The sequence below is a fragment of the Zingiber officinale genome, chromosome 10B, assembly GCF_018446385.1.
Source record: "Zingiber officinale cultivar Zhangliang chromosome 10B, Zo_v1.1, whole genome shotgun sequence".
Taxonomy (NCBI): Eukaryota; Viridiplantae; Streptophyta; class Magnoliopsida; order Zingiberales; family Zingiberaceae; genus Zingiber; species Zingiber officinale.
The window spans coordinates 38403527-38522167 of record NC_056005.1 but is presented as its reverse complement, the minus strand read 5'-3'; the positions used below and the strand labels follow the sequence as shown (position 1 = coordinate 38522167).

General features: G+C 39.3%; 2 protein-coding genes and 2 pseudogenes across 4 annotated transcripts; 2 read left to right on the top strand and 2 right to left on the bottom strand.

Annotated features, from left to right (window-relative positions):
- Positions 1-51862: 51862 nt before the first annotated feature.
- LOC122029451 (WRKY transcription factor SUSIBA2-like) lies at positions 51863-74233 on the top strand. Its single transcript, XM_042588437.1, has 6 exons — positions 51863-52294; positions 53811-54005; positions 56659-57133; positions 57211-57376; positions 57445-57603; positions 73493-74233. The coding sequence occupies exons 1-6, from the start codon at positions 51977-51979 to the stop codon at positions 74061-74063; spliced, it is 1884 nt and encodes a 627-aa protein (XP_042444371.1). The 5' UTR covers positions 51863-51976; the 3' UTR covers positions 74064-74233.
- An 831-nt stretch (positions 74234-75064) lies between these two features.
- On the top strand, positions 75065-75234 carry LOC122030748 (annotated as a pseudogene).
- An 872-nt stretch (positions 75235-76106) lies between these two features.
- On the bottom strand, positions 76107-79367 carry LOC122029469 (chitin-inducible gibberellin-responsive protein 2-like). Of its 3 annotated transcripts, none has more exons than XM_042588456.1 (3): positions 79238-79367; positions 77996-78063; positions 76107-77929 (listed from the first exon to the last, which is right to left on the bottom strand). In XM_042588456.1, the coding sequence occupies exon 3, from the start codon at positions 77882-77884 to the stop codon at positions 76349-76351; it is 1536 nt and encodes a 511-aa protein (XP_042444390.1). In that variant the 5' UTR covers positions 77885-77929; positions 77996-78063; positions 79238-79367; the 3' UTR covers positions 76107-76348. The 3 variants fall into 3 exon arrangements, with proteins under 3 accessions (XP_042444390.1, XP_042444391.1, XP_042444389.1); XM_042588457.1 differs by having other exon boundaries at positions 76107-77890; XM_042588455.1 differs by having other exon boundaries at positions 76107-78063.
- Positions 79368-87558: 8191 nt separating this feature from the next.
- LOC122029093 lies at positions 87559-110737 on the bottom strand (annotated as a pseudogene).
- Between the last annotated feature and the right edge of the window lie 7904 nt (positions 110738-118641).

The window sequence follows — 118641 nt, the reverse complement described above, 5'->3', positions numbered from 1 at the left end:
TTTTTATAAACCTTTTCTTATAATCATAACCCCAATAAACAACTTTATATTGAATCAACCACATCTTTATCTATATTTTCTATTTATTATCTTATTTACTATTTATTTATATATTATCATAAATATATATTTATAATATACATGTTAATTAATTTATTAATAATATATATTAGTTTTATTTAATATTTTTAAATAAATTATTAATTTAATAATTAATATATAATAATTAACTACATTTTTTGTTCACTAAATTTATTTACGAACAAAATAATTTCATAAAAATATTATTGAAAATTTAATAATTTACAACATTAACAAATAAATCATTACAATGAAATCATAAAATAAAACATAGTACATAATTAAAATAGAATTAAAATACAAACGAACTATAAAGTACAACATAAATAAAAAAATTTACAAATCAACGAACTATAAAGTACAACATAAATTTAAAAAAATATAAACGTCCACAAACTACAAAGACTAACATAAATTAAAAAACATAAATGTCTACAAATGACAAATCTATTGTAGGTCACGTCTCTTTGTAATTTCTTCAACTATTTTCATATGTCAATGAAGTTGTGCCTCTGTCATTCCACTCGTATCTTTCATAATTATATCATAATCCTTTTGCTTTAGCTCGAGTTCCTTAAGTGCCAATTTTTCCTTTTGATATTGTTGCATTTGTTCCCATTTCACGCTGAAGTCTTCGTCTTCTGTAATTTTAGTTTTATTCTTTCTTTTCGCCTTCTGTTGCCCTATTGGACGTGAGTGAATTTCAGAGTCACCATCAGTATCCGGATTGGTTGAAGAAGTATGTGCTCTTGATTCGGAAGTCCTCACCTTCTTGTCAGCATGACGACCAAGAGATTAGGGAGCCCATTTCTCGCACTCTGTTATAATCTTCCATATGTGTTCATACTTGAAAGTCTTATTCTTGTGTACCTTTTTCCACATATCATGTGTAGCGGCTAAAACATCAGTGTCACTTTCACCACTAGACCGATTGTTGAAGAAATTATTGTACCATCCTGAGAACTTACCAATATCAGGCATAACTCGATAGTAATGTGACTTTATCGATGCTCATTCTCTTGCTGTCGTACCCGTAGGCCGATTATCATTATAGTACGTGGAGGTACGTTGCCAAAAATGCTTATTCTTTTGTGCATTACCAACTTTTGGGTCATTGGTAATAGTTCCCCAAGCTCTTGCAAGACACTTCTCCTCGGCGGTTGACCACATCACCTTAGCTTTATTACGAGAGACATTCATTTATTTGTCATCCTCCTCGTCATCCTCGATGTTAATATTTTCTATCCCAGGTGCCGTCGAATGTGGTGGAAATTGAGAACGTAACATTGAAATTGGTGTTGGGAGCTCTCTATCGGATCCAGATCCTTCCCAGACTCGCCTATCGAGATTCATTCAATGGCATGCTTGATGGAGATGGAGTAGTAAACACTTGAGAAGGAGGTTGCATCATAAACTGGCCACCTATTGAAGCATAATCAGATGGAAACATGAAAAACGGAGCATGAGGAACAAAATTCTAACCAGTGGGAGTATTTTTTGAAAATTGAGTTGCATAAGCAAATTGTGACAAATGAAGATTGGGAAGAGAATGCGATTGAGAATTTTGAGAGCTTGAATTTCCCTCTATATTTGGAGAACCAAATAAATCGTTGAATGAACCACTGAATCTTTCACCCATTTGGAATAAGAAGATAGAAATATCGTGGTAGAGAAATTATGGAGAAAGTTTTAGATAGTGAGTAGAGAAATGAAAAATACTTCTCTCTATTTATAAGTAAAAAAAAGTTATTATTAAAATAAAAAAATATTAAATAGCCGTTTTTTTTACCGTTGTCAAAAAATAGACGTTGACAAACAACGTTCATTTTTGCCAAAATGAACATTGTTGTTCAATTTTGCAAAATGAACGTTGTTCATTTTTGTCAAATGGACGTTGTCTGGTAACGTTCATTTGATTAAGTTTTTTTTAAAAAAAAAAAAATTAAACATTTACTTGACAACTAGCATGAGACCCATGTGTATTAAATATTTTATTCTTAAAAGCACCATGAAACCAGCATCCAATTTTGGATGTTGGCTTCTTTAGTTCTCATCTTTTTAAAGTGGTGCAATGCAATTGGGTTTACAAAACTCAACTTCTTGGGTTTTGTAAATCCACCATTGCAGACACCCTAAGTAATCCAAACTCCTTAACTATAATATATTTTAAATAAAATTCAAATCCTCATTAACTATAGAGCCTATCTCGTCACTTAGCATCGTATCAAAGTCCTGAAATCTTTAGTCTAGAGGCATAGTGGCATTGAGATAGACAGATATTATCTGCGCTGGAGGTTGAGAGGCATGGAGCTATATGGGGTCAGTGTGAGAGCTTTGGAGTCACATGGTGCCTTGGAGGATATATGCATCCTGGTTTGAAAAGGGAGAGATGAGACTATGTACACTTGGAATACACCTTGAGTGGATGGGGTGGGAGGAGTGATTTTATATGAGTGAGGGATGAGAGGATTACATGAGAGCACCTCTTGAGTATGAGAGCATGTATATCTTGTTAAAAGGGTGAGGATATAGGTGAATAGATTCACTTTTAATAATTTATCTAATCCATAGCAAATGACTCACGATAAAGATGTCCCAAATCTGTTTATAACTGATTAAGGCTTTGCTAAAAATCCTATGAGGATGAATAGATCCATTAGAATGATCTATTTAATTCGCAGTAAACGACATGTGGTAAACAGTGGCGAAACCAGCCCGGGTGATCTACTCGAGCTGTGGGCTATCCTGACACGGACGCCCGAGATGCCTTCCACTATTGTTATCTCTTTTTCCCTTTTTCCACAAAAAAACCAGATACTAGGATAATTATCCGACGAAATAGACTCATCTTGATAGAGATAAAAGAACTTCTTTTGATTGCCGTTGGTCCCCGGGCTACAGCCGGGGTACCACATCACTTGGCTCCGCCATTGGTGGTAAAGACTTTATAAATCCTTTGATAGTTGATCACTTGCTAAAAGTGTGCGGAGGATGGTGATGGTGATGGTGATGATGATGATGGACTAGGTTGAGAATATGAGCATTCACATCAGATGAGCTATTCCACGAGAGGATGATGGGTAATGACGCTAGATGAGACATATGCCACACACAGATTGATGTTAGGAGGCATACGACATGATGGTACGACATACGATATATAGTTATGGTATGTGACATATCTTCAACTGTAGATGGAGGATACGACCATGAAACCATTAAATTATAGTTTTTTGATGAGAGAAGAGTGGTAAAAATCAAGTGTTTTTTTTAAAAAATCATCAAGGATATTCCATTTTACTCTCTTGTTTTTTTTTTAAATAAAAAAGGTCATTCTAAAGGGCATTCTATCCCAACTCCCCGGGTATATAGTAAGTTATTTCCAATATTCTACCGTTTAAATTCTCACATGTTGTATTTATTTTTTTTTTTATTAAAATGATATTTCAATTATATTATGATATATATATTCCATATCAAAAATATCCTCTCCATTAAAGAAGCATCTCCCGCTTCGATCGGTCACTTCGACACGGGAACGGCGGCGTCCGCCGTCACTGCTTCATGGCACAGCCTATGACCTCCTGCCTCCTGCCTCCTGCAACCACGATACCGGTGGCAATCTGTTCATGAAGTTAATTAAGTATGTTTCTTGGATTCTTTTTGCTTGTGTTCGCCGAAAGCAGAGTGGGTGGGGGCACGACCCCTTCTCTTTGCGTAAGCGTGAAAGAGAGAACGAAGGCAACGTGACATGCTTCTCTTTTACTAGAACCTTTATTTACGCCTGATCGCTGGCTCCAGTATAGCGTATTGAACATACAATCCAATCCACCAATACTTTAAAAAGTTCAATGAAGGTTTAGTCAAGTTGATAAGAACACCACCTATATATATGAACATATGCTGTAATTACGAAGTAATAGTTTTCCTAGAGAATATGATCATGAAGATGGAAAATAAACGTGGTGTACGTTGATATGGGGAAACATTGGATGCTTTCACAGTAAGCGTGTGAAAAAAGACAGATGCTTCGGCTCCGAATTAATTAGGGATTTAACTCACGGGAGAGAGACGCCGCAAGGAGATGTCGGGTGGGGCCATTTAGGCTCCATGCCCACGATGTTAGGTTCTGGGTAAATTGCAGAGAAGGTAAGGGAATACGTATAGACGATCTGGATGATCTAATTTAGTATTATGATAAATCTTATCTCTTTCTTCCTTCTTCTTTCTTCTTTCTTCTTTCTTCTGTCTTCTAATAATTTTTTTTTCTTTTCTTTTAAATTAAAATTGATCATATCTGAAAGTGAGAGAAATAACACGTTAACTATAAAAGACGTCGAAATAACTTGTATGTTGACTAGGAGCAGATTCTGAGCTGAAAGAAGATGATACTAAGTGATCCTGGAGCTAAGAGTTGCGGACCTGTACACACCGCAAGCAGAGCTAACGAGAACGTTAGAGTGAGAATCAGTGAGAGCTCCTTGGTGCAAGACACTTTAACACTCAAGTCAGAACAGCAGCCGAGTGAAATGGAGAAGAAGATGAACAATATATAGTAACAACTGATGAACTGTGGTAGTGAGACCTCGCATACCTAGCCAATAGAGATGACCCCCTTTTTATATGGTCTCTCATAACCTCCGCATTAATGAGAAGGTAGAAAATGTCTGGTGTTAGAGTATGTCAGGTGGTGGAGTATGTACGACAATCTTGCTATAGACAGAGGAAGGCTCCATTGCATGTATATGTTAAAGTAATGACATATTTCCTGATGGATTGTTATGATTCTCTAATAATATTATCTCCTAGAGAAAGTCCGACTGGCTCTGGGTCGACCGACTATAGACTAAGAGTCATGCTGATGTGGGGAACTGACCCCGGATGTCTAACCGGTGTCGAGGTCTACCAGGTTAATGATGAGAACCTTACATTGAAGTAGGAAGCATGACCTCGTAAGTTCGTCCGACGCTTGGGTCGACCTACTGTAGACTGGGAGTCCTGCCTTTGTGAAGTGAGGAGTTGAGCCTCGTGGGTTCAACTTGAGATAAGTTTGACCGAGTTTATGTTAGGGATTTGGCATCCGTCCAGATAAGATGTCAGGTTAGACTTTATGTTGAGGGTTCATTTTGCACTCGATCGCTATATTTGAATATAGTGTTTAGTCCAACCAAGTAATGTGCCTAGCATGTCCAATCTACCCTTTGGGTTCGATCGGCCAGCGTACTCCTCGGTGACACTTGTCACACCTCAAGGATATAATTGTTCATCAAATTGGACAGTACCCCCAGTGACAATATAAAAAATAATTGATATAAAGCCATTTCAAGCAAATACAACACCAATGTGATATAAAATCGACTAGATTCAATGTCAATCCATATATGCATGCATGTACATGAAATCATACTACAGAATAAAAAGTCATATTTTTCTAACAAAGCTCAAAACTGATACAGAAAGAAAACTGTAAATGCCAAATAGTGGAAAATAACCCAAACAACTCAAAAGATAATCTAAACTCGAGTGGGACCGACAGCCAGGATTTCTGAGGGACACAACACATTCTCTATATGCTAACTTGAAAGTCAAAGGAACAGTAAGGGGTAGTGAGTACAACAACTCAGTGGGTATAAGAAAATAATGCATTATACTATATATATATAAGGAGATCAAACGATGCAATCTCATGCAATAACAATAGTATAATCGTCTACTAACAAAACATAATAATAATCTAACATATACTAACTTGCTCAGCCGTTTATAATACAATGAGTAATGATAGGTAATGATCAACATGGATACTGCACATCATAGGCATGTACAAATGCAAATAACATAAATAAGTCATCACACGCGGGAGAAAACTCCCTACCACAAGAAGTACAAATGACCAAGATATCTAGCTATCTCGTTAGGGACTGTGGGAGAAACTCTCTATCACGAATGGTCTCCTGGGTAGTCCAAAATGTCAGGGTCCCTGTCTGTGGGAGAAACGTTCTACCATAAATAGTCTCGTGGGGAAACAGGTAGTAGATATCTTGTTACGGACTGTACGCAAACTCTCTACCATGAATATCTCGTGGACAGTCATATGTATTATGATCGATGACGACTCTCTTAACCAAATGGGAGACAATGGTCGACAAGATATACCAATGGTCACTGTGACTCTCTCAACCATGAATGAGAGATAATGGTTGATAGGATATACCAACAGTCGCTAATGACTCTCTCAATTATGAATGAGAGACAATGGTCATTAGAATATAACAGCGGTTGCTAACGACTCTCTCAACTACGAATGGGAGATAATGGTTGACAGAGTCTAACAATGTAATGATACGTACAGGAGGGTCTAACCTCACTAGCGTTTAGGCATAAGCCTAAATAACATATAAAGCTCTAGTAGGACACTCGATATCCTACACTATGATATGATCTTACTAAAGTAGGCCTAAGCCTAAATAATAACCACATGTCTAATAGGATACTCTATATCTTACACTATAGTATGTTAGCATTAATACACAGGCAAAAATAAATATCAAACTAGTAACAATATTTTACAACTATGCTACAGTATAATATCGCTAGCATAAAAGTACAAGTATAAATGACCATAAATAGCATGGATAACAATGAGACTACATGGATATCAAAATAAACTAAAACAAGTGCAAGAAAGAACTACGGAGGTCAACTCAAGAATATATAGAGTGGAGTCAAGGTAACGTAAATAACTATTACGTATGAAATATAGATAATTGAATCATGGAGTAAGATCAAAAGAACTACAGAAGTCAAAGCAGGAACTACTCACCTTATTGTAGATCGTCCTAACTGTCTTCAAGTTAAAGGTCTCTCTCGAGCTCAAATCCTACAAATATAGGATACAAATCTAATCTAAGTACTAAAGTAATTCTATTAACAATTTAGTTAACTATCAAGTTAATTAAATTAACTTAGTTAACTCTTAATTGAATCTAATCAATTATCCACATAAGTGAGTTAATAAACTCTATCAATTAATTAACTAAATTGATTGATCTGTTAACAAGTTAACCAATATAATTAATTATCTTATATTTTAATTAATTAATTAAATCAATCAACTATTTAAGTTATCAATTAAATAGTTAATTATTAATTTCTAAATCAACTAATTAATATCCAAATTAATTACCTAAGTTATTACTTAGTTAGATTAATCCTCAATTAATTATTAACCATACACTTATTAATACTTTAATTAGACCATTTAATCACCTAGTAAATTTATTCATCTTAATTAATCAAACTTATCAATCAATCTATCAATTAATCTATCAAACCATGGGTTTATTAACCAAATATTTATATAATCAACGATTGATTAATCAACTTACTAATTAACTAATGAATCACTCACTTAATCAAGTCAGTTTAATCAACTAGTTAATGGTAAGTTATCAGTTTAATCAACCAATTAACTAATACGTCAATTAACCTATTAATTATTAAAACTCTAATAACAAAATTATTAGTAATTAGCCCTAAGAGTCAATCATGAGACGATTAGACCTTTTGGGTTATTCATTGAGTTAGACTCAAATGAATCTACTTATTGGATTGAGTCCAATCCAAATTAAACACATTGGATTAATGGGTTAGACTTATTGGGTTATTGGATTAATGGTTAATCCAATATAATAATCCAACCCATTAAGAGGAATATAAAGAGACAAAAACCCTTGGTATTCATGGAATAAATATAAATAGGGTTTTTGGAATGAATTTTTCATTAGTTGAGACTGTGATGTGAAAATGGTGACTCTTTATCTTCCCTCTTCTTCCTCCTTAGGCGATTTTGCTCTTGGCCGAACCTCCATGATTAGCTAGCACCATGAAGGTGGTTCTTCTCCGAAGGCTTCATTCGTGTGACGAACGAAGGATGTGTTCATGTGGATACCATAGAGGCACGAACGCTTGATCACAGTGAGATCTGCATCTAAAGAAAAAGGTTGTTGTCGGGATAGTGAAGGGTATGCAACAAAGGTATACCTCTCATATAAAACTTAGTATATGATTATTTTTCTCCTTTGCATGGATCTTTTGGAGAGGATCTAGTTAATTTTTCGTTGCGCTTAAGCGTGTTTAGTGCTCTAGATCCCTACAAGAACTAATCATAGTAATTTGATCAATTATTTACCGACAAATAGCTAATCAACAAAACTTACTGATACCTAAAATGGTGACCTCTTCCTTTCCAGCGGCGACTAGTAGTGGCCGGTGGTGGCATGAGGTCGAGACCAAGCTGGTGATTGGCGGTGACTCTAGCAACGACGGTATGGCAATAGTGATTGCAGTGGTTCGCTACTGGCCTTTGTGAGAAGAATACTGGTGGCTCTCCTAGCGGCCGGCAGTTTTGCAATGATAGCATCACACAATCGGGAGAAGAAAGGATGGTGTCCGTCGGCCCTCAATAATGGCAAAGATGATCAACAGTGACCGAGAGGTCATGGTAGCATCCATGTGCACGGCGGTGAGGATAAGGAACGATCTCGCGTCGTCTTCTTCAGCAATATGTCACGGTGACGGTCGAACAAGCGACGTCATGTATGGGGCAGTGAAGAGAAACAGTTGGTCATGATCTAGTCACAGTGCCTGTGACCGATTACGGTGACTGCATCTGGTCACTCACGTCGGGAGTGGATCGAGAGATGAGTGAGGGTGTCAGTGTCTCACTATCATGCTCGGAGGGTAAGGTTATCCGACAAAAATCGGACAGCACATCCCCTATAACAATGATAACTGAAACCTAGATATATGGTCACAAGGCAATACAAGAATAATATATACAGTCTACACGACTGAATTAACAACATAGCAAAAAAGAAATTGTCCAACCTGGACAATAGAGGGATCTATTTGATCCACTCTAGATGTGAAAACAACACAAACTGTGAGCTGACCCGGCTTGACCCAATAACCAACACGATGAACAAAAGAAGCCACAAGGCTAAAGTCAAAGTCTAAGTCAAACTATTATAACACAAAATTCATAAACCAAAATGCAAGTAACGCAGAAGAAAGAAAGAAAGACATAAAATTGTTCTTAGATACGACGTGAGACTAACAAACAGAACCTCTGAGCGATACAACACATCCTCTACCTACTACCCTAGAAATAGAGGGAAAGCAAGGGATAGTAAGTATAAAATACTCAACGGATATAAGAAGATAGTGCATGATATTATATATAAGGAAATCAAAAGAATGCAGTCTCATATAAAATATTTACTAATCAATGTAAGTGTACTAATATAGTCATCTGCTAATAAAAGCATAACTATATAATCCTCCACTAACCTGCTCAATCAGGTATAACCGATCAATCGGAAGTACATATAGTACATCAAAACCCTGCACAAACAAATGTATAACTAGCATATAACTATAGGTCCCATGTGGCGACAAAAGGGGGGGTGAATTACCCTAAGAAAAAAAATAAGTATACCCTTCTCAAAACTTAGGACTTTGATTAATACAAATATTTTAATAAAATAAACTAAAATGCATAAAATAAGTATGAGACACAAATGATTTACTTGGTTTGCAACCGGGGAGATTGCTAATCCAAGGTAAATGAAGCTCAACTAATCGACTCTTTTTTCGACACAAATCAAAGGCGGAGAAATCTCATATTGGATGTTGACAGCTCAGACTTTAAAGAACAAAGTGAAATAACTTGAATAGAGAAAGTGTTGTGTTAATGAAGAGTACCAGGGCTCCTTTTATAGGCTCACCGGTCAAAGTGACCATTTGCTGATGTGGCACAGTTTGGGCGCCTAGACCCTCTCTAGCTCCCCCAGCGAGGCAAATTCTATCTCCAAGCAATGGCTACACAATGGTGAAGTGATAAGAATTTATCCACTTTCGAGCACTCGGACTTCTATTGACATGGCTTCAGCGATGATCCAGAGCAATGGGCCTCTTCGGCACCAAACTGGTCCAAGCTCCTGGACCAAGTCTAGGCGCTCAGACAAGGGTTAACTTTAGAGTTGACTTTTTGTCTACCCTTTCGCTCCGGTCTCTTGTGTGATGCTCCAGCCTTCCAGAGTTAAGGTCACCCGAGCTCAACTTTGACCTTCTCCTCGAGCAGGCTTCTGCACCGACTTCTTGTCCCTTGGAAGTGTCGCGCGCATCCTTCTTGCTCCATCTACGTACTCTTCCACAGCTTCTTATCTCTCGGATGCACTGAGTCTGTCGACTCAATTCCCATGTCATCCTTCCCATCCACCGTGCCTTCTGCTCAACTTCTTGCGTTCCTATGTCCCTGCACACTCAGATGCAAGACATCAAATAATACAGAATCTAACTTGACTTGGTTGATCACATCAAAACTAACACGAGGTACTTACAATCTTCTCCTTTTTATATGATCAACTCAAGTTAAGCAATGGTTAAAAAAAATAGTAAAATAATTGTAATTAATAAATATGAAATATCAAAACAATTAATATGCAAAAAAAAAAAAAAAAGTATCTTCCCTATACTTAATCTATTATTGGAGCCCTTTGATCACATTAAAAATGAGAGTAAAAATTTTAAGGGTTACACAAATAGTGACTAACATGTAAAAAAAATCTGAGAATTATTTTTCAAAAATCTGAATTTTATGAATTAAAAACAAGTTTTTTGAAAAAAAAAAAATAAGATAAGAAATTTATATATAAAAAATAAACTTTTAAAAATTGAATGTTTTATAATTTTTAATAATAAAAATAAGATTTTGACAAAAATAACTTTGTAAAATAATTTTAATTTTAAAGATATTATTTTTGTTAAAAATTAATAAAAAAATAATATAGAGGCCAAAATTTTTTAAAATCTTTTCCTACATATAAGTAATAAAATCTTTTTTCACAAAAAAAATAAAATTTAATTAATTTTGAAAAGAAAGGAATAAAAAATTTTATTTAAAAAAGTTAGACAATTTTAAGCATCCAACAGAAATAAATTAAAATATGTATGAAAATTTAACTTAAACATGATTTAGGTACTCAATATAGATTCTTACCTAGTAGATTAATCAGAAATTTTCTTGGTATTTATTGTTTTATTACTTTTTTGATTTGACTCTTATGGAATCTATAATACCAATTTAGCCCTTGATAGTTTCTAGAATTTTGAAATTGATTCTTTTCAAGTTTTTCGATTTGATCCCTTAATTTTTTATTTTCATTTTTTAACTTGTCGAAATCTTCTAATTGACAAGATTTTGCTAAGGTTATTTTTAATTCTACATTTTCTTTTTAAAATTTTTTCATTTTTGATTTCTAATTGATAGGAATTTTTTGAAAGTATTTTTATAAACTTATATAATTTATTAGGAGGTAGAGATCGTACTTGACTTACCTTGCTAATCTTATTATCTGATGCTCTCCTATATTGTGGCTTCCTTCTGAAGTGGTTCCCCTTCGTCAATGCTCTCGATACTCATTTTGGATGAGCTCACTTCATTGTCTTCTTGGTGACTTGTCATCAATGTAAGTCCGTGTAGGCTTCAATTTCCAATTCTGATGATGACGTTTCATCCCACGTCGTCTTTAGATTTTTTGTGCTTCGTCCGGGTCGATCTTTTGTTCTTTTCCTTTTCCTTCAGTTTTGGGCAGTGATCCTTTGGAGATATAGAATGAGTCGACTATGGATATTAACTGGAGTATTCTCAGAAATGAATTTAAAGCGTACCTTAACGAATCTCAATTTGTTACCATTTCTCTGAGATTCATAAGTCTGGTGATCACCCATTGATATTCTTCTTTGTCAGCTTCTTGTTAATCCTTAGGTGCTACAAAATCATATTTCATTATTAAAAGTAATCAAAATCTGTTTTGAATAATACCTCAATTTTCTTTTTCTAAGTCGTGAACTCCCTCTCGAACTTAAGCGGGTATATGTTTGGTCTTACCATTTCTTGTGTGCTTCGGTCGTTGGTTATTCCTTCTGAAGCGTCCTTGCTCTGATACCACTTGTAGGTTCTGTGCGGCCAGTAAGACAAGGGTGAATTTCCTTAAGAAAAAAAGTATACCCTTCTCGAAACTTATAACTTTGATTAAGACAAACACTTTAATAAAAGAAACTAAAATGCATAAAATAAGTACGAGACACAAACAATTTACTTGGTTTACAATCAGGGAGATTGCTAATCTAAGACAAATGAAGCTCAACTTCGACACAAGTCGGAGGCACAGAAACCTCATACAAGACGTTGACAGCTCAAACTTTGAAGAACAGAGTGAAATAACTTGAATATAGAAAATGTTGTACTAATAAAGAGCACCAGGGATCCTTTTATAGGCTCACTGGTCGAATTAACCGTTTGATGATGTGACACAGTCTGGGAACCTCCAACGAGGCAAATTCTATCTCCACACAATAGCTACGCAACGGTGAAGTGATAAGAATTTATCCACTCCCGAGTGCCCATACCTGCTCCTGGTGCCCAGAATTGCTCCGAGCACCCAGACCTCTATTGACATAGCCTTGGCGATGATCCATAGCAACGAGCACCTCTTCGACACCAAACTGGTCCGAGCGCCTAGACCAACTCCAAACGCTCGGACTCCGAGCGCCTAGACTTAGTCTAGGCACTTGGACAAGGGTCAACTTTAGAGTTGACTTTTGTCAGACCTTCCTCTTCAGTCGCTTGGGTGATGCTCCGACCTTCTAGAGTTGAGATCACCAACTAAGCTTTCGCTCCGACTTCTCATCCCTCGAAAGCACCGTGCATGTCCTTCTCGCTTAATTGACTCGATTCCCGTGTCATCCTTCTCATCTGCCACGTCTTCCACTCGACTTCTTTCATTCCTAAGTCCATGCACATTCGAACGCAAGGCATCAAATAATGCAAAACCTAACTTGACTTGGTTGATCACATCAAAACCAACATGGAGTACTTACAATAACAATTCTTGACTAGCACAATAACATGCTATCATGAATAAATATCGTGGGCAGTTAGGATATATAACTAGTTACTGTTCGCGGGAGAATGCTTTATTACGGATGGTCCCATAGGTGAACAGGATATGTAACTAGTCACTGTTCATGGGAGAATGCTCTACCACTGATGGTCCCATGGACGAACAGGATAAGGTGGCCATCTAGCTCCTCTTCCTCTGACTACGAGGGAATGATCTACCACGGATGATCCCATGGGCAATCAGGGTATGTAAGTAGTCACTGTCTATAGGAGAATGCTCTATCACAGATGGTCTTGTGGGTAGACATGATGTATACATGTACAAATCAAAGATAATAAGTAGCTAGTGGCAATCGCTTCTAAGAGTACACTCTGTTGGTTACACTATGGTATGACCTCCCTAGTATATAGTCAGAAGCCCAAACAACCGCTATGGTCTACATATGATAGCTCAACATCACTATCTGATGTAATGGCCAGTCCAAAGGTATAGACACACAATAAGTAATTAGTCTAATAACATATATTTAAGTACCACAGCATTAAGTACAATAGTACCAATCGTAATCAAGGGAATCCTAATCGCTTAGACATAATATCTCATCTAACTCCCTGGTATCATCATGATTACCATAAACCAATAGGCTCAGAGTCAAGTAATCCTAGATGTTGATATAAAAAATAACCTTGTGGAATACTCTATCCCTCTATTAAGAAATGATATCTATCAAGTGTAGGTAAGTATAGTCTCATTGACACACACACACACACACACACACACACACACACACACACACACACACACACACACACACACACACACACACACATATATACATATACACTCACATAAGTATACATGAGTGTACTTATAGCTATGAGCCTAAGTGTATAACTAGAATATGATGTAAATGCACGAATATCAATCGATAACTATACTATGGTCTTATAATGTCATACAGACTCAAACAATACACGCATGAAAATAAAGGAGACTACATAGATATCCAAATAGATCAAAATATAAGATCAAATAATAAAAGGTCAAGCTCAAGCAATAATATGAATAAAGTCAAGGTAATAAAACTACCAATCAAGTCATAACTCAATACACTAAGATTAAAGATCTAAAGAAACAAGTCAAGGAATACCCGCCTTTTATATGTAAATCATTTCAAACAATTTCCACATCAAAATGCTCGTCTCAAATCCAAACTCCTGCAATAACATGTATGGTTTAGTTAATCCTATCACGCAACACTAGCTAAACCAAATCTCAAAACCAATTAGGGAAAAATCTTGATCAAAACGATTAACCTCAATTCATCCAAATCCATAGAATTAGATTTAATCCAACATCATCAACCCCTTAAGTTATCTATATAAAAATCTATTTAATCAATTGGATCACAAATCCATCATAGAAAGTAATCAATCCATAATTAACCTAACACAGAGCATATCTTACCCAATTAGATTTGTAGCCATTCGGTAAAGAACTCGGATCAATCTATGAGGAAAGAGAGATCTCCTCTTTGAATCTAAAGAGGAGGTGGCATCATTGAGAATTGTTCAGGCTAATAATGGCGGTTACCAAGTTACCTGTAGTTAAAGCTTCCTCACATTTATATCTACACACAATTCAATCCAATGATCATTCAATTATCAATCCACAATTTCTAATCACCATTTAATCAAGATTTACCCATGTTTTCCTTCTTCGTTTTCCCTTTTTTTTTCCTCTATGCTCCGACGATTGCTCCTAGCGGACTAATAGATGGCGGCTATGGAACACACCAGATCCAACATACACGAAGGTGGCTAAGGTGTTGGATACTCCGACCGTGAGCTGGTCGTGGTCAGAGTAGAGATGAGGCAGCGCGCGCGAGGAAGGACAGCGGCGACATCGCACAAGGCATGAGGGCATGGGAGAGGGAGAGTTGGGGCTGGGTTGTTGAAGCTCGATTGGAGATGGTCATGGAGGCAGTGCACTCCCAGCGATGGGGATTCGACCAATAGTGAGGAGAAGCAACAGTAGATGAGTAGGGCACGGAAGAATGGAGGACTCGGATGCTCAGCTTCTGACGAGCACCTGGTGTTTGCGACGAGGAGAGGGGGATCGGGTGGTGCTCGAGCATCGACGACGATGGGTCGGGGACGACAACATCGGGGAGATGGGAGAGGGCAACGTCGGGGAGATGAAACACGAGAGTGGGGATTAAGGAAATTAACTTAGGTTTCTTTTTATACCTAGGTTTAATTACTTATACTTAATGAAATCAATCAACTTCCACTTAATAGGCATTTTAAACAGGTTTTTTCTAAGCCTAATAGCTCTATCTCCTTAAACATATCATACAGACTCTGTTTAAATCCTGAAAATTTTCTATAAATTTCCAAAAATCTCATAAGACTATTTCTCCAATAACACTTATTATTTAATTGTCATATCTTATATTCTCCCCCACTAATAAACATTTGGTCCCTAAATTTACTACTCAAACCAAGGGATCATCATCTAAGGGTAAGAACTAAACAACACCCCCATATATTAGTCCATCCTAGTATCATGAACAAATCCCTAACCGTGAGGGATTAAAAGTTCCCTTATAGAATTATAAGATGATCCACTTTCAAGTAGATAGTGATGACTTTGTGGGTTATAAGTTCATCATGCTTTCACTACTTCTACATTATTGCCTAGCCAACTATGGATAAATCAACTATCTCTGAAATTAATAACACACACTATCAGTAGATCCTCTAACATCTGTATAGTACACTAAACTATTCATTCTCCTTGTGCTCATAGCCCGTGTCTTTTTCTCCTCCTTTTGCTCACTTTTCTTTCCCATTATGCGCTTTATATCTTCTTTCTTCTTCAATGGGACAGATACAATGATTTCAGCATGATTGATCGAAATGAAATCATGAACCTTCAAATCTTTCTTTCCTTTTTCCTCTTCCCCAAGATTACAACCAATCATACTATCTGTTAGGATAATTTCCATGAACACATGGGACAAAAAACTGAGTTTTCTATATATATATATACTGCAACTTATGATTCCCTTATTTTGTGATTTATCTGGGCTGATAACTCAAGGCAGTAAAAACTTCACCTGCATCGAATTCTAACAAAACGACAAGCTGCAAGGTGCTTCTTGACCATTATATTGGGGAGTACCATAGTCGACTCTGCGTTATGTTTCTTTCACACATCAACATCAGCTTAAGCAATTGTCACGACATAGTTGCCGCAAAAATCTCCCATCAATTCGTATAAAAATTGCTTAAGGGCTCCATCTAGCTTCAGACGACAAGACCTCAACTAAAAGTTTCTATTATGGATCCTCATGGACCACTCTTCTTATCACAAAGGAACAGACATAAAATCTAGTAATTGCATATAAAAGTGTGTCCTATCCATTTCTTGAAAACAATAAACCTTTTTCTGCTAGCTATCCTTTCCCATCTTTTACAATTTGTTTCAGTTAACTGATTTGTCCTTGCACATACAAATGATAGGAACTTGATGAATGAGAGTGCCATGCCTGTGACCACAGAGCTCCAAATAATTCAGCAGCCAGTAGATGGTCATTTTTCAGGCTTCTAAAACTGAATTTTGCAACGGGTAGGAACTGCAGTGTATAAACACTTGACTGTCACCTCAAAAAGTATTACAAATTCGGCATAGCCTTCTCATGTATTTCTGAAAGGTTCCTTGTTGGACTCCCACGTGTCCAAGTGATATGAAAAGTGGACTTAGTGTTGGAATTATACCATCATACTAATATACTTAATAACCTCAGTCATCTATTTGCTTATGCATACAAGAAGTAAAATCTATCCAAACATAACAAGCATGGACTATGAAAAATTTAGTATGATATGTGATAAATTCCAATTATGCACACATTATGAGTGGATTCTTCCTTCTGACTGGAACTATGTGATTTTTTTTTTTTTTTGGATTTAGCTCCTTTGCTAGTCTTGGCTTGTTGGTGGTTGAGAACATACAGAAAATCAGGTAAACATCAAATCAATAGTTAACATGACTGATGACTCCACTTCCAGAAGAGCATTTAGTGGCAATAGATTCAATTAGTCATCTGCTTCGGTTGTAATCGTCAACTCTATAAGCTTTTGACGTACAAATTGCCCTTCCACTCTTGGTCTCTACAAGCTGTTTCTCAAAGCATCTGTCTTTCGTTTTTAAGCATAACTTTATTAATGTAGCTTCTCATTGAGAACGATCACCATCCAAAACCTTGTTCAATATAGTTACGAACCCCACTTTCGTTCCCACACTCTCGAGCAGTAGTTGCATGTATAGCAACTTCTGTTGTTTTGCTACAACCAGAGACTCCACAATTTTTATAAATATCCTAGTTAGAAAAGACACTTTGACCAACTTGTTCTAAGAACACGGAGGATCTCGTGAATCCCTTAGTTCTACTGCAACTCGTTTTCCATAATTGTCTTTGGATTAGTTCTTTGGAAATGTTTCTCACAATATTCACCAATTTTAAATTATCCTCAACATCAATCAAACTTAATAACTTTCTGAGGAATGATAGCATAAAAGAAAGTCATCCACCTTTCAACACCCACTGCTAACAAATTTAAAGATATCCACCATGGTTTAACATTACGTGTCTATGTTATACCAACTAAAGGGATTATCCCTTATGGGTAAGTTTATCGCAGCTTTGTCATGTGCTCACAAAACTAGCTTTCTAGTGACCCACTATCATCATTGGGTACTATCAAGGTGTATACATATATCACTATCCTACCAAAAATGTATGACTACTGAAGTCTAAGGAACATCCCTTGACTTCCTGATTGATGATCAACACTTCTCCAAATGGTAGAGATACGACTAATTCATGTAATATGTGTTTAGAAACTCTACTAATCTTACCTAAAAATATTCTCCCACAAGTGTCGAGGTCGACTATTTTGATCTAAATAAAGACTTTAAGACTTTAGATAAATGATCATATAGTCAAGGTATTGAACTATTTAATGGAGATATTGTTAGTTGAGTTGACTAGTCATTGCCCTATAACTCATCATAATATAATTGCTCTATTTAAGGTTCAGGAACCTCTGACGGTGAGCTATGCACACCATGGTAGATTAGCACTATCACTAAATAGCTTATTGAAATAACTTTCAATTGACACTCGACCCCTCGAAGATCATTTTCATCCATTTTTTTTACTCGGTAATGGTTGGGTCTCATAGGTGTTAAGTAGTTAACACCATATTTTCACATCATTACGAGCCATATATCTAAATGTACCATCGAAGTTATTTAACCAGGTACAAGAGGTCTATAGTCAAAATCCTGATGGAACCGGATACATTGATCCTCTATAGATTGGAATGGTATGAGTATATGCTCCTTGTCTATTACCTAAAATGGTAGTGGTAAAACTAGTATGGTTGTTGGTATTTCCTAAGACTATGCTTCTTGATCTCCAATAGGTTATTGACGGACCGACCCATCAACTTGTCGCTTTCGTGATTGTCCTTGACCATGATTATAAGGGTGTTAACTCACCAAGTGTAATTATGCTAAACTAAATCAATGAGAACTCAATAGACATTCAACTGATCTAACAATAAATTAACCATAATAGTGAATCCAAAAGGTATAACAACCCTAAAAATATACCTTACTTCCTATAGCTCAGAGATGTCATATCGCTGCGGCGCCTCATCTCAAAATACAAAAAGTCACATAGAGAAAACAAACCATGGGTGATCTCCAATAGGTTTTTTTTGTTTTTCGAATTTGTGATTTGATTGTTCTGTTTGGTTAAACTTAGGGTTATATAAGGAAATTAAATATTAGATTTCTTTAAAAGACTTTGTCTAAGCGGTGGTGGATGATCTCATACCCAAGAAGGCCTAGTACCTCGCCATGCAGTCCTGAAAGTCAATTTTAGAAATTAATATTTAATTAAATTTATGACATGGGTGGATTTGGATCAATAATGTTAAGCATCGTTTGCGATCCAAGTCTAAACCATTAAGAACAGATAAGTTAAATTTGGAATCAATAATGTTAAGTACCGTTTGTGATTCCTAATTTAATTTCTAAAGAACACAATAGGTTGTTAGTAAAGGTTCAGGACTTGTACAAAATTTTTGTACAGGGGAACCGGTATGATATTCTGCATAGCAACCAACAGTAGGAGCGTCTTTGGAACAACGATCAAGAAGGCAATTGCAGAAGAAAGTTATTGTCCTATGCTCTTGGTGAAGGCTGCTTATATAGGCAGTTCCGGGTGTCTAGATCCCTTCCGGGCGCCTGGACCGTGATGTCGGCCTATCCAATCAGCACACTCCAAGCTGGCGATGAGATAATTTTTAGCATTCCGGGTGCCAGGACCAGTTCCGGGCGTCCAAACTAGCTCTGGGCACCCAGATCCCCTCTAGGCGCTCAGACCCAATTTTCCACCAGACTTGTTTTCCTGCAAGTTAGTCCGAGGCAATAAAAAAAATTATACTACCATGCAAAATAAAGTTAGCACAATATAACAAGTATAGTAGTAATTAGATTCTGTCTCCTCGAGACCAGAATCTAGTCAAGATCTCAATTTAGATTTTTCAAATGGATCTAAGTTAGATTAACGCCTACCCTTCCCTCAAACGGGGAACGCATTCTCACAAAGTCACTCTCCTCCAGTGACTTACCTTAACTTATCATCTTGCCAAACATCCGATCAGCCCGTCGACCTATCCAGACTTCATGCCAACTATCCGATTGGTCTGTTAATCTAGCTAGACTTCCCTACAACACTGAGTTAGCACAATAGATAAAATATTAAAGTAAGACAGTATTAACAAATTTCAAAATTCGTTGGTCCAGTCGACCACCAGTCAGTCGCATATAACCTAGGGTTACCTCCCATAGGGCTGCCCAACTTCACTCACTAGGACTTCCATTGCCTGGCTTCACTCACCAGGACTTCCACCCCCTAGCTTCACTCACTAGGGCCTGACTTCACTCACCAGGACTTCCACTACCTAGCTTCACTCACTAGGACCTGGCTTCACTCATCAGGACTTCCACCACCTAGATTCACTCACTAGAGCCCAACATCACTCACCAAGACTTCCACTACCTAGCTTCACTCACTAGGACCTGGCTTCACTCACCAAGACTTCCATAACCTAGCTTCACTCACTAGGGCCCGACTTCACTCATCAGGACTTCCACTACCTAGCTTCACTCACTAGGGCCCGACTTCACTCACCAGCACTTCAACCACCTAGCTTCACTCCCTAGGGTCTGGCTTCACTCACCAGGATTTCCACTTTTCTTAACCTCCAATTAGGACTAGTCACTCAGTAGATTTCTCACCTGTCTATCCTTTAGTTTGGACTTACCTTTGCTAGTCATCTAGTCCTGACTAGAGTTCTCTCTTCCAAACATCAAGTCCTGTTTGGATCAACTCTTGGTCAAATTGATCAAACTTAGGTATATTGTCAAACATCGAAACTCTAGAGGTCGATTGCACCAACATGTACGACATCAATTCTCAGCCCGTCTCTATGCAAAGCTGCTATTCGTGCTACTATTATGCTTCTCATCTTCAAGCAAGCTGCTGCTCCATCCAAGAAGTACCGACCGACCTCCATCTTCTATCTAGCGTCGATATATTTTTATTTAGCTTGCTTTGTATTTAATTCTAGTAAGATAGTAGGTTGTTACTATATTACTCATTTCATTGTATGAATTGTTTCTTTTCAGAGGTTTCAGAAAGAAGGGTTTTAGTGAATTGCCCAATGGTATGATCAAGGATCGTGGATCTTGGAGTAGGAGTTGACCTAGGCTCCGAACAAAGTAACCGAAACTTGTCTTTATTTTCCGCTACTTATTCTAATTTGTCTTTACGATAAAGAAAAGTTTTTAACGTGCAATATTTACCCCCTCTATCGCATCTTTCTATCCTTCAATTGGTATCAGAGCTTGGTAGCTCTGAAATTACTTAACCATTTTTCGAGTAATTTTAAAAACTTTTTCTTTTTCTTTTTCTTTAAAAGTGTTTTCTTTAATTCTTAAGTAATACTTTTTTCTTTATCCCACACTACTAATCCCAAGACGAAAGTCTTAGAAATTTTCTTTCTTTTTATTTTTTGTCACAAGGATGTCGAACTCCTACCAAGAAGGGTATAGTACTGTCCGCCCTCTATTATTCAAAGGGGAGAACTTCAAATACTAGAAGAACAAAATGGAATTCTACCTCAAATCTGACATCAAACTTTGGTTCACCATACGTAAAAGATATACTCCCCCAATGGTAGATGGAAAGGAGATAGAACCAGAAGAATGGACTCCCCCGATGATCAAAAAGGCACAACTAAACTACAAAGCAATCAACACAATACATAGCGGCCTGACCATAGAAGAACTGAATCGAGTCAGGCCCTATGAAAATGTAAAAGAACTCTGGGACCATCTTATAAAGTTGTACGAAGGAACCAATGAATCCAAGGTAAATAAAAGAGATTTATTATTAAATAATTTATTTAATATTAAAATTCTTCCCGGAGAGATGACCATGCAACTACATGCTTGACTGAAAAATATTCTCAACGACCTACATCTAATTGGGCACAATCTAGAGAATCATGACACAATACGGTATGCACTAAATGCCTTCTCGAGAAATGCTTTATGGGCATCAATATTAGATGCATACAAAGTTTTGAGGGATCTTTCCATTCTTAATCTAGATGAGCTTTTTTGTAAATTAGAATTACATGAACAGTTTAACTTAAGTCAAGTCAAGAAAGGAATTGCATTGTATACAGGATCAAGCAAAGAATGAAGACCAAAACCAAGGATGAACCAGAAAGTGAGTCTGACTCAGACTCATGAAGAAGAGTTGGTCAACATGGCCCGAAAGCTACTAACAAGGAAGAAGTTCAAAAAGAGCACCAAGATGACACCAATCAACTAGACACAAAACAAATTAGAAATGATTTGTTACAGATGCAACAAGAAGGGACATTTCAAACACGAATATCCAAATCAGAAGGAGGATAGGCCAAAAATAGCAAGAAGGAAGAAGGCCTTTCAAGCGACATGAGATGAGTCATCTTCCGAGGAGTTCGATGTGGAAGAACCGAAGCACTCGAGCCATCTTGTCCTTATGGCAAGAAATGAAGACTATGAGTCCGAGGAAGAATATGAGTCCGAGATCGACACTGAGTCTGAGAGAAGCCATGAATCTGTATCTATTTCCGAATGTCCCAATATGGTAACCTTTTATTCAAAGTCAAATTTACTTAAGAAGTTAAATGTTTGTTTAAAAAATTTAAAAAATCCAAAAAATAAAATAACTTGCTAGTTAAGGAAATTGACCACCTTAAGGAGCAAGTTAACTTGAGTAACTCAACTAACAAACTTCAAGTTAGAACTTCAATTCAAATTGTGAAACTTGTGGAAAAAAATTCTAACTTGAAAAGTCAAGTTGAGCGACTCAAGAAAATGCTAGAAAAAATTAAACTAGGATCCAAGTATCTAAATATGGTACTTGGGTCGCAACGAGCTATGTACAACAAATCGAGACTTGGTTATACCCAAACAAGACTAACAAACCATATCTATCTTTAATTAGTTAAAATGTTAAAAATCAAGTCCAAGCATGGGTCTCTAAAAAATGTTTAACTAAACCAAATCATTATTTGATCTCTAAGAGTCAAATTCACTACTTAGATAGACTATATCTAAGTTATGACTCGGGAGGAGCAAATAGAAAAATGGTTCAACTGGCTTAATTAACCAACTTTGCATGATTAGGATTAGCTTTACTTTTCTACTTAGTTTAGAATGGTTAATTAAAAAGGTTTACCAAACCCTAATAACATAGCATCAGAATGGATTGAGATGATCGTATACTAAGGAAGCTTTGTCGAAGACATGTCTAGGCTGAATCTTGTGTATTCTACCTGGTGCACTAGACTTAGTGGATTTGGTCGAAGCTGCCCGAGTCAAACATTGGCTAGTTAGACCAAAACTTAGTATTAAGTTTTTTGGGCATAACTAATTTGGAAAGTATTTACAAAGTGGTCCACCGTTGATACACAAGAAGGTCATATACCTTGCCACTGACTGAAAACTTATTCTTAGGAAGCTTGCTTAATTAATTCAAAGCTAGGTTTGAATCTAACATGGGTTAAATAACCTTTTTTGATAAGTTTTTAAATTAAACCAAATCAAAACATTAATTCTATTATAATTAACACTTTAACTTAACAATATAAAATTAAAATTATTTTAAAACTTAATTAAAATTAAAATTATTTTAAAACTTAATTAAAATATTTTAAAACTTAATTAAAATTATTTGAAAACTTATTTAAAATTATTTTAAAACATAATTAAAATTATTTTAAAACTTAATTAAAATTATTTTAAAACTTACTTATTTTTCAACCTTAAAACTTAATTAAAGCTTAATTATTTAATTAAAAATTAATTTAAAAGCTAAAACTTAATTTTAAAATTTTCATTAATCTAATTTAAAACTTAACTTAAATCTAAGTTAATTTTAACTTAAATTACTTAATCAAAACTTAAAAAAATGGTTTAGTTGACTGAACGGCCGGTTCGGTCAACCAAACCTGTCCTTTACTCGGACTTGCATCCTGAACTAGCTAAATCAAGCATTTATTTATTCGGTCGACCGAAACAATTTTCGGTCGACTAAAAATGTAAGTTCATCTCCTAAACGAGAACCTATTATCAATTGTTCGGTCGACCGAACTCAGTCGATCGAAAATCCCAGCAAGGACCCTAGATTCTCAACTGAAGATCTACGTCAATCTTTCCCTAATAAAAAATTTAACATTATAGGGACTCGTTGTCTGGAACTTCCTTTCTATCATACTTATTGTCTTGAGGTCATCAACATTACTCAACATTTTCAACTTGATAGCATTGTCTTCTATCAACATGCATATGACCTATTATGTAACAACCCGCCTTCTGATACTAAGCTGTAAGGCCGATCGATACAGTTGTGCTGTGCTAAGCTAACTATGATGCGGAATGCTGGATCATTTAAAATTTTACCAAACTATTGTAATTGCCTCTGTTAACACTGTGAAAGTGAGATTTCATATTCAAACTATCTTCTAGATATTCATAGCTATGCTGGGGAGGTGAAACTGGAGCTTTAGATCGGTCCGTGGAACAATCCACTGGCCCACACGGGAACGCTGGCTGGATCGGTCTGCCGACCGATCCAGCTATTCACTGATCGGTCGGTGAGACCGATCAGTGGCTCACTGATCGGTCGGCTGACCGATCAGTGACTGCTGATTTCGTCCCGAACTTTTTGTTCGCGGCTGGATCGGTCGGCTGACCGATCCAGCTGTGAACAGAGAGCTTCTTGTTGGTCCCTTTGGAGGCCGGCAAGAGGAGAGGGGTGAATTGCCCTACAAGATAAAACAAAAAAAACCTTTCTCGGATATTCAACTAACTTAAAAGAACTTGTAATTAAAAGGGCAGAGACTAATTAAAACAGAAAATAGACACAGAGGAATTACTTGGTTTACAATCAGAGGATTGCTAATCCAAGACAAAGAAGACGCGCTAATTGATTCTCCTCTGGGCGGAGTAGCCTCTTACAGCGTTGAAAGCACAGAAAGAAATAACAAATGAAAGCACTGGATTACAAGTAGTTATTCTTAATTAATTGCTTTGCTTCTGGACCAAGGCTATATTTATAGCCTTGGTCGGGGTGCCTGGAAGGGGGCGCCTAGGGGATAAAACTTTATCCCCAACGTTGAATCGAGTTTGACTCGATCGGTCCACATCTCGGCGCCGAGGGTTCAAGGCCCGGACTAAAAGTCAACTCGTGACTTTTTCCGTCCGATCGCTCCGCCTGGTTCAGCCTCCCGGTCCGGGTCTTCTGTCGGCCCACTAGCTTGGTGATCTCGGCCATCCGAATAGGGCTCACCCAACCCATGTTCCGGCCTTCTCCTCGAGCAGCCTTCCTTCCGGTTTCTCGCCGCGCACGTTCTTCTCGTCCACCGGTGTACTCTTCCGCGGACACCTCGTCCCTCGGACGCACCGAGCCCGTCGGCTCTCTCCCGTGCCGTCCTTCTCGCTAGCCGCGTCTTCCGCTCGACTTCCTATGTTCCTAAGTTCCTGCACACTTAGACACATGGGTTAAACTACGCAGGACCTAGCTTAACTTGTTTGATCACATCAAAACACCTCGGGGTTCCAACAATCTCCCCCTTTTTGATGTGAGCAACCCAAGTTAAGCTAGGGTAATACAGATGCAGTAAAAACAATTTATTTGCAATTAAGTCCAAAGATATTTCAATTTAATAAGTGTATACTTCCCCCTAGACTTAACATACTCATACTTCTCCCCCTTTGATCACATAAAAAATAGGGGTTCTCTAAACAAGTCTAAGGTTAAAAAAAAAAATTTAAGTGAAAAAAAAAAAATTCTAAGTCAATATTCAGAAAATTTTTAAGTGAATTTTTATAAAAGATTTCTAAGGCAATTTTCAAAGGAAAATGTCTAAGACAATATTCATAGAAAAATTCCTAAGTTAAAAAAAATATCTAAGTTAAAAAGATTTAAGTCAATTTCCAAAAAGAATTTCTAAGTCAATTTTCAGAAAATTTCTAAGTCAATAATTTTCAGAAATTTTCTAAGTCAATTAAAAAAAAATGTAATTTCTAAAAAAAATTATTATAAATTAATTTTAAATATATAAATTGAATAACTCTTTTAAAGCATTAGGTAAATTAAATTAATGCTTTTTCAGTTAGTCAATTAAACTTTTCATTTCGATACTTGGCTTCCAGGTCGTGGCGAGGCACTAGGCCTTCTTGGTTATTGGAGCAACAACCACTTCCTTAGACAAAGCCTCATAATGAAATTAGTCATTTAATTTCCCTGCTGAAAATGCTAAGTTAAATTAAACAGGTTTTTGGAACCCAGTAGAGGTTCCTATCTACAGGGTTAACCAAGTATTTCCTAGGTACATAGATTTTTGATATATTTCTAATTTGACTTTGATGAAATCTATAATACCAATTTAAACCTCTATAATTTCTAAAAGTAGAAATATTTGAACTTTTATATTTTTTCAATCTTTCTATTTCTTCTTTTAGTTTTTCATTTTCAATTTTCAATTTTCAATTTATCAAAATCTTCTATAAGACATGATTTTGCTAAAATTCTTTTTGTTTCAAAAATTTCATCTTTTAATTTGATATTTTCATTTTCTAATTTATACATGGATTTAGTCATTGCCTTAATCCCAGAGTAAAGTTGATCATGGGGTAAGAGGCATACCTCACTTACCATATCGGACTTGAAGTCTGAATCTCCCCCTACTTTGCTGCCTTCATCTGAGGTCGCTCCCCCTTCATCGATGCTAGGTTCTGACGAGCTTTGCCCTTCATAACTTGCCATCAGCGCTATCCCAGCATATTCTTGAGCTTCTGATTCGGATGAAGAAGTGTCGTCCCAAGTTGCTTTTAGGTTGTGTTTCTTGGGTGTCTTCATTTTGACCTTCTTGAGTTCTGGGCAGTCTTCCCTTAGGTGTCCCTCCTTCTGACACTGGTAGCACCGCACCTTTCTTCTACCTTTTTGATTCTTTTGATTCTACATTTTAAATTTATTAGATCTAAAAAACTTTTTAAAGTTTCTTACCATGTATGCTTTTTTGTCGTCTTCGGAGTCTGACTCGGGTTCATCCTTGTTGGTTGTGTTTAGCGCCATAGTCTGGGTTGTGTCCTTTGATGTCTCTGCACATCTAGTTTCGTGTAATTCAAGGGTAGAAAAACATTCCTCTAATGTACTTACCTCCAAATCTTTTGAGATGTAGTAGGCGTCGATGATTGAAGTCCACTCCGGAGTTCGAGGAAATGCGTTGAGCGCGTAGCGTATTGTATCCCGATTTGATACCTTTTCTCCGAGGTTCTCGAGACTAGTAATTAGTTCTTTTGTAGACTGGCTACTTTCTCACCTTTTTCCAGACGGATGTTCATCAGTTTGTTACGGAGGATGTCCCTTCTAGCGAGCTTTGCTTCGGACGTGCCTTCGTGGAGTTCCAAGAACTTCTCCCAAAGTTCTTTAGCAGACACATAGTTTCCGATGCGATTGACCTCTTGAGGTGGTAACACACTCAGCAGGTGATGTTCCGCACGGCTGTTTGCTACCGACTCATTCTGCTCCTTCTTTGTCCAATCGCTCTCTTCTTTTTCTTTTCCATCTTTATCTACTGGAGCTATAAAACCATATTTCATAATAAACCGAATTTCAAAATCTGTTTTTAGGAATACCTCCATACGACGCTTCCAGTCTGCGAAGTTCCCCTCGAATTTTGGTGGGACGATACTTGGTCCGGCCATCTTGTTGCTTCGATCGGCGGTTAGTCCTCCTGAAGCGTCCTTGCTCTGATACCACTTGTTGGTCCCTTTGGAGGCCGGCAAGAGGAGAGGGGTGAATTGCCCTACAAGATAAAACAAAAAAAACCTTTCTCGGATATTCAACTAACTTAAAAGAACTTGTAATTAAAAGGGCAGAGACTAATTAAAACAGAAAATAGACACAGAGGAATTACTTGGTTTGCAATCAGAGGATTGCTAATCCAAGACAAAGAAGACGCACTAATTGATTCTCCTCTGGGCGGAGTAGCCTCTTACAGCGTTGAAAGCACAGAAAGAAATAACAAATGAAAGCACTGGATTACAAGTAGTTATTCTTAATTAATTGCTTTGCTTCTGGACCAAGGCTATATTTATAGCCTTGGTCAGGGCGCCTGGAAGGGTTCCGGGCGCCCTGGGGGGATAAAACTTTATCCCCCGACGTTCAGATCGAGTTTGACTCGATCTGGTCAAAAACCACATTCCGGGCGCCCCGGACCCCAAAAGTCAACTCTGGTTGACTTTTTCCGTCCGGTCGCTCCGCTTCGGTTCAGCTCGTCTCGGTCCGGGTCTTCTGTTCCGGCTCCACTAGCTTGGGTGATCTCGGCCATCCGGAATAGGGCTCACCCGAACTCATGTTCCGGCCTTCTCCTCAAGCAGCCTTCCTTCCCGGTTTCTCGTCCCTCGAACGCCGCGCACGTTCTTCTCGTCCACCGGTGTACTCTTCCGCGGACACCTCGTCCCTCGGACGCACCGAGCCCGTCGGCTCTCTCCCGTGCCGTCCTTCTCGCTAGCCGCGTCTTCCGCTCGACTTCCTGTGTTCCTAAGTTCCTGCACACTTAGACACAAGGGTTAAACTACGCAAGACCTAGCTTAACTTGTTTGATCACATCAAAACACCTCGGGGTTCCAACACTTCTGTTTGCAGAGATCAGTTGGTTGATCGATCTGCTGATCGACCAGAGACCCCTGATCGATCCGTGGATCGATCAGAGATTCCTGACTCCGTATCAGGCCCTCTGATTTCAGTCCAGGTTCTTGCCAAATTCACTACACTAACTCTGTAAACACTAACATAACATACTAGCATGTAATTACTGGTATTCTAAACATGGTATGGTGCATAGTTCATTGTCTGATGGCATGTAAATATATGGAAACCAAAACTAACAAGGTTCTAAACTGATAACTTGCCAACTAACAGAAACATGAGATAGAGCTAGATCCCTAGGATCTTTATTCCAGTTCCTTCCACACACATCCTCATCGCATTGCCCTCCAGCCTCCGCTACTGGTCCACTTTTCCTTTACCTTTATCTGCAGTATAAGAAAAGTAGTATCTGTAAGCTAAAAAGCTTAGTAAGAAACCATCTACCTCACAAAAACGTGCATACGATGCAATTATGATTTGAAATCATGCTACTTGAAAACATACTGAACATGCTAGCATGGCATGGCATACAATCATATAAACATGGCATACTGAACTAATCATGGCATAGCATACAAACTAATTATGTAGCTATCATATGTATCAACAGAAGGAGATAACTGATACAAACTGATCTAGACTAATACTAAGCTGAAACTGAAATTGTTCTGAATTCGCTTATCTATCTGATAAAGATTTGAAAACTAATACATAATAAGTGAAAATAATAAACATGCTGCTGTAGGGCCCTGGCAACTGTAGTGCGCGCATCCCTAACTGGATCCGAGATTACAAGTTCCGAATCTAGTAGGGTTTACTAGGTTATCTAAACCTAGGGACGACTGTGGGAGTCCAGCCCAATGGATATCTAATCCAGTACAGTGCCGCTGAAAGTAAAATACTGAAATAGCTAATATTGTTTTGCTGAAACTAGGTTATCTGAACCTAGAGGCGACTATGGGAGCCCACCCATTGGATATCTAATCCATATAAACTGAAATAAAAACTGAGTATGCTAATTATCGTGTGCTATGGCATTTAACTGAGCTAAATGAATGCCTACTGTATCATAAGGCTGTGCTAGGCATTTTGTCAAGCATTTGATGTATTCTAACTCTCCTCTCTATTAGGGAGACCATCTCTAGGCACCCGACAACGTCTAGAACCTCTATCTGAAGAGGGAAAACGTGTCCGGCCCATCTAGAGATGCTCACCAATCCCTAAGTCTGTGAGAAGAATTAGATACACCCTATATATTGACAAAATCCACTAAAACTAATCTAATACATAAAAAAAATAACACACGAAAGCTATTATACTGCAGGTGAGGGGTTTCTTACCTTGTGTGCTAGATTTCTTACAAATCTAATCTCTAGAAATCCCGGTGGAGACGACTTCTCGACGATTCGCTCGCGTCCACGCGTTCTTCTCGCGGAGGGGAACGTCCTCGTATCGAAGATGTCACCGGAAGGCCCTCCTTTGGCCCTAAGGATGAAACCCTAGGCGTGCTTGGGTGTTGGCGCCGAGAGAAGGAAGGAGAAGAGAGGTGTTCGACGTGAGGGTTTGGAGGAGAGGAATTGTACCGAACCAAATTCTAAAATAACCCAAACCCAACCTAACTCCTCTATTTATATTAAGTGGATTATCGAACTCAACTCTAATATAAATATAATTGGTTCCTCTTTCTTTCAGCACGGCCCTGTTGGGTTCACCGGTTACTAAGACTAACTAAAGGTTTAGCGGACCCGAGAGGTCCCGGGTTCGATTCCCGCGTAAACCATTTTGCTTATCTAATTATTTTTGCTACTTCCGCTACTTGGAAAATTCCGTAAAAATATTCTAAAATTCCAGAAAAATAATAGAATATTTCTAAAAATAATTTGAGAATTTTCGGGCGTTACAACTCCCCATACCTTATAAAAAGTTCGTCCTCGAACTTAGAATAATTCTGGTTACTTCTGTCTCATGCTGGCTTCTGTCTCCCAAGTTGCCTCTTCTGTTGTGTGACTGTGCCAAATAACTTTGACTAATGGTACTTCCTTGTTCCGTAATTTCTTAACTGCTCGGTCTATTATCTGAATAGGCCGACTATCATCTTGAGGTCCTCGCGGATCTATCCGGTGGGGCTCAATCACAGGTGGCATCGGGATATGCTTCTTGATAGAGACATGAAATCGTTGTGGACGGTGACATTTCTGGGGTAGCTCTAGCTCATATGCTACCTTGCCCACTCTTCTGCGGATCGGTATGGTCCCCATATCTGGGACTTAGCTGCCCTTCTTCCCAAAACGCATTACTCCTTCATGAGAGCTACTCAGAAACACTGAATCCCCATTGAAAACTCTAAGGGTCTACGCCGTGTATCAGCATAGCTCTTCTATGAGCATCTCTATCCTCTGGCGGATCTGTTATAGCTGTGGTATCTGCTACTAGATCTATCTGAAGCTCTAGTTCTTTCTGTTTACCACTCTCATACCAGCAGATTGGAGATCTACACCTCCGCCCATAGAGAGCCTCATAAGGTGCCATCTGGATAGTGGCTGATAGCTGTTGTTGTATGCAAATTCTGCTAAGCTCGGATATTTGCAACAACTTCCTTGAAGTCTAGGGCACGCTCGGAGCATATCTTGATACAGGTTTACTCGCTCAGCCGACCATCATGCGGATGGAATCTTGTGCTAAACTTTAACCGTGCCAAATCTTGTTGTACACACTCCCGAAGTGTGATGTAACCCTGCTATCTCTGTCTGAAATAATGGTACGTGGGACTCCATGAAGTCTGACGATCTCCTGTAGATACAACTGAGCCAGCTTCTCCATGGAGTAGGATATCTTGATAGCTAAGAAGTGGGCTGATTTAGTCAACCTGTCGACTATTACCCAGATGGTGTCAAAACCATTCGTGGTTCTGGGTAGTCCCACTATGAAGTCCATAGAGATATCCTCCCACTTCCATTCTGGAATCTGTATAGGCTGTAGAACTCCTCCTGGTCGCTGATGTTCTGCCTTGACCCTCTGACAGGTGAGGCAGATGCTAACATATCTGGCGATGTCTCGCTTCATCCCGGGCCACCAAAAGCGTTTCTTCAGGTCTTGATACATTTTGGTGGAACCTGGATGCATCGCATAGGGAGTCTTGTGAGCCTCATCTAGAATCTGTCTCCGTAGCTCCTCCTGATCTGGAACACAGAGTCTGTCACCAAAATACAACACCCCGCTATCGGACACTCTGAATTCTCTACTTTCTGATTCTGCTAGCCCTTGCTTGATTTTCTGAATTTCAGGGTCCTGCTCCTGAGCTGACTGAATATCACCAAGCAAGGTAGACTCTAAGGTCATAGTAGAGAGCTGTCCAACGATGAGTTCGAGACCGAAATCTACGATCTCCTTCTGTAGGGGCGGTGACATGGCTGTAAGAGATAATAAGGTAGCACTGGATTTTCTGCTAAGTGCGTCGGCTACCTTATTGGCTTTCCCTGGATGGTAGAGGATGTCTATATCATAGTCTTTGACCAGCTCGAGCCATCTGCGCTGTCGCATGTTCAGATCCTTCTGAGTGAAGAAGTACTTTAGACTCTGATGATCTGTATACACCCTGCACTGAGCTCCATATAAGTAATGTCTCCAGATTTTGAGGGCGAACACTACTGCTACAAGCTCGAGGTCATGAGTAGGGTAATTCTTCTCATAATCCTTGAGTTGTCTGGAGGCATAGGCGATCACCTTGCCGTTTTGCATCAGTACTGCTCCTAGTCCCAACTTAGAGGCATCACTATAGATGTCAAAGCTGCTGGTGTTGTCTGGTAGAGCCAAAATGGGAGCACGGGTCAATCTCCTTTTGAGCTCATTGTTTCTCACGTCCTCTATCCACCGAAATTTTACATTCTTTACGGTGAGGAGCTGGGTGGGAGGCTATCTGGAGAAGTCCTCTACAAACTTCTGTAATAACCTGCTAACCCGAGAAAGCTTTTTCGTTGGCGTTCTTAGGTCTCTTCCAGTTACTTACTACTTCTATCTTCTTTGGGATCTACCATAATACCATCCTTTGAGATGATGTGACCCAGGAAGGACACTGATCTAGCCAAAATTCACATTTCGTGAACTTGGCATATAATTGTCTGCTGAAGGGTCTGCAATACTAGTTTCAGGTGCTCTGAGTGTTCTTCCTGAGTTCCTGAGTAGATAAGAATGTCATCGATAAACACAATAACAAACTTATCTAAATACTCCCTGAATACTCTGTTCATGAGATCCATGAATGTAGCTGGAGCATTGGTCACGCCAAAGGGCATGACTACGAACTCGTAGTGTCCGTATCTGGTTCTGAATGCTGTCTTGGGTATATCCCCTTCTTTAACCTTCACCTGATGATAACCTGATCTGAGATCTATCTTAGAGAACACTGCTGCTCCCTTCAGCTGGTCGAACAGGTCATCGATTCTGGGAAGGGGATACCTGTTCTTGATCGTGACTTGGTTCAGTGATCTATAGTCTATGCACAGTCGCATGCTTCCATCCTTCTTCTTCACGAACAATACAGGCGCTCCCCATGGTGAGTGACTCGGGCGTATGAAACCCTTGTCAAGTAGCTCCTGTAATTGCTCCTGAAGTTCCTTCAGTTCTGCTGGAGCCATGCGATAAGGTGCTTTGGAGATAGGATTTGTACCGGGAATGAGCTCTATCTCAAAGTCAATCTCCCTGTCTGGTGCTAAGCCTGGTAACTCTTCAGGGAAGACTGCTGGGTAGTCACATACGACTCGAACCTCTGCTAGCTGTTGGTTCTTGTCCTGGCTGGCGTTGACTACATGTGCTAGGAATTCTGTACATCCTGAATCCAGTAGCTTCTGTGCTTTCATAGCTGAGAGAAACTTCTTGGCCTTCCTCTTGGGTTCCCCGCTGTATTCAAATTTCACTGCCGCTTCAGGTTGGAAGATGACTTTCTGTTTACGGCACTCTATGGTAGCACCATACTTGATCAGAAAGTCCATTCCAAAGATAACGTCATAGTCGGCCATCTCTAGCACTATCAGATCACAAAAGAGCTCTCTGTCTGCTATAATGATCGGCACTGTTCTGAGCCAGTGCGTGGATGCCATGATCTCTCCTGAAGGTAGTGCCGTCAAGAACTGACCACTGAGTACTTCTGAGGGTATTTCTAACTTTTCGGAGAACATCCTGGCTATATATGAATGGGTTGCCCCAGTATCAAATAGAACAGTAGCACTATACTGAAAAATGCTAATCTGACCTGTGACAACTGTCGAGGCATTGGCTACGTCCTCTCTGGTGAGTGAGTAGATCCTCGCATTCGCCATAGCTGGAGGGGCTTCTAATCTGCCCTGGCTGATAAGTGGACCTTCTAGAGCGGCCTGCATCTGATATAACTGAGCTGGCTGGCCTGCATACTGAATCTGCTGTGGCTGAGGAAGACCGGTCTTGTTCGGGCACTGCTTAGCCATGTGCCCTTCTTGTCCACATTCAAAACATCCTCGTGTGCCCTTGCGACAAACCCCTGGGTGGAATTTCCCACAAGTAGCACACTTTGGATAACTGGGTCGCTTGCTAGATGGTCCTCCTTTTGGGTCACTTCCTGATCTGCGCTTGCTATTGGAGTGCCCTTTCCAGTTAGAGCTGTGGCCTTGCTGTTTCTGAGTGTGAGAGTTTCCTTGGCCTTTGGACTCTGAGGCGACCTGCTTCTGCTGCTTTATGCTATTCTGGTAGTGCTCCGTGGTCAAGGCACTGCTCACCAACTCCTCTGTGGTTTGTGGCCTATGTATGCCACCAGCCACGTTCACTGCTATCTCTGGCCTCAGCATCTTGAGCATCAACCGGATTCGTTCCTTCTCTGTGCTGACTAGCTCTGGGCATAGACGAGCCAACCTGTTGAATTTCTTCACGGCTTCCTCAACTGAAAGGTTGCCCTGACAAAACTCGGTGAACTCGTCGTAGTGGCGGTTTGTAACCCGTATGTGAAAGAACTCCTCGAAGAATTCTTTCTCGAAGTCAGCCCATGACATTGTTGGTGCAACCTTAGGTCAAGGTTGACCTGGTTGACCTGACTCGAGTTGACCTGACTCAAGTTGTATTTTGATGTTTGACTTAGGAAGATTGTTGGTGCAACCTTAGGTCAAGGTTGACCTAGTTGAGTTGTATTTTGATGTTTGACACTCGTGGAAGAGTTGTATTCTTGATATGGGACAAGAATAGATGTTTGGGAGATTATTGGTGCAACCGTAGGTCTAGGTTGACCTGGTTGACCTAATTCGGGAAAGAGTCCAAGTATGGAGACTTGGCAACGGAAAAAGTCCAAGCAGGGAACTTGGCACTGGAAAAGTCCAAGCAGGGAGCTTGGCACGCGAAAAGTCCAAGTGTGGAGACTTGGCACGGAGAAGTCCAAGCAGGGAGCTTGACACGAGGGAAAGTCCTAACTGGGATGTTAGGCAGGTGGAAAGTCCTGGTGAGTGAAGCCAGGCAGTGGGAAAGTCCTAACTGGGATGTTAGGCAGTGTGGAAAGTCCTGGTGAGTGAAGCCAGGCAGTGGGAAAGTCCTAACTGGGATGTTAGGCAGTTGGAAAGTCCTGGTGAGTGAAGCCAGGTAGTGAGAAAGTCCTAACTGGGATGTTAGGCAGTGTGGAAATCCTGGTGAGTGAAGCCAGGTGAAAGTCCGGGTGAGTGAAGCCAGGCAAGGGAAAATCCAGATAGATCAGGGATGATCGGACATCTGGTGTTGAGGAAAGTCCAAGTAGGTCAAAGGGATTGACCGGACACTTGGCGGGGAATTCTAGCAGGTCGAGGTTGACCGAATGTTGGTTTGGAAGGCTTGGGACTTGGTTTGGGCAAAAACCAAGTCACTAGTTATCTGATCGGTCTGGTGACCGATCAGTAACCGTCGATGTGCTCGATCGGTATCGTCGATCTGCGGACCGATCGGCATCGATGGCGCGAGAAGGCGCTGATCGATGCGTGGACCGATCGGGCTTCCACGATCGGTCGTGGCGGCCGATCGAGAGATGATATCGCGGAAGGAAGAGCTTCAAGCCAAGAGTTGGGATCGGTGCGTGGACCGATCCGGTTGTCTTTGATCGGTCCACAGACCGATCGAATCGTCTGATTTACGTGCACGCGGTGATCGATGCGGGGATCGATCGGTAGCGGTTTGATCGATCCGCGAGGCCGATCGAGGTTCTAGCGTTACAACGCAGCGGCTAGTTTCTTCATTGTTTCTTCTTTGCGGTATAAAGGAGACGAGGCATCTTACGTACTCTTGCTTCTTTCTCTTCTCTTACGCTTTCTGGGCTGCTTTGTTACGGTGCTTGAGCTTTGTTGAGCTCTTCTTCAAGTTTCGCGTGAGCTTCTTCCTTCGGCTGGGACTCCGACTGAGCTGCTGCTGTGGTTGGCGTCTGAGAAGCTGTTGCTTCTTCAACAGTCGACAAGAAGGCAAGGGTTGTTTACATTTGCTGTGTATTTACTTCTTGCTTCTCTTGTATTTGTACTCCTTATCTTGCTGTTGCAAGAAGTAGTTGTGGCGAGGTTTCTCCACCCATAAGGAGCTCATATTTAGCCGGTTCTCCGGGGACTCATCCACCGACGGATTGGTAGGCTTCGTCCACCTTACAGACACGCCGAGGAGTAGGAGATTATCTCCGAACCTCGTTACATCGGTTTGTTTGAGGTTTGTCTTCTTTTCCTTCGTTTCTACGTGTTATTTTCCGCTGCGCTAACCCTACTTTGTAGAAACACGACGATTTGGGGTCGGCTATTCACACCCCCCTCTCTAGCCTCAGTACGAAAGATCCTAACAAGTGGTATCAGAGCGAGGCCGCTCTTCGATGGATCAACACCCGGGGGAGCACGGGCTAGAGATGGATCTCTATGGAGAAGATGTCACGATTCAACCCTTCTACGAGTCTCACGACAACTTCACATATTAGAAGGTAAGGATGATGTATTTTCTTAGGACTAATATGTTAAATTGGTTTTGTGTACAAGAAGGGTTTTCCCCTCCGATGGATGAGGAAGGAAAACCTATCAAGAAGAAGGAGTGGACGAAAGAGCAAATCCGACAATCCGAAATCAATGACGAGGTAACAAAAATTATTGAATTTGCTTTACCTAATAATGTTTTGTGCAAGATAGATAGGTACAACAACGCCAAGGAATTGTGGAACAATTTGGCAAAATTCCATGAAGAGGAGCCTAGTGAGCCAAGTAGCTCACATCATGGAGGAAGCGAATTGGGAGTTGAGGGCTACTCAACATCCAAGGAAGAAGAGGAGGAGAGCTCTTGTTCAAGATCGGAGCAAGAAGAGGCATCTACCTCCGGAAGGGATGAAGAAGAAAGCTCATCTACATCCACAACCCTAGGTAACTCAAACACTGTGATTTCAAGCAAATTACACATAATGTGTTTTGAGTGTAGGAAGTTTGGGCACTACAAGAGTAAGTGTCCAAAGAGGGTTAGAAAGACTCCACCGGCACCAAAGGTCAAGGAAGCCGGAGTCCCGACATGCAAGAGCAAGAAGCACGTGGTGTGCTTCCAATGCAAGCAACGGGGACACTATAGGAGTCAATGTCCAAGGGGGAGGCAACCTCACAAGGACAAGAGGCCAAACACATGTAAAGGGGGAGCTAAGGCAAACCCAAAGGTAACATTTAAAGCTCATTCTTGCAATTCTAGTAGGATGCATGCTAGTAGTCTTATTGCCATTGTCAATAATGATAAGCATGTTAACACTAGAAATCGATACATGTGCTTAGGAGCCAAGCATGTTAGCCTAGATAAGAACAATTCTAGGAAAGCCAACCCTAGAATTAACTCATCTAAGGCTAAGGAAAACCTAGGTAGGAATCCCAAATCAACTAGACACATGCCTAGGAATGCCTCAAAGAACAATGACAAATTAAAACTTGAGGTATTAGAGAAGGAGAATCAAGTCTTGAGGTCAAGACTTGATACTTTGGAAAAGGCTCTTAAGAACTTGGAGAAGTCATCTCTAGGGTTTAAGGGTCAAAAACCAATGTCCAAGGACAAGAAAGGTTTGGGTCACAAACCTAAGTCCCAAGTGGTCAAGCCCACTTATCATAATGTTCCATTCGATTATGGAACAAAATCTAGGGCTAGGAAGACTATTACCAAGGTCACAAGGGGAGTCACCCCTATAGTTGACCTTGATGAGACCCAAATGACCAAGGCTTTAAAGCCTAAGAGGGTCATTAGGAGGATTGCTAGGGAAGTTATCCCTAGTGAATATTTAGTGAACCCAATGAGCTCTAATAGGTATTGGGTTCCTAGGAGCATCTTCTCTACCCCATAAATGGGTTAGAGAGTGTCAACTCCGATTAGAAGGGTAGTTAACCCAACTTTGAGGAAATTGACACTCAAGGAGCATTTTCAAGGTTTTGAGAACTTTTGAAAATGAAATGGAATTATCATTTACTCCTTTGAAGAGTTAAATGTGCCTAAAGATTGGAAATTTCATTTTTAATCTCAATTGGCACAATTTGGGAAAATCTAGAGAACTCTAGAGGAAAAATGAAACATGCCAAGTTTTGAGGATAAATTTGATCTTTAAGTGGCATGAATTAATCTAGAGTTCAAGAAGTGTCAAAATTAGGATTTTGGCATTTTGGGGCAATCTAGGATTAAATTTGAAGTTAGCCAAGTGGTTAAGGATACTTAGATAGGTAATCTAGGTATATTTATTTATGCTAAATCTTGCCATGATTGTTTGCCCTCACATGTCATGACATCATGTTTAGTTTTATTATCATTTGAAATGTCATGATAATGCTTAGGCTAGTTTTTATGTCATGTTTATTTAAGTTTCAAACTTTATGCCATGACATCATGACATTGGCACATGTTTTCATTTATGATACCATTTTATGTCATGTCATCATCTCTTGCATTAATAATCAATTGAATTGATTTAAGGATGAAAAACATATTTTGATATTGAGATCAAATTTGTGTTTAGAAAATGCATGAGACCTTAGTCTAAGATACCTAAACCCATATCTCACATCAAAATTGCCATGGATGTGTTTGATACACTTTAGATGTGTGTGAGATATTAGGATCATGAATTAGGATCAAGGTGCATAGTTCTTGTACCTAGATGAGCCTAATTCAAGAAATGGAGGATCATAGGGAAAGCTTGTGTACAAGTCATGTACATTTAGCCCTAAGATTATGGTCCTAAATTAAAAGGTTTAAAACCATTTTGAAATTGATTTGGAAAACCTTGATGAAGCCATCTTAGTGATTGCATTCATCATTGAATATTGTGATACAAAGTTGAGTTAAACTTGAACTATTTCAAAGTTTTTGAACTTTGTATCAAGATTGAAAAATGGAAGTTATTTTCATAGAAAACTATTTTTTCATGATAGTATATGTTATGAGGAATGTATCCTCAAAATTTCATAATTTTTCGAATTTTCTAGAATTTTCTAGGAGTTTCTGAATTTCGGGAAGGAAATTTCAGAAATCTCCTGTCAGAGTCTGGATCGGTCTAGGGACCGATCCAGGGAAGTCCTGATCGGTCTGTAGACCGATCCAGAGAGCTTGGTGCGATCTGGTGAAGGCCTGATCGGTCTGGTGACCGATCAGTGACGATCCAGTGCGATCAATGAAGCATGGATCGGTCTGGGGACCGATCCAGGGGGTTTTTGATCGGTCTTAGGACCGATCAGTGCGTGCCGGTTTCTGATTTTCAGCAGGTGTCTGAAATTTCAATTTTTGGGAGTTGAGTTTCGGGTTTCTAAAGGTTTGAAACTCTCCAAGACATTGTTGGTGCAATGGTCAAGGGGGAGTTGATCTTTAGGGGGAGTTTTTACTCCTTAAGACTTTTGAGGATTAGTGACATAGGATTGTCACTAAGTTGATTGTTGAGTTTAGTATCAAGGGGGAAATTAAGAGTTTCAATGAAAGGTATGGAACTTTCATTAGGAGGAAACTCTTGACCTTGATTCTCTCTTTTTGATGTGTGTCAAAAAGGGGGAGAGTGTTGGAGAATGGGAGAATGTTCTAGATAATGTTCAAGGAAGAACATTAACTTGATTATGGTTTTGTCAAACATCAAAAAGGGGGAGATTGTTGGTGCAACCTTAGGTCAAGGTTGACCTGGTTGACCTGACTCGAGTTGACCTGACTCAAGTTGTATTTTGATGTTTGACTTAGGAAGATTGTTGGTGCAACCTTAGGTCAAGGTTGACCTAGTTGAGTTGTATTTTGATGTTTGACACTCGTGGAAGAGTTGTATTCTTGATATGGGACAAGAATAGATGTTTGGGAGATTATTGGTGCAACCGTAGGTCTAGGTTGACCTGGTTGACCTGATTCGGGAAAGAGTCCAAGTATGGAGACTTGGCAACGGAAAAAGTCCAAGCAGGGAACTTGGCACTGGAAAAGTCCAAGCAGGGAGCTTGGCACGCGAAAAGTCCAAGTGTGGAGACTTGGCACGGGAAAAGTCCAAGTATGGAGACTTGGCACGGAGAAGTCCAAGCAGGGAGCTTGACACGAGGGAAAGTCCTAACTGGGATGTTAGGCAGGTGGAAAGTCCTGGTGAGTGAAGCCAGGCAGTGGGAAAGTCCTAACTGTGATGTTAGGCAGTGTGGAAAGTCCTGGTGAGTGAAGCCAGGCAGTGGGAAAGTCCTAATTGGGATGTTAGGCAGTTGGAAAGTCCTGGTGAGTGAAGCCAGGCAGTTAGAAAGTCCTAACTGGGATGTTAGGCAGTGTGGAAATCCTGGTGAGTGAAGCCAGGTGAAAGTCCGGGTGAGTGAAGCCAGGCAAGGAAAAATCCAGATGGATCAGGGATGATCGGACATCTGGTGTTGAGGAAAGTCCAAGTAGGTCAAAGGGATTAACCGGATACTTGGCGGGGAATTCTAGCAGGTCGAGGTTGACCGAATGTTGGTTTGGAAGGCTTGGGACTTGGTTTGGGCAAAAACCAAGTCACTAGTTATCTGATCGGTCTGGTGACCGATCAGTGTGCTACTGATCGGTATCTGATCGGTCTGCAGACCGCCGATCGAGAAGGTGATCGATGCCGCGAAAAACGCTGATCGGTCGTGGACGATCAGAACTCCACGATCGGTCGTGACGACCGATCGAGACGATGTCGCGGAAGGAAGAGCTTCAAAGCCAAGAGTTGGGATCGGTCGTGGACCGATCGGTATCTTTGATCGGTCCTGCAGACCGAGTCGAAGACGCATGAAGTTTACGTATGCGGTCGATCGATCGCAGGGACCGATCGGTGAGCTGATCGGTCCGCAGGCCGTCGAGGGGTTCTAACCGTTACAGCAAGCGGCTAGTTTCTTCATTGTTCTTCTTCACGGTATAAAGGCGAGGGCATCTTACGTGATCGCTTCTTTCTCTTCTCTTCTACTACAGAGCTGCTGTTCCGGCGCTTAAGCTTTGTTGAGCTCTTCTTCGCAAGCCTTAGCGTGAGCTTCTTCCTTCTTGGGACTGAGCTGCTGCTGTGGTTGGCGTCTGAGAAGCTGTTGCTTCTTCAACGATCGACAAGAAGGCAAGGTTGTTTACATTTCTGTGTATTTACTTCTTGCTTCTCTTGTATTTGTACTCCTTATCTTGCTGTTGCAAGAAGTAGTTGTGTGAGGTTTCTCCACCCATAAGGAGCTCATATTTAGCCGGTTCTCCGGGGACTCATCCACCGACGGATTGGTAGACCTTACGGACACGCCGAGGAGTAGGAGTTTATCTCGAACCTCATTACATCGGTTTGTTTGAGGTTTGTCTTCTTTTCCTTCGTTTCTACGTGTTATTTTCCTCTGCGCTAACCTACTTTGTAGAAGCGGACGATTTGGGGTCATATTCACCCCTCTCTAGCCTCGATCGAAAGATCCTAATGAGACATGTGGTTCCTTTGGGCGCCGTTCGATTCTTTCCCACCACATCGTCGTCTCTGTCGAGGCAAAGAGCACACTTCACCTTCTCGTGTTATGGCGGTCCGAAGCTCCATCGTCCCAGTGTTTTGAACCAGGCTTGTGCATCCCATGGTTCACTAGTGCTGAGAAGTTCTCCGGCTTGACTCGCTGTGGATCGGATAGGCTTCCTTCCTTGGCTCAGCTGCTGGGGCACTGGTGCTGTAGTCTGGCTGGGCTGGTGGAACCTCTAAGACTACCGGAGTCGTCAAATTCGGTTCCGGGGTGATGTGGGGTACTCTGCTGATTAGCCTTTAAGGTGGCTATTTCCTGTCGCTGTTCAGCTAGCTGCTGCTGTAACTGAGCCACTAATGTTGTAAGGTCTGGGGGAGGCACTGAACTGCCTGCCTCTTGCTAGGGCTCAGTAGCTAGTGCCCTTCTAGCTGGGCGTCCTCGTGCCATTTCTAAAGACATAGAGAACATAATATAAATAATGTAATTACAGTTATATAACTACTGATATCAGGTTTAAAAACTATCACATACCAACAAGTAGTTATATAAACATGAACTGTAATAACAAAACAAGAAGCATAAATAAAGTAGAGGTATTCTTACTTGGAAGCTGCAGGTTCAATGCTGATGTGTGTGTAGGAAGTATGGAACACTGCTCTGATACCACTCTGTAACGACCCGCCTTCTGATACTAAGCTGTAAGGCCGATCGATACAGTTGAGTTGTGCTAAGCTAACTATGATGCGGAATGCTGGATCATTTAAAATTTTACAAAACTATTGTAATTGCCTCTGTTAACACTGTGAAAGTGAGATTTCATATTCAAACTATCTTCTAGATATTCATAGCTATGCTGGGGAGGTGAAACTGGAGCTTTGGATCGGTCCGTGGAACAATCCACTGGCCCACATGGGAACGCTGGCTGGATCGGTCTGCCGACCGATCCAGCTGTTCACTGATCGGTCGGCTGACCGATCAGTGACTGCTGATTTCGTCCCGAACTTTCTGTTCGCGGCTGGATCGGTCGGCTGACCGATCCAGCTGCGAACAGAGAGCTTCTGTTTGCAGAGATCAGTTGGTTGATCGATCTGCTGATCGACCAGAGACCCCTGATCAATCCGTGGATCGATCAGAGATTCCTGACTCCGTATCAGGCCCTCTGATTTCAGTCCAGGTTCTTGCCAAATTCACTACACTAACTCTGTAAACACTAACATAACATACTAGCATGTAATTACTGGTATTCTAAACATGGTATGGTGCATAGTTCATTGTCTAATGGCATGTAAATATATGGAAACCAAAACTAACAAGGTTCTAAACTGATAACTTGCCAACTAACAGAAATATAAGATAGAGCTAGATCCCTAGGATCTTTATTCCAATTCCTTCCACACACATCCTCATCGCATTGCCCTCCAGCCTCCGCTACTGGTCCACTTTTCCTTTACCTTTATCTGCAGTATAAGAAAAGTAGTATCTGTAAGCTAAAAAGCTTAGTAAGAAACCATCTACCTCACAAAAACGTGCATACGATGCAATTATGATTTGAAATCATGCTACTTGAAAACATACTGAACATGCTAGCATGGCATGACATACAATCATATAAACATGGCATACTGAACTAATCATGGCATAGCATACAAACTAATTATGTAGCTATCATATGTATCAACAGAAGGAGCTAACTGATACAAACTGATCTAGACTAATACTAAGCTGAAACTGAAATTGTTCTGAATTCGCTTATCTATCTGATAAAGATTTGAAAACTAATACATAATAAGTGAAAATAATAAACATGCTGCTGTAGGGCCCTGACAACTGTAGTGCGCGCATCCCTAACTGGACCCGAGATTGCAAGTTCCGAATCTAGTAGGGTTTACTAGGTTATCTAAACCTAGGGACGACTGTGGGAGTCCAGCCCAATGGATATCTAATCCAGTACAGTGCCGCTGAAAGTAAAATACTAAAATAGCTAATATTGTTTTGCTGAAACTAGGTTATCTGAACCTAGAGGCGACTATGGGAGCCCACCCATTGGATATCTAATCCATATAAACTAAAATAAAAACTGAGTATGCTAATTATCGTGTGCTATGGCATTTAACTGAGCTAAATGAATGCCTACTGTATCATAAGGCTGTGCTAGGCATTTTGTCAAGCATTTGATGTATTCTGACTCTCCTCAATATTAGGGAGACCATCTCTAGGCACCCGACAACGTCTAGAACCTCTATCTGAAGAGGGAAAACGCGTCCGGCCCATCTAGAGATGCTCACCAATCCCTAAGTCTGTGAGAAGAATTAGATACACCCTATATATTGACAAAATCCACTAAAACTAATCTAATACATAAAAAAAATAACACACGAAAGCTATTATACTGCAGGTGAGGGGTTTCTTACCTTGTGTGCTAGATTTCTTACAAATCTAATCGCTAGAAATCACGGTGGAGACGACTTCTCGACGATTCGCTCGCATCCACGCGTTCTTCTCGCGGAGGGGAACGCCCTCGTATCGAAGATGTCACCGGAAGGCCCTCCTTTGGCCCTAAGGATGAAACCCTAGGCGTGCTTGGGTGTTGGCGCCGAGAGAAGGAAGGAGAAGAGAGGTGTTCGACGTGAGGGTTTGGAGGAGAGGAATTGTACCGAACCAAATTCTAAAATAACCCAAACCCAACCTAACTCCTTTATTTATATTAAGTGGATTATCGAACCCAACTCTAATATAAATATAATTGGTTCCTCTTTCTTTCAGCACGGCCCTGCTGGGTTCACCGGTTACTAAGGCTAACTAAAGGTTTAGCGGACCCGAGAGGTCCCGGGTTCGATTCCCGCGTAAACCATTTTGCTTATCTAATTATTTTTGCTACTTCCGCTACTTGGAAAATTCCGTAAAAATATTCTAAAATTCCAGAAAAATAATAGAATATTTCTAAAAATAATTTGAGAATTTTCGGGCGTTACATATTATGTGCTCTGAATTTTATCATCATTTGTGTGAAATTGACTCCCAACATTATAAAACTAGAGTTGCAACTAGGGATATGCTTTTTGACCTTGATATATTTCTCAAATTTTTGAGAATTTGACCTTCTGTTAACCACATCTTTTTCAGTTTCTCTTTTCTTGACATACTGCCCACTCCTTTAGCTCATCTTACTCTTGATATGATGTATGCCGAATTTTTTGAGGGGGCGCATCCCAAAAAGATGTCCATTGTACAACTTAGTCTGAATGGTAATGCTCTTTATAAGATGGTTGTCTCTTGCATTCATCCTTTATCATCTAGAGATCAGGGAGTTCTACATCCAGTACATCTTTTTCTGATGTACGCACTAAGACACCAACTAGACTTTGACTTGGGTTACTGGGTGTTTAGATATATTATCTACTGTTTAGGCTACAACACCTCGAATAAAGTTTACATGATTCAGTTCCACGTTCTCACTTGTAAAATACCGAAAATGGGCGAATCACTATAAGGGAATTTTCCAGAATTTTTAGAAAATTTTCAAAAATTTTTCGGAACTCGTATGACGAGTTTACGAGGATAAATATTGGGTTCCGGAAAAACCTATTTAGGTTGCCCCATTTAAGAGAGAAAATGTTTATTTTTTAAAATTCTTTTTTCTTTTTTATTTTCTTTCTCCCCCGCATGCTCGTGCCCTAACCTCCTCACGTCGTTCCTTTTCCTTCTCCTCTCACGCCCGATCTACCCTAACTGCTCCTTCTTCAACCCGATGCCACCCCTTTCTCGATTTCCAATTATCATCCTCACGCGTCCCCTCTCACCACCGACCACTGCCGTTGTCGATCCGATAGATCCTCGTGCCCTAGTGTCACTGTAGGCCACTGCGGACCCACAACCGATCGTCGCCAGCCTGGAAACCGACACCCTGGCTCCTCCTCTCGGCCGATCGCCAGTCGCCACCACCTGCCGCCTACTAACGGTGACCTTCCCCTTCTCTGGAGGCCAGATCGGTGGCACCGCCAAGCCACCGCCGCCCGATTCGGCCGATTTTCCCATGCCCTAGGTTGGGTTCACAGCTAGCTGACTTCCTCCTCCTTAGGCATGCGACACCGCCATCCTTCGCTGAGCCCTAGCTTACGATCACAACACCAGCCGTGCCCTCTTTGCACCACTGCCTCACTCCTTTAGCTGTGAACGTCCTGCCACCGGGCACAGCAATCACTAGAAAGGGGGAAAGCATCAGGGAAGGGCTGAAGGCAAAGCATTACTGCCACTTGAAGAGTTCTCTAGTGGATTTCACCAGTGGAGAAGAAGAGGTAAGAGGAATAGATTTGGTTGGAATTAGGTTGTTTTGTTGATCAGTGATCTTCCTTCTTGATTCGTTTAGTGCAAGTGGATTACCAGCAACAATCAACGGCTGTGAATACGGCTGCGAATTGAGGTAAGGAGTAGGGTAGTGAAATGAATATTTTTTATGTGTTGAATTAGGTATGAGGTAAACTTCATGATTAGTATAATTGATTTAGGTTTGGATTATTAATCTAATGGGTTGATTGGGGATTAGGTAACTAACCCTAATTAATCGTTGGATTTAATTTAGGTAGGTTGAGGTTTATGGTTTATGGTTTTCCCCTAAATTGTTCTTAAGGATTTTTATTTAGCTATTCATTTGAGTTGTAGCTAAATAAAAATGTATATATATTGGTGATGTAGGACTTTGACGCGAGACGAGTATCTCGATTACCAGATTGGACCTTTCTATTGGAGGCGGGTACCTTGACTTATCTTTTGATATGGTCATTTGATATGCATAGTAGATTTTAACAAAGAGTAATATTTATGTTTATATCTACATCGGTATGTCATTATCTATTTCCTGAGCATGCTTTGATTGTTACCTGTTTAATGTTCATGTTTATACCCTTCAGATTACTTATGATCATAGAGGTAATGACATACCATGCCTTTTGATATATCAAACTAGGTTTTTATCATACCTTACCTGTGTACCTTAGATCTTCGGATTTGATCCATTGATGCTAGGGTACACATTTTATATATATGGATAGGTTCAGGATATTGTCATGCTTAGTGTCATGCATCATCTCGCATGATTGCATGTTGCGCGATAGTCGGCTCCATTATTATTGAGAATATCGCCAGTTGCATGGATCTGCACACACAACCACTCATGGGTTAGTGGTTCTTATCAGTCAGGGTGTGTTGCAGCAGGTGCTCTGTCAAGGGCTCCGTTGGTCCACTCATGGGTAGTGTGACGTAGCGTTGTAGCAGGACAGGGATCCCTCCTCTGGACTTGCTCAGGGAGATGAGAGCATTGAGCTCCCTCACTTATGATTTGGGGTAGGAGGATAGGTGTACTCCGACAGCATCCCGTCCACTCGGTCACTCATCAGGAGCAGTGATGGCAGAGTGCACGGTTGTCACAACCCTACCCACTCGGTGTCACCATCATGTGTGAGACGGCTGACTGAAGAGTAGGGGTGACCAGGACATGTCATTGGCATCATACGCATTAATGCATTTATTGCTTGTGTTTGCTCCACTTGTATGCTGCGTATTGGATGGATACATTTGTTTCACATGCATACAGGATTCCTATTCCTCTCGGTTGATTATCCATACACTAGGTCTTGGTTAATACAGTTTTCTCCTGTTTATTTCAGTTGCATTTATCATTCTTATATCAGGAGATTGTACGCATGATTAGTGCTAGTTGTTATTTTCTTACTATGCATATCAATATTATCCGCTGAGGAGTTGACTCACCCCGTGGATATTTACTATTTTTAGGTTGAGGCTGTCCGGAGGAGTTCCAGTCGTTAGTCCCCTACATATCGCAAGGATATTTTTATTGGGTCTTTTGGTTTTATTTCTTATTGCAATATCTGAACTTGTACTAGTTTTGCTTTATGGATATTGTATGGTTTATTTTATTGTCGATGAATTTTTATTGGATATGTTTTGCTACATGCATGCTTGGATGGCAGAAGAGGTGAGTCCGTTGTAATTTGTGTTTTATGGGTGTAGTGGAGTAGGATATCTGTTGTGAGCTTTATGGGTGTAGTTGAGTAGGATTTTTGACTTGGTTTTCCTTATCGTCACATTAGTTGAGTTTTGTTATTAAACTGCGTTGGTGTTTGCATTATTATTTATTGTTGTTGTTCCGGCAGTGTTGGCCGATGTATATGTGGCCCTGAGGGCATTGTAGGAAGTTTCATATTTTTACCCGTACAGGGGAGATGCTGTCGAAATTTCTTCTGGCAGGGACTCCTCCGGGGCGTGACATCACTGCTTATATTGCTTCTCTAGGAGTAGGAGTTCATCACGGTGAATTGATCGAGTTGTCTGATTTTGATCTTGTTGGGATTAGGCAGTTGTCCTTGGTTGGAATTAGGACTATTGCAGAGGGACTGTGTATAAGAGCACCCATCCATGATACATTCCACCTGTAGCCGAAGAACACATAGCCGAGGATGTGCCGATTGCAGTCAAGGAGCCCCATCAGCTTCCCTTTGATCCAAGATTTGCATTGGTACCTTTTTTCGATGTTGCTATTACGCACCTACTCCACCGACCAGTGGTTTTTTAGTCATCTTCGAGATGACATTTTTGGATGGTTTGACTCTCTAGAAACCAACATGACCTATCAGTATAACTCTCTCCAAGGACAAATTATAGATTTTTGTCAAGAGATGATTGATCAGCTGATGCTTTTGAGAGGGAGCAGTGTAGAATGTTTCACTATCTTCGTGCTGTAGATGATAACGAGGATGAGTGATTGTTGAGACTAGATACCTATTTTGATACACTTATGACTATGCATATATTTGGTACTTGTTTGTTATGAGTACTTTTTATTTTTGTGACTTTTAATCTGCTCTTAAATTGATATATGCATGTGTTTTATAGAATAGATTTCTTTATCTCTCACCATATTTTTAAAAAATATTACTTAGTAGTTTTTAAAAATTATTTTTAAATTCTCCTTTCAAAATATATTTTTAAAATAGATTTTAAAATTTTTATCTTTTTGGATTAGCCTAAGTCTTACCGTAGAAAAACATACTCCTATAGTTTTAGCAACCAACATCTCATAAGCATAGTAGGTTACCTTGCTTATGTATTTTGAAACATAGAATGGTGTGAGATACTTAGGACTTAGCCTAAGATTTCAGATGTTTAAGTCAGTGCATCACTATAAATTTGGGTTTTAAACAAAATATATTGATCAATTTGAATAATCTGGCTAGTAACAAACTAGTTAGAATCAAATGCTCAAATTGACCAACCTGAATCTGCAGCTGCTATCTTATGATAGTCATCTAAGTATGAAGGTTGGACATTTCATCATACATTTTTCTAAGTTTTTAAAATCATGTTTCGACTTTTAGGTACCTATCAATTTTAGGGGAAACTTCAATATCATTTTCTCAATTTTTTTCTCCATCTTTTCAAAATTATTTTCAAATCTTTCTAAACCCCACATTAAATTTTTATCTTCAAAGTCATTTTCAAATTTTACTTTCAAATTTCTCTCTCTTTATCAAATTTTCAAAATTATTTTTAACTCTACAAATTTTCTACATTTTTAACTTAACAAATTCTTCAAAATTATTTAAAAAAAAAAATTTAAAACCTTTACCTTGAAAATTATTTTACCTTAACAATTTTTTAAATTTAACTTATCAAATTTTTAAAATTATTTTTTAAACTTCTACAAATTTACAACTTAATAAATTTTCAAAAAATTAACTTTAACAAATGATCAATCTTACTTTCAATTTTTTTTTTATTTTACTTTACATATTTTCAAACTTTATTTTTTAAAAATACTTTCAAATTTATCATCAAAATGTATCTTTATAAGATCTACTTTTTAAATGTCTTGGAAACTCGCTTAATTTTTTTAATCTAAACCTTATTTTCAAAACCATGTTTCTAACATTTTTAATGGTTCAAATTTTTAAGTTGTATTTCTTCTATTTTTGATGTGTGTCAAAGGGGGAGAGATAGTAAATTCAGGGGGAGTTATTAAACTCAGGGGGAGAATGCTTATTTACTTAATTTTGCATATATTAACTATGAACCTTGATTGCCAAACATCAAAAAGGAGGAGATTGCTGGTGCAGGTTGCATGAAAAATGAACCTGAGTTTTGATGTTATCAAAGGTTCAGGTTAAGTCATATTGAGATTTAACAAGTTGACTGAGTGTACAGGATGTTTACTCAACCTGGAGAAAGTCTTAGTAGATCTTGGAAGTCAGGCAGAAAGCCTAAGTGGGTCGAGAGGACATGACACATGGCAGGGAAGCTCGATAGGTTTGGAGGACTGAAGATCGAGGGAAAGTCCTAATGGACCGATCCAATGCTAAGCGGTAAAATCCAAACAAGTCTGGAGGACTAATGTTTGGCAGGTAGGTTGAGGTAAGCAACTGGAGAAGAGTGATAGTGAGGACGTGTTCTAGGAAGGAATAAACTCTAGGTCGTTGATCCAACTAAAAAAACTAAGAAGGTTTCCAAATTGAGATCAAGACAATCTTACTGTCTATTACTACTCATGCATCTTACTATTATTCATATATTACTGTGCTAATTCTGTTTTGCATGAGCTTTCGTTCTAACTCTGTTTTGCAGGAACTGAAGTTTATCGGTCGACCAAACCAAATTAATTCAGACTAGAGATTAGTTGAAGCAGAGTTTGGTATAGTAACTAATTGGTCGACTGGAACCATGGATCGATCAATTGAACCATGCAGACATGGCATAGATCAGATCGATCAAAAGTAGAGATGGAAGCTAGCCTGATCGGTCGACCAAACCCGAGGATCGGTCGACCAGATGATCACTTCATTAATGGAGTATTAAGTGTGCATCTCGGCGAACAGTGAAGGTTCACTGTTCGATCAATCGAACATAGTAATCGGTTGACTGAACCATTAAAGCTCATTAAATGCATGAAGATCGGATCTTAACGAAGAAGGAAGGGAGCGTGTTTAGTTGATCGATGGGAAGTTCGGTCAACCAAATGATGCTTATAAAAGGGGAGCACCAGATCTGAGGCAAAGCATCAGTTCTTAGTTTATCTCTATCCAAAGCTGTTGTTCGTGCTACTGTTTTTCTTCTCATCTTCAAGCAAGTTGTTGCTCCATCCAAGAAGTATTGACCGAGCTCCATCTTCTATCTAGTGTCGATGTATTTTTATTTAGCTTGCTTTGTACTTAAATTCTAGTAAGATAGTAGGTTGTTACTATCTTACTCATTTCATTGTACGAATTATAGTAAGATAGTTGTTGTTTAAATATGCCAACTATCGTTGTGGTGTTATTTTTTAAAAACCATCACGCCACATCTTAAATACACCCGTTATCGCTGTGGTGTGCTCTCTATGCATCATTGCTGATATTTAAAAATCAGCACCAAGATACTAAGGTATTTTTTAAAAAAACAACACAATAATTATGGCTGGTGTATTTAAGTTGTGGTACTGCTATTTAAAAATTAGCACCAAGTTAGTGCTATTTTTTTAAAACAGAACTAAGGTGGTGTTGTTTTTTAAAAACAACATCACAATAGTGGTTGATGTATTAAAAACCAGCACCACCTTGGTGCTAGAGAGGAAAGAGATGAGATTTACCACAATGCTCTGTTAAATCACCCATATATAAACACACATGGTGTTTTAAGCCTGGGCAGGAGTGGCAGTGGTGAGCGCCTCTCACAGCTGCCGAAATTTTAATTTTTTTTATTTTAAGCTTGATTATATTAATAAAATTTTGTCTTTAAGATTTAAGAATTAACTTATAGTATTAAGTAAAATAAAATTTAAATTAATTTTTTTTAAGATGGGTACCGGATAGCTAAGCTCATCGTGATTCAAGACATTTAGATCGAATTATTTGGAGTTTAGAAGTGCGCTAATAGTTGATAAATTAAACAACGCTCAGTACTAATGGTTAATGAAATCACCATTTAAGTAGAAACAAATCATAACATTGCTTCACAAGAAGAAGCTTAACAAACTTTTGAAATAGCTATAGTCAAATTGAGTGGCTTAGAGGGTAATGCTCAATTTACTCCTAATGACCAGATTTAATTATATAAAAAATATTAGATAAAAATGGAAAATAAAAATGGACATGTAGCCGACAATCTTTCAACCACTGGCAAACTCATGGCCAAGCAACCGACAAAAGCTCATGAACAATCCACGAGATCACAGTCGGACAACAAATTGGCTCTCTCGTTGGGCTTTCAAAAAGATGCTGGGCCGTAATAGATCCAGCTGACGACCCAAACTGCAAACTCTGTTTTTAGTATATTATTAAAACTTCGAAGGGTAAATTTACCCTACATGTCACGTGTGTCTCGTGATCATCTCTGCGTACCAGAGCCGGGGCATTAACGTTATTTTGTGGATTGAGGACTGATTGTTGCGAAGCGTGGCATGTCGAGATGGTGACATTATGGTCCACACAAAATTGACAATTATTAAGCTCTTACGAGTCAACTGCGTCATCGTACTACAAACGATCTCCAACAAGCTACCTAATACCCAAGTTGCCCATGCGACTCCACAAAATTCACGACACGCCCCCTTTCTTTCGGGTTCACTCGCTTGCTCGGAGTGATCTCTACTTCCACATTCGTCCCTGTCGCGCGAATCGGATCTGGAAATGGAGGGTAATCCTGAGCTCGTCGGGGTAGATCTCTGCTGCGGAGAGGCCAAGGGCGGTTCTCCGGCTGCCGAACTTCTTTCCGAGGGTTCTGGCGCCGGAAACCATGACGACGATGACAGGACGCGGGAGGGGAGGGCTGGGAATATGGGGAAGCCGGATCCTGGAGTGTCTCAGTTTGCAGGAGCAATAGGAGCGAGGTACAAGTCGATGCCTCCGGCTCGGCTCCCGATCGCTCGTTCTCCGTGCCTTACGATCCCCCCCGGATTTAGTCCCTCCGCCCTGCTCGAATCCCCTGTTTTCCTCACCGACATGAAGGTGCGATATTCTTAACGGTCTTTCCATCTATTTTCCGCTTTATTGTCTGAATTTCGTGTCATTTCGTTAGTTTCGATGATTGGAGGTTCCAATATCAGTATTTTGAGACTTTTGTTTGGCAAGAAGACACATTTGCCTGTTAATGAGCTTGAAATAGTCTAAAACGAGGGCCTGAAAGACAAATTTACATTAATCATCGAAAAATTCTCCACTCATGAAACGACATAAGTGAAATGAGAATATTTTACCTTTTAAATTGGCTCCATCCAGTGACTCACTGTCAGCATTAACTGAGATATATGCGTTATTATCTTTTGTGACTTGCGAGACTGCTGTTTTTTTTTTTCCTTTATGAAAGAATTTACGTAGAAAGCAACATGTGGTGGAATCGCCATCATCCAGTATTCTAAATTGATTCTTATTCTCACTTCATTCCATTCTGTCTCTTCACCTCTATGCTTGTGTATGACACATATAATCATGTCATAGTACTTGGTCTGCGGTTTAGCTTGATTGGTATCTCTTACTGCTAATTACCTCCACATTGTGCCTTCCTGATAAAGTGGCAATGTTTGGTGGAGTCACATTATCCATATTTCTAAATTGATTCTTATTCTCACTCCATTACATGCTGTTTCTTCACCTTTATGATGGTGTATGGTGTATGACACGTAATCATATCAAAGTACTTGGTTCACAGTTGAGCTTCATTGGGAATATCTCACTGTCGAATACCTCCACATTGAACCTTCCTGATAGACTAGTGGCTTTAGAACCAATCTTTTGTGGCTTCTCGTTTCTACTTCCTAATATGATTCAATTGGAAAGCATTAATGGGCATTGTGTGTGCTTGTTAGAAGGAAGAATATTTTTAAAAAGAATAATTTGGCTGGAGAAGCCAGTAATACAGGTAAGCTCACTGAGAAGTTTCGAAATGGAATAAGATGAGTCTGTAGTGTTATTGTTTTGGTGCATTTTATTAGCTGGTTCTTTATGGATACAAATTTTTTGCTTGCTTTATATTGGATAGAATAAAGTTTGTCCAGACTAAAACAGATGTACGGGTGATTGTCACTTTCTTAATCTCAAAACTTCTTTTGGCTGGCTATAATTTTTAGGTGACCTTTCATTTTTTAAAATATTATTGAGATCTATTATATATGAGCTTTTAGATTGAGTTTGAAGAACTAGTTTCATTGGAATATAATGAATTGAATTGAATATAATTGCATTGAATTGAATTGAATTATACATGGCAACTTTTGTCTTCATGAATTGAATATAATTGCTTGAATTTTAGTAGTTTCATTGGAAATCTTGAAATCCTATAGATTTAAAGAGTTTATGACTGCAATTACACAGGTTCTATTAAAAGAAAACACAGTTAGAAGTTGGAACAAACTACTTGTGGATTCATAAAGCTTCTTTCTTTTGCATTTCTCTATTAAATCATTTTTTGGTTTAATAATATAAAATAGGTTAATTGGTTGTCTGCTTTTGGCATTCCTTTTTTCAGGCTGAACCTTCTCCAACTACTGGAACGCTCAATATGCCCTCTATTGTTGGTAAAACTGTTACTTCAGGCATGTCAACCTCTACTGTAGGTATTTTGAATCTCAGTTCCGGTGATGAAGGGAATGCTGGAGATTCTGAGTTTAGATCCCATGCCAAAGTATCTTATAGTCCTGGCTTATCCTCTTTGCGGCCTTTGGTAATTTCCATTTTCTTTTGTGTGAGATAGATCTCTTAGATCTACATATGTACATTGAGATAGATGACTTTTGGTGAATTTGTACACATCTATATTAATGTGTGATCTTAATGAAAGATTCTGACTATCAATGATATAATTCTCAATTTTTATTTCATAATTATCAAAGGTACTATGTTTGGGGATTAATATGTGCATGGTGTTGGTGTATGTATAAACACATACATTTATGTGTGTGAATACACATGCTAGGTACTATGTTTGGGGATGGGATTAATATATGCATGATGTATGTATAAGAATATACATTTATGTGTGTGAATACACATGTTATTTAAAATTGTAATAGTTGAAAAAGTAAGTCTGTGAAAATTTCAGGCACTAGTAGAAAGAAAATACTAATGAGCCCTCCTTTTCTTTAGTCAAATAATCATTTGCTAAAATTTTATTATAAATAATTAGTTCTTATTTAGAGATGTATGAACCACAACAATTGATCTTAATTGTCAAGGACACTGTAAATGCTTCACCTTCTCATATTTATTAATTTCATGCTGATTGCTGGAATTTTGCTCTTTATTTAGGGAAGAAATCTTATTTCATGCATCAACTAGTTTATTTTTATACATTTTTTTGTACTATGTGCAATTATTAGTCTTGCCACAGGATGATCAGAAACCTTACAAATTAGTTTGAAACGGTTTAATGTTCTTAAAATTAAGCTCCCATATCTGAATGGAAAATTTGTAGTTGAACTGGAGAAACAAGCTTCAAAACCATAAACTAAGTAGAATGAAATTTGTATAAATAAAAAAAAAAATCACCAAGATTTGTTTTGAGGACATAAAATCTATAAGAGTCTTAGATGTACAGGATCTATTATTCAGCAATAAAGAGAGATTTCAAAGTTTTCAATCACTTTTGTATTTTGTAGCAAAAAGTAATTACGCTCTCCCCACGCACCTCTCACAATCCGTCCCAGGTTATGTGAAGGGAAGTAAATCACGGGATCAGCTTATGACAGTGGCTAAGGGGCGGGAGGAGTTCTTTCTCCAAAGACATGCGCCTGCCAGAATTGACCCCTTATCCCATTGTAGCAAAACTGTCATCTTTTAGTCAACTGGGCACCCCATGGGGACTATAAAGTTTTTATTCACTTTTGTAGCAAAAGGTAATCACACTCACCCCAGACAAGCCCCTCACAGCCTGCCCTCAGTCATGTGAAGGGAGGTAAATTACGAGGTCAATTTATAGTCGACCATCTTTTCCCAAGGGCATGCACCTACCTGGAATTTACAAAGTTTTCATTCACGAGATTACTTTGAGTGGTTAAATTAAGAGGGAAATAAAGCCAATTGAAATGTGCTCCTTTACATAAATGAAAACTTATAATACTAAGAATGATTAGCCATGTTTTAGGTTACTCTATGCAATGGTAAAAAAAAATGCATACAAAATGTTAATATTCTAATTGTGAGAATCTTGAGAACAATGCATGAGGTTACTAGAAGAAATAAACAAAATGTTACTTTTAATGAGTAAGTAGAATCCATGAAGGCTCTTATTGGTTGACAACATGGAAATCATTATCGTGTTGTCTTTTGTTTCCAGAGTCATCCCCAATCTACCGACTCGGCATTTTCAATTCCCAATTATTTCAAAATTGAAGCTCTAGACCATAGTTGTGAATCTAAGTTTTGATATTAATTTGTCACAGGAAGCTCTAGTTGAAAGAACCAAACTTCAAATGTTTTTGTATAGGCAAAATCAACAAGGCTGAAAATTGAAAATGAAACATGGAAAAGGGATGAAAATCCCTTTGTATAAACAAATATGGAATTGCTAGGATGGATACATGGCTGCAAGAATCTGCATGACACAAGAAGATGAACAACTCACAGTCCTATGCCTCCTAAAAGAGTGTACTGGTAATTCTATCTAACGATACAATGAGATAAAAAAAGTTAGATGGTTTACCAATGTTCATAGACTCCCCTGTTAAGTGGTAAGAGTTGAAGTTATGAGTGAAAAATGACGCAAAAACAAACCGAATGAGGTATTGTGAGTATTTCATACATGTAGCTCAATGATGAGCTATATCCATTTGACTCTGAATACTAGGGCAACATGCTTGTTGTAGTTGTAAATTTGAAATTTCAATATAAACTATGTGGTGGTTAAGGAAGCAATTAAAATTTTGGATTACTAATGCAGACATAATGTGGAAGAGAAATTATTTTAATTATTAAGAATTTCAGTGACATGCTATTCATCATCATTACAGCTAATTTTAGTTTACCACTAGTTTTGTTAAAAAGATAAAAGAAAAAAAAAATTAAAGCAGTTCAAAGAGGATGGGATTACCGAGCTTTACTGCCCTGCCCTCCCAATCCCAACTTTAGTGAATTTATTAGTGAGAAAATGAATATTACATCTACATTACTTAGCAGCCTTCCATCTAAATTATATAACTTATCTCTCATCCAACTGGATCATAATATGGTAAACTTTTCCTATACTTTCTGTTTCTTTGTTTAATTACTGTGAACTTAGACTTATTATGATAATTAATTAGTTTTATGAGTTACTTGCAATGCCATTTATTCTGAAGGCCGTTAGCTTAATCCAATGAGTGCATGTGCCACATATGCAGATTTCTAGTCAACCTCTAGGTCAGGCCAGTGTCCTCTCCAAAAAAGAATTGGTTTCAGCTCCAACTTCATCTGTTGAAGGATCCAAATTATCATCTTTCCCTATAGCTAAAACTGATTTCAGTGAGGTAAAACTGACAAAATGTTCAGAGCAAAGTGCAGAGATGTTACAGTCAGATAGCAATGAACCTATACTTGAAAAATCTGCAGAAGATGGTTATAACTGGAGGAAGTATGGGCAGAAACATGTTAAAGGTAGTGAGTATCCTCGGAGCTATTACAAATGCACCCATCCTAATTGCCAGATGAAGAAACAGATAGAACGTTCCCATGATGGACAAATTACTGAAGTAATTTATAAAGGTCAACATGATCATCCTAGACCTCAGACTAATCGCCGTACATCAACTACTACTATTATGTCCAACCAAGATGAAGAAAACTCCACTAACTTTTCTTCTTTGATGAGAGCCGAAGGTATTTTGTGAGTGAATCATATCTTATTTTGTCAAAACTCTAGTTTATTCCTTCACCATGGAGCCTACAATTTGCAGACAAGTCAGAAAATGTGCCTTGCCACTTTCTGCAACCAATTGATCCGAACAATGATACTGAGATGTCTCCAGTCTTGATCAGTGAAGTTGATGCTGCAAATGGCAGTGGGCAATCTAATAATTGCGATGAGATAGTTGGAGATGATGATCCCGAGTACAAGCGCAGGTTACCTCTTTAGTTGTTGATAGCAACTGTATGAAATATTCATTTGACATTGCTATGACCATAAGCAGGAAAATGGAAATTGCTAATGCTGATGCTGCTTTAATTGGCAAAGTGAACCATGAGCCACGTGTTGTAGTACAAACTATAAGTGAAGTTGATATCCTGGATGATGGATATCGATGGCGGAAGTATGGGCAGAAAGTAGTTAAGGGGAATCCTAATCCAAGGTAAATTTTGATTTTAGTAAACATTGCTCCTTTCAAGCTCAAACTATTGATTACTTCTATTTTGCCTGTGCCAGGATTTTTCTTCTTGTTCATAATGAGATTTATTTATGATTTCCATGACTGTTTTAATTTGCAAATTTTTTTAAGAGAAAAGTTGCTTACCTAAGTATTATTATTCCTCATAATATTTTGTTATGTTATATATTCTTTTAGCTTTTTTTCTTGGCTACTAATGATAAAGAAAGATATTTGAGGAAGACCATGGTTGTAATCAATGTTTAGATGGCTCCACAGTTATATATGGACTTATTATTAGTGTGGTTGTCTTCATACATGCATAGGAGACACTACATATATGTTTTATATGTTACCACTGGATGGTCACTAAACTGATGCACCGGTATATAATATACCAGTATGATTGTATGATAAGGTCGGTCCATGTCCTTAACTTTTCCCTGTAAGTTCTTATTTCTAATTCAGTTAATAGATATTTACTTGCTGCCTTGCAAGGAAAATTCATGAAGGCTTTTGTTTTATTTATTCCTTTTGACTAAGTTACTCGTGTTGCATTCAATACCCATTGTTCTCCTCCTTGTCAAGGCGATATTTTTTTGTTTAAAAAAATTGTGTAAATACTTTGTCTTGGCCACTGGAAGTTTGGGACTGTCTACCTTCTGCTTCCATGTGAAAAAAAGTGCTCATATATGTCTGAACATTATCTATGCTAAGCTTCTGCATAAAGGAGATGGACTGTATACACTAAATGCTAACAGAGAGAAATAATGATTTGTTAGACAATCTAAAAATTATACACAACATTAATAGGAATATACCAGTCATGAATGACTAAATGTATATTTTACATATAAAAAAATAAAAACTAAATAAGAGTTTCAATAATACAACAATTGTACTTAAAATCAAATTACATTATAGAACCAACTCTTATTTGAACCACATGATCCTTGAAAACTTTTGCATTCATGCCTTTATTTAAGAGATTAACTATCATCAATTGTTGTTCAATGACCATTTTTTTCCTTAACACGTTCTCTTATGGTTAAATATGTCGACATGTTTATTTTGACTACCACTCTTATTGTTTTTAGCCATAAATGCAATAACTTAATTATCACAAAACATTCTTAACGGCGTAGAAATAGAATCTACAATTCTAAACTTAAACATTAAACTCTTTAACTGCACACCATGAGAAGTAGCTTCAAAATAAGAGACAAACTCGGCCTCCATAATGGAAGTATCAACTATTGTATGCTTTCCACACTTTCTAGATATGGAACATAAATACGTAACTAGATGTTGATTTATGTGAATCAACACATCTGGCAAAGTCTAAATTTGAATATCCAACATTTTCAATTTAGTAGTTCATTTAAACATAAGCATGTAAGTTTTTGTTCCTTGGAGGAATCTCATTATTTTCTTTACCTCCCTCTAATAGTCAATAATTACTTTGATATCTTCTCAACAATTCCATAGCAAATGCAATTTTAGCTCTTGTTCAGATTTAAGCATACATAAAGTTTCCAATGGATGAAGGATATTGAATGTTTTTCAATTGTTCTCTTTTGAGTTCATTCTTTGTGTATTGATCTAAATTGAATTTGTCACCCTTTACAATAGGTGTTATGCTTGGTAAAATAATTATTCATTCAAAATCTCTTTAAAATTTTATTGATATAGGTCTTTTGTGACAAACCCAAAATATATTTAGATTTATGCCTCACTCATATCCGTTACATCAAAATTCTTAGAGAGATTATTTCACCTCATATAACAATCTTTTGTCATCAGTTGCAATTAAAATATCATCTACAATAACACAAAGAAATATATGCTCCAACTAACCTTCTAGTATATTCATTAATCCATAATATTCTCTAAAAAACTAAATGAAGAGATGACATCATGAAATTTTAGATACCACTGTCAAGAAGCTTGTTTCAGTCCGCATATAGATTTATTTATTTTGCAAACTAAATGCTCACCATTACTAGAGGAGAATCCTTTTGGTTGTTGTTTCATATAAACCATCTCCTCTAAATCACCATTTAGAAATTCTATTTTCACATCATTTTGATGTAATTTCAAATTAAAATGGACAACTAATGTCATAATCACACGAATGAATATTTTTCAATATAAGAAAAAAGATCTCTCTATAATCAATTCGCTCCTTTTAACTCAATCCTTTAGCAACAAACTTAGTTTTATATCTCTCAATGCTGCTTGATGAGTCCTTTGTCTTAAAGACCCACCTACATCCAATGACTTTTACACCATTGAGCAACTCAACAAGATCCTAGACTCCATTATATTTTATAGAATTCATATTCTCTTTCATGGCATAATACTATAAGACACTCCTTATAACTCATGGCTTGTAAAGATGTTTCAGCATCGTTTTGAGCTTCAATATTATAATCAAACAATTATAGAGACATATTATAGTCATTAAGAATCATTGATCTATTCATTCTAGTAGATTTTTCAATATTGAATCAATATTTTCTTGTAAAATAGGATCATGTTGTTCAACTAGAATTTGTTAACCTCAAGATCTATTGCATTATGATTAACTACTTGTGAACTTTCAATAGTTGGTTGTTCGACATGTTTTTGAACTCTAGGCATCTTATGTATCACAATATTCATCACTTGATATAAGAGATGAAACATTTGAATTATATCTCTGGATCACTTCCACTAATCAAAGCTATTTCAAGAAACTTTGCATTTTTTGAGTCCACAAACTTCATGATATGAGATGGATAATAATATCTATTTCCCTTATCCCTACTTTTCGGCATATCCAACGAAATACCCACTAATAGTCCTTGGGTCTAAGTTCCTTTCTTGTGGATTATAAGCTTACTTCAAACAAATATCTCCAAACACATATATGCCACAAGCTTAATTTTCAACCTTTCTATAACTCAAATGGTGTTTTTGACACAACTTTGATTGGAACTCAATTCAATATATATATTGTTGTTTTAAGTGCTTTAGTCCACAATGACTTAAAAAGTTTGGAGCTACTAAGCATGCATTGCATCATGTCTAGTAATATTCGATTTCTTCTTTATACTACACCATTCTGGTAAGGAGAATCATCAGAAGAAGTGTTGCACAACAATTCATTACCCTTCAAGAAACCTAGCAAAAGGACTGTCCAACTTTAGTGCATTTATCATAACACTTAACACCTCTACATAACTTGACAATCTTAATTTGATTAGTACATTGTTTCTCTACTTCAACCTTAAATACTTTGATTACTCTTATTACGAAGCAAGTATGGATACATATATTGTTAATGATCATTATTTTTTTACTATATAAATATATTTTTTTGACTACAAATATCTGTATGTATATATCTATGATTTCTAATATTTTGAGCTGCATTTGACAGTTGACACCTTTCTTTAATATGTTGGACTACTTTACTTTTATGTAGTCCACTACATGGTTTAAAGTGTCGTGCCGAGACAAACGAAACGGACGAAACATCTTGTTCCACTCGACGACCGGCCCCGGCACGACCTCGGCACTAGACCCACGACAGCTGCAACGTGTTGCGTCACCCCGTGGCCGCAGTGGAGGGGTCGCTCGATCCCGCAACAGTAGCAGGGGGTCGCATAACCTTTTCGCTGCCGCCACGGAGGCGTTGTGCGACCCTATGGCCGCTACAGAGATGTCACATGACCACCGTGGTCGTGCTAGAGGAGTCATGTGATCCCCGCGACCATGGCTGAGGGATCTCGCACAACCTCGCTACAGCGCTAAAGTAGCGTGAGCTCACAAGTGGTATCGGATTTCATATTTTTTTTAATTAAACTTAGGTTAATTATTTTAATCATCTCCTAATTATGATGGAGATAATCTAAATAGGTTTTATTAAACCCTCATAAAATATTTATTTATTTATTATCTATTTTCACATCTTATCCTTTTTTTAAAGATTATTTTTTATATTGTTTATTTTGTTTATTTTTTAAATATTTATGTTAAATATTTTATTTTTTAATTGATATATTTTATATTTAAAAAAAATTGAAACTATATCGGTACGATACGATACAGTACCGAAACTGTATCATTCCGGTCCAGGATCGAAACCTCAATATGGGTCGAAATTTTAAACCTTTGTCCACGAACATCAAAATTAATAAAATCCAAAGTATCAAGTACTCTTTCAATTACTATTCTTTTAATTTTCTGCATGGAGATATGCCCCAATCGCTAATGCCATGCCATAACATAGAAGAAGCTTCATTCATAATATTTCATTTAAGACCCATCTTATTATGAATATACATTGCAGTATGTGTGTCATCATTTTGTAATTGAATTCTAAACACACTGTTTGACAATACATCATTACCAAGTTCAAATTTATAGGACAAACTAAAACTACTATCTACAAATTTTAATAGAGTATCTACCAATAATAGTTTAGATACAAAAATCAAATTTCTTGAGAAATTTAGAACATAAAAGGTCTTTTCCAAATGCAATACAAAGGCACTAAAAGTTAATGTGTATGTTCTATTGCTTCCTCATGTGGACACCTTTCTAATTAGATATAATGCTCACTTCCCATTGCCTTCTCTAGGTTTACAAAATTTTGTCGAGAATTTATAACATGGATTGTAGAACCAAAATCAATATAGAATGTATTATGACTAGTGTCAACCATATTAGATTCATAACAAAGAAACTAAGTGAGATTATCTTTCTCAAGCCAATTTTGAAATTTTTGACAATGCTTTTTCATCTGTCTTTTTTTTATAAAAAACAAATGATTCTTTCATAATAGAAGATTTTATAGGCGTAGGCATGGTGTCTTTTCCTTTATATTGAACTTAAATTTTATTCTTTCCTAGAGTTGTCTGATGTAATTATTTCTTGCTTCCATGGTCAATTTGCCCTCCTAAACACACAGTGTCACAAGTCTATTAATTGACCAATAATCTCTGTGTCATAGGAGATTTTAAAATGTAATGCACAACGAAAAAGTTGCACATCTCAACCTTGTTTTTTTTTTTTTTAAATTGAGTTGCAATATCCCTCATTTGCATAATGTGCTAACTCACACCTTATACCGTAATATGCTCATGCACACCTTGGCACTAACAAGTTTCATGGATGAGAATTTCATGATTAGCATATTGGTCAATACTTTGTCTGAAGACTCAAATTGTTCATCAATAGTTTTCAACAAAACTCTAACACTGTCATGCTAATTAACTGAACCACAAATAACAGCATAGATCTTAGTCTTTATAATCTTTATGAATGTCGCATTGAAGTAAATTCATTGCGCCCCTTTTTCATAAAGATTAATCTTATAAAAAATGTTGATATCAGTAATAGTAGGTGGTTTATTTTCCTTATAGCATAATCAATATCCAATCACCCTAAATGAAGGGGAATCCTCTCCCTCCAAACTCGACAATAATCACCATCCAACTCAGAAATTTAACATTTGAAATAAAAGTAAATAAGAGGTTATATTACTCTATTAAGTAAATATACTTGCTTACTATCCAAATTTGAGGCTATTATCCAAAAGGCCAATGTAAAACATACAATATGAATCAAATGAAATAAAAATTATTTGTGGGTTAAATTTTTAATTAAGGTAGATCCATTAAATTTAATGATAAAACTGTCAAAGTATATTAAATTTCTTAAGTTTCTTTTGGTAAATTAAAAAAAATAATTTGATAATTCATTCTAATTAATCATATAAATGCAATAAAAATTCTTATGGGATAACATTTATGGTATTACATATGATCAATTATAAATTAATATGTTTATTCTATATGTGATCCCAATAGATTATATATAATTTTACATGGTCAAAGATGTTGTGGCTACTCTTTAAACATGAAAATAATATACATCACAAGACATTAAATTAGTTCATGAAAATTATGGAAATTATAAATTAACACAAAATCAATTACAACTTATTCCATCACCTTGTATACATAATTTTACTGGACTAAATAATCAATTTCTTATTATTTAAGCCATCAAAAAATTACAACATTTTTTTTTTAAAGAAATTGAAGTCTGCAAATCACAATTTTCGTTAACAGATATTTACTACAAATGATTGATATCTCCATTTTTAGATTTCAAATTATATATATTCTTCAAAACTAAATGAGTTTCTTAAGTATCTTCAATTCAAGACTGATTTTGAAGAAACCTTTATTCTAACTTCTGTATGATTTCTTACAAAAATTTATAAATAAAAATCCAACCAAAACATATCAAGGCAGAGGCTAAGAATAACTCTAATAACAAATGTTAGATAATCTATAAATTATACACAATATTAATTGAAATATACCTCCAACCATTGATTTCTTTGCTTTTTTTAAGAAAATCAAAGATATGTTTAGGATTTAATAAACTCTGATAGTGATAGTGTATTATTAGAATAGGATTCTTAAAATACCATGCCTCTTTATATACACCTTCCCATTCCCATTAAAGTTGTAATTGATATGGGAGGATACAAGTGGTTTATTAGGGGATTAATTGACTTGATGTAGTTAATTGGTCATAGATGATTTCAGAATTAATTTTCATAGCCGTGGATTAATTGGCCATATTCTAAAACTGTTTTAGGATTAATTTGCAAAATCCTTTATGATTCGCAAAAAGAGTTTAGAGGTATAACATTATCATTAATCAATGTGTTTAACATGATGTGGCTTCTGTAGTAAATCCATTATTATAAATTAGCAGGTACTATTTTTTATTCAAAAATGTGTCTGGAGGTTCAAGTTTCAATCATTAGTATGCTGTTTTTATGCATCATATTGTGACATCAAAAAATTGGTATATGAGTAAATTCTAACAAATATTATAAAAATAGCACGATCAGACATTTATTGTGGTGGTGCTAACAGATTTTCATGGAATTCATTAACTTGTTCAATTTTGTGTTTAGAAAAGAAGAATAAGATAGGGAGGCATATATTTCTTGTATATTAGGGCTGTAGTGCAACCAATTATACAGAATTTACAATGATTCTAATGTAGGTATGAATCCTCTGGTCCTTGGAAGGTAAGAAACAAAAACAAACTGTAATCAAATCCTCGATCAAGGGATTATATAGCTGCCCATAGTTGTATGCAATCTCACCTTCCCCTCAAATTGAGGGTGCATCATCCTCAGTTTCCACATGAAAAAATCATGTTGTGGTTTAGTGTGCCACCCGGTGAAAAATTTTCCAAGCTACCTCAGAATGGCACATGGTGAAGAGAATTTATTCTTTCAAATAGCTCTGAAAAAAATTTATAGTTTACTTCTATATACTTTGTTTTTCTTGGAAAACTAGATTTACTGAGATTTTGTTATTGCACTTTCACTAACACAATATAAATGTCGTATTTGAGAATGAAAATCCAAATTCTGCCAATAATCATAGCAGTTAAACAATTTCAATGCATGTGGATAACATGGCACAATGCTCTACTTAAGTTGAAGATTTGGAGATAATATATATGTTTATTTGATTTGTAAAATACGAATTAATCTCTCAAGAAAATGCAATAATCCTTTCTAGAACAATAAATATCTTTGCATCCTGTGGAATCAACATCACTGAGACCTCTCAAGTCATGCATAGTCAAATTGATCTCCCAAGAAGATACAATAATCCTTAGTAGAATGATGAATGTCTTTGCTCCAACACAATCAACGTCACCCAAACCTCTCAACTCTAGCATAGTCTTTAAGTGTCCCATGGTTAAAGTGAAGACTGAAGATACCTAATAATGTGATACATGGGTCCTGTAATGCAAAAATGTTTAGAGACAAGTTGACAACTTGATATCCATAAGCCATATCTAGATGATGACCATGAGATAGACTAAACTTCTCACTATATGACAATGTAGATTGTGATCATAAATATGGTAAGGTTGTTAGAAACGTTAATGGAAAAGAGGTGGAAAGGAAGGAGATTTTATTATGAATGAGACTTTAGTCCCACATTAGAAATCTTTCAGCAAGTTTATTGGTTTAAATTGTTCACATGCATTCATGATATGAACAAATGCATGGGAAGAGGCTTTCACTCACGCGTGGGTGTGCAAGGAGATGCAAATTAAGGACCCGGATTATACTGAACCAAGTTGACTCGTGTGCGAACACGACCCGCGTACATTGAATATTGGATTGGTTGGGGCAAAATTTGCTCAAGAGAATGAACCAATGTTTTGCCACCTTTTTTTTTTTTTTGCTATTGCTCAAATGTAAAATGGATGAATTAATTGAGATTAATTTCATCGGAATGAAGCCGATGAGTAGTAATAGCTAGCGAGTAATGATATTGAATGACCTTTATTCAGCCATTCACCGCCACCAAAAGCTAATCTCCTTTATAAGGAGGTCATTAGCAGAGTAAATAAGAGAGAGACCTCAGAGTAGACGCTCAAGTAATTCCTTCCACCTTCGTTCCTAGGTTTTTCTCTCTGCCATGTACCCACTCGGCATATTCATCCGTGATAGCAGTCAGGTGCTCCCTCAGTTTGCTGTGATCCACTAGTGCTTGGTGGCAATCACAGTCTGCCGTTATATCTTGAGAAATAGGCAACCCGAAAGAACCTCGAAGCATCGGAGGTGGGGCAAATCTGTTTTTTAAAAGCAAGTCTCGACATCTTAATTTTTCGACTCGGCGTCCACTCAGGAACACTCAGATTCTGCTCGGTGTCCACTCGAAACCATTTGGCTACCACTCGGCAACTCTGCTTCTTGACTCGGCACTTAGAGCATTCGACTAACTCGATTTTCCACTCGAACTTGAACTAGGACTCGGCGAGAAGCAGCCATCTTCAGATAACCTAGCAGCTTGGCCTATCTTTAAAAATCGACAGTCTGAGATTATCTGTTAAGATCATCTCGATAATTAAGTTGAAATTGACCGTGTAGTTTCAATTCAACTAAAATTTCCCAATATCTCGAGCGTATTATCCAACAATCTTAAAATAGATTTTGTTATGTTGAAATGACCACGGAAATGGTTGAGATGCAACGAGCTCAACGCGTGAAGGCCCCCTTTGTCCGATTGGAAATGTTCCAATCAACCACAGGGAAAGGCCAGAGAAGTTCACTTGATTGAACTTCAAGAGGTGGCAACAGAGGATGTTCATCTACTTGACCACTCTCAATTTAACTCGGTTCTTGACCAAAGACCCTCCCAAGCATACCGAGGATGCTGATGTTCAAACCATTAGTGTAGTAGAGGCATGAAGTCATTCTGAGTACCTATGACAAAACTACATCCTCACGGCTAAGGAGCTGTGGGAGTCTCTGGACAAGAAGAACAAGACAGAGGATGCGAGGCTAAGAAATTCATTGTGGGGGCAATTCCTGGACTACAAGATGGTTGCTTCCAAGACGGTGATCAACCAAGTCTAGAAGCTTCAGGTGATCTTGCACGAGATTCACTAGGAAGGTATGGTCTGAGTGAAACCTTCTAGGTGGCAGCAATTATTGAGAAGTTGCCTCAAACTAGATGAATGTGGAGGAACTTGTTGTTAGACTTCGCATCGAAGAAGACAACAAGAGTTCAGAGAGAAAGATGTTTCTCAGGCTACTGTAAAAGCCAACGTGGTCGAGCACAGTCAAAACTCTAAGCGGAAAAATCCCAAGTCTTTAAAGATGGGATCTAGAGGAGGCATCAATAAAAATTTCTATAGGAAGTGCTTTAACTATGATCGAGTTGGTCATAAATCTTCAGAGTGTAAATAGCCAAAGAAGAAGCACGAGCCCAACCTAAATGAGGGACTAGAAATGGATGACCTTGTGTTGTGGTCTCCAAACCGAACCTAGTGGGTTCAAACCTGCGATAATGATAGATCGACATATTTGTTGCAACAAGGAGCTACTTCACAATTTTGAAGAAATCAAAGATGGAGAGAAATTGTTCATGGGGAACTAAACAACCTCGGACATCATAGGCTAAGGAAAAGTGGTGCTGAAGCTGACCTCGAGCAAGGAGTTGACTCTCAACAATATGTTGTATGTTCTAGAGAATCGAAAGAATCTGTAGTGTCTAAATCACTGTTAAGCAAGCATGACTTCTGCATTGTTTTGAGTCGGACAAAATTGTTCGGTCTTAAAAAGGAATTTTTTTAGAAAAGGGTTATATAACTGATGGGTTATTTAATCTCAATGTAATGACGATTATGTCTAAGGTTAATAAAATTGTAAACTTTTCCATTTATGTGCTTGAGTCTTTGTATTTATGGCATGGTAGACTGGGACATGTTAATTATGATATGTTACGTAGATTAATTAATATGTAAAGCATACCAACATTCCATATTGACCCAAAATACAAGTGTGAAATTTGTGTTGAAGCGAAAATGATAAGGTCATCCTTTCAACATACTGAAAGAAGTAACGAATCACTCGACTTAATTCACATCGACATGTGCAGCTTAAAAGGTACACCAACACGTGGTGGGAATAAACACTTCATCACTTTTATAGATAAAAAAAAAGGTAGCTCGGTGCATGAAGTTCCCGCTATGCGGGGTCAGGAAAGGATCCGTTATACGCAGCCTTACCCTGCTTTTTGCAAGAGGTTGTTCCAGTTCATCACTTTTATAGATGATAATACAAAATACTATTGTGTATATCTTTTCAAAAGTAAAGATAAAGTTATAGAGAAATTTGTTCTCTATAAGAATGAGGTTAAAAACCAACTTCATAAAAAGATTAAGTCGGTTTGAAGCGACTGAGGCGGTGAATATGTATCACCGTTAGTTGAGTTGTGTGTTGAACATGAGATTAAACATGAAACAACAACTCCTTATATTCTCAGCAAAATGGATTTGTTGAGCGAAAGAATCACAATCTAAAGGAGATGATGAATGCTCTTCTTTTAAGCTGTAGACTAGCAAAGTTTATGTAGGGAAAAGCTGTGTTAATAGCTAATTACCTTTTAAATAAGGTACCCCGAAAAAAAATAGATAAGAGCTTTTATGAGTTGTGGAATGGATGACATTCGTCGGACAAAAATTTGTGAATGTAGGAATGGCTTGTCAAAGTTTTGGTGTCTTATCAAAAAGATTTAAGATATGACCAAAAATTATTGATTGCATATTTATTGGATATGTGCATAATAACACTACGTATTGATTTTTTATGTTTGTGTCACAAATATCGAATATACATAAAAATTCGATAATAGAATATAGAAATGCATTGTTCTTCGAGCATGTGTTTTCGTGTAAGGTTTGAGAGGAAGCAAGTTTCTCAAAACGGGCATATAAAACACAAGAGAAAGGAGAAGATGATAAACCAGTTGAGGTTGAGCTCAGACAAAGTAAAAGAGCTCGGGTGGAAAAATCCTACGGAACGGATTTTATCACTTTCATATTAGAAAGTGAGCCCCAAAGTTTTTTAGAAGTAGTAAGCTCTTCTGATGAACCTCACGGGAAAGGGACAATTGCATATGAGAAATACTCTATCTTGCAAATCATACTTGGGAACTTATGGATCGCCCATAAGGAAGTAAACCACTAGGTTGCAAGTGGATCTTCAAGAAGAAAATGAAATTAGATGACACGATTGATAAATACAAAGCCATATTGGTAATTAAAGGATACCGACAACAAGAATATCTTGATTACTTTGATACGTATTCTTTGGTATCGAGAATAACTTTCATTAGAGTATTGTTGGCTATCGCCACTCTATGAAATATGGAAATACATCAGATGGATGTAAAGACAGCATTGCTAAACGGGGATTTAGAAGAGGAAATTTATATAAAGCAACCTGAGGGGTTTTCTATGTTAGGGCAGAAAAATAAGGTCTATAGATTGGTGAAGTCGCTATACGACTTAAAATAAGCACCAAAGCAGTGACATGAAAAATTTGATAATGTCATGAAGGAATGTGAATTTAAAATCAATAAATGTGATAAATATATCTACATAAAAATCACATAGAATGACTATGTGATCTTGTGCCTATATGTAGATGACATACTTATCATTGGGAGTAATGATAAGATAATCAAATTCACTCAAGATTTGATATGAAAAACATGAGTCTAACTGATATGATTGTAGGAATCAAAATTCTTAGTCAATCATATTATATGGATAAGATTCTTGAGAAATTCAGAAAGGGTGATACTGTATTAGCACGAACACTGATAGATATGAGTCAACATATCAAGGAGAAAGTATCTCTTAGATAAAGTACTCTTGAGTGATTAGAAGTCTGATGTACCTGGTGAATTGTACACGACTAGACTTACCTTATGGAGTAAGTAAACTGAGTAGATACACAAGTAATCTCGGAGTTGAACACTGGAAAGGAATAATAAGAGTACTGAGGTACTTGAGAAATACTCGTAAATATGAACTTCATTATACAAGATATCCTGTTGTGATCAAAAGATACAACGATACGAGTTGGATATCAGACGTAAAAGACTAGCTATAAGTGGATATGTATTCATTCTGGAAGCTACAACCATTTCGTGGAAATCTTTTAAGTAAACCGTAATAACCAGATCCATGAATCTAAGTTTGTAGCTCTTGACAAATATAGTGAAGAGGCTAAATGACTACGACAATTCTTAGATGTTCCTACCGAAACTTGTACCGATAATTTGCATATATTGCGATAGTTAATGAGCAATTGGCCGGGCATAGAGTCATTTGTATAATGGTAAGTCTAGACATATACGTCATAGGCACAATACCATTAGTCAACTACTCTCAATAGGAGTTATCACCGTTGACTATGTGAAATCAAAGGATAACCTAGCAGATTTGCTAACTAAAGGGTTAAATCGAGAGTTAGTTGCAAGTTTATCGTGAGAGATGAGCTTGATGTTGATGAGAAATATTGGTGCAAAGGAAACTCAACTTATGCAGACCGGAGATCCCAAGAATTAGGTTCAAAGGGATAACCTAACTGCATCGATAGTTGTTCACTATGGGGAACGACTCAATAGATCAGTGATGGATCGAGGTTAAGCGCACAACTTTTAATGATCTAGTAGAGTAATGTATAATGCTCTTAAAAGATAACTTATGTAAGAAAGATGTGGGGCCGTTTCAAAGAGAATTGAATGCACAATTCTTATAACTTTTTAGAGAACCAAGCATGTTTATGGCCAGAAACAAATATACTCATGAGAACTGAGTTGTATCAAGGAGAGTTCTGGGAGAGATATGTCAATGTTTAAACAGATGACAAAATAGTTCAAGGACATTGCATCTACAAGCAATGATCTTCACAAGGGAGGTTCAAAAGGTAAAATCTACCTGTCCTGTGTTTGACTTAACTGCTGAATGCTATCACATACCCTGTTTCCATTCATGTGGGAATTGTTAAAATTGTGAATGGAAAATAGGTGAAAAAGAAGGAGATTTTATTATGAATGTGACTTTAGTCCCATGTTGGAAATCTCTTGGCAAGTTTATTGGTTTAAATTCTTGCATATGCATTGATGATGTGAACAAATGCATGGGGAGAGACTCTCTCTCATACATGGGTGCGCAGGAGGGTGCAAATCTAGGGCCTGGATTACACTGAACCAAGTTGACTTGTATGCAAGCACAACCTGCGCATAAGAATGTCGGACCGAGGAATTTGCTCAAGTGAATGAATCAATGTTTTGCCACATTTTTTTTACTGCTCAAATGTAAGACAGATGAATTAATTGAGATTAATTTCATCATATTAAAACCGATGAGTAGTAATGGTTGGTGAGTAATGGCATTGCATGACCTTTATTTGACCATTTACTGCCACCAAAGGCTAGGCTCCTTTATAAGGAGGTCATTAGCAAAGCAAATAAAGAAAGAGAACTCAAAGTAGATGCTCAAGTAAATCCTTCCACCTTCGTTCCCCAGTTTTTCTCTTTGCCGTGAACCTGCTTGGTAGATTCATCCGTGATAGCCGTTAGGTACACTCTTAGTTTGTCGTGATCCAACAATGCTTGGTGGCGATCACGGTTTGCCATTGTATCCTAGGAACAAACGACTTGAGAAAATTTCAAAGCACAGCCGGAGGTGGGGCAAATATGTTTTAAGGAAACTGCTTGAAAGCAGACCTCGACATCTTCATTTCTTGACTCGGCGATCCGAACACTTCTTCCCGACTCGTCGTCCACTCAGGAATACTCGACATCCACTCGGGAACATTTAGATTTTGCTTGGCGTCTGCTTGGGACCATTCGACTTCCACTCGACATCCCCTCAGGGGCACTCGAATCCCGAATTGGTGACTCTGCTTCCTAACTTGGCACTCAGAGTATTCAGCCGACTTGACTTTCCACTCAGATTCGGCTAGGACTCGGACTCAACGAGAAGAATCAACCATCTTCTAGATAACCTAGCAGCTCGACCTAACTTTAAAGGTTGACAGTCTGAGATTATCTGCTCAGGTCATCTCGACAGTTAAGTTAAAATTGACCGTGTAGTTTCAATTCAGCTAAAATTCTCCAATATCTCTGCCAAATTGTCCAACAAAGTTTCCTATCAGTGTGATGTATTGATTAGCGTAAGAGTGTCGACAAACTTATCATTTTGGAGATCTACTAGAGAAATGAGCTATTGTGTATACTACATTTATGAGAGCAAGTATACGTTATAATTTTTGGATTAGCGCCAAGAAAGTATCAACCTAAGATTTTCATTTGGCAGGACTCTTGGTGAGTTTGTTTAGATGAATTTCCATCTAAATTGCTTTTGAATCATTGCATCGAAGTATATGAAAACTTGGATTTTCAAATTTGTGTGTAAGACATAAATCCAAAAATATATTAACCAATCATCAATAAATAGCACATAGTATAATTTACTAGCCGAAGAGCCAAGAGAGAGTTGGCCCCATACATCAATAAAGATAAAGTTCAAATGCAGATATAGTAACTTTCTCACTTCTAATGAAAGGCAAGGTATGAAATTTTGTAAATGCATAATTTTTCATAGGTACTATCAATATGAGTTTTTGAATCAAATTGCATAGCAATCAAAGAAAATAACGAGTTCAAATTTCTAGCAGTTAGATGGCCAAGGTGATGATCCCAAAACCTGCATAGTCTATTTTAAGAATTTATTTCAGCAGTTGTAGCAAGAAAATAAATGGGAGAGCAACATTTCTCCCAAGTCCAAGTTGTCCAACAAGGAGTTCTGCTATCTTATAGTATCTCCAGTCACCTTTTGTTCCATAGTTCTTGTATAAGATAATCAAAAGAGAAAAACAAGATGATATAATTTGTTTTGAAAGTTGATTGTTAGAAATGAAGTGAGCTGAAAATTCTGGAACACAGATCATTATTAAGAGGATTTACTGGTGAGTTTGGAAGTGTTATTGTGTAATGAATTAACTTGAGTTATAGGAAGACTTTGTCCATTAACGATGTAAATATTCATCTTTGTTATAGGGAATAAAAGGCTCCAAGATTCTTAAGTTACTTGTTATGTGATGAGTAGACCCTGTATCTATAATTCAAAAATTTGTGGGATTTGTCTTATTAAGAAATGAAGTAGGAAGAGCTTGGATGACTTGTTGGATTAGTTTTTGTGAGATAATAGTAGGTAAAGTAGAATTTGAATCATTAGGTGCGTATTGAGAAGCTAGAGAAGTGCTTGACATATGTTGTTGGAACTTCTATAGGCAGGTATCTTCTCTTAAATCAAATGTTGTTTTCTTCTTAATACTCGCAAAATTTTGGAATTTTCTTGGATTACATGAAATTTGTCTTTGAAAATTTTCTTAATCCATTCTGTTCTTTATTGTTTATCTCGGCCATGCTGGCGGATGATCTACTATTTAAAACCCAATTTCCTTTTGCAGGAGCTACTACAAGTGTACAAATGCTGGTTGCCTTGTCAGGAAACATGTTGAGAGGGCATCACATGATCCAAAGGCAGTAATCACGACCTACGAAGGAAAGCACAATCATGATGTACCTGCTGCAAGGACAACTGGCCATGAGTCTTCCGTATCAACTGTCACAAATGATGAAAGTTCTGCAGGTGCCCACAGCAGGACAGCAGCTCTGCCCATGCCTGGCATGATAAGGAACTGCAGTACAAGAACATTCTCCCACCCATTCAACCAAATTGAGAGTTCTAGGATCAGTCTTGATCTTGGTGTGGGCATCATTCCATATGCAAACAACATCGCAAATGAAAAGCATCAGTCTTTAGAAATAGAACAGGTAAATTATCACGCACAATCTATCGATTGTAATAGGTGGGCGGTGCAAGCTACCCCGTCATCTGCATCCACTTTAAATGGAAATTCACAACCAAGAATCTATGAGTCTGGAGACGGGGGTGATGGATTTACAATTAAGACAACTTCTATAAATCCTTCAAGTATGTATTATGCAACTGCTGGGAACTTGGTCATGGGCCCATGATGACTACATCAAACCATGTCAGCAAGGGTCCAAGAAAAAAAATGAAAATTAAATGCTTTGGTGAACCAGTTCCACTGTAATTTATTTTTCTTCTTGTCAACCAAAAACTTATCATATATATGTAACTCGCTTTCATGCATTAGTAGAATTTCGACTGTTTCCGCTTTCCAGGTCCTGTAAGCCATGTTCTGATGTATAATTCATTTTCTCCAAGACTACTTGAGCGGAGTAACTGGTGCTTCATAACTAGTAAGATGTGGTGAAGAGTTTCCTTTCTCCTTCGAGAACATACTAGTGCCACTCAGCAAAGTAAATCTAAGTAGATGCTTTCAGCTCCCACTGCTCCTATGTATGGAATTGTGCTTCGTTGTATGTTTCGCTAATCTAAAAGATCAGTTTCTCTACTTTATAAAACTTAACATCGGCTAATTAACATTCTGTGTCTCCAGTGTTCCTTGATACACCAGCTTTGTCTGTTTGTTTCTGAAATATGATGGCTGAAGGTTATTCTTCAAGCTGCAGCTGTTAGGAGACTTTACCTTCAGGTCTTATTGTTAGAAGAAAGTTTTAATTTTTTTTATTAAAAATAATAAATATAAAAATTTAAAATATATTTAAAGTTTTTTTAAAAAAGAAAATCAGATTTAAGTTATATTCTATTTGAAAAAGTTTTTTTTAAAAAAAATAGAAACAATATAGGAAAAAATTAAAGACTTTTTTCCTTTTATTTTTTAATTAAATAAAATATGTAATAAAAAAAATCTTTCCATCACTTGTTCATCTTCCTATTTAATAAAAAAAATATAAATCTTTTAATAATTAATTTGGGTGAAGTCTAACATTAAATTATCTGATACTTTTTTCTTTTTATATTAAAAATAATTTTAAAATTTATTAGTAATTTTTTATGTTTATTTTTTATATAAAGAAATATACTTAGAGTTTTTTTTAGTTCCACGTCTTAGGATTGACAATATCTTAGATGATAACGTTAAAAAGTAAATGTTTTTCGGTCTTTTGGTTAAGATTAAGTGTAGTATTTATTTTTATTAATTTAATATCTTATATAAAAACTTAAATTAATTTTTTATGAAAGAGAATCTGTTATAGTAGCTTGTTGTTGAAATTCTCAAGTGTCACTCTTGTGTTACACGGGCCTAGCGTACTTTTATTAAGTTCATGTATGTGAGCTAGTTAATTTTTATTATATATTTCTTCCTTAACACTATATATATTATATTTCTAAAAATATTATTTTCTTTTTCTCTTATCCATCAATTCAACCTTTATGGTGGTATAAAGGTGAATACGCTCATCTCCAGTGTCCCCGTCAATCCGTCTCAAGATCAATACGGAGAAAATAAATTATTGATGACTAATAACTTTTGGAGTATAGCCTTTATGATGCTACTAGCATTTATGCACAATGCTCTCATGTCCATATATGAATTTAGATGTTTCCAATGTAAAACGTATAATTAAATCAAATCCAAATCAGAAATCAGTTGCAAAACAAATTAGAAGCTTGCAATTCAAATTCTTCTAAATGGAAGTAGATCAACACTTACTGGTAAATTACAAGGCAAGTGCATCAGGTTGCGAGTGCCTCATGTCCTGCTCCTCCCAGAAAAAGAAGTGTTCCTTGCACTGGTCAACGCTATGTCTCCTCCAAACGGACTTTGCATGCATTTTGTACATCAAGGTCTAAACTAATTCGAGACTTGGACTTCTCTATCTTGCTGCCGTCCAATAGACCTTTCATCGTCAATGCATTTCACATGACATAGATTAGTTTTTTTTTTGCACCAAAGAAACATCAAATCCTGACTTTTTTGCACCATATCCGAGTGTGGCAGTTATTTTACACGGGAAGACCAACACACTGAAGAAACGGAATTGATATTTTTCAGAGACTGTTTTATATTTTTGACCTCATGTTCAATAGGCTCCCACATATTTATGCAGTGGGCGAATGATTTGGTTCTCTTTTTTGCCTTTTCAATGACAAAAGAGCCCAAACTGCTTTAGGCAATACACAATATCTCATAGAAGTCTATAATTCTTTTCAACCATTAAAACTAGTCCTAATTCTATTAAATACAGTATGCAAACATCAAAAGCAGGAAAAAAAAATCTACAATCATATGACCAGACTACCGATAGTATGACCAGCTTACAAGCAGTTTCACAACTGAAGTAGAGGAAAATTCTACAATCTAGTAACAGCAAAGATGTTTACAGTCTATTGTGTCACAGGCAAAAACTAGCTTGTCAGATCTTTGATTTCATCTCCAGGCACATGAAACAACCAGAGTCCTATTCTTCCATCCAAGATAAAGTACACCATCTCGCTCTTCAAGCCAATAGTGTTCCGAGTAGTTTTCTAACAGTGTCTTGATGGTTGCATTAACCGTAGGACTAAGGGGGCATGGTCTGAATCCTGCCATCATAAACCGAGATCTCCATTTCCCATAAAGCTCATGTCTCTCCACTCGTTCCTCCCCTTCACAAGCAATTATGTTAACTATGTCCCTTGCAATGCAATGCTGCTCTACATTGATTCTCTCCTTGCTGTCTCTTGCAATGGTAATGTCTACTGATTCAAACATGGCAGTATAATAGTCCAGGGTCTCGAGAAATCTAGGAAAGAATGGAGCTGTGTTTGTGTTGGATTCTTGTTCGACGAGTGTGACAATCTTTGGAGAGAAGCTCTTGACCATCCTGATAAGCCTGTCTCGGTGATTACTTGTGCTCACACTCTCATCTGGCATGTGATGCAGCTGAAAAGGAAAGTTCACTGCCACTGCCTCCCCAGGTTGTATGATGATAACCTCAGCTTCCACATCACAGCCTGAAATAGCAGCGCCATGGAATTCAAAGGGCACTTTACAAGACTCAGCAAGGCGAGACAACCTCTGACCCACTAAATTTAAACCACCACCTCGTGCATAAGCAGAGTTGGAATCATCAACTCCAGTGATTCTAACATGTGGTGGACCACCAGGTCGTGCTGCAAGGGCTTGAATGAGTGTTACCCACTGGCTTCCCTGGGCAATCTGGAAATCAATAATATGAATCATGTGTTCATCCTTTACAGCCTCAGCAATCGCCCCATTTGCAGACAGGTAACCAAATTTGAAGTATGGACAAACCTCATAAAGAAGGTGCATGTAAGAGAGGAGATCTGAACTAGTGGGTTCTTTACACTTCAAAGATTTATAAATTGAACTCCCTGAGGAAGCCAATCTAGCAATAAGGCCTTCAAGTAAGTATGCTCCCAATCGTTGGTGTGGTTCCCCTGAAACTGAAACCATCTGTTTTAACTCTGAAATTAGCCATTCAATAGCAATTGGATCATTCTCTGCAACAGCTCTAGCACAGGCTATCAGAAGTTGTTTCAGATCTCCTTTAGGAATTCCCATCGCTTGTTTCCATTTCAGTGGTTCCAGGGACAGATGGCCTGGGTATGTGTTCTCAAAAGTCTCGACCATATCTGAATTAGGCCCCAGCATAGCATCCTCTATCTCTTTCAACCTGATTCTGAGATCATTTGGGTCTTCGGTAATACATGAAGCACTAATTGGAGATCCATAGATATTATCAAATTGGTAATCTTGCAAGGATAAAGGGCTCCCACTGCTTGGTGTGCAATTGAAGGAAGATGGAGAGTGGTGAATAATGTAATTAGTGTTTGCTAAGGAGGATTCCAGAGTACAGAACTGAACACGATTGATCTGAGATTGAATGTTTTTTGACTGGAGCTTATCTTCAGAAGAGAAAGAATGCACAGATTGGTGATCTTCATCAGATCTGGAATGCATGGTGTTCTGATACAGAGATTTCTGGTGTTTGTCAAAGTCTGCATACTTCATAGATGCTTGCATCTTGTAAACCACTAAATAGGTTGATCTAACAAATCAAAATAAGACTACCTGAAAGATCAACCAAGCGAAGACCCCTTTGCATTTGCTTTACTACTTAGGTTACGAGGATAATTTATCTGAAAAAAGATATAGTAATAGGGATGAGCACCAACATATTCTTCTTTGTTCTTTAGCAACTGAAGCAGCCATAAAACAAAAAGATATTTAATTGCGATTATTTCTATGAGTACATGAAATGTAGCATCAAAGACACAAATAGCCAGCAGAAATTAAGAGTTCAAGCAAACATCATTTAATTAAAAAGAATTAGCACCACTTACACAGGAAGAAAAGGGGGTGGGGACTAAAAGAAGAATGTGAGAATAATCAATAAGGAGGGATCAATAAAATGATAGACTAGCATCACAAAAACACCCAACAACTTTTATAGGCATAGTTTTGCTTAATTTTTTTCTAGTTTGATAAATTAGTTCTATTTTTTTTTTCTCTCTTTTGCTGTCCCAACATTTTTTTTACAAATGAAAAACAATTATAACATGAAAATCATGGTAGCATCTAAATTTTTTACAATCAGAACTAGTCTAACTCTTTCACAATCAGAACTAGTAAGAAGAAGTGAATCTTTACAATGATAATAAAATTCGTTTACCAATAAGTAAATTTTCCCTTTGTTCCAAAAACAAAGGATTGAACTTGGTATAGAAAATGTCTACAGCAAACTACAGTTCTCTTAGTCCAGGAACTATAGTAAGTTTTAACTAACTAATACAGAAATTAGTTACCATTTCTCTCAGATGAGTAATTCTACCTGAGGATAAGATACAAAGAAGCTAGAAGAAAGATCTGTATATTCAAGATCAAAACCAGCAACTCGCTAGTATTGTTAACCAAAACAGACATAACTAGAAAATGTAACAAAATAAAGTAGTAGCAAAGGAACTTCTGAACAGACATCTGACTATGATAAGAAAGAAAGAAAGAAACTCAAAACCTCAATAATTTTATTTTTAAATGAAAATTTTCCCATCATCAAAAGAGACCGCGACGCAAAGGGTAGAAACAAAAACCGTGAGTTATTTAGAGATACCAGAACCAAAAAAATCGTCTTTTTACGAAAGAGAAAAAGAAGAAAAAAACGATAAATCACATAAATTTAAAAAAACAAAGAGAAAAGGCCAACAACAACATCCCAGATCCCGCAGAGACGGATGACTCAAATACTCAACGAATCATGAATGTAAACTTAAAATCAACCTCCAAGAGGAAGTGGTAGATTAGGCGTCAGCATACCTTAGCAGGATTTGAGATTCCACTTGAATATATCCAAGAAAGGATTCAAAGAAGCAACGGAAGGGAGGGAGAGGAGAAGATTGCTCCAATCTCCAAATCGCGGTGGTCTCAGAGAACAAGTAGGCGAAGTGCTGGGAATTAATTATAAATAAATAAACAAATAAATAATAAGAGAATGCAGTTGCCACCGTGGAAGCATACAATTACATTTTTGCCACCGCAATGCCTTTCTGTTTTAAAAAAATGTTTTTATTTTATGAATATTGTTAATTACGTTATAGCATCTTCCGTACCTAAAACGATGGGCGCCATGTCCAATTCGGTCCGAACAAATTTCTGAATATAATTATTGTAAAATTTTAATAAAAAGGGGGCGAATATAAAAAACATGACCCACCACCCGATTCCGCGTCGTCCTCTTTTGTGAAAAGGAAGTTTCCAGCTCTTTCTTTCCCTCTTCAACTCCATTTATGATTTCTACTTTTTATTCTTCTTTAAATATGGAATTTTAATTTGTTCGTCATGCACACGCGGCTCTAGTTATATAACTTGATAAGGTTAGGATTGTGCTAATTATTAGCTTGTAGAAAAAAATTGTTGAATCAAATTTGACGGGTTGAAAATGAATATATAATGACATATATTTGTCCAAATTGTTTATGATGTGACCAGAGAGAAATATAATTAGGGAATATATTCACATACTCATCGACACGTTACAAGTTTAAATTGAATTATTGTTATAGAATATCTAAATTGAATCCAAGTAGCAATCTAACTAATTTATATAATCCGGAGGCGTCTTCTAGAATATAGACCCCTTGTTTGTTAAAAATTGAAAAAAATAAATATGAATAACATCGTTTCTTTAGAAGTTTTTTTTATCGATCGTCAAAATAAATTAGGAAGTATTTATGACAGATGACACAGAATCTCAACATTGTATGATTATGCACCCCATTAATTAAAAAAAATCACTATGAATATATTATAACTAGGATCAAATTAAGAATAAATATGTATAAGCAAAAACATGTGAGCCACGCACATTTGCCGCCGTCACAATCACAATGTGACTTTTTAAATTAGCAAATAACATCAAAGTCTATTTTGTACCATTTTTACAGAATAATTTATAGGCGAAGAAGCTAATTAACAAGGCAATTAGATTTACTAATGTTGGCCAACTTTTATGTTCTTACACATTATAATAATAAAGGCTTTTCTTTCTGTGTTTGCATGTGTGTTTTTGACCATTAAAACCGTGACAATGAGTCAACAACAGAGCAACTGCATGCGAAAGGGATTGAGAGTGAGAGTCGACGCTAAGAGGGCAATGAAGTCGTTGCAAACGAGAGGTTTAGTTAGTTTCAGTTGAAAGCATTTGTGTCTTTGACCTATGGAAGTGTAGGAGTTCCTATCTAGAAATTGTTCCATCAGTGCATGTTGAATTATTAGAGGCCGCCAATTTGAGTAATATACTTTATTATGCTTGATCCGGTCCGAGACGAAGAAATGGGTGAAACTTATCTCCAACTGGGTCGGCTTATACGGGGTCGAACTCGAGCGAATTGTATGTTATCGGGTCGGTTTTTGCTGGATCGAACTTCATGTGTGGTCGCACAGATAATTCGTGAATCGAACTCCATGAGTGGCGTAGACATACAGTTTTGATTGAGTTTCTTTTATTTTTACATCAACTCGGTTTATTTTCTGTTCAATTATTCGTGAGCACAATTCGTTCTATCTTCATGAGTGGTTGCACAGATGATTCGCTTCAATCGATTAGTGTCCGACTGGATGGAAAAAATTAATCTTATTGGGGATATTTTATTAAAAATTTCTTATGAGGAAACTCTATATGGGGATATGTTTTAGGTGTACGAATTCAACCTACAGACAACAATATTGATGATTATGAAAAGTCGTTGGATGTTTAGAAGGCCGATAATGCGAAGATTATTACGTGGATCAATATTTTTAGTTCACACTCTATTGGTGCTTAGTTGGCCAAGTACAAGACAATTAAAGAGGTTTAAGATCATTTGACAAGATTATACACACAGTCTATCTTTGCCAAACAATATCAATTGGAAGTAGATATCCGCGTTCTTTGGCAATAAGATATGGGTGTCCAAAATTTTTATTCTACTATGCCAAAACTTTGGGACCAGTTGACACTCACAGAATCCTCAGAATTACGAGCATTCCCAGCTTATGCCACTCTTAGATAAGAACAACATCTGGTCCAATTCTTGATAGCCCTTTGAGATAACTTTGAAGGATTACACGAAATAATTTTATATCATAGTCCTCTCCCTTCCGTTGATTCAGTAGTACATGAATTGATAACTGAGGAGATTCACCTTAAGTCTCAGGTTGATAAGAAAATTATTGTACCATCTACGCCATTTGTTTTTGTAGCATTATAGTGGCCTTCACCTCATAATCAAAATAGGTCGACTTCAAAGGTTTCTAGTGATGAGTGTGCTTATTACAAATAAAAGGGACACTGGAAGTCTTAGTGTCCATTATTGTTGAATAAAGATAAACTACAGCAGAAGAAGAAATGACTGTTAGAGTGTATACTAAAAGCCTAGCTTTTGTAAACATTTATTTGTTGAAATAAAAGAATCACATTGGTCAATATCTGTATTTATTTATTAAATGTAATTGTTCAATTAATTTATATAGTAGATAACATGGAGTGTGGTGTCACACTCAGAAGATCATATTGTCGGTTCTCTATAAATTATAAACAGTTGCTCGCGACTAAGATGGAAAGGAACAAACCATCAGAATAGTCATAGTGTAATTAAGTATTAGTTTATCTTGACTAATAAATTACACTGATACACTTTAAGTGTATTGAGTATGATCATTTAGGTAAGTTCTTTTTGTACTGACTTAGTAAAAGAACTAAACCTTAGTTATTATGGAAGTGTGCGCTCTTAATCCTAATATAATAACAAGCACATATATTTAATATTTATTTCTTTGATTTATCAAAGGGTGAGGTTTAGCTCGATAAATCAATATGCCCGATAAGTTGGGAAATGATATTACCTATAGTGTGTGTTGTTGATTATAGAAGGAATCTGTGTCCTAGTTATCTAGGTTGAGAATGCCCCCAAGAAGAGTTCATAAGAATTGTCATGTTAAGCCCTGCAGGTGGACCTAGTCCGACATGACAATAAAGTTCAGTGGTACTACTCTTGGAGCTAGATATTAATTAAGTGAGTTGTCAGTAACTTACTTAATTAGTGGACATTCATAATCTTAAATACAGGGAGACTAACACACTCATGATAAGAATGAGCCCATAATGTAATTTGGGATTGGTGCGGTAGTGCGGTAATAACTCTCTAGTGGAATGAGTTGTTATCGATGAACTTGAGTTATGTGTTCGGGGCGAGCACGGGATACTCAAGCTCATCAGAAGGTCAAAACCAATTTCTCCTCTAGGTCCCTGTCGTAGCCTCATTATAGTCTTAAGTCCATCCAAATGTAAGGCTCTTCTTGGTGTCCAAGAAAGGGGTCGGACCATTGCTTGGTGACCAAGCAATGGCCGACCACATCCTCTTATAGGACCAGCCCCATAGCTTGGTGACCAAGCTTGTAGGGGCCGGTCAAGATTAATTCAAATAGGAGAGGTGTTTTGAATTTTTAAAATCTTCTCTTTGTAGAAAACTATAAGTTTTAAAAGAGAGATTTTAATTTTTAAAACTTTCCTTATTTGAATTATGCAACATGTTTTAATAGAGAGTTTTAAAAGTTTTAAAACTTTCCTTTTTTAACCATCCTCATGGTTTAAGAAAAAAGGGAGATAAGTTTTAAAATTAAAATTTTCTATCATCATGTTAAAAAAGAAAATTTTATAAGAGAGTTTTTAAATTTAAAATATGGTTTTAATTTTTAGAAACTTTCCTTTTTTTAACTCCTACTTTAGGAAAGAGAGCTTGTAAAATTTTATAAGAGTTTTTTCTCTTGTAAAATTTTATAAAAGAAAAATTATTATTCCTTTCCTAAATATGGTGGCCGACCACCTTGCTTGGTGCCCAAGCAAGGGGCCGACTAAACTTAATCCTAAACCATATAGGATTGATCACAACCATTGATTGGTGATTGATTCAATCAAAAGGAAAGAAAAGGAAAAGGAAAAGGAAAAAGGAAAAACTCTTGGATGATTTTATTTTTTGTAAAAGGTTTTTCCTTATTTGCCTTGGGCAAGTAATATAAAAGAAGGGGTGAGGGGGCTTTATGAGACACAACTCTTATTCTCTTGCTTGGAGATCTCTTGGTGGCCAACCCTCTCCCTTCTCCCTTTCCCTTTGCTCTCTTCTCCTTGGTGGTGGTGGTGGCCGAATTCTAGAGGAAGAGGAAGGAGTCTTTTGGGTGGTGTTCATCTTGGAGGATCGTCGCTCACACGACGTCCAAGGCGAGGCGAGGAATACGACAGCAGATCTCGAGGTTATTAGCTTACAAAGAGAAGGTATAACTAGTAGTTTTCTTCCGCATCATACTAATTATTTTCTTTGTAAGAATTCTAAATACAAGAGGCAATTAGATCTATTTTTTTAAAATAGTTTTTTCGAGTTTGTGTTTTCTTCTTTTTCGAATTTGTAATTCGATTGTTCTTTTTGGTTAACCTAGAGTTATTTAAGGAAATAAATATTAGCTTTCCTTAAAAGGTTTTGCCTAGGCGGTGGTGGTTACTCCCATATCCAAGAAGGTCATGTGCCTCGCTATGCAGTCCTGGAAGCCAATTTTAGAAATTAATATTTATGGAATTAATAACTTAGGTAGATTTGAATCAATAGTGTTAAGTTCCGCTTGCGATTCAAATCTAAACCATTAAGAACAAATAAGTTAAATTTGGAATCAATGATGTTAAGTTCCGTCTGTGATTCCTAATTTAACTTCTAAAGAACACAATAGGTTATTTAAGGAAAGGTTCGACACTTGTACAAAAAATTTTGTATAGTGGAACCTGTACGTTTTCCTAGGACTAACCAACAATGACCACCATAGCAGCAGTATTAGTAGTAATGACCTCAACATGCACCATTGCTACATCGTAATATTTTTTTGAAAATCTGGTAATCAACCACAACAGTTATCATGTGGATTACCTTAGTCTAGTAATGGAATGACCGCCCCCTCTTTAGATCCATATATGCTTGAGCAGTTTTAACAATTCCTTGTTTCACAGCCCTTTATCATTCTATTTCTTCTCATATAGGTTTGTCATCCTCTGTTACATCAAGTATATCTTTCTCTTTGTGGATCTTAGATTCTGGAGCCTCACATCATATATCACTTAACTTGTCATCTTTTATCACCTTGTCTTCTAATTCATCTTTTTTAGTTGTGACTATTAATGGTACTCTGATGTCATTAATAGGTATTGGTTCTATTGTTACAACTTGCTTGTCTCTTCTTGATATTTATTATATTCCTAGTCTTACACTTAATCTTATTTCTGTTAGTCAATTGTTTGAGTCTGGATATTCAATCTTTTTTTTCATCCAATTGTTATGTGCATGACCCGTAATCTTAGAAGGAGATTGGAATTAATCGTAGGCAAGAGGGACTCTATGTCTTAGATAAGCTCCAAGTACTAGATGTTGCAGCTTTTAGTGTCAATCTATCATCTTTTTGATTGAGTCATTCTTCTTCTAATTTTATTTGTAGCATACTCATCTAGGTCATGTTTCAGCGTCCTATTTAAAAAGTTATAATATTTCTGATTGTAGTGGTTGTAAACTGGTAAAATTTTCTACGTTATCTTTCAATAAAAGTCTATCTTTTTCTCCTAATCCTTTTGATCTTGTTCATTTTAATGTGTGGAGGTCTTCTCCTGTTACTACAAAAGGGGATCAAGATATTATATTTCTTTTATTGATGATTGCGCTCGTTATGCTTGAGTTTATTTTACAAAATACAGATCTGATTATGTTACAATCTTCAATGACTTTAAAACTCTTGTCAAAACTAAACATTCGATTATTATCAAGTATTTTTGTTGTGATTTGAGGGGTGAGTATACTTCTAATATTTTTTCTTATTTACTTGTATCAGAAGGTATTATACATCAAACCTTGTGTCGAGAAATATCTAAACATAATTGGGTTGCAGAGAGAAAACATAGACATCTTGTTGAGACAACCCACTCATTCTTATTGTCTACGAATTTTCCTATTATTTTTTGGGGAAAAGCAACTCTTACTGCTACTCATGTAATTAATAGGATTACAACTTCTCACAATTCATGTTTGTCTTTTTTTTAAAAACTATATGGTTATGGTCTGATTATTTCTCTTTATGTGTTTTTAGTTGTATTTGTTTTGTTCTCCAACAACACGTCGAGCATGATAAGTTGTCCTCTAGGTATGCTTTGTGTGTCTTCCTTGGTTATGGTGTTGGTTAAAAGGGATATTGTTGTTTTAATCCAATCAGTAAAAAATTATATACCTCTCATCATATTGTGTTTCTTGAGCATATTCCTTTCTTCTTCGTACCTCTTCTAGCACATGACATGACTCATGCAAATCTTATTTGCATTCATCCTTTCAGTACCGACGTCGACAAAGCCTCCCCCATGACTACTCTTCCTCATGACAACTTCACTAAATCTGATGGTTCTCGTTAAATCTGAAAGACTTGGATTTACTACACTATTTATGGAGATCAAGATTGCCTCTTCACCAAAAGGTTATCTCTTGTCTAAGTCAAAGTGCATAGCCGATCTATTTGAGAATGCACATCTCACTAACAATAGGGTAGTCGATACTCCCCTTGAGACTAATGTTCAGTACTCTCTATCAGATGGTTCTCCTTTGCTAAATCCTAGCCTTTATCGTACAGTTGTGGGAAGTTTGGTTTATCTCACTATGACTTGTCTTGGTATTGCGCATGTTGTGCATGTGGTTAGTTAGTTTATCACTGCACCGACCATAGTTCATTGGGTTGCTGTTCTTTGCATTCTCTCGTATCTTCGGGGAACTCAATTTCAGAGTCTTTTATTCTCTTCTACTTTCTCATTAGAGTTGTGTGCATACTCTGATGCTGATTGGGCAGGCGCCCCTACGGATCGTAAGTCGACCACCAACTTTTGTATTTTTCTTCAAAATTCTCTTATCTCTTGGAAGAGTAAGAAACAAGATGTTATCTCTATATCTTCCACAGAAGCTAAGTATCATGCCATGACTATCATCACTTGTGAGATTGTTTGGTTACGTTGGTTGCTTGCAAATATGAGAATTTTTCTTCGGTAACCTACTGCTCTTTATTATGAAAATCAGAGTGTCATTCAAATTTAGTATTGTTAGGGTCGAAATGTAGCTAGAGGGGGGGGGTGAATAGCTCGTCGCGCTTGTTGTAGCTTGCTTCTTGATGATGATATGCAGCGGAATGTACAAGAAACAAAAACACAATGCTAACACAAGGATCACTACAAGAAAAAAGCCTTACAACAACGGTTTTTTACCGTTGTCGTAGCCCCTTTCGGACTGTTGTTAAAGGCTGTGTTGTTAAAGGGGGTACTCAAAGATAACAGTTTTTAACCGTTATCTTTGAAGACAAAGACAACAGTTTTTACAACGGTGAAAAACTGTTGTCTTTTCCTTCAAAGACAACAGTTTTTCACCGTTGTCTTTGAGCGTCTACCTTTAATAACAGGGTCTTCAACAACAGTTTTAAACTATTTACGACAACAGTGAAAAACCGTTGTCTTTTTTTGATAAAAAATAAAAAAAAATATTAAAATTTATTATACAATTTTCTAGTATTATAAATCATTCAAAATACTAAATTTGTAAATAAAATTTAACATATAATTTTCTAACATTCGAAAATAATATTTACAACATTCCGAAGAAATTTCAAAAGCAACCAACAAAATGACAACGACACTATTAAAACAAAGGTAGAACAACACAACATCCTAATCCTAGAAGAGTAACACAACATCCTAATCTTGATATCTAGTTTTGAAGAGTTGGAGCATTTGAACTACTTTTACCATGTACAACACTAGAAGAGTAACAAAACACTGCTTCTTAATTCTCCTAATCCTTCATCTTCTTTATCCTTGCCATGTTTGCATCGTACTTGGATCGAAGTGGACCAAGTAGATAAAGAAAGAAGATAAACTAAATGCCTTCATCTTCTTCATCCTTGCTTCTTAATTCTCCTAATCCTTCATCTTCTTCATCCTTGCTTCTTAATTCTCCTAATCCTTCAAACTCTACCTGTAAGAAGAAGATAAAGAAATGTCACTTGATCTAAACTAAATGCCTATGAATGATAAAAAAAATCTGAAATCTCATAAAGTAGACTTAATTCATTAATAATGCATCATATTGAATGCCTCTCCATGACTAGCTTAATAGCCTGTGCTATAGACATGTCTTCATTTGTTTCATACCTGAGTTTGTTAGCCTGTAAACGTTGAACAGTCATTTCACAAGAGAAATATTTCCAAGTTATCAGCACTGCAGATATAAGGTTAATAAAGAACTTGCCTCTTCCAGAATGGTTTCAAACACCTGACCAACTTTTTCCACTAGATCTTGAGGCACTTGATGTCCATCACCATCAAAGAGTGCGTAGCTGAAAAATAGAAATAAATTTGTCTCCATAAGATTATAGTCTCCATGATCAGTGATATATGTTAGTTATTCAATTAACCATTACCTCTCCAAGTCATGATCATACAAGACAGAATTGTCACCAGAAGTTCGATAAATTGGTAGACCAAGTCTTCCAATCCAAGATGCCAATGGATTCTCGTTGCAGACACCATGCAACCTGAAGTGTCCAAATTAAAACTTCTAGTCACTGAAATTTTGAAGGCTGGCCACAATCCTCTTCAGAAGGAATGAAAACAAAAACACAAAAAAAAGAAGCATACCAGGCTGCTCCCATGTCAACAGGAAAACCAAATGAGTAGTTAGTGTGAACTCGACCACCAATTCTATCCCGAGATTCTAAAAGCACAACCTAAGGAATAAAAAATAAACTTCCATGTGATACAAATTTACCCAGCCACTTCACACACTGCATTCATATCAGAACTTAGAATCTAATATGTAAAGGCAACTGAAAAAACTGTTAATTTATATCGACATAACACCTGAAAAGCTGCATTTTTCAGTGCATGAGCAGCTGCAATCCCTGCAAATCCCTGCAAATCCCTTAATATAAGTGAATATATACCACAAAACATAGGAGTTAAGAATTAAGACTAAGCATAAAGTTCAACATAATTATTAAACAAGTTCCACATGTAAATATAAAAGTCACAAAATTGATAATAATAGTTACAGAATATTCGAATGTCAAAATGACAAATTAATATGTCATAATACTTATTTAGCAAGTTCACATAGATATAGTGAAAATTAAAGAAATGCACACTTATGATACAATAAGTAAATTTTGTTCCCATAGTAAGCTATTCTAAAGACATCATATATCACCACAAGAACATATCACTTGAATATTATTATCAGCAAACACCAATAGATATTTTTACCACTTTTTTATGCATAGCATGTCCTTGAAGAACCAGACCCTTCTTGTGAATTGTGATAATTAATTGAATCGTCCAGATTGTCATTCAACAACAACAAGTCTAGCTTTAGAGTTTGCAAAGTATATAACAAAAACTGGCTAACAAGGTTTGTTATTTTATTCATTGTGATATACTCTAAATTAAACTTCTCATACAGTTAAATAGATGGATGAATTCTTAAAATATATTTCAAAGTAAGTGAACTATTGTTGTGATGAAGTGTATGTAGGCTTGAAAAATTCGGATGGAATAACCTGTTTGATGAGCACTACAGAAGAAAGCCATGTCTTGTGGAATGATAAATGAACAAGTGAAGTTGAGAACATAAAGAATAAGGCAAAAAAGAATTTAAAAAAAAAAGCAAAAAAAGGCAGCAGATTCTTGGATACAATGTCGGGAGCAATGGAAATCTCTTTCTATTAGACATCAATTTCTTTAAGGCATTCCATCTCTTATCAGCTCACACAAACCAGCAGTAGAAGCATAAGAATGAAGAGAAGCATTATAAAAGGTAAGAAATCAACCGATTTGGTCGAACACCTAAAAGTGCAGGAAAACAATCCTTCCAAGACTAGACCTTGAACTTCACACTGACCCTTAAACAATCAGTAACGAAAATAAGGATAGAATACCCAATCTTGTGATCGTTATAGCAGGAAGACGAACCTGGTGGAATGATAAAGGAGCAAGTAGAATTGAAAAAATGTAAAGAAAGGGGCGAAAGATGCATCAAAAAGAAGAAAAAAATGAGCAAATTCTTGGATGCAACCGAAATGCTTTGCATCCGACATCATACCAAACGACCAATTTCCATGAAACGCATTCAGTCACTCTCCATCATTGCTTGCACAATCCAGATGGGGAGAAGCATTAAAAAGAATATGAAGAATTGTAAACTTTTGTCGGTTAAAAGGAAATGTATACTTCTTGCTGCAAGTTAATAGAACTCTGAGCGTAACAGGAGTGGGGGAAAAAAATGTAAGAAATGGAAAGATTTGAACAAAGACCTGGAAGTATCTGACACTCGAATGCTTGAACGATCCGAGTTGGCTCATGAGGATTTGGATGTTTGCGTCGGCCTCGAGAACGGTCAAGTGGCGTGGGAGTGGGATGACGAAGAAGTCGACCGAGGGGTGATCATGGAGGGCGATGCCCAAAAATTTGTGACCTAGGTTTCTGGACGAGGCGCTGGCATCGGAGACATATGCGCCTTTACCGTCGATGGCACGGTAGATAGCGATCCGGTGCAGCCAGTTCCCAACTTTTGTGATGCCGCCGAAGCCCTCCATACCAACTTTTGTGATCATCGTCCACTGTCGCCTCGTTCTCGCCGGTCATTTCCTCCAACGACCTTCCCTTCGACTCCGGCACCAGGAAGGTGCACGCTAGCCCTAGAAGATTGCACACGGCAAGCAAGAAGAGGGCATTCCTCACCCCGATCCCGGCAGGGTAGCCTCGGTCCGCCTTCGCTGGGTCCGGGTTCTGCGCCAGGTACAGGAACCCGAAGGCCCCCACGATCGCCCCCATCTTCCCTGTCGCTGCCGATATCCCGTGGCATGTCGACCTCAGCCGCGCCGGGAAGACCTCCGCCGGCACGATGAACGTCGTGCTGTTCGACCCGAAGTTGGCGAAGAAGAAGGTGAAGGCGTACATCACCACGAAGCCGATGTGGTTCCCAGGCGTTGTCCAGTAGTGCTACGGCACTGCCAGCCCCAACATGAACGCCGTCATCATTCCGAACCCTAGGACTTGGATCGTGAACCGGCCGATGATGTCGATCAGTGACACCGTGAACCAGTACCCGGGCACCGTGCCGCAGAGCGCGATTAGGGTTTGCGCTCGCGCAATGCGTATAACCTCCGCTTTAGAATAGTTGTTGCAAAATATAGTTAGTACAAAATTGTAATTTTATTTTTACTATTTGAATAAATCCATCCATCTTAAAATAAACCATAAATTTTATCTTAGAGATAAACATTAAGGGATATAAATTTCACTTCATCAATGAAAATAGGCAAATAACTATGTTTGACTATTTTTTTTATAAAATAATTTTTAAAGACAACATAGTTTTAGACATCAAATTAAAATATGCACATTAAAATGTAAGCAACGCTAATAGACAATGGTTGATTAAAACTGTTGTCGTATGCCAAATAAAGATATCTCATAGACAACAATTTTAAAAAACCGTTGTCTTATGTATGTCAAAAACAACGATTTTTTAAACATTGTTGTCTTTTTTTAAAAAACACGACCAACAACAACAGTTTTAAATGACAAAAAGACAACAGTTTCTCAAAAAACTGTTGTCTATTTGGTGTGGTTAAATCTATAATTTCTTGTAGTGGATTTACTTGGTATCCACCTCAAGAAGAGATGCCTAATCCAAGGATCCACACGTGACACACTCTCCACTAATGAAAACACTCCTTTATGGTAACTACCGAAGGCGGAGAAGTCCTACAACACTCTCAGTACAAGAAGAAAGAAAGGGAAGAAAATACAATTGAAATCTCACAAGATTTACACTGGCAACCCTAACCCTAGCTTCTTCTTCTTGTTGTAGATCGCCTCTTGACTTGGATGTGCACAAGCACTTGCCTCCAAGAACATTCAAAAATTGGCAGTGAGAGCTCGGAGAAGTTGCTGTGTAGATCAGAGAAGTATCGGGTGAAGTAGTGCTGAAAAAGACGCTCTCAATGACTTTATCCAGCGTCAACGATCGGATCTCAATCGATTGAATTGCTCTCAATCGATTGGGGAGGCTTTGGATCGATCGATTGATCGATCCAGAGCGCCTCTGTGCTCTCGAAAATCATTTGAATCGATTGCCCAATTGATTCAACATGTCTCGCGCAATTACCAGGGCTATCGCGCGATTTCCCAGCCTCCCAATCGATCGCCCGATCGATTGGAGGCTCCCAATCGATCGGGTGATCGATTGTGAGGGTCTCTGTGCTCGCAGCGATAGCTCCCAATCAATCACTTGATCGATTGGGCTAAGGTTTCTTTGCGGCACCTCGCCCAATTGATCAACTGATCGATTGAGCATGATTCAATCGATCGATTGATACAACTTGATTTGCCCTAATCAAGTCCCACAGACCTAAAAACCCAACATCCGGTCAACCATTACCTGTTGGGACATCATGCCTAGCATCCGGTCACCCTCGACCTGCTAGGACTTCCTCACCAAGTGTTCGGTCAATCCCTTTGAACCACTTGGACTTTTTTCCTCGTGCCAAGTATCTGATCAACCCTTTGGCCTACTTGGAGTTCTCCATACCAGGTGTCCGGTCAACCTTGACCCACCTGAATTTCCATGTGCCTGGCTTCACTCACCAAGACCTTCACCTAGCTTCACTCACTAGGATTTTCATATTGCCTAGCATCACTCACTAGGTCTTTCACCTGGTTTCACTCACTAGGATTTTCCTTCTGCCTAGCTTCACTCACTAGGTCTTTCACCTGGCTTCACTCACCAGGATTTTTCAACTACCTAGCTTCACTCCCCAGGACTTCCCAGTCAAGTATCTGTTAGAGTATATACTAAAATCTAGTCTTTTGTAAACATTTTATTGTGAAATAGAGAATCACATTGATCAAATGTCTACATTTATATGCTAAGTGTAGTTGTTCAATTAATTTATATTGTAGATAACATGATGTGTGGTGTCACACACAGAAGATCATGTTATCAATTCCTTATAAATTATAAACAGTAGGTCACGACTAAAATGGAAAGGAACAAACCATTGGAATAGTCGTAGTGTAATTTGGTATTAGTTTATCTTAACTATAAAATTACACTAGTACACTCTGAGTGTATTGAGCATGATCATTTAAGGTAAGTTTTTTTTATACTGACTGAATAAAAGAACAAGACCTTTGTTATTATGGAAGTGTATGCTCTTAATCATGATATAATAACAAACACATATATCTAGTATTTATTTCTTTGACTTATCAATGGGTGATTTATAGTTCGATAAATCAAGAGGCCCGATAAGTTGGGAAATGATATTATTTATAGTGTGTGTTGTTGATTATAGAAGGAAACTATGTCCTAATAATCTAGGTTGATGATGTTCCCAAGAGGAGCTCATAAGGATTGTCATGTAAACCCTGCAGGTGGACTTAGTCCACATGATAATGAAGTGTACTACTCTTGGAGCTAGATATTAATTAAGTGAGTTGTCAGTAACTCATTTAATTAGTGGGCATGTTATATCTTAAACACAGGGAGACTAATACACTCATAATAAGAAGGAGCCCAAAATGTAATTTGGAATTGGTGCAATAGTTCAATAATAATTTTTTAGTGGTATGAATCATTATTGATGAAATTAAGTTGGGTGTTCGAGGCGAACACAGGAAGCTTATTTTCATCGAGAGACCAAAACCAATTCCTCCTCCCGGTCCCTATCGTAGCCTCTTATTTATAAAGTGTTATATCCACCTATACCCACCTTCTTATCCAACCTTAGGTGGCCGGCCAAGCAAGCTTGGAGTCCAAGCTTGGGCCGGCCAAGAAAAAGGTTGAGCCAAGTAGAGGTGGTCGGCACTAGCTTGGAGTCCAAGCTTGGTGTGGCCGGCCATATAAAAATTAAAAAGATTTTATTTTTTTAAAATCTTTCCTTATGTGGAAGCCATAATTTAAAATAGAGTTTAAAATTAAATATTTCCTTTTATAGTTTTTACAAGATTAAGAAAAGATTTGATATCTTTCCTTATTTGTATATTGAGAGGAAGATTTTAATTTTAAAGATAACTTTCCTTTTTGGAAATCATCCACATGTTTTAATAGAGAGATTTTAATTTATAAAAGTTTCCTTTTATAACCAACCATGAAGAGAATTTTTAAAGAGAAATTTTATTTTAAAATTTCCGGAAATAAATTAGGAAGTTTAATTTTGTGTTTAAAACTTTCCTTGTTTGGAGCTCTTGATGTGGCCGTCCATTGAAATTTAAAAAGGAAATTGTTTAAATTTCTTTTTGTTGGCAAGGAGAATAAGGAAGTTTTTATTAAAATTTCTTTATATGTCAAGACCAAGGAATATAAAAGAGAGGGTAGAGGTGCCTCACCTAATAACACAACTCTTCTATTCCTCTCTCTTTTCTTCCTTGGTGGTGGTCGTTCCTATCATCTCTTCCTCTCTTCTTCTAGTGGCCGGACCTATCATCCTCTTGGAGCTTGTTTTGGTGGTCGGATTTGCTTAGTGAAGAAGGAGAGAAAGAAGGCTTTGTTTCCTAGTTTCGTTGGAGCTTGGTTAGTAGCCGAGATTTGCTATCTCTTGGTGAAGGTTGCTTAGCCGAAACTTGGAAGAAGGAAGAAGGAGGCTTGGTGGATTCTCATCTCAGTAGATTGTTGCCCACACAACGTCCGAGATAAGAAGAGAAATACGGTAGAAGATCAAGAGGTTGTTGTTTACAAAGAAAGGTATAACTAGTAATTCTATTCCGCATCATACTAGTTTTCTTTGTATGGATTTTGAAATACCAAACATGAGAGGCATATGATTCTAGGTTTCGAATTTGTGATTCAAGTTTGTATTTTTTTTTTTTGAATTTGTGATTCGATTGTTATATAAGGAAATTAAATATTAAATTTCTTTAAAAGGCTTTGTCTAGGCGGTGGTGGATGATCCTATACCCAAGAAGGCCTAGTACCTCGCCATGCAGTCCTGGAAGCCAATTTTAGAAATTAATATTTAATTGAATTTGTAACATGGGTGGATTTGGATCAATAATGTTAAGCATCATTTGTGATCCAAGTTTAAACCACTAAGAATAGATAAGTTAAATTTGGAATCAATAATATTAAGTTTCGTTTGCGATTCCTAATTTAATTTCTAAAGAACACAATAGGTTATTAGTAAAGGTTCAAGACTTATACAAAATTTTTGTATAGGGGAACCGGTATGATATTCCGCATAGCAACCAACAATATCCAGTCAGTTTTGACCTACTTAACTCTTCTTCACATCTAACTGGTCAACCTTGATCAGAGGAGAATTGTACCAACAATCTCCCCAAATGAACAATTGCACCTGCAATTTCCATGTATTGTCAAACATGGAAACCCAAACATCAAGACTCAAGCTTGAGTTAGCTCAAGCATAGTCAGCCAGGTCAACCTTGACCCAAGGGATATTGCACCAACAAGTACAATATAGTTTTTTATAAGAGAATAAAGAATATCAAGATTAATTGTCATCTCACTCATTATCATCTATAGATTGGCACTGTCACATTACCTTTTATTTTTTTCTCACTGCAGATAGCTGATATGTTGTTGGAATGAGATGCACGTGAGAGGGGGGGGGAGGTGAATCATGTGTCTTTTAAAAACTATTTTTTTTATGAAAACACGAGTACGCGCAGCGGAAAATACGTACGAAGTCGAAAGTAAAATGACACAAGAAAAAACATAGGCTGTTTTACTTAGTTTGAATCCTTCGGCGACTCCTACTCCAAGACCTAGGTCCCGTAGACCTATCGATGGGTAATCCACTAAAAGGTTCTTCTGGTACCTCTGGAAGAGGAAATTGAAAACAAGAAAGATCGGAGAAGTGTAACAGACTACACTTCTCATTTACAGAATTTTAGTACAAGAACAACTTGTTACCGACACGTAAAAATTGAAATGGGTTGTTCGTGTGTTGATGTTAGCCTGTCGACTGTGATCAGAAGTCCTTGGAGCAGTCGTCAGGCGCAACAACTTTGCAACAGAGTCATAACAGGAGCCTGGAGCAATCAGAACCTCAAATAGACGCATAGTAGCTCGTATATGTGTTCTATATTGAAGCCTTCTCGAGACTACCTTATATAGGGCATGGAAGGCGCCTTCCATAGGCGTGGAAGGCACCTTCGATGGGTTAAACTTTATCATGAAGTTTGCTGCAGCTTATCGTCGAAGCGGTCAAGTTTTATTCCTTGGAAGGCGCCTTCCATAGACATGGAAGGCGCCTTCCATAGACATGGAAGGAGTCTTCCATGAACAGTACAACGGTGCCTTCGGACATTGTTCATCCTAAAGCTTTTGCTCTTTTTGCCCTACAAAATATGTTAGTCTAATAACTAAAACATCTACCCTGCAAAACAAAGTTAGCACAATTATAATAAGTGTTAGTAATTAGTTCTTGTCCTTCATGATCCAGAACTAGTCAAGGTCTCAGATTAGGGATCCAAAATGGACCTAACCTGGACTGACGCCTATTGTTCCCTCAACCGGGATGCATCCTAACTTAGTCACTCTCCTTCAGTGACTTTCCTTTATTTACCAGTTTGCCAGATATTCAGTTAGCCCATCGACCTATCTGGACTTCCTGCCAGATATCCAGTCAGCCCGTCGACCTATCTAGACTTCTCGCCAGATATCCGGTCAACCCGTCGACTTATCTGGACTTCTCGCCAGATATCCGGTTGGCCTGTCGACCTATCTGGACTTCTCCTGCACACTTAGCAAAGTAGTTAGATCATAACAATACCTAACTTAACTGACTTGTCATTCATCAAAACTAGGAAAAAGATCCCTGACAAACACCTCCGACTCTCAAGTCAGTACGATCTCCGACGAGTGAAATGAAGAACAACAGTGGATACACGTGAGCATAGGTTCCAGATACAGATGATGTGTACCTTACCAACGGAGAGGATCTCCTTTTATATACCACCTCTCACAACCTCCTTAATCATGAGGTGGCATCGTGCATCAGAGTTTGTTAGATGATGGAAGAAGTACAGTCTGGACGATATGAAATAATAGTCCAAGGAATCTTTTTTCTACCCATAGATGTACCTCTTTTGTAATTTATAGTTTTTGTTATTACTGGAGTAGCCGAAGGAATATACTGTTATAATTGGTCTGTTGATGGGGGACACGATGATCCCTGAAGAAGGTTTTAGAAGGATATTTTCTGATACATAATTATTATGATACCAGTTTGTTAAGATGCTATCTGCAGAACATGTCCCAGCCAGTCTTTAAGCCGACTGTTCGTTTGCTTTGTTGAGCTGATGTTGTCAACTGAATACAATTTGGCCAGTTCTTAAACCGGTTGTCCTATTAGACTGATATTGTCTGCTAGGCATAACCCGACCGGTCCTTAAGCCGGTCGTCCTGTTAGACTGATATTATTTGTTGGGAATAACTTGACCGGTCCTTAAGTCAGCCGACCTATTTTATTGAGTCATTCAGTTGCATTCTGTATACTCCCATGCCCTATGTCAGATTAAGCTACTCAATCATGTTCTTTGCCACATTAATATACTCGCTGAAGAATGATAGAATACATTAGGATCTTTGGAAATCCTTTTGATAAATCATATGCTCGTTTGGAATTCCATTTGGGCGATTGATAATAAAATATAAGTGTTGTATGTCTGATCGATCCCTGGCCTAACTGGGTGTATGTGCACTTTGGTCGGACATACCTAGAAAGGTTTATGAAGGTGAGGGCATTAAGCCAGGACAACTAGTCACATATATAAGGGCTGACAAGGATGAATGCCTTTATCCCAGCCGGTCTTTATCTGGTCGGTCATACATATGAGAATTGATGAGGTTGAGCACCTTTACCCCGACTAGTATTTATCTAGTCAAAGCATACTTGCTTGCCTGACTTTAAGGCCGAATGAATATGCCCGCACACTGTTACTTATAATTGATATTGTTGGGATGTATACTATAAGTCTAGCTTTTATATGAACATCTGTTTTTGAAATATTTTGAAATGAGAATCACTTTAGTCAAATGTCTGTATTTTATATTTATATATATGTCGATGCAGTTGTCCATTTAATTTATATTGTAGATAACATGATGTGTGGTGCCACACAGAAGATCATATTATCGGTTCCTAATAAATTATAAATAGTAGCTCACAACCAAAATGGATAGGGGCAAACCATTGGAACGGTTGTAGTGTAATTTGGTATTAGTTTGTCTTGACTATATAATTACACTAGTACACTATGTGTGTATTGAGCAGGACCATTTGAGGTTGTTCGATTTATACTAACTATATAAAAGAACAGAACCTCTATTATTATGGATGTGTGCACTCTTAATCCCGATATAATAACAAACACATATACTTAGTATTTATTTCTTTAACTTATCAATGGGTGAAATTTATTCGTTGAATCAATAGACCCGATAAGTTGGGAGATAGTACCATTTATATGGTGTGTTGTTGATTATAAAGGGAAATTGTGTCCTATTTATTTAGGTTGATGATGTCCCTTTGAGGAGCTCATAAGGATTATCATGTAAACCCTGCAGATAGACTTAGTCCGACATGATAATAAAGTTGAGTGATACTACTCTTGGAGTTAGATGTTAATTAAATGAGTTGTCAGTAACTTATTTAATTAACGGACATACGATATCTTAAACACAAGGAGATTAACGCACTCATGATAAGTATAAGCCCATATTGTAATATGGGATTGGTGCGGTAGTTCAATAAAGACCCTTTAGTGGTATGAGTTATTATTGATGAACTTGAATTGAGTGTTCGGGTCGAACACAGGAAGCTCAAGTCCATCAGGAGGTCAAAACCAATTCCTGCTCTTGGTCCCTGTTGTAGCCTCTATATATATAAAGTCTTACATCCACCCAAGCCCTGCTTCTTACCCAATCAAGGGGCCAGCCAAGCCTTGCTTGGTGCCCAAGATAAGGGTCGGCCAAGCCTTGCTTGGTGCCCAAGATAAGGGTCGGCCAAGCCTTGCTTGGTGCCCAAGCAAGGGGTCGGCCACAATAGGAAAAAAAGGGAGATTTTATTTTAAACAGAATTTTGTTAAATTTTTTCCTTTTATAGTTATTTACAATGGTTTAAAAGAAAGATTTTAATTTTGTTAAAAAATTTCCTTTTTTGTAATCATCCACAATAGGAATAAAAGGGAAATTTTATTTAAAACAAAATTTTGTTAAAATCTTTCCTTTTTAGCCGCCAGCAAAGATTATAGAAGAAGAGAGGGTGGTTCCCAAAAACTAACCTAAGAATCCTCTTCTATTCTCTTGTGGTCGGCGCCCCTCCTCTCTTATTTTCCCCTTGCTTTTTTCCCTAGGGCCGGCGACATCTTTCCCTTCCTCTTCATTAGGGCCGACACCCCTTTGGAGAAGAGTTTACTTTGTGGCCGGTTGCTTGGAGGAGAAGAAGAAGAGAATGAGGCATCCTATTCTAGCATCTCTTGGTGGTCGAAAGATTGGAAACAAGAAGAAGGAGTCGAGTGGTTTTGTCTTGGTAGATCGTCACCCACACGACGTCCAAGAGGAGGAGAGGAATACAACATAAGATCAAGAGGTCTTAGCATATGAGGAAAGGTACAACTAATTCTTATTCCGCAGCGCAATTAGTTTATTTTTATTCGTATGGATCCTGAACACCAACATAAGAGGCCGACGATCTTGTGCTTTGATCAAGGTGCGCTTTGATCAATCAAGAACTTACTTGATTGATCAAATACATGTCTGATCGAGCATGTGGGTTGCTAGGAAAGGTTCTGTGCTCGTACAAATTTTTGTACAGGGGATTTACATAGAACGGAACTCCCATCACCAACAATTGGTATCAGAGCAAGTTTTCTACCTCTGAGTGTTTGGTTTTCGATTAAATTATGCATTGTTCATATATAATTTAGACAGGATAATAGTAGGATATGAAAAATAGATTAACTCTGTGGTTGCAGCCATCCTAGTGCCAACTGATCCTGTCCGAAAGCTGAATCAACGGACGCTGGGCTCGTGGCGCTCTCCAAGCGGCTGACGTAGATCTCCTGACTGTTCACACGGGCCTCCGGTGAACCTGCACAGAAGTCAGGCCGGGAAGGGGTCCCCGGCGACGACCCTCCGACACTCAGGTCAGGTAAGTGAACAACGAAGAAGTGGCTTCTAATCTCCAAGAACGCGTACCTCTGGTGAATTGCAAAGCTCCTTATATAGAGCTGAGGAGGAGCTCAGGCACACCTACCTAGGTAAACACGTGTCCTCAGCCCATACTCCAGTAAGGGCCTGTCAGCAAGCTTACCTGACACCATACTGCTACAGTCCAAGCATGTCTTTGATGGGACAGTGGAACCCCTTGTCGTAAGATTTAGAGTATGGCCGGATTATAGAGCATGCTCGCTATCAGAAGATGTTCCCTTGTCCTTTTCTCCTTACTCCTTGTTGGGCGTCCGACCGGCCAGCACTTGCCTTACGTTCGGTCGGTCATATAGAGTTATCTACTTGGGAGATTCTCGGTAATGTGCTCTGTGGAGACTGTTAGTAGTATGCTACCTTATATCTTCGCCCGAGCGTGCCATCCGCTCGGCCCTATGATCCTGTTCAACGAGCGCCGGAACCCCAACTCCTGCCGGGGCACCTTTTGCCATCAGGTAGACACCGGTCGGCCGACCGGGCGGTCGGTCCACCCTTCTCTGGTAGGCCTACCGATACAACCTTTTCTCGGTCGATCCATCCTTGTCCGATCGACCACCTGGCCGTTTGACCTCCACGTGGCGTTGACTCCCCGGAACGGGGGTCTCCTGTTCTTATCGCTGGATCACTTGCCTCCCCTTTAAGTCTAGTCGAAGGAGGTGCTTAGTACGACTGATTGGACCATTAGTTGAACCAAGCGGCCTACTGCAACCACAGTCCGATCGGAACCACAGGGGGTAGCTAGAACGCCAGTCAAAGGTCGTCTTACTTGGCGTCTCTTCGAAACTTTCGCCAATCTCTATCATTAAGGTCGAGCATGCGCCCATTAAATGCGTTCCAGTGGCTGGCTGCCATGTGGCGGTGCTGTCGTAATTGTACGGCGGCGGCGTGGTGCTTTGATGGGATCGAGGCGGTTCGAAATGGACGGCGCGATGCGCGCTATGATTCTCGTGACCTGGATCTAACGGTGGAGGTCGCTCGGCCTCCCCCCTATAAAATCTTCGCCCTCCCGTCTTCACCGCACTTGCGTTGGCGATTTCGACCTCTGTCCCTGGTGTTTCGGTGCTCCGGCGATCCCGCTCCTGCTCTCCGACGATCTCCGGCGTCCCTTCCTCGATCTTTTTCCTCGTCGTAAGACTCTCCTTCTTTCTCCTTTTAGTTCTTGCGCTTTCTTTGCACTTCTTTCTTCAGTTTCTGTACTCGAGTTACTGTTCCGTTGCAATCTTCTTGTTTTTGCCCTCTGCCTTCGTCGTTTTTGGTTTTATCCGATTGGACAATGGCCCAATCATCCCAACCCGAGGACGAAACTTTCGGCCCATGGTACACCACCATGGAGTCGCGCTTCGATCGGCGCGACGCCGATGTTTTGATTAACAGCTTCGACATTCCCTCCAACCTTGAAATCATCCTACCCTCAGACTTCTCTCGGCCCAACAAACCGCCGCGCGGATCTTTTTGTGTTTTTCGCGAGCAATTTACAGCCGGTCTGCGCTTTCCCATTCATCCCTTCTTTATAGCAGTTTGCAACTTTTTTAGAATTCCGCTCGAAAGCCTAGTCCCCAATACTTTCCGCCTTTTATGTGGTGTAGTCGTCCTCTTCAAAATCCACAACATTTCCCTCCGGCCAGAGGTCTTCTATTACTTCTATTACCCCAAACAATCCGAGCCGGGCACCTACATGTTCCAAGCTCGGCCTGGCTTGGTCTTCTTCAATAAATTGCCTTCCTCCAATAAGCATTGGAAGGAATTTTTCTTTTATATCCGCCTTCCCGAACGGCCTACCTTCCGAACCCAGTGGCAGGTCGGCCTTCCTCTCTCCCTAGAGCTCAAAAGGTTCAAGACTCGACCGGATTATCTCCACGCCGCCAACATGCTATCTGGTCTGCGGCTTGACATCACTAAATTCCTTCCAGAAGGGGTTATGTACATCTTTGGCTTGAGTCCGATCAGAGCCCCACTACCGAATGACTTCGGTAAGAATTTAACTTGGTAAATTCATTTTAATTGCTAACTGATTTTCTCTGTTTTCCTTTGCAGCGAACACCGTCATGGAGTCAGTGATGACCGACATTCTGAAGAAAAAGGCAGCGGCGCTCGAAGCTGCAGCGGCCAAAGAAATGGAGGCTCTCGACATCCAGCCGGTCGGCTCAAACGAAGAAGAGAGCGGGACACATGCTGGGGAGTCGGCCGCTCAGGCTTCTCTCCCAGAGCCAGTGGCTGGAGCAACTGTTAGCCGAGAGCCTTCCGCTTGGGATAAAGGCTCAGCTCGTGAAGAAGAGCGGTCTCTACAAAAAAGGCGCCGAGTGGAGACTCCCATCCGATCAGCCACGTCTGCGGTTCAACCGTCCGCCCGAGCTACTGCACGTGCTCACGGCAAGGCTCCAGAGGTCGAAGCTATTTCGTCCGACCGGACTCCCTCTGAATGGGACGAGCCGGCAGCCCCTATTGAGGCTATTCCGGTCAGCACCCTTCCACCCGCTCCTCAACCAGTCCAACGTTCAACCATCTGATCTCAGTTTTCGGCGCCGGCCTCTGATCCTCTTCCGACCGCCGGCCGGACGACCCCCGGTCATGGCCGCACTGTTCGGGTCACTCTTCATCTCCCGACTGAAGAGCTGCTGCCAGAGGCCGACCGCCCAACCGCGCCCGAGCACACCATCACCTTGAAGGGGCCCCTAGCTGAGATGTGGGCCGATGCTCAGGCGCGCGTCGCGCTGATCCCCCTCCGAAATTTGGCCAATAGCCACATGCAGGAGGCCACGGGGGTAAGTTTGTTTTCTTCGAAGTTTGGTATGCATTATCTCCGCTCGGCCACTAACAACTTCTAATTTTCTTTTGCCAGAGATGGGTGGAGGAGATAGCCGTCTCCAACCGCCTGGCGATGGTAGACGATGAATTGAGGCAACTGAAGGCGGCAGGTGGTCCGTCCGGCTCTCAAGGCCCTTCGTATGCCGAGCTGCAAAGGGAGCTGAAGAAAGCTCAAGCTTTGCTGGCGGCCGAGCAGAAGAAGACGGCCGATTAGGCCCACGCCTTGGCCGAGTCCGAGCGGCAAGTCAAGTCGCTCGACCAGAAAATAACCCTGGCCACCACTCGAAAAAACACGGCCATCTCCGATCTGGAGAAAAAGAATGTCGAGGCTCAGGGATTGGAGCTGAAAGTCAAGGAGTTGATGGAGCAGCTCGATAAAGAGAAGGCGGGCCGCTCGGCCGACGCAATCAAGCTTAAGGACGAGCTGAAAACTCTGCAAGAATCCCTCGTTGCCTCCCAAGCGGTCTTCACAGAATATCAGGAGGCCGAGCCGAGTCGGGTCGCCGCCCTGAGACAGAATTACATTCGCTCGCCTGAATTTTCGGAGAAGGTTTGCGAGTGGATGTATACTGCGTTTGACCTTGCCATGACCGCCACGGTGACCTATCTGAAGTCCAAGGGGCACCTTCCCGAGTCCGTCGTCATCCCGGCCGCAGATCAAGTGGCTCTTCTCGACAACATCCCCAAGGACCTCTATGATTACCTAGAGTAGGAGTTTTACATGTAATTTGGCCGCTCGGCCCAAGGCACTCCTTTTTTGTAATTTGGCCACTCGGCCAGTCTTTTTAATATGCTATCCTTTCGCTCGTTGTCCTTTTGCTAGTTAATATGTGTGTTGTCCACTCGCCTCTTATCACACCTCTCGTGCTCGAAAGGTATTTTTACTAAGTATTTTGCGTACCATTTCCGCTCGGACGAATAGGTCCCGATTCGACGAGATTATTCACTGGATATTGATGAAGTACCTTTGGGTACTGGGCCGAGCAGAACGCATAGTTGGTCAAACGATATTAATAGCGCTTACAAGTCCTTTTGATTGCCTTCTTCGTCCGCTCGGAAGATTTATAGACACCGGCTCGTCTCTCGATTTTAACGTCGGAGTTTGACGGCCTTCCGCTCGGAAGATTTATAGGCGTCGGCTCATCTCTCGATTTTTAACGTCGGAGCTCGACGGACTTCCGCTCGGAAGATTTATAGACGCCGGCTCGTCTCTCGATTTTTAACGTCGGAGCTCGACGGTTTTCAACTCGGAAGATTTATAGACGTCGGCTTGTCTCTCGATTTTTAACGTCGGAGCTCGACGGTCTTCCGCTCGGAAGATTTATAGACGCCGGCTCGTCTCTCGATTTTTAACGTCGGAGCTCGACGGTCTTCCGCTCGAAAGATTTATAGACGCCGGCTCGTCTCTCGATTTTTAACGTCGGAGCTCGACGGTCTTCCGCTCGGAAGATTTATAGACGTCGGCTCGTCTCTCGATTTTTAACGTCGGAGCTCGACGGTCTTCCGCTCGGAAGATTTATAGACGCCGGCTCGTCTCTCGATTTTTAACGTCGGAGCTCGACGGTCTTCCGCTCGGAAGATTTATAGACGCCGGCTCGTCTCTCGATTTTTAACGTCGGAGCTCGACGGTCTTCCGCTCGAAAAGATTTATAGGTGGCTCATCTCTATTTTAATGCGAGCTCGACGGTTTTCCTCGGAAGATTTATAGACGTCGGCTCGTCTCTCGATTTTTAACGTCGGAGCTCGACGGTCTTCCGCTCGGAAGATTTATAGACGTCGGCTCGTCTCTCGATTTTTAACGTCGGAGCTCGACGGTCTTCCGCTCGGAAGATTTATAGACGTCGGCTCGTCTCTCGATTTTTAACGTCGGAGCTTGACGGTCTTCCACTCGGAAGATTTATAGACGTCGGCTCGTCTCTCGATTTTTAACGTCGGAGTTCGACGGCCTTTAAGGCTAATTTTAACACTTCCGTTCGGCGAAGCTATTTGCCATCCTTCAAATCATTTTTGCTTCCTGCATTACAAGTACATAGGCGACCCAAGTATATGTAAAATTATATCAGCGCACCTCTTACCCAGCTCCATGGTTGATCCAGCTGCCGCCCGTCTTCATCCTCCAAATAATAAGCACCCGAGCGGAGCTTTTCGATGATTTTGAAGGGGCCTGCCCAGGGAGCCTCCAGTTTTCCCACGTCGCCGACCGGCTTTACTTTCTTCCAGACAAGGTCGCCAACTTGGAATGCTCCGGGGATTACGCGCCGATTGTAGTTTTGCTTCATCCGTTGCCGGTACGCCATCAGCCGGACGGACGCCTTGGCTCGCTCCTCGTCGACCAAATCCAGCTCCATGTTCCTCCGCTCGGCGTTGCCATCATCATAGTTCTGGATCCGGACGGACTCGACGCCGACTTCGACAGGAATAATCGCTTCGCCGCTGTACACCAGATGGAAAGGCGTGACGCCCATTCCTTCCTTTGGGGTCGTTCGGATGGTCCATAAGACGCCAGGCACTTCATCCACCCAGCTTCCTCCCAAATGGTCGAGCCGAGCGTGCAGAATGTGAAGAATTTCCCGGTTGGCTACTTCGGCTTGACCATTGCTCTGGGGATACGCCACAGACGTGAAGTGTTGCTCGATGCCGTAGCTTTTGCACCAATCTTCGAGCAACTTTCCCGCGAACTGCCGCCCGTTATCGGAAACAAGTCGACGAGGGATGCCGAACCGACAGATGATGTGTTGCCATATAAACTTTTTAACCATCTGCTCGGTGATCCTGGCCAACGGCTCGGCCTCCACCCATTTGGAAAAATAGTCGACAGCCACCAGCAAAAACTTCCGCTGACCGGTCGCCATAGGAAACGGATCCACGATATCCATTCCCCACTGGTCGAACGGACATGATACGGTAGCTGCCTTCATTTCCTCCGCCGGTCGGTGATAGAAGTTGTGATATTTCTGGCAGGAAAGGCACATTGCGACAGTCCGAGCGGCGTCTGCTTGCAAGGTTGGCCAGAAGTATCCAGCCAGCAGGATCTTCTTAGCCAACGATCGTCCGCCCGGATGCCCTCCACACGATCCATGGTGTACTTCTTGAAGAATGTACGCCACGTCCTTCGAGCTTACACATTTCAATAGTGGCCGGGAAAAAGCCTTCTTGTAGAGTTGGTCTCCAATGAGCGTGAACCGACCGGCTCTCCTTCTTAATAGCTGAGCAGCTTCCCGATCGGACGGTGTTGCACCCGTGCGCAGAAACTCTATGATGGTTGTCCTCCAGTCGCTCGGAAACGTGAGGCCCTCCATCCGGTCGACATGTGCCACCATAGATACTTGTTCAATTGGCTGTTGGATGACGACCGGCGTTATTGAACTTGCTAGTTTGACCAACTCATCTGCCGCCTGATTTTCCGCTCGGGGTATCTTCTGGATAATGACCTCTCTGAAATTGGTCTTGAGTTTTTCGAAGGCTTCCGCGTAGAGTTTGAGCCGAGCGTTGTTAATTTCAAAAGTACATGAGAGTTGCTGAGCGGCCAACTGAGAATTTGAATGCAGCGTCACCCGTCCGGCTCCCACATGCCGGGCGGCCTGTAAACCGGCTATAAGGGCTTCATACTCTGCTTCGTTATTTGTAGCTCTGTAATCCAGCCGGACGGATAAGTGCAAATTTTCTTCTTGAGGAGAGAGTAATAGTACGCCAATCCCACTTCCGAGTCGAGTAGAAGATCCGTCCACGAATATTTTCCACATGGCTTCGGGTTCTGGCCTTTGTACTTCGGTGACAAAATCCGCCAAGGACTGCGCCTTTATCGCCGAACGGGGCTGGTATTGAATGTCAAATTCGCTCAACTCCGTTGTCCATTTGATGAGCCGTCCGGACGCTTCTGGGTTTAATAGCACTCTTCCCAATGGGATGTTCGTCCGGACAATGATAGTATGAGCCAAGAAATAGGGACAGAGGCGCCGAGCGGCAAGGACCAAAGCGAAAGCCAGCTTCTCGAGCCCAGTGTAGCGAGATTCAGCCTCTCTTAAAATATGACTTAGAAAATATACAGGTTCTTCTCCGCTCACCCTTACTAGTGCCGAGCCGACTGTTTGCTCGGTTGAAGATAAGTAGATGCAAAGTGGCTCACCCACAACTGGTTTGGCTAGCACCGGCAGAGAGTTCAAGTATGTCTTCAGATCTTCGAACGCCCGATCGCATTCTTCGTCCCAGTGAAACTTAGTGGCCTTGCGCAAGATTTTGAAAAAAGGCAAGCTCCGGTCGGCGGTCTTGGAGATGAATCTGGACAGAGCTGTTATCCGACCGGTCAAGCGCTGCACTTCCCTCAGATTTCTTGGAGGCGGCATATCTTGTAAGACTTTCACTTTGCTGGGATTTGCCTCGATGCCCCGCTCGGTCACTATGTATCCCAAGAAACGCCCGCCTTTTGCTCCGAATAGGCACTTCTGAGGGTTCGGCTTAACTCCATATTTTCGTAGCGTTCGGAAAGTCTCCTCCATGTCTTCAAAGAGATCGGCCGCTCGGACGAACTTAATGAGAATGTCGTCCACGTATACTTCCAGATTTCGTCCGATCTGCTTTTTGAACACTTTGTTCATCAAGCGCTGATAAGTGGCTCCCGCATTCTTCAGTCCGAATGGCATCACATTATAGCAATAGGTGTCGTCGGCTGTAACGAAGCTGACTTTTTCTTGATCTTCTCGGGTGAGCAGCACTTGATGGTAGCCTTGATATGCGTCGAGCATGCATATCAACTCGCAGCCGGCCGTAGAATCCACCAGTTGATCGATCCGGGGCAGAGGATAAAAATATTTGGGCACGCCTTGTTAAGGTCCCGGAAATCGATGCACACTCTCCATTTGTTGCCCGGCTTGGAGACTAGTACCACGTTCGCCAACCAGCTAGGGAATTGGACCTCGCGTATGTGGCCGGCTTCCAAGAGTTTCTCGACCTCCGATGGGATGATTGTATTCTGTTCGGCGCTGAAGTCCCTCTTTCTCTGCTTCACCGGCCGAGCGTTCGGTCGGACGTGGAGCTCGTGTTGCGCTATACTCGGTGAAATTTCGGACAGCTCATGCGTCGATCAGACGAAGACATCACAGTTTCTCTGGAGGCATTTGATCACTTCCTCTTTCTGGTTGGCCTCCAGATCGGCCGAAATGAACGTTGTGGCCTCCGATCGGGTCGGGTGAATCTGCACTTCCTCTTTTTCTTCATAAACCAAAGAGGGAGGTTTTTCAGTTACAGCGTTCACCTCGATTCGTGGCGTCTTCCGAGCGGAATTGGCTTCTGCTCAGACCATCTCGACGTAGCATCGCCAAGCCGCTAGTTGATCTCCTCGTACTTCTCCCACTTTGTCTTCAACCGGAAACTTGATTTTCTGGTGGAAGGTGGAGACTGCCGCTCGGAATTCACTTAGAGCCGGTCGTCCCAATATAACATTGTACACCGACGGAGAGTCCACCACAACGAAGTTTGCGGTCCGCGTCCTTCTGAGCGGCTACTTCCCCAGTGATATGGCCAACCGAATCTGTCCGACCGGCTGAATTTCATTGCCCGTGAACCCGTAGAGGGGGGTTGTCATGGGCAGCAGCTCGGCTCGATCAATTTGTAGTTGATCAAAGGCCTTTTTGAATATGATATTGACCGAGCTTCCTGTGTCAATAAAAACGTGGTGAATAGTGTAATTGGCTATTATCGCTTTGATGAGAAGAGCGTCGTCGTGTGGCACTTCGACTCCTTCCAAGTCCTTGGGCACGAAACTGATTTCGGGTCCGCTTGCTCGTTCCTGGCTGCAGCCGACCGCATGGATCTGGAGTTGCCGGACGCTCGCCTTCCTTGCTCGGTTAGAGTCACCTCCGGTCGGCCCGCCAGCTATAATGTTGATTTCGCCTCGGGAAGTATTGCTTCTATTTTCTTCTTCCCGGGCAGACGGTCGGGGCTGCTCCCTAGACATCCGGGAATTCTCACGCCTCAGAGTGTGATGTCGCTCGGGAGTCGGTTGTTGTCGCCTGTCGGATATCGTCCGATCGGCTTCACGAGGCCTCTGTCGCCTGTCGGCTGATGGCGATCGACGGCCGCCACTCCGGGGAACGGGGTGGGCGATTAGAGGAAGACTCCGGCAATCCCTGGTGTTATGTGTGTCCGTCCGGTGGAAGGAGCAGAACATTGGGGTCCATTTCTTCTTTGGCTTGGGCCGTGCGGCAGCTACCTCTTGCACATGGGACCTCACATGGGGGGAGCGGATTGCTTCGGCTCTCGGTCCTCTGGGCGGCTGAGGAGCAATGTGAGGCTTCCGCTCGGCAGGGGGAGCCCGCTCGGTTGGGGTTTCCTTTCTTCGGGCCGCTTGGGCTTCCTCCACGTTGATGTATTCGTTGGCCCGGTGTAACATATGGTCGTAGTCTCGGGGCGGTTTCCGAATGAGTGATCGGAAGAAGTCCCCGTCCACGAGGCCTTGTGTGAAGGCATTCATCATAGTTTCCGAGGTGGCCGTTGGAATATCCATGGCCACCCTATTGAACCGCTGAATGTAGGCTCGGAGCGATTCGCGGGCATCTTGTTTGATAGCAAACAGACTGACACTAGTCTTTTGATAGCGCCAACTGCTTGCGAAGTGGTGGAGGAAAGCCATTCGGAAGTCTTTAAAACTTGTGATGGATCCGTCCGGCAACCTCCGAAACCACCGTTGAGCCGATCCCGAGAGGGTGGTAAGAAAAACTCGACACTTCACTCCATCTGTGTATTGATGAAGAGTAGCTGTGTTGTCGAACTTACCCAAATGATCATCTGGATCGGTGGTTCCGTTGTATTCACCGATCGTCAGAGGCACATAGTGCTTTGGCAGAGGGTCTCGTAGAATAGCCTCTGAGAATTGACGGTTGATCCGTTCGGGAGAGGCGTCCGCTCGGGGGGCTTTGCCTTTTCTGCTGTCTCGTCTCGACACTTCATCTGAAGAAGATCCTCGATCACGATTAACTGCTGCGGCTTCAGGAGTGTGGAATAGGGCCCGATGGAATGGAACTGTGGCCGGCGGTGCTTCCGCTCGGCCACCCGATGCTGATGTTGCTGGTTGCTTAATCCGCTCGGCTTACGACTTCTGCCTTTGTTCCACAAGTTTAGCTGCTCGCGTCTCGATTAGAGCGTCAAGCTCCTCTGTGGAGAGCATCACCGAGTGCTGTCGTCCAACTTCGTCCATTACTTCCGATCGGATGCAGGAGCGTTCCCACAGACGGCGCCAAATTGATCCTGTCCGAAAGCTGAATCAACGGACGCTGGGCACGTGGCACTCTCCAAGCGGCTGACGTAGATCTCCTGACTGTTCACATGGACCTCCGGTGAACCTGCACAGAAGTCGGGCCGGGAAGGGGTCCCCGGCGACGACCCTCCGACGCTCAAGTCAGGTAAGTGAACAACGAAGAAGTGGCTTCTAATCTCCAAGAACGCGTACCTCTAGTGAATTGCAAAGCTCCTTATATAGAGCTGAGGAGCAGCTCAGGCACACCTACACTACAAGAAAAACCCTCATAGACATCGGTGGAACAACAATAGTTTTAAGCAAAAACCGATGTCTTTGAATATTTTACACCGATTTTTCCAAAAACCGGTGTCTATGAGTGCAAATTTTCGCTCATAGACATCGGTTTTTTAGCCGATGTCTATGAGCGCCTTTTTTTTGTTAATAGACACCGGTTTTAACAGCGATTTTTGAAACCCGGTGTTAATGAACCAAAAATATTAATTTAATTTTTCCACCAGCCAAAATTTACAACACTTCATAAAGTTCCCTCCAAACCTAAACTAATATCGCGCCGCTTCTCTCAGTCTAAACCTAAACCTAAACCTCCTGACCATCTCTCTCAGCCTCATCTCCCTCTTCCCCTTACTGCATCTCTTCCCCTTCTTGGATCTTGGATCGATGAGGAAGATCAAAACCACCTGCTTCTTCTCCACGCTCGCCGGCACGATCTAGCCGGGCCAGTCCGGCGGCTCCGGCCTCACCGGCACCCACGGGGGCTCCGTTGAAGGCTCTTGCTTGCTCAACGACGGCGACGAGCTCGTGTTGAGGCAAAAGGAAGTAGAGAACAGGGATGCGTCTCCTCCATATTATCCTCCTCCGCCCGACCATCATCGACGCCGCCAGAAGGGAAGCACTCGGTCCTGGCGCCGAAGGCGCGGCGGCGTACAAAGTCATGTCCAAGCGGCTACCTTCCTCTGCCACCCCCAACCTCCATCGACCGAGTCTGCAGTAGCCTGGCCGATTCGCCAGCCCCAAGGAACGTGCAGCCCACGATGCCCTTCCGCTTGCCGGACCCAACGGTGGAGACAACGGCAGCGAAGACGGCGGCCTGCGACGGCGTCGTGGAGGCGGACCACGTCCCAGCGACCTGAACACCCATCTCCTCTCGACGTCTCCTCCGCCTCTGTGCTTTCAATGAAGTCAAACCTTACCTTTTCGTGACTGAAAACGTAGGCCTCCTCTCACCCTACCCGCCCATGGAAAGTGTTCATCAAGAACAATACTAAAACCGAACACTATCGCACGGTCTGGCACCAAGGAGATCTGGTGAACAATTTGGGCACTATCGCACGGTCTGGCACCAAGTAAAAATCTGTAGCGAGGCAAGAGCAGCAGCCCCGTGCGCTTCCTTCACCGAAAGGAGTAAGCTTTGGTCGTGGATGCCTTCCTATCTCTGTCCTCAACCCTACTTGTGAAAAAGATCATCTTTGGCTGATCTCGCGCCTGGTGAGTTGTATTGGTAGTTCCTGGATAATTAATGGGTAACTGTTGGGTCAGAGGGAAGACATCCGTCTACGGAGTGTCATCCAGTTCGAAGTCAGGTGGGTCTCCACTTTTTTAACTCCAGTTATTTGGTTGTCTCTGAGAGTTGATTTTTTGTTTCTTATACTTATTTTTTAGTAGCTAAAGCTGTGATATTTGGCACTTCATTTAACTCTGAGGAGCTCAATTCGACCTAAACTCTTTTCTTTTCCCGCCGTTAATAGGGCAGTTCCCTTCCTTGGTCGCCCGAGATTCCACTACGGAGGTGTTACTTGTTAGGGTTCCATTTCAATGTCTCCGTGGATCTGTTAGTTGATTTCTTCATTTGTCTTATTTGTTTATAATTTTCCTGGATTTTTGTTTCTGGCTCCTAATTTCCTGTGAATCTACCTTCATCTCATTTTGTAAACTCCTGGAATTTTTCATTTCACCGGTTGATATGGTTGCTCGAACAGGAATGTAGGTTGATTCCTCTCGGCGGCGGCAACGACATGGCTGAAGGAAGTGATGCGAGGGCGTGGGAGGAGCTGATCCCCGATGCCCTGGGCCTCATCTTCCGCAACCTCCCTCTCCAAGAGATCCTCACCGTTATTCCTAGGGTCTGTAAATCGTGGTCGCGGGTAGTGTTGGGGCCCTACTGCTGGCAGGAAATCGACATCGCCGAGTGGAACCAGCACTGCAAGCCAAAGCAACTCGATAAAATGCTTCACGTGCTCATAGATCGCAGCTGTGGCTCCTTCCGCAGGCTCAGTGTTTCCGGCCTCCATACCGAGTCCATGTTCACCTTAATTGCTGACCAGTATGTAGATCTCATCTCATCTCATTCAAGCTGATTAATACCCTTGAATTTAATAGCTTGCATCTGCTTAATGCATGGAGATAGCTTCGTTAAATGATGACTTAATTAGTATGTCTGTCGCTATCACTCTCAATTATACAAATTGTTGATAAACAAACCAAGCTCGTGGTACAAAATGACAAAAGTTCTCATGAAGTTGTGCTTTATCTGGTCGCCTTCGATTTGGAAATTTCATCTTTTTAATGAAGATCTATTTTAGATTTGTCTTTGCCAACTACATACATCATGGCACCTTCCTGTAGGAGTAACAACTAGAGGTGCAAAGGATAATCCACTTTTTATGCTTCCCTCGTACTAATTTTTTTTTTTTTTAAAGTTTGTTGATAAATTCCTCTCGCCAATTACCACACTGTAACTTACCATTCTAGATGACATCTCTCTGGTAAATTTGTTCTTTGTTTGTTTGGAGGATAACACATTCATTCCTTGTTAGTAGGTCAATTTGAGTTTGGTGAGAACTTAGTCCTCTAAAAGATTTGGGTGAACTATTTTTTGATGACTGATCGTCACTATTGCTGTTCTTCTATCTGTCTAGTGTTGGTTCCCTTCAGAGGTTGGAGCTTCCAAGAAGTGAAATGAATGATGCCATTGTCAAACTTGTTGCACCAAGATTGTGCAATTTGACTTACTTGGATGTCAGATACTGCTCAAAGATAGGTGCTTGTGCGATCGAAGCGTTTGGATCTCTCTCTTTCCGATCCCGATCACTACGCCCTCATCGCTTCCGATTCCTTTGTCAAGGTAAAAGCATCGCACTCTCAGTTCTGGTTCCTGCTTTAATCTCTTTTAGTCTTGATTTTGATCATTTACTTGCATTGAAATCATTAAACTATTCGTGAATTATCGATCTGCTGTAGTTATGCTGGTGAACTTGATGAAGGACTTGTTTTTATGAGGTCTTGTTAAGTGATGAAACCTTGTACATTGCTTTAAATGCAAGCAGTTGGTTGATTATCCAATTAGTGCCCTGTAATTTGTATACGGTTCATTAGTACCACAATGATTATGCGAGCATAAAAATGAAACAATAACACATTTTCCAACTTGTCCAGTAATTTTTCATTCTTTAATTTGTTGGATACAAGCTCAATTGTTAATTAACTTCCATAATAGGGGAACAAATGACCATCTTTTGGATTTGCAACTCTGTTTGACGTCAGCTATCATATTACTAAACTTTCATTCTGATAATGCCAAGGCGCAAAACTTCCAGATTGCTAGTTTTTTGTTTTCTCTCTATATATTTTTTTCATGGATCATGAGTTACCTTGGACTTTTGTTATCAATAAACTCTTGCAATCTCCTCAAATACTCCTTATTATGTTGTTATGTATGTAGAAATATGAGCGGATAACAGGAGAACGTTGCAGCTCCAAAGTTGAATGAAAGGATATTGTCGTCATTGTCCAAGAGATCAGTGGCTGCCCATCCTTGGCATGATCTTGAAACAGGTAACCGAAAACGAAAGAAACAGTTCCACTAATATTCACACATCTCAATTAAACGATTCCTTCGTCAAGGTAAAAGCATCGCACTCTCAGTTCTGGTTCCTGCTTTAATCTCTTTTAGTCTTGATTTTGATCATTTACTTGCATTGAAATCATTAAACTATTCGTGAATTATCGATCTGCTGTAGTTATGCTGGTGAACTTGATGAAGGACTTGTTTTTATGAGGTCTTGTTAAGTGATGAAACCTTGTACATTGCTTTAAATGCAAGCAGTTGGTTGATTATCCAATTAGTGCCCTGTAATTTGTATACGGTTCATTAGTACCACAATGATTATGCGAGCATAAAAATGAAACAATAACATATTTTCCAACTTGTCCAGTAATTTTTCATTCTTTAATTTGTTGGATACAAGCTCAATTGTTAATTAACTTCCATAATAGGGGAACAAATGACCATCTTTTGGATTTGCAACTCTGTTTGACGTCAGCTATCATATTACTAAACTTTCATTCTGATAATGCCAAGGCGCAAAACTTCCAGATTGCTAGTTTTTTGTTTTCTCTCTATATATTTTTTTCATGGATCATGAGTTACCTTGGACTTTTGTTATCAATAAACTCTTGCAATCTCCTCAAATACTCCTTATTATGTTGTTATGTATGTAGAAATATGAGCGGATAACAGGAGAACGTTGCAGCTCCAAAGTTGAATGAAAGGATATTGTCGTCATTGTCCAAGAGATCAGTGGCTGCCCATCCTTGGCATGATCTTGAAACAGGTAACCGAAAACGAAAGAAACAGTTCCACTAATATTCACACATCTCAATTAAACGATTCCTTCGTCAAGGTAAAAGCATCGCACTCTCAGTTCTGGTTCCTTCTTTAATCTCTTTTAGTCTTGATTTTGATCATTTACTTGCATTGAAATCATTAAACTATTCATGAATTATCGATCTGCTGTAGTTATGCTAGTGAACTTGATGAAGGACTTGTTTTTATGAGGTCTTGTTAAGTGATGAAACCTTGTACATTGCTTTAAATGCAAGCAGTTGGTTGATTATCCAATTAGTGCCCTGTAATTTGTATACGGTTCATTAGTACCACAATGATTATGCGAGCATAAAAATGAAACAATAACATATTTTCCAACTTGTCCAGTAATTTTTCATTCTTTAATTTGTTAGATACAAGCTCAATTGTTAATTAACTTCCATAATAGGGGAACAAATGACCATCTTTTGGATTTGCAACTCTGTTTGACGTCAGCTATCATATTACTAAACTTTCATTCTGATAATGCCAAGGCGCAAAACTTCCAGATTGCTAGTTTTTTGTTTTCTCTCTATATATTTTTTTCATGGATCATGAGTTACCTTGGACTTTTGTTATCAATAAACTCTTGCAATCTCCTCAAATACTCCTTATTATGTTGTTATGTATGTAGAAATATGAGCGGATAACAGGAGAATGTTGCAGCTCCAAAGTTGAATGAAAGGATATTGTCGTCATTGTCCAAGAGATCAGTGGCTGCCCATCCTTGGCATGATCTTGAAACAGGTAACCGAAAACGAAAGAAACAGTTCCACTAATATTTACACATCTATTAATTTGATTTGTCTCAGTATCTGTTTCTGAACATGAATTTGTCTCCAGGTAAAGAGGCCCCTTTGTGTTCAATGTGGTAAGTGTACTTTTTTCCTTTTAACTGATAAAATGTACAAAATAAAGTATCAGAAGTGATATTGTTTTTTACAAATGCAAACTAATTTTGAGTAAATCATCTTTTTGCTCGTTTATCAAATTAGATTGCCTCCCAAAAGGATGCAAGGGTTAGATTTGAACCTGTTATTCATAGATCTATCACTATATGATGTGGTTGAGATAATTGATGAATGTTTATCTTTTTAAGCATTCCAATTAGTCATCTTGTTACCTGGTGCTCTTATTGCATTTTCAACTATGATCTTTGGTCTTGGTTTACTAATATATTATTTATGTGTTTTTACAGTTTACAAATCTCAAGTACTCCAGAGTTGAAATTGATGAAGTGCGGTTCGAGTGGGCTGAATGCATGCTAGATTACATTTGAAGTGCGGTTCTACCTTGATGTGTTAAAAGAATGTTCTACCTTGATTTTGATATCTATTAGCTAGCTTTTGATGTAAAAAGAATGTTTGGGTATTTTATGGATATTGTTGTAAGAAGATTATTTATATAATTTATGAATATTTGTGTATTTTATGGATATTGTTGAATGAAGAATATTTGTATAATTTGTGAATATTTGTGTATTTTTTTTTATTATTGTCTGTTTTTCATTGTTTCGGAAATCAAATTTGTGCTGTTAAAAAATATACATATTACATCGGTTTTCCACCGTTGCAAAACCGGTGTTATTAACTAATATTACATCGGTCATTTACCGCTGCCAAAACTGGTGTTATTAACATACAATATTACATCGGTTTTACACCGTTTATGAAACGGTGTCGTTAAGTGATACTACACCGGTTTTAACCCGATATCTAAAATGGCAGACTTTTAACATCGGCTTCATAGACATCGGTCGAAAATGAAATAGACACCGGTGGAAAACCGATGTCTATGAGGATTTTTGTTGTAGTGCTACCTAGGCAAACACGTGTCCTCAGCCCATACCCCAATAAGGGCCTGTCAGCAAGCTTACCTGACATCATACTGCTACAGTCCAAGCATGTCTTTGATGGGACAGCAGAACCCCTTGTCGTAAGATTTGGAGTATGGCCGGATTATAGAGCATGCTCGCTGTCAGAAGATGTCCCTTGTCCTTTTCTCCTTACTCCTTGTTGGGCATCCGGCCGGCCAGCACTTGCCTTACGTCCGGCCGGTCATATAGAGTGATCTACTTGGGAGATTCTCGGCAATGTGCTCTGTGGAGACTGTTAGCAGTATGCTACCTTATATCTTCGCCCGAGCGTGCCATCCGCTCGGCCCTCTAATCCTGTTCAACGAGCGTCGGAACCCCAACTCCTGCCGGGGCGCCTTTTGCCATCAGGTAAACACTGGTCGGCCGACCGGGCGGTCGGCCCACCCTTCTTCGGTAGGCTTACCGATACAACCTTTTCTCGGTCGATCCATCCTTGTCCGATCGACCACCTGGCCCTTTGACCTCCACGTGGCATTGACTCCCCGGAACGGGGGTCTCCTGTTCTTATCGCTGGATCACCAACTATTATGACCTATTGTGTTTGTATGTGATTTGAACCCTCGGGCATGTCGAGGATATTTTGTGTGTGCATGATTGTAATTATTAAATACAGCCGGAGATATATTAGTTTATTTTACATTTTGTTCGATCTAGATTACATGTACATTTCTTCGTGGAATATATGATTGATAAATGTAATTTTTTATTTCTTATTGTTGCGGCTTGCTATGTGTGGTGCTACCTTGATGACCGGAGGCGCGTCGAAGAAGGAAGCAAGATAGACGCGACGACATAAACCCTAGGGTCGACGGCTAGGTTTTCTCCTCCTCACCTGGCTAGGGTTGGTGGCTGCTAGGGTTGGTGGCATACGGAGGACATTGATGGATGAGGCCATAATAGTTGGAAATTTATTTTCATATTTATTGCCTTTATATGCTGTGTTTGTGTGCTTGTGTGCATGTGTAATGTGTGTGCATGTTAAAATTCCTCGATTTTAAATAACTAAGTGGGAGAGGAATTATTTAAATAAATTTCACGGTCTCCATTACTGTAAGTGATGCATACAAACTTGCACGTTGGCTTTAAGTACCTTTCTCCATATCGGATGAGTTTGTTTGCGGATCACTAGATTAAACTTCCTCTATGGATGATTATAGGAAATTATTTAGGTTTGTGTGATCTTCTCCATCTGAAGGGGCACAATTCTAATTAATGGACTAAGTATCAAGTAATGGTATACACTTAGACACATTTAATAGTATCCTCCCCATCAGAGTCACTGCTATTATTTGTGTGACCGAAGATAAACCAACTATTAATTTTATTTGTCATAAAGTTAGATTGACAAGATAATAAAATTAATGGGTAAAACCTCCTCTTACAAATGTTTGAATTAGTATACGTCCACACTATCGTGGCATACGAAATTCACGGTGTTTTGAGGTGTTGGTGAATTTAAATTATATTGTTCGAGGAATCCATATTATTTTAAATTCTAAAGTTTTGACTAAATATTTAATTTTGTGATTCTCAGGATTTCAAAATGGGTTTCAATCCTCTTGCTGTTATTTTAAAAGAAACAAACTTACTGGTTCCAATTATATTGATTGAAAACGAAACTTGGACATTGTCTTAACTGCTGAAGGATACAAGTTCATACTTTTTGAGGTCTGTCCTAATGTGTCTGATAGCGATTCTAGTGAAGAAGAGATTGACAAACATAGGAAATGAGTCAAGGCAGATGAGATGACGCGGTGTTACATTTTGGCTTCTATATCAAATGTGTTGCAACATCAGCATCAGGCCATGCCTACTGCCTATGACATGATGTACAATCTCAAAGAACTCTTCAGACACCAGAATTGGGCTTCTAGGCAAGAGGCTATGAGAAACCTGATGACGACCGCCATGACTGAGGGGACACCCGTGAGGGATCATATCTTCAAAATGATGGCTCAGTTGAACGAGATACAAATTCTTGGAGCTGAAATCGATGGGGAAACCCAGGTCGATATCATTCTCTAACGCTACCCAAGAGTTTTGAGCAGTTCCGCCTGAACTATAACATGAAAAAGGACTTATTCGTTGGTGGAACTTCTGACAGGACACCAAGCAGCAGAAGGGCTATTTCGTCAAAGTTCTCAAATTCACATTGCTGAAAACGTTTCTACTTCTAAGCCCAAATGCAAGAAGAAGAAAAAGAAACAAGTTGGTTCAGCAAAGAAAGTGATTCGACCTCAAGGGACTGGACCGCAAGCAGGTGTGAAGAAGCCGAAGGGCAAGTGCTTCACATGCAAGCAGTCTGGACATTGGAAGGTG

Bases quoted from the DNA above. Each gene is read 5' to 3' on its own strand.
- LOC122029451 (XM_042588437.1), top strand. From the start codon at position 51,977: ATGGAGGGTAATCCTGAGCTCGTCGGGGTAGATCTCTGCTGCGGAGAG. The intron at 54,006-56,658 runs GTAATTTCCATT...CCACATATGCAG, and splicing joins TATCCTCTTTGCGGCCTTTG to ATTTCTAGTCAACCTCTAGG. The intron at 57,134-57,210 runs GTATTTTGTGAG...TACAATTTGCAG, and splicing joins TTCTTTGATGAGAGCCGAAG to ACAAGTCAGAAAATGTGCCT.
- LOC122029469 (XM_042588455.1), bottom strand. From the start codon at position 77,947: ATGCAAGCATCTATGAAGTATGCAGACTTTGACAAACACCAGAAATCT.